The sequence below is a fragment of the Oryctolagus cuniculus genome, chromosome 20, assembly GCF_051225735.1.
Source record: "Oryctolagus cuniculus isolate XC-2025 breed Fujian yellow rabbit chromosome 20, ASM5122573v1, whole genome shotgun sequence".
NCBI classification, from domain to species: domain Eukaryota; kingdom Metazoa; phylum Chordata; class Mammalia; order Lagomorpha; family Leporidae; genus Oryctolagus; species Oryctolagus cuniculus.
In genome coordinates this window covers 41,469,128-41,597,342 of record NC_142886.1, presented here as the reverse complement: position 1 = coordinate 41,597,342, position 128,215 = coordinate 41,469,128, and the positions used below count along the sequence as shown (strand labels likewise).

Sequence of the window (128,215 nt, the reverse complement as noted above, 5' to 3'; positions counted from 1 at the left end):
AGTGAAAAATACTGTTTGAGTACTAGTTATAGCATTAAATCACAATGTACAGCACATTAAGGACAGAGATCCTACATGAGGAGTAAGTGCACAGTGACTCCTGTTGTTGACTTAGCAAATTGACACTCTTGTTTATGTCATCAGTGATCACCCTAGGCTCTTGTCATGAGTAGCCAAGGCTATGGAAGCCTTTTGAGTTCACCAACTCTGATCATATTTAGACAAGGTTGTAGTCAAAGTGGAAGTTCTCTCCTCCTCTCCTCCCTTCAGAGAAAGGTACCTCCTTCTTTGATGACCTGTTCCTGTTCTTTTCACTGGGATCTCACTCATGGAGATCTTTCATGTAGGTTTTTTGGTTTTTTTTTTTTTTTTTTTTTTTTTTTTTTTGCCAGAGTGTTTTGGCTTTCCATGCCTGTAACACTCTCATGTGCTCTTCAGCCAGATCCGCGTGCCTTAAGGGCTGATTCTGAGGCCAGAGTGCTGTTTAGGACATCTGCCATTCTATGGGTCTGCTGTGTATTTTATTTGAAATGCAGAGTTACAGAGAGGCTGAGGCAGAGAGAGAGCGAGAAGGGGGTCTTCCATCCGCTAGTTCACTCCCCAGATAGCCACAATGGCCAGAGCTGCACTGATCCAAAGCCAGGAGCCAGGGGCTTCTTCTGGGTTTCTCACACAGGTGCAGGGGCCCAAGGACTTGGACCATCTGCTGCTGCTTTCCCAGGCCACAGCAGAGTTGGATCGGAAGTGGAGCAACCAGGACTTGAACCGGTGCCCATATGGGATGCAGTATCACAGATGGTGTCTTTACCCACTATGCCACACCACCGGCACAGTTGTCATTTGATTCTAATTTTTCCCATATTCTACTTGGACACACATTAAATACTCAGCCACCTCTGCATCCTGCAATCTAGGAGCATTATGACTTGCCGTCGTAAAGCAAATGTGATACGTCAGATGTGAATACCAGTACCTATTGAATGTCATTTTATTATTTTCAGGAATATAAGAATATATGTATATGGACTACTACAAATTCTAGAAGAAAGTCTTCAAGTTTTATTTTTTTCACCTGGGCGGGGGGCAGTGGCAGAAGGAGTCATTCCTCAACATGTTGTGTTTTAAAAGTGTAGTCTGTAGCACAACTGTGCTGAAACTGGTTTTCTGACTGTTATCCTAACCACACAGAACCGAGGCCGCCGCTATAACGCCAACAGGAGGTTGCACAGTTACTCTAAGCCGTGTTGGTGGTTCTGGTCTCCCTGCGGTCTTACTCTGCTGAAGTGATTCTCAGCTGCACATCATGACTGTTGTCACTTTGATCAGCATCCCACTTGTTACTTATTAATGGTGTCCCTTTTTATGAAGTGTGAAATCTTGTGTACTATTGTAATTTTTTTTAAGTGAAGGTGATTAGTGTGAGGCTTTGATTGTTGCTTTGTTTTGGTTTGGGTGTGCTCAAGATTTGGTTATTTGGGTCTTTTATGGTTCTGTATGAATTTTTGGATTGTTTTGTATATTTCTTTAAAAGTATCCTTGGAATTTTGGCAAAGATTACACTGAATCTATAGATCACTTTGGGTACTATAGACATTTTAGCAATAATAAGATTGGATATTAATATGGGATATCTTTCCAGTGATCTGTTTTTCTTCTGTTTTATTAGTGTTTATAGTTTTCAGTCTACAAATTCTTCATCTCCTTGGTTAAAGTTTTTCAAAGTATTTTTGTAGCTATTGCAAATGAGATTACTTTCTGATTTCTTCAGATGATTTTTTTGTTATTGTATAGAAGTACTACTGATTTCTATATATTGATTTTGTATCTTGCAATTTTACTGAATTTGTTCAATTCCAACAATTTTTTTTGTGGAGCCTCTAGGGTATTCCCATGTCATCTACAAATAGATCAATTAATTTCTTTCTTTCTGATTTGGGTGCCTTTAATTTCTTTCTCTTGCTTAACTGCTCACTAGGTTCCCCAGCATTATGCTAAATAGAAGTGACAGGAGTGGGCATCTTTGTCTATCTGATATCAAAATGTACAACCAGGCCGGCGCCGCGGCTCAATAGGCTAATCCTCCGCCTAGCGGCGCCGGCACACCAGGTTCTAGTCCCGGGCGGGGCACCGGATTCTGTCCCGGTCGCCCCTCTTCCAGGCCAGCTCTCTGCTGTGGCCAGGGAGTGCAGTGGAGGATGGCCCAGGTGCTTGGGCCTTGCACCCCATGGGAGACCAGGATAAGTACCTGGCTCTTGCCTTCGGATCAGCGCAATGCGCTGGCCGCGGCGGCTGTTGGAGGGTGAACCAACGGCAAAAGGAAGACCTTTCTCTCTCTCTCTCACTGTCCACTCTGCCTGTCAAAAAAAATAAAATAAAAATAAATAAATAAATAAATGTACAACCAACCTAGTGCTAGCATAAAATCAAACCATAGACCAACAGAACTGAATAAAGCCCTAGAAACGTCTGTGAGTTTAACCATAAATGATTTTTGACAAAGATGCCAAGAGCATACAATGAGTCAAAGACATGCTCTTCAATAAATGGTGCTGGGAAAACTTGATATGTGCACAAAGAAGAATGAAAATGAGCCCTCATATCATGGTATGTACAAAAATCAACTCACAGTGAATCAAAGACCAAAATGTGAAGAAATGACACAATAAAACTACTAGAAGAAAGCAGGAAAAATGCCACAATAACAGTCTGGTCAATGATTTATTGGATATGACTCCAGCAGCACAGACAACAGAAGCAAAACAGACAAAATGAGATTGTGTTAAACTGAAAATCTTCTGCAGTAGAGTGAGGAGACAACCTACGGAATGGGAGAAAATACTTACAAACCACATAGCTGATAAGGGGTTAATATCCAAACTATGTAAGATTCTCAGAAAACTCAATAGTAAGAAAAAAAATAATTCGAAAATGGCCAAAGGACCTGGTTACACATTTTGCAAAAGAAGATACACAAATAACCAATGGGAAAATGGAAAAATGCTCAATAGCTTTATCAGGAAAATGCAAATTAAAATCACGAGGAGGGGCCAGTGCCATGGCGCAGTGGGTTAATCCTCTGCCTGCAGCTCCGGCATCCCATATGGACGGATGCTGGTTCTAGTACTGGCTGCTCCTCTTCCAATCCAGCTCCCTGCCTTGGCCTGGGAAAGCAGTGGAAGATGGCCCAGGTCCTTGGGCCCCTGCACCTGTGTGGGAGACCGGGAGGAAACTCTCGGCTCCTGGCTTCGAATAGGTGCAACTCTGGCCGTTTCACCATTTGGGGAGTGAACCAACGAACGGAAGACCTTTCTCTCTGTCTCTCCCTCTCACTGTAACTCTACCTCTCAGGTAAATAATATTTAAAAAAATAAAAAGCATGAGGAATCACCTGACACCTTTCAGAATGACTACTATTGGAAAGATGAAAGACATCACGTGTTGGTGTAGATGTAAAGAGCCCTTGTGCACTTAGTAGAAATGTGATTTGATAGGGGCAGCGTTGTGACGTAGCAGAACACCAGCACCCCATATGGGCATTGGTTTGAGTCCCAGCTTCTGAGCCAGCTCCATGCTAATGCACCTGGGAAAGCAGCGGAAGATGACCCACGTGCTTGGGCCCCTGCACCCACTGGGAGACACAGATGAGTCTGCGGTCCCCTGGTTTGAGCCTGGGCCAGCCCCAGCTGGTGCAGCCATTTGGGGAGTGAATCGACGGATGGAAGATCTGTCTGTCTCTCTGTAACTCTGCCTTTCAAACAAATAAATCTTTTAAAAAAGAAACACAAGTTGATACAGCCAATATGACAATGTGGAAAATGATTTGGAGATTTCTCAAAAAATTAAAAATAGGGAATTGCCATGTTGAGGAGATACCTGCACTCTCATATTCCTTGTAGCATTGTGCACAGTAACCAAGGTATGACTGTCAACAGATGCATGCCCAAAGAACACTATTCAGACTTTACAAAAAGAAAATCCCATTATTTGTAACACTATGGATGAACCTGGAAGACATTATGTTAAGTGAAATAAACCAGGCACAAAGACTTACCACATGATCTCATGTGTAGAGTCTGGAAGCAGACTCTAATGGCTGTTACCAGAGACTAGAGGACTGGGGGGTTGGGAGGTTGGGAGACGCTGTTCAAAGGACACACACTTTCACTTAGGTGGGAGGACTGGTAAATTTAAGAGACCTATTTACATCATGGTGTCTATAATTAATAACAGCATACACATGAAATGTTCTAAGTTGATTTTGCATGTTCCCATCATAAAAAATGTGAGACAACCCATCTGTTCCTTGGATTGAGCCATTCTGTGGTACAGATGCAAACACCAAAGCATCATGCTGTGCACCATAAACACGTGAGACTTTTGTCCATTTGAAAACTTGAAAAATTATATAAATTTATAAAACTTCAACAAAAGGAGATTAAATCAATATTTGTAGACCCCAGAAATCAACCAGGAGGCTACCCGGAGGGGTAATTCAGTGAAGTCGGTGAGACAAAAAGTACAGAAATAAAAATTTAATATATTTAAATAGTTGATTAAAAGGAAAAATTTATGAAAAACCATGAAGAGAACAAAAAGAAGACTTAAAGAAATATGAAAAGGCATTGTAATATTTGAGTAAGAAAATATTTTCATATCAATTCCCCTTAAGTTAAACTGAACCCAGCAGGATATTTTTGTTTTTGTTCTTGTTTGGAATCAGAAAAGCTGATTCCAAAATACCTATTGTACAGTAATGAAAATAATGAGGTACTGGCACCTGAGTAGATCAACAATTTGGAAGGACAGACTAGAAAATCCAGGAATGGATCCAAATATAAACTAATTAAATGAAGGCTTTCCTTTAAGGGAGTGGAGAAAAACAGGATTATTCAGTAAACCATGTTGGGACAACTGAGTAACCATCTGAAAAAAAGAAAAAAGTTGGATCTCTACTTCACAGATTATACTAAAACGATTTCCAGATGAGTCAAAAATGTCACATTAAAAAAATAAAGCCATAAATTACCAGCAGATAAAAGAGAAAATCTATTTATTTAACTACAAAAAAAATCACATCACTATAAAAAAGACTAAAGAGAAAAGACAGATGGAGGAAATTTTTTGTAACTCACTGTATAAAGGTTTAATTTCCTTGACATATAAAAATGTTTACAAATCAATAAGGAAAAGATCAGCAACCAGAGAAAAATGGGCAAAACTTACGAACAAACAATGAAGAAGACAGGAAGTATATAACATGGAAATTGAATGATGATAGATTTTTTTAATGTATTAGAAAGTGGTTGTTAAGGTGTGGGGAACCTGGCGTCTCGCCTACTGATTGTGGAGCATATATTTCTACAACTGCAGTAAAGAGATACTTGATACTATGAAAAATATAAAAGTAAATTCCTTTTAACCCCACAATTTTGATACCCCCTTTGTGGAGCCCCTGTTAGGTGAGTAGGGACTCTAAAAAGGATCCTTTGTCGGGAGAATGGAGAAGCAGGGACCTCCATCTTGTAAACCTGCTGGCACTGCAGTTACAGGGTGACAAAAATCAGGGGCGGGAGGACAGGCTAGTAAGGGGGAGGGACATCCTTAAAGGAGTGACACATTCTTATCATCGAGGAGCCACCTTCTTTTTGTCCTTTTATGGTCTCTTCCACCAACTGTCACAGTTACAGCAGCCGCAGCGCTGGCAGGAGTGTTGTTCAGCGTGGGAGCTGGCTCCAAGTCTCAGGTCTTCTGGAGGTCATGCTGGCAGCCATATTGGATCTCACTGGTTCTGACTGGTTGGCTGAGGAGGAACATTTGGAGGCAAAACACCCTGTTCTCAAAGAGAAACAGGAAGGGGGTAGAAACTCAACTAGATTGAGCCTTGTCCTAGGGAACAACTTCATTCCTAGAAATTTGATAGCTATACTTACACATGTGTGAAATGACTATGGACAAGAATATTTTTTGTAATTGCAAAGTATTGAAGATGACTTAAGTAAGTGGCTGATTATATAAATTATGGTACATCCCCACAATGGAATAATAGGTATTCATTAAAAAGAGTGGAGCAACACTGAGGAAAGAGCTCCACGGTGTATTGTTAGGTTCAAAAGTGTAGGATGTAACAGGGTGTATAGGAAACCACTGCAGAATTGTGGCGTGGTGGGTAAAACCACCTCTATGACACGGGCATCCCATGTGGGTGCCTGCTGGAGTCCCAGCTGCTCCATTTCCTATCCAGCTCCCTGCTATTGCTCCTGGGAAAGCAACAGAAGATGGCCCAAGTGTGTGGGGCCCTGCCACCCATGTGGGCGACCAGGATGAAGCTCCTGGCTCCTGGCTCCTGGCTCCTGCTCCTGCCTTCGGCCTGGCCTAGCCCTGGCAGTTGTGGCCATCTGGGGAGTGAAACAGTGGATGGAAGATATATTCTCTCTCTCTCTCTCTCTCTCAGTCTTTCATATAAATATTTTTTAAAATAAATAAGGGAAAGGGAAAGTACATACTCACATGTATCCATACATGTACACGTTAATATTCTGTGTGAGGTAAACAGCATCATCCCTGTTTTTCAGTTGAGGAAATTGGGGGTTAGAGAGGTAAAGTAACTTTTTAAAGTTACACAGTTAACAAAAACCACAGGAATTAAGAATCCAGAAAACATGATTGGGCAAGCTCCTGCTCTTTACTTTTCCATGCTGTGTCCAGTGGGGATGAGAGTGTTTATTTTAGAACCTGCTCAAATGTTTGCTTGCTTTTATTTGGAGTAATGCAAGCACATGGGAACAAATAAAGTAGCAAAAAGAACTAACATGCAAAGCAATAGTTTCAGGCTTCAACTGGTTCGTGCCTTCGTCTTGTTCTCCAGCAGCAGCCTTGTTAACAGTTTTCTGTGTTCTTCTAATGATTACCTCCAACCCCAAAACTAAAATATCATTACTCTCTCTTGATTTATCATCACGTGCTTTTTTCATTAAATTCAGCTTAAATGTTGAAAAGCCAAAAACACTTATATTATTATAACTATCAAACACAATGAAATGAAAGAAGCAATAAGATGTGTGTGTATACAGACACGGAGAGAGAATATGAATGAATGACTTGAAGGAATTAAACTATGCCAGGAGATTAAAATAAAAACCTATTATTAATTATCTCAGGAAAGAAAATTTTATTACAAAAATGAAATAAAACAATATAGAAAGCATTCTGAGAATAAAATAGAATTACTAGAAAATAAAAGTATTAGGACCAGAGTTGTGGCATAGATAAAGCCACTGCCTGCAATGCTGCATCCCATATGGGCACTGGTTCAAGATCTGGCTATTCTACTTCCTATCCAGTTCCCAGTTAATGTTCCTGGGAAAGTAGTGGCGGATGGCCCAAGTACCCATGTGGGAGACCCAGATGATGAGGCCTCTGGCTCCTGGCTTCAGCCTGGCCCAGCTCCAGCTGTTGCAGCCATCTGGGGAGTGAGCCTGCAGATGGAACGTCTCTTCCTGTCTCTGTGTTAACTCTGGCTTTTAAATAAATAAATAAATCTTTTTTAAAAAAGGAAAAAGTATTACAGAAATTTCAAAGATCAATAGAAGATTGGAAATCAAGAAATTTCCTAGAAAATAAAGCAAAAAGACAAAGGGATGATAAATAGGAGTGGAAAGAAAATTAGACGAGCAGAACAAAAGTTTACTGGATAGTGGAGGAAATAAGGTGCGTGTGTGGTACCGGAAAGGGGAGCTAAGTCCTTGCCTTGCATTATGGGAAGTCAATAGACTATGCCAGAAACTGGGGGGAAACAGCAACAGAAACCTTGTATAGATACAAATGTAAATTTAAAAGAAAATAGCATAAAATCGAAATTCATTGTCTTGGACAGAGAAAATGGGGTGCCGGGGAGAAGCTGCTATTTTTTTTGCAACCCGCCTTAAAAGAAGTATTTGACTCGGGCCAGCACGCAGCTCACTAGGCTAATCCTCCACCTGCAGTGCCGGCACCCCGGGTTCTAGTTCAGGTTGGGGCGCCGGATTCTGTCCCGGTTGCCCCTCTTCCAGTCCAGCTCTCTGCTGTGGCCCGGGAGTGCAGTGGAGGATGGCCCAAGTGCTTGGGCCCTGCACCCGCATGGGAGACCAGGAGGAAGCACCTGGCTCCTGGCTTCGAATCGGCGTGGTGCGCCAGCCGTAGCAGTCACTTGGGGGGTGAACTAATGGAAAAAGGAGGACCTTTCTCTCTCTCTCTCTCTCTCTCTCTCTCTTTCACTGTCAAACTGTCAAAAAAAAAGTATTTGACTCTAACTGTATAATGGTTCTTCAAAAAAAAAATGTGTATTATGAAAAAACTGCATGGATTGCAAAAATATTTTGCACCAAAATAGTGTACCTTTTAATTTCATCTTTTTCATGAACATTGTTAATTGCCCTCCTTTTCATGAGCCTCACTTATTTCACTTTACAGAATAGTCTCTGAATTCATCCATATGATAGCAAATAACAGGACTTCCTTCTGTTCTGAAGACTGAATAGTATTCTGTTGTGTATACGCCACGTTCTCTTTGCCATTCATCTGTGGTGAACACCTGGGTGGTTTCCACATCTCTGCCGTTGTGAGCAATGCCGCAATAATGTGGGTGTACAGTTATCTTCTCAACAGACTAATGTCCTGTTCCCTAGACGTGTACTCAGAAGTGGGTTTGCTGGATCAGATGGCAGTTCTATTTTAATTGTTTGAGGAAGTTCTAGGCTGTTTTCCAAACTGAATGTGCTCATTTGCATTCTCTCCAACAGGATTGGGAACAAGAGGTACAAAGGTTCCCTTTCCTCCACGTCCACCAACATTTGGCTTTTTTCACTGTTTTAGTAATGACTAGCATGACCGTTTGGCCTAGCTGGTAAGATGCCGGCTGGGATGACCACATAGCAGAGTGTCTGGATTTAAGTCCTGGCTGCACTCCTGATTCCAGCTTCCTGCCAGTGTGCACCCTGGGAGGCAATGAGATGGCTCAAGTACTTGGGTCCCTGCCACCCACATGGGAGACCTGCTTTGGGTTCCTAGTTCCAGGCTTCAGCCTGACCCAGCCTTGGCTGTTACAGGCATTTGGGAAGTGAATAGCAGATGGAAGTCCACTGTCTGACTCTGTCTCTCTCTGCTTCTCTAATAAAATAATAATAATAATAATGGCAATTCTAACAGATATAAGGTGATTCTTCATTTCTCTGATGATTAGGTCTGTCGAGCACTTTTTCGTATAATCATTGACTATTTGTGTGTCTTCTTTTGAGAAATATCTGTTCAGGTCATTTGCCCATTTTAAAAAAGATTTATTTATCTATTTGAAATTCAGAATTACAGACAGGGAAAGAGAGATCTTCCATCCGATGATTCACTCCCCAAATGGCTACAATGGCCGGAGCTGCGTCGATCCAAAGCCAGGATCCAGGAGCTTCCTCTGGTTGTTCCCACGTGAGTACAGGAGCCCAAGGACTTGGGCCATCTTCTACTGCTTTCCCAGGCCATAGCAGAGAGCTGAATTGAAAGTGGAGCCGCCAGGATTTGAACTGGCGCCCATATGGGATGCCAACACTGCAGGCGGCAGCTTTACCCACTACGCCACAGCATCGTCCCTAAAACAGACATTCTTCAAAAGAGGAAATCCAGGCCAGTGCCACAGCTCACTAGGCTAATCCTCCACCTGCGGCGCCAGCACCCCGGGTTCTAGTCCTGGTCGGGCACCGGATTCTGTCCTGGTTGCTCCTCTTCCAGTCCAGCTCTCTGCTGTGGCCCGGGAAGGCAGTGGAGGATGGCCCAAGTGCTTGGGCTCTGTACCCACATGGGAGACCAGGAGGAAGCACCTGGCTCCTGGCTTCGGATCAGTGTAGCACTGGCCATAGCGGTCATTTGGGGAGTGAACCAACGGAAGGAAGACCTTTCTCTCTGTCTCTCTCTCTCATTGTCTAACTCTGCCTGTCCAAAAAAAAGAGAAAATCCAAGTGGCCTACAGACACATGAAAAAAAACGCTCAAGATCACTAGTCATCAGGGAAATGCAAATCAAAACCACAATGAGGTTTCACCTCACCCCTGTCAGAATGGCTTTCATACAGAAATCAACAAACAACAAATGCTGGCGAGGATATGGGGGAGAAGGTATCCTAATCCACTGTTGGTAGGAATGTAAACTGGTCCAGCTGCTGTGGAAGACAGTATGGAGTTTCCTCAGAAATCTGAATATAGCCCTACCATACGACCCAGCCATTCCACTCCTGGGAATTTACCCCAGGGAAATGAAATCATCATATAAGAGAGTTCTCTGTACCCGCATGTTTATTGCAGCTCAATTCAGGATAGCCAAGATATGGAGTCAATCCAAAGGCCCATCAACTGAAGACTGGATAAAGAAATTATGGGATATGTACACCATGGAATACTGCAAAGTGGTTAAAAAAAATCCAGTTGTTTGCAACAAAATGGGTGAAACTGGACAACATCATACTTAGTGAAATAAGCCAGTCTCAAAGGACAAATACCATATATTCTTCCTGGTCTGTGATAACTAACAGAGCGCCTAAAAAGTAAGCTATAGAAGTGAAATTAACACTTCAAGATACAGTGACTTTGAACAGCCCTTGTCTTGACTGTTGAGGAACAATTTTTTTTCATATAATTTGTTGAATTCTTTACTTAGTATGGAGTTAGCTGTATGTATATAAAATTAATTGAAAATAGATCTTAATAAAAAGTAAGAATGGGAATAGGAGAGGGAGGAGCAAGAGGGGTGGGAGAGTGGGTGTGGTGGGAAGAATCACTATATTCCTAAAGTTGTATTTATGAAAAAATAAATAGTTATACATTAAAATTTTTTTTCTTCTAGGAGCTTTGCAGTTTTGGGTCTTATGTTTAAGTTTTTAATCCATTTTGAGTTGATTTTTGTGTACAAGTCCAGTTTCATTCTTCCAGTGTAGATATCCAGTTTCCCTGTGCTGTTTGTCCTTTCCCTGCAGTGTGTTTGTGGCGCCTGTCAGAGTTTGGATATTATTTTTTCCCAGAAGCCCTTTTTTTAAGGAATACAATCTTCATACATTTCATAACTACAACTTAGGAACATGATGGACTCTCTCCCTAAGGCCATTTGTTAGGCATTTGGTCCCCCCAAAGTCTTAGTTAATGGTTCATAGATTAATGCGAATGGTAGTGGATTAAGGGTATAGATGTAATCCAATCGTGGTACCTGAAAGTGCGGCCCTTAGGAAGTGATCGGATTGGATTAAATTGATGAGGTGGAGTCGCTATGATTGAATTATGGTTGCTTTGTAAAGAGAGGCATAGACTTGGAGAATGAACACATTCTCTGTTTCTTGTCATGCTGTGTGAGCATGTTTTCCACCACACACTGCCCTCACCAGGTGCTTGACCAGTGGGGACACCTAGTCTTGGACTGTGAACTTCCAAAACTGTGAGCAAAAATGTTTTCCCCCATAAGTAGCTTCTGTCAGGTATTTCAGTTGAAATAAGAAGCCGACATAGCACTCTTGTCAAAAAAAGTTGACTGTAATTATATGATTTTATTTTGAAACTGACTGTTCTATTCTTTTGGCCAAAGTGTTTATTGTTATGTCAGTGCCATGCTGTTTTGATTTGCAATAAATTTTGAAATCAGGTAATGTGATGTTTTCAGTTTTCTTCTTTTTGTTCAAGATTGCTTCAGCTATTCAATCTTGTTATTCCATATGAATTTTAAGATTACTTTTTCTATTTCTACTTCTGTGAAAAATTTTGTTAACATTCTAATAGAGTTTTGCATTAAATCTGAATATTGATTTGGGTAGTATGGACGTATTTTTTAATTTTTTAATATGTCCACATGGAATATTGACACTGTAGGCCAGGGCTTTAACCTGCTGCACCACAGCACTGCCCCAGTACGGACATATTCACAATATTAATTTTCTGATCCATGAGCATGGGATATCTTTTCAGCGACAGGACAGTTAAACTTCCTCCTTTCTCATTTGGATGATTTTTACTTCTTTCTGTGTCCTAATTTCTGTAGCTAAGACTTCTAGTGCTAAGCCAAATAGAAGTCGTGAGAGTGAGCATCCTTGTTTTGTTCTTTTGTTCTTCATCTTAAAAGAGAATTTTTTTTTTTTTACCACTAAGCGTCATGTTTGCCATGGGCTTGTCATATATGGTCTTTATCATGTTGAGGAATATGCCTTTTGTACAAAATTTGTTGAGTTTTTGTCATGAAATGATGCTGAAATTTGTCAAAATTATATACTTTTGTTATTATCTGTTTTTTCAATTGTACTTTATGCTACATGAGGTTCTTTTCCCTTTTTTTCAGTGTGGTCCCTCTGTCATCCTGTGCCAACGTGGACTGGTTACTCTCTACTTTCACTGGCCTCTTATCATTCCAGGGCTAACCTTTCACTATTTGCCATGGTTTCTCCAATCCCTGTCTTTTGTTTTGCTGGAGTACATCCTTAGGCAACTTCCTAAGAATAATGAATGGGATATAAATTTCTGATCCTAGTTTTATCAATTAGAAATGTGTTCTTGGAGCCAGCACTGTAGCTTAGCAGGTAAAGCTGCCTCCTGCAGTGCTGGCATCCCATATGGGCACCGGTTCAAGTCCTGGCTGTTCCACTTCCAATCCGTCTCTCTGTTGTGGCCTGGGAAAGCAGTAGAAGATGGCCCAAGTCCTTGGGTCCCTGCACCCATGTGGGAAGACCCAAAGGAAGCTCCTGACTCCTGGCTTTGGATTGGCCCATCTCCGGCCGCTGTGGCCATTTAGGGGATAAACCATCAGATGGAAGACTTTTCTCTCATTTTTTTCTGTCTCTGCCTCTGTAGCTCTACCTTTCAGACAAATAAATAAATCTTTTTTTTTTTTTTTTGACAGGCAGAGTGGACAGTGAGAGAGAGAGACAGAGAGAAAGGTCTTCCTTTGCCGTTGGTTCACCCTCCAATGGCCGCAGCGGCTGGCGCGCTGCAGCTGGTGCACCGCGCTGATCCGATGGCAGGAGCCAGGTACTTCTCCTGGTCTCCCATGCGGGTGCAGGGCCCAAGCACTTGGGCCATCCTCCACTGCACTCCCTGGCCACAACAGAGAGCTGGGCTGGAAGAGGGGCAACCGGGACAGAATCTGGCACCCCGACCGGGACTAGAACCCGGTGTGCCGGCGCCGCATTACGGAGGATTAGCCTATTGAGCCACGGCGCCGGCCTAATAAATTTTTTTTTTTTAAGTTCTTATTTTGAGTGAGCGAGAGACAGAGACAGAGAATTCTGTTCTGCTGTGTTTATGCTGACTCATTCCCTACACGCTCACGACAGCCAGGGCTGTTGTCTGCATGTGTGACTTTCAGATACCTTCACCTTTTTCTTTATTTCATTTTATTTTCTTGATGGTCTTCATTCCTCTCCTCCATGTTCCTTATATTTGTGGTCAAAACTGTTATTCCTTAGGAACCTTGAAATATAATGTTTCTTTTTGAAACTATTTTATCTTTTTCTTTCATTTCCTAAGCTTAGTCAACTCTCATTTCACATCTTCCTAGTTTGTTCTGTTTCTATTCTGAGTTCTTTTGAACTTATTATCGAGTGATTTTTTAAATATGCAAATTCTTGTTCTAACCTATTTAACTCGTGTTGGGATGCTGAGTCATAGTTTTCTCTGCTTCCTGGTTTGTAGATGTGTGTGTGTGTGTGTGTGTGTGTGTTTGGTGGGGAGAATTTTCTGTTTTATCATTATCAGAGAGCATTAGCCAGCCTCTGAGCCTTCGTGACGAGCAGAGCCCAGAGGAGGTCAGAAAGGTTCAGTCTCACTTGCTAGATATTCAACAGCCTCTCACAGGATGACGAACACCGAGGACAGACTGTGGTATCACTTGGTCCTACTGTTGCCCGTGCATACACAGCTCTTTCCTTGTCCTTATGCACTTACTTACTTAGTTTACCTGTCAAGGAGATCTCTTCTGTTCTCTGACGGCCACACTTCCTCAAGACTCAGCTGAGGCTCTTTATAACAGATTGCTCTCTTTTACATCTCACTGTATGCAGTGGGCGTGACTGTGCTCCACAACCACACTGTGACTGAGTTACCATGTAGCTCATTCCGTGAAGGTTTCTGGGCCTTCCTAGACGTGTGTTATATTGAAGACGATAGGTTTGGAGACTCCGCGTCTCCAAGTTTGACAGGAAATGACCTTTGGTGCTCTGCAGGTGGAGGCAGTTGACCTGAAATTCCAACTGCCCGTCCTTTAGATTTTCCAAGCAGGCTTCTGTACTTGGTAGCAGCTGATTGGCTGCTATCAAAGTTGAGTTGGACTGCTAAGCCAGTCAACTGTGAAAACTCAGCTCAGGATTCAGAGTCTTCTTTCTCAGTCTATACAGGAAGAATACTTGGGAAAGAAAAGTGCAACTAACTGGACATCCCATTAAGAGGTATTTACAGTAAGAAACATTAAAATAAGGGCCCTACTGTAATATGAATTTACAATACAATCACTATCCCATGATAATGGGGTAACTACAAATGATCTAAATGGGGAGAAGTCGACGTCTTCTTTGTGGGAAATTCCCAATGTTTATGTCCAAATACAAGACTTGTAACTGAAAATCATGTAAACTTAAACCCATGACAATTAAATAGAAACGATAACCAGAGGTAATTTATGTGCTATGAGGGAGTGTGATGAGAATAAAGAAGTTGCTGTGATGTATAAAGTTATGCATTCAGAGGTAATATTTATCAAGTGCTTACACTGTGTAAAGTTAGATGTTTTAGGGGTATTGTTCATTTAATTCCCCAACAACATTGTGAAAAGACTATTATCCCCATGTTACTAAATAGAAGATGTGTGGGAAGCAGCTCGTACTAGACTGAGTTACTGGAATTAAGACTTATTCTATGCATCTGCTCTCCCACAATATGGCGCTGGGAAAGAAGAAAACAGCTTCTACCCAGCTGCCTCCAGTTCAACCAATAAACAGCAGGACCTGCTCCTGATTGGAGGAGAACAGCGTACTCGGCGTGTGGGCAGCCGAGTTGGGATTGGTGGAAGAGGACTATAAAGGAGGAGAGAGACAGCATGCACCAGGAACATCTAAGGGGAACATCTAGCTGAAGGAACACCTGTGCAGCCCCCGAGAGAGCCGGCCGGCGGTGTGCCGCTCCCCTGCGGAAGTGGGGAGTGTGGCCAGGGGGAACTGCCCTTCCACGGAGGTGGAAGGGACAGTAGCCAACCCGGGAAGAACCAGCAGCAAACCCGGGGAGGGCCGAGCAGACAAAAGAACAGTGCAGGGTCCTGTGTCGTTCCTCCACGAAGAGGGGGAGCGACAAAGATGCAATCAAAGAAGTTGTCAACCAATATTTCTTTTTTAAAAAAGATTTATTTATTTATTTGGAAGGCAGAATTACAGAGAGGCAGAGGCAAAGGCAGAGAGAGAGAGATCTTCCATCCACTGGTCCACTCCCCAAATGGCTGCGATGGCCAGAGCTGGGCCAATCATAAGCCAGGAGCCTGAAGCCTCCTCCAGGTCTCCCACGTAGGTGCAGAGGCCCAAAGACTTGGACCATCCTCCATTGTCCTCCCAGGCACATCAGCAGGAAGCCAGATAAGAAGTGGAGCAGCCAGGACTTAAACCAGTGCCCACATGGGATACTGGCACTGCAAGCAGCAGTTCCACCTGCTACGCCACAGCGCCGGCCCCAGGAACAAATATTTCAGTGGCCAGAGATGATCTTGGGCTAAAGTCTGTGCCTTTTCTCCTATCATGTGATGACCACTCAAAGAAGGTAGGACCAAATTGAGAAAACTTAATACTGAAAGAAAAATGAGGATATTGTATGTGTGGGGAAGAATGATGGTGGACAATTTAGAAGTTTGGGAGAAAGGTCAAATATCATATACTTAATCTATTTTAGTTTCTAATTTTTTATTTTGTGGAATCTTTGTATGCTAATAAGATCTATTGAATCAAGGGACCTTGGTTCTAAGGCCATATCTGTCATTTGCTAGGAATGAATTTGAATGTTTTACTTAATGGCTCATATATCAGCCCTAAGGTACGTTCCATCTCTAGTCTATAAGTAAATCAATACAGGCTGAATGTTAGAAGGAAGGGACCTGCAAGCAGTACCCAAGCTACAGAGAGCCCGACCATCACTCCTTGGCCCTCCTTCCCCTGAGTTCCCTCCGTCAGGTTTCCTTTCTTTAATGAGAGTTTTTGAAAATATTTCAAAGTAAGTTTTTAGTTCTTTGTTCAAAGATAGACACAATCAAATACAATCAAACGAAATTGACATTTTTAAACTTTTATTTAATAAATATAAATTTCCAAAGTACAGTTTATGGATTACATTGGCTTTTCCCCCAACCCACCCGTAACCCTCCCAGCTCCCGCTCCCTCTCCCATTCCATTCGCATCAAGATTCATTTTCAATTCTCTTTATATACAAAAGATCAAATTAGTATAAATTAAGTAAAGATTTCAACAGTTTACACCCACACAGAAACACAAAGTGTAAAATACTGTTTGAGTACTAGCTATAGCATTAATTCACATTGTACAACACGTTAAGGACAGAAATCCTACATGAGGAGTAAATGCACAGTGACTCCTGTTTTTGACCTAACAAATTGACACTCTTGTTTATGGCATCAGTAATCACCCTAGGCTCTTATCATGAGTTGCCAAGGCTGTGGAAGCCTTTTGAGATCGCCGACTCCGAACTTATTTAGACAAGGTCATAGTCAAAGTGGAAATTCCTTTCTCCCTTCAGAGAAAGGTACCTCCTTCTTTGATGGCCCGTTCTTTCCACTGGGATCTCACTCACAGGGATCTTTCATTTAGGTGTTTGTTGTTGTTGTTTGTTTTGCCAGAGTGTCTTGGCTTTCCATGCCTAACATACTCTCATGGGCTCTTCAGCCAGATCCGAATGCCTTAAGGGCTGATTCTGAGGCCAGAGTGCTGTTTAGGACATCTGCCATTCTATGAGTCTGCTGTGTATCCCGTTTCCCATGTTGGATCATTCTCTCCTTTTTTTATTCTATCGGTTAGTATTTGCAGACACTAGTCTTGTTTATGTGATCCCTTTGACTCTTAGACCTATCATTATGATCAATTGTGAACTGAAATTGATCACTTGGACTAGTGAGATGGCATTGGTACATGCCACCTTCATGGGATTGAATTGGGATCCCCTGGCACGTTTTTAACTCTACCATTTGGGGCAAGTCAGATTGAGCGTGTCCCAAATTGTGCATCTCCTCCCTCTCTTATTCCCACTCTTATATTTAACAGAGATCACTTTTCAGTTAAATTTAAACACCTAAGAATAAATTGTGTGTTAATTACAGAGTTCAACCAATAGTATTAAGTAGGACAAAAAAATACTAAAAGGGACAAAGTATTAAGTTGTTCCTCAACAGTCAGGGCAAGGGCTGATCAAGTCACCGTTTCTCATAGTGTCCATTTCACTTCAACAGGTTTCCTTTTTGGTGCTTGGTTAGTTGTCACCGATCAGGGAGAACATATGATATTTGTCCCTTTGGGACTGGCTTATTTCACTCATCATGATGTGTTCCAGATTCCTCCATTTTGTTGCAAATGACCGGATTTCATTGTTTTTGACTGCTGTATAGTATTCTATAGAGTACATGTTCCATAATGTCTTTATCCAGTCTACTGTTGGTGGGCATTTGGGTTGATTCCAGGTCTTAGCTATTGTGAATTGAGCTGCAATAAACATTAAGATGCAGACAGCTTTTTTGTTTGCCAATTTAATTTCCTTTGGGTAAATTCCAAGGAGTGGGATGGATGAGTTGTATGGTAGGGTTATATTCAGGTTTCTGAGGAATCTCCAGACTGACTTCCATAGTGGCTTTACCAGTTTGTATTCCCACCAACAGTGGGTTAGTGTCCCTTTTTCCCCACATCCTCGCCAGCATCTGTTGTTAGTAGATTTCTGTATGTGAGCCATTCTAACCGGGCTGAGGTGAAACCTCATTATGGTTTTGATTTGCATTTCCCTGATTGCTAGTGATCCTGAACAGTTTTTCATGTGTCTGTTGGCCATCTGGATTTCCTCTTTTGAAAAATGAAATTGACTTATATTTCTTTAATTGGATATACACAAGTAAATACCATCAAATGAAATTGGTTTATATTTACATTATATTTATTTGAGATCATTGAATTGGCACACATTGAGGATAACTCAATGGGTCATTCACACTGGAGACCTGAAGCACAATACCCTCCAGGCAAACGGATGAGAGAAATGGACAGGTTCTGCCAGCAGTATTCTGTTGTTAATGTGAATATTTAGAAAAGTAATTCAAAATTTTTCTGGTTAAGGACAGAAGAATGTATATGAGAATCTTTAAAAAGTTCACAAAGAATGCTTATTATACATTTAAATGCATAACATGAAAATTATGAAAAATATATTTGAATCTTAAAAAAATTTTTGCATTAAAATAAACTTGTCTTTTAATTGCTTTTTCTACAAAGTTTCTGAACACTTCATAGTTTTAATGTACTATTTGCTTTCTTTTCACTTGTGAAAACAAGATGTTTTCTCAGATGACTAAAAACTGTATTTAAAAAAATTGCTCCTGGGTGGTCATGGTTAAGATGCCACTTGGAATTCCTGCATCCCATATTGGTGTGCCTGGGTTTGCTCCCAATTCCAGCTCTCTGCTAATGTGCACTCTGGGAGATAGCAGATGATGGCTCAAGTACTTGGCTACCTGCCACCCATGTGGGAGACCTGGACTGACTCCCTGGCTCCCCAGCTACAACCTGTTCCAGCCCTGGCTATTGTGGGCATTTAAGGAGTGAACCTGTGGGTAGAAGATTCTCTCTCTCTCTCTCTCTCTCTCAAATAAATAAAAAATACATAAATTACATTTTTACAAATTATCTCCAACAATGTGACAAAAATGATGAATTAAAAAACCCAGCAAATATTTGTACTTCTATTGTCAATTAAATATATTTAATCAAGCAAGCCATTTTGAGAGAAGGAAAACTAGCTAAATTTAATACTCAGCAGTAGTTACAGCTGGCAAGTTAGTCTAGGCCAGCTGCAAATAGTATAAAAGAGACAAAGGACTTTTATTTAGTTATTACAGCAAAAGCAGCGGCCAGAGTGCCAATGCAAAGTACACTCCCGTTCTCCCTGCCCCACCAGTTCCGCAGAGGTGAAATCCATCGTGGGTGCTACGTGAAAGGTCTTCAGAGACTCATGGACAATGTGCATTACGAAAAGACTATTCATGCATTTCAAAAAAAAATTTGCACCAAAATAAATTTCTATTTTCACACACTTTCTTGGATCTGCCATAATAAAGTACCACACAGCAGAAATTTAGTTCTTTTCATTCTAGACGTTAAAAGTCCAAGACCAAGGGCTGATTTCCACGGAGGGCCCTGGGAAAGGAATCTCCTCACACCTCTCTCTTCCCTTGGCTCAGAAACGCTGTCTGTTCTTGGGTCTTCACTTTGTCTTCCCTCTGTACCTGTCTTCTTTGAAGGACTGGATCAGACTGGATTAGAGCCCAGAGTAGTGACCTCCCTTTAACGTTATCACCTCGTTACAGACCCTCGTGCCAAATACAATCGCATTCTGAGGCACTGGGGTCAGCATTTCAACACACGGACTTTGGAGGTACACAATTCCTTCCACCATAGATGTTCACACAAATAATGGGGTGCATTGCAGCAGAGAAACACTGTTAGATTTGTCCTGGAATAAGCCTGCTGTGGTCCGTGGTGGCTTACTTCATCCCTCAAGCCTGGTGGCTGCAAACACAGCTCGGGAAAGCCAAGCTGAAGAGCGGCCAGAGCTTCGCATTCTTGGCAAACCCAGCAAGAACAGGCAAGAACACGCAGGACCACAGGGAGGTTTTTCTCCCAAAATCAATCAAAAGATTACATTGTTATAGCTGTACCATTCTTAGAGTCTTCTATCAATTCAAGTCCTGTTTTATGTGACTAGATAACAGATGTCACCTCTCCAACAGTGATCTACATTGAAGAACAAGCTACCTAAGCCACATCTGTTTTCCTAGTTGGCAATAATTATATTTATAAAAAAAGATTCAAATATATTTTTCATAATTTTCATGTTATGCATTTAAATGTATAATAAGCATTCTTTGTGAACTTTTAGTACCAATATAGTCAGCTATTATGTTGCCTGATTTTGTCACATGATGGCAAATATTTTAACTTGAAGAGATAATTTCCTTACTACTTTGTAGTCATTCACAGGAGAAGAAACTCAAAAATATGTGCACAGTAATTGAAATAATTCTCATTTATTCCAACAGATGGAATCACCATTTATATATGTTATCATTTTACTTTTGAGCATATTTGAATCCTTATCAGGAATAGATTACAATAAAGGTAAGTTTCAGACTCTGTTATTCTCTGTTTTCTTCATAAGAGTTCTCATTTATATTCCTTCCTCATTTATACTTAAAATATTTTTTCAGTATTTCTTTATCTTATCGTCCTCTTGTTCCCAGGTACTAGCTTCTAGTAGCATCATTGTGAAACCACTGTTATTAAGCTGTATACGTAGAGACTTTTCTGTTGTCACACTATTTCATCACTTGTAAGTCTTGGAAAATTTAAATAGCATTTTATATTTGTAAAACTTTAATTATTTGAACAGACATTTTTAAATTTTCCTCCATGAATAGTTGCATGTACTATGAATTGTACACCCAATTACAAGGCTAGCAAATTGAAACTGAAGAGAATTTTCTGAAAGTAACACACCAATTGAATCAGTCAGTAGGATTTTTATAGTAGAAAAACTTATAAAGGAATAAGACAAACCTTCCATTTGTGCAGACTTCCTAGATTCTTCAGCACCCTAAAATGCGACCTGGGACATAGAAGATGCTCAAAAACAAGGCTGACTGAGTAGATGGAGAGAAGGATTGGGCCTTGTATTCACAGATGTGTTACAGAGTTGGGTGAATTCTGGGATGACCCCCGTGATAGTTCTCATATTGTGCTACAAATGGATGACACATACATGGTTATAATCTAAGAAGAGAGATTCACAGAAAGTCAGGAGACTTCAGAAATGAGAAGTTACTTCCAGCTGTGTGGGGAGGGAAAGGCAAAGAGAGAAGACCAAAGATTTTGTACAGAAGAAAGCAATCACTCTAGGTTCTCCAAATGGGTAATATTGGTGCACACGTATGGAGAATTCTATAACGACATCAAGTTCTGCCAAGACGGCAGAGTAGGTGATGAGCAATACCATGGAAGTGTGAAATCACAGAACAGGTGAAGGCACAGGATATGTGAGGGGATGGGAAACACTTCAGTTTGACTGGAATGAAGGTGTGGAAGAGAGAATTTTTTTTTTATTTGACAGAGTTACAGACAGTGAGAGAGACAGAGAGAGAGAGGTCTTCCATCCATTGGTTCACTCCCCAAATGGCCGCTATGGCTGGCACTGTGCCGATCCGAAGCCAGGAGCCAGGTGCTTCCTCCTGGTCTCCCATGCGGGTGCAGGGCCCAAGCACTTGGGCCATCCTCCACTGCCTGCCCGGGCCACAGCAGAGAGCTGGACTGGAAGAGGAGCAACTGGGACTAGAACTGGCACCCATATGAGATGCCGGCGCCACAGGGAGAGGATTAACCAAGTGAACCACGGCGCCGGCCCCGGAAATATTTTTAAAAGATAGCAGGTTGCCACACATAGACGTATTGAATGTCAGGCTAAGGAGTTTGGGCTTTAGGCGCTATGCTGGAAAAGCATTTAAGATTTCTGGGTAGGGGAGTGACAAAGCTCTAGTTCAGGAAGGTTAATATGGGGGTATAGAGGAGGAAATACTTTTCCTCTCCCCACATAGTTTCTGTGGCTGGGGCCTGTGAATTCAACTGGCAAAAGACAGATTAACAAGAGAAAAATTACACAAATTTTATTTGATGTTTTTTACATGGCATGAGAGACTTCGTAGAAGTCAAAACCCTCCAAAAATGATTATACTCAAGCGTTTATATACCAATTAAAGCAAGAGCAATTAATTGTGGGAATGGGCAAAGACAAAGGAGGAAGATTCAGGTTAGGGACAGTAAACTGAGGGGAACTGATAAAATACACAAAGGCAATTAGTAGAGGACAAGGTTATCTTGGTAGGGTTTGTTTGCACACATTCAGTGTCAACTGATCATTTCTGGTGCTAAAATAAAAAAAGCTGCAGACTGGGCACCATTTCTTACAGGAAACTTAGGGCCTGTTTGTAGGTTGAAGAGGGGAAGGCAGAGCCCTTCCTGCACCTACTGATGCTCAGCTGTCTTCAGCTCAAGATAATGAATACGCCCAAGAGGCATATTTGGGGGTGCATGCTCCGATCTCTTGCAACAGCGTTATATGAAAAGGGTGGCCGTGGCTCAATAGGCTAATCTTCTGCCTTGAGGTGCTGGCACACCGGGTTCTAGTCCTGGTCGTGGCACCGGATTCTGTCCCGGTTGCCCCTCTTCCAGGCCAGCCCTCTGCTGTGGCCAGGGAGTGCAGTGGAGGATGGCCCAAGTGCTTGGGCCCTGAACCCGCATGGGAGACCAGGAGAAGCACCTGGCTCCTGCCTGCGGATCATCGCGGTGCACCGGTCACAGCACGCCGGCCGTGCCGGCCATTGGAGGGTGAACCAACGGCAAAGGAAGACCTTTCTCTCTGTCTCTCTCTCTCACTATCCACTCTGCCTGTCAAAAATTTAAAAAAAAAAAAAAGTGGTAGAGAGATATGGGAGGCGTTTTGTTCCTTCTGGTGTCAACATCATTGCTGTAATTGAGTGACCGTAAATATAGAAACAAAAAGATTTCGCAAATGGCACTATTCCTGCGTTCATCCTGGAGTAGTTTTCTTATTCCAGTCAGAGCAGACATTCCATTAGTAATTACATGTGTGTGGATTCCCTTGATATTTGTATCATGATTCTTGTTAAATTAGTCACATACCGTTAAAAATGAATTTCTCTTGCCTGTCTTTCCTTTACAGGCTGAAAAAATAGAATGGTTTCTGCATTTCATTATTAAAGAATAATCTAACAAATTCTATAACTTCAGAATTTCTTATACTTTATTCATTTGAGAAGCATAGAGACCGAGACATAGATAGAGAGCTCCCATCCACTGGTTCACTCCTGGAATGTCTGTAGGTTAGGCTGGGCCAAAACCAGAAGCTGGGTAGGCAATCCAAGTCTCCCACATGAGTGGTGGAATCCAATCACTTCGGCCATCTCTGCTGCCCCCTAGGGTCTGCACTAGCAAAAAGCTAAAGTCAGGAGCCAGAGTCAGATGTTGAACCCAGGCACTCTTCCATGTGAAATGTGCATCTTTTTTTATTTATTTAAAGATTTATTTATTATTCGAAAGTCAGAGTTACACAGAGAGAGGGGAGGCAGAGAGAGAGAGAGAGAGAGAGAGAGAGGTCTTCCATCCACTGGTTCACTCCCCAGATGGCTGCAATGGCTGGAGCTGCACTGATCCGAAGCCAGGCGCCAGAACCAGGAGCTTCCTCCAGGTCTCTCATGCAAGTGCAGGGGCCCAAAGACTTGAGCCATCTTCTACTGCTTTCCCAGGCCACAGCAGAGAGCTGGATCAGAAGTGGAGCCGCTGGGATTCAAACCGGCGTCCATATGGGATGCCAGCAGTGCAGGCAGCGGCTTTACCTGCTACGCCACAGTGCTGGCCCCCAACTTCCTCCTCTGGGGTTGTAGATGGGGAGGGAGAAGCTTCCCTAACTGATTCTAAGGAGACCATCTGACAGCACACTTTCTGGATCCAGCAGACCCTCAGCCTTGGGTACTTGGAAAGAGCCTTTTACAGCCCCTCGGTTCTATTAATTGCCAAGAATGTCTTATCCATGGTCCTAAGAAAGGCAGGAGCTTTTCTGTACCTGTTGGTCATTTATTCCTTGGTCAGCTCCTAAACTCCAGTTAGGCCTTCCAGTTCTTTCTGCTGAGATCCAGTTGCCACTCAGACCTTTGAGACGAGACCCTACACGAACCCAAGTTGGTTCTTTCTCACCCGTGCTCTGTCTCTGGACCACAGGAAGCATTGGAGCGTCTTCTACCCCAGCAATTTTTGATTGTGCAGGATTCCCAACATAGCCACCACTTTCTCATCAAACTGCCTCCTGTTCTGTGTACCAATTTATCTCTCGTCCTTTAGATTTTCTAAGCAGGAGTCTGAGTGCATGGCCCAAACACAGCTACACATGTTGGTTTTGTTAGTGTACCCATCACAGCCTCTCCCTCAGACTCCTGCGCTCCTCCCAACGTCTTCACATCAGGAGTCCCCATCAGAACACAGGCACCCTCTCCAGTCTCTTGTGCCTGCTGACCCCTTTACACCAAGAGTGAGGAGCTTGGGTCTAAACAGGTTTGGGTCTGCTGCTCAGTTTTGTGACATCAGTTAGCATGGGCTATGTTCTAGCTCAGTGTTTCCGCCCATCTTCCTTTCTAGTTTCCTGCAATCCTGTTTTTAAAAAGAAAAAAGAAATGGAAGACGTGAGTTTCATCTGAGGTCAAGTGAATTTAAAATACAGACTTCTAGGGGCAGGTGTCTGGCCCAGTGGTTAGGATCTCCCTGTGATGCCCACATTGCATATCAGAGAGGCGGGGTTCCAGTGCCTGCTGTGCCAGCTCTGCCCCCAATTCCAGCTTCCTGCCAATATGAACCCTGGGAGGCAGCAGATAATGGCTCCAGTGCCTGGGTCCCTGCCACCATGTGACAGACCTGGACTGCATTCCTGGCTCCCAGCTATTGCCGGACACAGTGGGCAAGTGGGAATAAGCAAATGGGAGAGTCTCTCTCTCTCTCTCTTTCTCTTTCTCCCCCCTTCCAAATAAAATAAAAATTTTAAATATGTCTATAATTATAATTCTTTTATAAATATTTTGTATTTAAAAATGTGATACTTATGATGAAAATTCTTCTATTAATGATCTAAAATGCATATTTTTTTATTATTTAGGTGATATGGGGAAACACTTTGCTTGTTCTAGCCAAGGGTTCCCCAAAGAAAATGAAATGATCAAGTTGTATCTGTCCACAGAGAACTTGGTAAGGTCCACTAACTGCATGGTTACCACCCTTTACGTTCCTTTTAAGTCCGTGTGTACAACCACAGCACTCTGCCCTTTAAATACCATCTACTGTGTTCAGGCTGGCGGAGGGGACATTCTTTTATTTACTTTTTAAGATTTAATTTATTTATTTGAGAGATAGAGTTGCAGACAGAGAGACAGACAGAGAGAAAGGTCTTCCATTTGCTGGTTCACTCCCCAAATGGCCACAACGGCTGAAGCTGGGCAGATCCAAAGCCAGGAGCCAGGAGTTTCTTCTGGGTCTCCCATGTCAGTGCAGGGGCCCAAGCACTTGGGCCATCTTCTGCTGCTTTCCCAGGTGCATTAGCAGGGAGTTGGATTGAGAGCAGAACAGCCAGGACTCAAGCGGGCATGCATTTGGGATGCCAACACCACTGGGGGAGGCTTAACCTTCTACGTCGCAGCACCAGCCCTGTTTGTATTTATTTGAAGGGCAGAGAGATAGACAGACAGACATAAATCCCAGCTGCTAGCTCACTCCCCCAAGGCCTACAGTAGACAGGACTGGGCCAGACCAAAGCCAGGAATCAGGAACTCAGTTCAGCTTCCCACAGGGACAGCAGAGCTGCAGGTACATACGCCACCATCCACTGCCTCCCAGGGCATGAATTTGCAGGAAGCGGAACTGAGCCTACTCACTCCAGGGTGGGATGGGGCCTCCCGAGTGATACCGTAACGGTTAGACCACACACCCACCCTGGAAGATGGCGCACTATATAAACAGTAACCTTTCCTATCCTTCCTATTTCATGTCCCCTTCAATCAGTGAACTATTTCATCCAGCCTTGAGCACTGTGGGAGGTTTTGTGCGCATTTTTTAAATGGTGCCTCCTCCCTCTCTTTTTAAAAAAAAATTGACTGTAATAATCCTCATTTTTTATGGAGCTGATTTGTCCTTTTGAAGTCTGACAGATGTAGCCTGTTAAAGTTACCTCACATGACCTTGAGAAAGAATCTTTCCTTGTATTAGGAGTACCACATTGCAGTTCTCATCTGGGGTAAGGGATGGTATGATCCTTTGACTCAAATAATGGGAGACTTTTTAAGAAACACAACAACATTAAATAAAGCATGGTAGTAAGATACCCATACAGCAAACAATAACAAAAATGTAATTAAAAATGCAGATTGTCTGAAAGTCTATGATAAATATAATAAACACAAAGAAAAGCACCCCTCAAAGACAAGTGTCTCTATCCCTAAGTCTGTTTTGAGTTAGGCCCCAGGTCCTTTTATTTTTTAATGATTTTATGTATTTATTTGAGAGGTGGAGTTACAGACAGAGAGACGGGGAGGCAGAAAGAGGTCTTCCATCTACTGGTTAACTCCCCATGGCCACAATGGCTGGTGCTGAGCTTATCTGAAACCAGGAGCCAGGAGCTTCTTCCAGGTGCAGGGGCCCAAGCACTTGGGCCATTTTCCTCTGCTTTTCCAGGCTATCAGCAGAGAGCTGGATTGGAAGTGGAGCAGCTGGAACTGGATGCTTGATATGCCACACATCTAGTTAAGATTTTGTAATTACAGTTATTATGAAGTGCATGCCCTTTGAGTCAAAAGTGCCTTTCTGGGCCAGCGCCATGGCTCACTTGGTTAATCCTCTGCCTGCGGCACCGGCATTACATATGGATGCCAGTTCTAGTCTCGGCTGCTCCAATTCCTATCCAGCTCTCTGCTATGGCCTGGGAAAGCAGTAGAAAATGGCCCCCGTCCTTGGGCCCCTGCACCCACATGGGAGACTCAGAGGAAGCTCCTGGCTCCTGGCTTTGGCTCAGCACAGCTGCGGCCATTGCAGCCATTTAGGAGTAAACCAGCGAATGGAAGACCTCTGTCTCTGTCTCTGTCTCTCACTCTCACTGTATGTAACTCTACCTCTCTAATAAATAAATAAAAATATTTAAAAAAAAGAATTGTAACCTACTTTTTAAAATGGTTGTAGTATAGAAGTTCTGGTAATGGAATAATTAGGAATAATGACCAATATTTGTATAGTGTTTATGTGTATCAAGTATCTTTCTAAGTTTTATGTTCATTATGACATTTACTCTTCACTTGAACTCTTCCCTGGGATAACTACTGCTGTCCTTTGCCCTGAAGATTCTGCCACCAAGCTCCTCATCTCTCTTCCCTGCTTTATTTTGTCATTTATTCTGTATCTATTTTTAAAATTTATTTATTTATTAGAAAGAGCTACACAGAGAGAGGAGATGCAGAGAGAGAGAGAGGTCTTCCATCCAGTGGTTCACTCCCAAAATGGCCGCAATGGCCAAAGCTGCGCCGATCCAAAGCCAGGAGCCAGGAGCTTCCTCCAGGTCTCCCACATGGTTGCAGGGGCCCAAGGACTTGGGTCATCTTCCACTGCTTTCCCAGGCCATAGCAGAGAGCTGGATCGGAAGAGGAGCAGCCAGTATGAGAACCAGTCCCCATATGGGATGTTGGCACTGCGTGTGGCGGCTTTACCTGCTACACCACAGTGCCGGCCCCCTGTATCTATTTTTCTTGTACTGTCTTTCCCGTATCCAGCTCCCAATCCATCCATCCACTCTGTCTCGCTGCCAACCCCCACTAGAAAGCAAATTCACAAGGGCAAGGATTCTGTTTTGTTCATGTCTGTATCTCCGGCAACTACAGCAGAGTAAGGCCTCCATCTATTTCAGAATGAATGGGTTTCCTGACTTTTTAGATAGGGAAACTGAGACTGAAACCTGCCCGAAGTGATCGTAACTGTTGGGAAAACTAATCAAGGCACAGCTCTGGGTATCTGCCACTTGTTGATTTTCAGTGAAATCTAATATTCATGATTGCTGCATTTTCACATACCTTCTCAAAATTGGGAAATAGAGCCAATAAAAATGCAGGAAGGTCAGGGCTGGTGTTGTGGCTCAGTGGGATAAATCACCGCCTGCAACTCCAGCATCCCATGTCAGTGCCAGTTCAAGTCCCGGCCGCTCTGCTTCCAAGCCTGATTCTTGCTCATGTGCCTGGGACAGCAGCAGAGGGTGCGGAGGATGACCCAAGGGCTTGGGCCCCTGCCACACATGTGGGAGACCTGGAGGAGGGTCCTGACTCCGGTGTTGGCCTGGCCCAGTCCCAGCTGTCATGGCCTTTTAGGGAATGAACCACCAGACAGAAAATCTTTGACCCACCCTCTCTACATATAATTCTGTCTTTCAAATAAACAAATAGATTTTTTTAAGTGCCAGAAGATCATCTTTTTAATTAATTTTTATTTACATAAGGGGAAAAATTTCATATATTTCATTTCATATATACAGTTCTAAGCATATCATGTTACTCCCCATCCTATCCTCATTCCTTTCTTATTTTTCTCTTAATTTTTACAATGACATACTTTCAATTTACTTTATAATCATAAGCTTGACCCTCCACTAAATAAAGAATTCAACAAGTAATAAGTAGGGTGAAAAAACACTGTTACTCAAGAGTGTAGACCAGGGCTATAAACAATAATCAAATCTAAAAAATGTGAAAATGACCACTCCACTTAGTGAAGTAAGCCAGTCCCCAAAAGACAATTATCATGTTTTCCTTGATATGTGGTAACTAATATAAACAGTACCAAAAAATATAATGTATAAGAATGAAATTGACACTTTGAAGAATATCATCTTTACCTTATACATTGCTTCCTTTTTTATTTAGGCACAAAAGAATGATTTTAATAAAATCAGAATTGCTAGCATGTTGCATTGATCTTGTGTTTATTAACTGTAATTCATTACCATTGCTGTGACAGACAAGGTTATCATAAGGATGACTGGAAGCCTTTATGACAGTAACATAAGCCCCACTGGGTTTTGAAAGTGTTCATTTAAAAAATAGATCTTTTCTTCCTAGCCAGAGTTGGGAATAAATTTTTAATGTATTTATTTATTTATTTATTTATTTGAGAGATAGAAACAGAGATCTATCATCCATTGGTTCAGTACCCAAATGCCCACAACAACCCAGAGCTGAGCCAAGCCAAAGACAGGAGCCCTAAACTCAATCTGGGTCTCCCACTTGGGTGGCAGGAAACCAAGTACTTGAGCCATCACCTACTGCCCCCCAGGGTTTATGTTAGCAAGATGCTGAAATCAGAAGCAGAGTTGGACTTGCTATGGGATGCGGACATCCAAGAAATATCTTAACTGATGCACTGCTGGCTCCTCAATATGGGAATTATTAGAGAGCAGTCTTTGGAAACATCTACTATTCACAGATTTCTCTTCATTTTTATATTTTTAAAAGCCATTAATTCCTCTTTTTAAAACTTATTAATTTATTATCTGAAAGGCAGAATGACAGAGAGAGAGAGGGAGACAGAGAAATCTTCCATCTGCTGGTTCACTCCTCAGATACCTGCAAGAGCCAGGGCTGGGCAAGGTCAGCAGCCAGGGGCTCCAACCAGGTGTCCCACATAGCAAGCAAGGACCAAGTACTGAGCCGTCCCTGCTGCTTCTCAGGGTGTGTCCCAGCAGGTAGCTGGATAGAGAGCCGAGGCAGGACTCCACCCCAGGCTCTCCGGTGCGGGATGCAGGTGTCGAAACAGTGGCTGAACCCCGGGACCACAAGGCCCATCCCTCATTTTTGAGTTAAAGTAGCATCCCCATCCCCAGCAAATGATCATGACTTACTGTTTTTTCTCTCTCTCTCTCTTTCCTAAAGAAAATCCAGTGTTTTTTCCAAACTGAAAATGAGCTATCTTCAAAGGATGTGATAAGTGTGTTCACATCAGGAGGACTGGCACCCAGCTTGGGAATCATAAATAGTACATATAATGGCATCTTCCACTTTAATTTAACTTTGGTAATTGCATTTTATTTTATTCTTTGCTATGTTAAAAAGAGGCATACTATTCCTTACAGGATATGGTTTTAAAAATAAGTAGTTTCTATAATATTCCATCTATATACATGTTAAACTCAATAGTACCATGTTGTACATTTTACTTTGAATAGTCATATTTTTAAAAGAAAGTGAAAGAAGAAATAATATACATTGTTTTACTATTTACCTAAATATTTACTGTTTCTACCGTGCTTCACCCTTTTCTATAGATGCAAGTTGACATCAGATATTAATTTCTTTCAACTTGAAGAATTCTCTGTATGACCTGCTGACAATCAATTCTCTCTGGTTTTCTCCCCCTGAAAATGTCATTCTTTTCTAGTGACAATTTTGTTCAAATATATTCATATACCCTACAATCCACTTGTTTAAATTATGTTACTCATTGGTTGTGAGTATATTCACAGTTGTGCCACATCACTACTGTCTTAACTTCAGAACATTTTCATCAACTGGAAAAGACACCCCGCACTCTGGAGCAGGCCCCATCTCCCTTCACCCTCAGCCTTGGGCAATCACTAGTCTACATTTCCCATTAGCCAAGTGTGTTCAAGATCCATTCATGTTTTGCACGTACCAGTAAGTCATTCCTATTTATGGCTGGATAATATTCCATTGTGTAGAGACCACGTTTATCTGCTCATCAGTTAATAAACATTTGGATTGTTCTACTTTTTAGCTATTATGAATAATGCTACTGTGAAATTTGCATACAAGTTTTTATATGGAAGTAGGCCTTTATTTCTCTTGGATGTTGGGTCCTATAATAATTCCATGTTTAACTTTTTGCAGAACTGCCAGGCTGTTTTCCACAGCGGTTGTATTGATTTATATTTCCACCAACAGCTTATTTGGGTTCCAATTTCTGGACATTTTCCTCAGCCTTTATTATTATCTTTTTGTTATAGTCATCCTAGTAGATCTGAGGTGCTCTCTCATTGTGGTTCTGATTTGCATTTCCCAAATGACTAATGATGTTGCGTATTTTTTCATGTGTTTGTTGGTCACTTGCATATCTTATTTGGGGAAATTTCTGTTTCTATTATTTGCCTGTTTTCAAGATCCAAACTCATGAAGATTATACTCCTATGTTTTCTTGCAGGCGGTTGACAGGTATAGCTTTTATGTGTGCATCTGTGATCCATTTTGAGTTCATTTTTGTAAACGATGTGAGGTAGGGGTCTGTATTCATTCTTCTGTGTGTGGATATACAGCTTTTCTGGTACAATTTGTGGAGCAGGCTGTTATTCTATTGTTATCTTTGTTGAAAATCAGTTGACCATGGCCAGTGCCATGGCTCACTAGGCTAATCCTCCACCTGCGGCACCAGCACCCCGGGTTCTAGTACTGGTTGGGGCACCGGATTCTGTCCCAGTTGCTCCTCTTCCAGTCCAGCTCCCTGCTGTGGCCCGGGAAGGCAGTGGAGGATGGCCCAAGTGCTTGGGCCCTGCACCCCATGGGAGACCAGGAGGAGGCACCTGGCTCCTGGCTTTGGATCAGCACAGCGCGCCGGCCGTAGCAGCCACTTGGGGGGTGAACCAAGAGAAGGAAGACCTTTCTCTCTGTCTCTCTCTCTCTCTCTCACTGTCTAACTCTGCCTGTCAAAATAAAAATAAAAATAAGTTAAGAAAAAAGAAAATCAGTTGACCATAAACAGGGCTTGTATCTGGATTCTCAATTCTATTACATTGAGTTACATGGTTGTCCTTATGCTACATGTTGCTTTGATATTGTTAACTTTGTATTAAGTTTTGAAATCAGGAAGCAGAGTCTTCTGTTTTTCAATACTATTTGTTAGTCTAAATCCCTTGTGTGTCCATATCAAATTTAGAAGAAACTTGTGAATTTCTACAAAGAGCCAGTGAGGATTTTCATAGGGATTGTGTTGGATCTGCAGATACACTGGGGTAAGAAGTCTTTCAGTCTATGAATGAGGGATATCTTTCTATTTACTTTGTTCTTCTTTTTTTCATTGATGTTTAACACTTTTCAGAGTATAAGTTTATACATCTCTTGTTAATTTTATTCCTAATATTTCATGCTTTTGATGCTATTAAAATGGAATTTCTTCTTTAATGTCATTTCCAGATTGTTTACTGCAAGTGTAGAGAAAGGCAATTGGTTTTGTGCATTTGTTTCGTGTCCAGCGATCTTGCTGTCTTGCCTGTGAGCTCTCGGAAGCTCTGAGGATAGTCTTGAAAAACTCAGAATTCCTGGTTGGCCATTTTCTTTCAGCATTTTGAACATGTTATTCTAATGTTACCTGACACCATTGTTTCTGAATGAGAAGTCACCTGTGAACTTTATTATTGTCCCTTTATGTGATGTGTCATTTTTTACCTGGAAGTTCTTTCAGTATTTTTTTTCTATCTACCCAGCTAGGGTCCTCTGGGCTTCTTGGGTGTAAGATTGCCAGATTTGGAGTCTCCTGCCATTATTTCTCCAAATTGCTTTCTGTTCCCCCCTTTTTTGTCTCTCGCTGGGACTCCAGTTATGCACATTGGAAATTCATGATATTGTCCCACAGGTCTCTAAAACTGTTCTTATTCTTTAATCATTAGTATCTTTTTTAAAATAGTAATACTAGTGGCTATAACTCTAATTTTGCTTATTCTTTCTTTTTTGCCATCTCCAACCTGCTATTAGACCTGTTCAGCAAACATTTCACTTCATTTATTATACTTTTCAGTCTTATTACACCCAGTTGGTTTTATTTTTATATTTGTCACTTGTGCTTAGGGACTCTCTATTCATTCCCTCATTAGCACAACATTTTCCTTAAACCTATGTGCTTATTTTTAATAACTGCCTTGAAGGCTTTGTCTGTTTATCTGGACTCCATCATTTTACTGTCTACCTTTTTTTTTAACATATTAGTTACATTTTCTTGTTTTTCTTCATGTCTTACCATTTTTGGTTGAAAATAAGACAATGAAAAGAAAACTGGACATTGGAAAGAAAAGGCTGTAACCACTCTGGATTCTGTCACACTCTTCTGAGAAATTACTATTACTCTACAAAGCAGACAACTTGCTCTGGCAGAAACTGTAAACTACCTAACCCCTGGTTCTGGCAGCTCATCTGTACTTAGCTCTTTTAGCCTTTATGCTAATTTTTAAAATGTTGTTGGCTGGCCTGTGGCGCCTTGGGCTAAAGCCCTGGCCTGAAGCGCCTGCATCCCATGTGGGCGCCAGTTCTAGTCCCGGCTGCTCCTTTTCCAATCCAGCTCTCTGCTATGGCCTGGGAAAGCAGTAGAAGATGGCCCTAGTGCTTGGGCCCCTGCAAACACATGGGAGACCCAGAAGAAGTCCCTGGCTCATGGCTTTGGATCGGCACAGCTCCAGCCATTGCGGCCATCTGGGGAGTGAACCAGTGGATGGAAGACCTCTCTCTCTCTCTTTCTCTCTGTCTCTACCTCTCTCTGTAACTCTGTCTTTCAAATAAATAATAAAAAAAATGTTGTCTTCCAGGAGTGTCCCGTGTGCTTGTGTTGCTCAGGGATTTGGGCAGACTTTATATTTAAATCTTAGAACTCTGCATTCTTGCAGTTTCTGTGATCCTAGGATTTCCTTCTTAAATTCTCAAATGATCTGCCAACCCCAAGCTCTGTCTCTGGATATACAAAGCCTGTAATGCTGCAACTTTCTGATACTTGTGTTGGCTGTATAGTGTTCCATTATGTGGCTGTATCATTATGATGATGGATAAATAATTTAATTATCTCCAGTCTTCTGCTATGAGAAACAATGATGCAAAAATATCCTTGAATTTATCCAAATGAAATGAAACCAGCATATGAAAGAGTTATCTATACTCCCATGTTTATTGCAGCTCAATTTATAACAGCTAAGATATGGAATCAACACAGATGTCCACTAACTGATTACTGGATAAAGAAAATGGATTCACACACACACTATGGAATACTAGTCAGCCATAAAAAAGAATGAAATATTGTCTTTTGCAACAAAATAGATGTACTGGAAACCATTATACTTACTGAATAAGCCAGTACCAAATGGCAAATATAATGTTTTCCCTAATCTGCAGTAACTAATAGAGTACAAAAATATGTACTGTATTTGAGCAAAATTTTGACATTTTGAAATTTGGTTATTGTTTACACATTGTCTCAACTGTTGAGGAACAGTGTTTTTGTTTTTGTTTGTTTTTCTTCTGTTTGTTGAATTCCTTACTTAGTGGAGGGTTAAGCTTATGGTTGTAAAAGTTAATAAGAAAGGAAGGAGGAGGGAGGGTGGCAGTGTGGACAGGAGAGAGGGTAGGGTGGGAAGCATCACTGTGCTCCTAAATTGGTATAAATTGTTTACCTATGTAAATAAAATATTTTTAAAAATCCTTGGGTACATTTCAGTTCACATATTAAGAGTATGTGAGGGGCCGGCGCCGCGGCTCACTAGGCTAATCCTCCGCCTAGCGGCGCCGGCACACCGGGTTCTAGTCCCAGTCGGGGCGCCGGATTCTGTCCTGGTTGCCCCTCTTCCAGGCCAGCTCTCTGCTGTGGCCAGGGAGTGCAGTGGAGGATGGCCCAAGTGCTTGGGCTCTGCACCCCATGGGAGACCAGGATAAGTACCTGGCTCCTGCCTTTGGATCAGCGCGGTGCGCCGGCCGCAGCGCGCTGGCCGTGGTGGCCATTGGAGGGGAACCAATGGTGAAGGAAGACCTTTTCTCTCTATCTCTCTCTCACTGTCCACTCTGCCTGTCCAAAAAAAAAAAAAAAAAAAAAAAAGAGTATGTGAGTTTAATGTAGGAAAAATTCCTAACATTGGAGTTGCTGGGTAAAGGGCATATGCATTAAATGCTTTTGTTTATTTTTTTTAAGGATAAAGTTTCAATGCCAAAATAAGTGCTACTATTAACATTTTTTTCTTATGTCTTCTTTATTCAAGTTCAGTGATCAAGTGCTCTGGTTAATTGATATTCCTAGAGAAAACATCACAAGAAACACAGGTAAGAGTGATCTGAGTTAACCCTTTTACTCGTGGGCCTAGTTTGCCAAATTTAGCAGGTAAAAAGCATTCATTATGTTAAAATGATTCCCATTTTCTCATGTAAATGTCCTACATGGTTGGTTTTTTTTATTTTTTTTTTTTTTTGTTTTGTTTTTTTGACAGGCAGAGTGGACAGTGAGAGAGAGAGAGACAAAGGTCTTCCTTTTCTATTGGTTCATCCCCCAATAGCTGCTACAGCCGGCGCACTGCGTTGATCCGAAGCCAGGAGCCAGATGCTTCTCCTGGTCTCCCATGGGGTGCAGGGCCCAAGCACTTGGGCCATCCTCCACTGTACTCCCTGGCCACAGCAGAGAGCTGGCCTGGAAGAGGGGCAACTGGGACAGAATCCGGCACCCTGACCAGGACTAGAACCCGGTGTGCCGGCGCCTCAAGGCGGAGGATTAGCCTAGTGAGCCACGGTGCCAGCCCCTACATGGTATTTGGAATATACTTGCTAAAAGTATTTGTAGCTTATTTGAAATTCAAATTTAATTGGGCTTCTTATACTTTATCTAGCAATTCTATTATATATGGATTTTTCTAGCATACATATGTTTATATTATCCTTCATTTAAAGTAAACCCTTTTTTTTCAGAAATTAGAATTGCAGTACTAATAAACTTGGGCAGCAGTTAATTTTGTTGAGACTGAATCATTCATCTTAAATCTTATAGGCTATAATAGCTTTTGTGTGATTGTATTGTGAAATCTATTATTGTTATGTGGCAGTGTTGCATTATATGCTACTGTATAAATCCAGATGGAAATAGGAGAAAAGCCAAATTCCAAGAGTTGTGAGTATTGAACTAGAGGATATTCAGGCATAAAATGTATCCCTAGGGCCAGCACTGTGGTATAGTGGGCTAAGCCTCTGCCTGCAGTGCCAGAATCCCATATGGGCGCCAGTTCAAGTCCTGGCTGCTCCTCTTCTGATCCAGCTCTCTGCTACGGCCTGGGAAAGCAGTAGAAGATGGCCCAAGCCCTTGGGCCCCTGCACCCACGTGGGAGAGTGCTGGGAGAGTGGGATGGGGGTGTTTTATAGGCCAGTCTTTCTGATGTAGTTAAAGGACATCCCGAACTGTGTGCCCCACAGAGTGAAGATGGGGAGGTGAAAGTAAGCCTGAGATGATAGAAAAGGTTCTACAGATAAGGGGACATCAAGGATAGCAGTCTGCAGCAAAGCCCCAGTGCTGATGCCTGACCTGGATCCTGTCCCGACCTTTACCCTTTTAGCATCTCATTTTATTAAATTGGCCTTATAATTAGAAATTTTCGTGATTTTTTTCCAGGAATTCATCTTGGAAATCATACTTTTTGTAAAAATGTAGCCTAATTCTCATTAACATAAAGTTGAATGCTATGTTATTATGGCTGCCTGATATGATATTGACATTGAAGCGACAACGGAAGGAGTGAACATGTTGTTTCTACTGTTTATTTACCCACTTTACTTTCAAGATGTGTTGATGCTGAGGCTTCTCATGCAAGTACAAGGGTGATCTGAGAACTCAAGTATTTTATAGAAAAAGATCAGTGCTGGCGCCGCACCTCACTAGGCTAATCCTCTGCCTGCGGCGCTGGCACCCCAGGTTCTAATCCCCAGTCGGGGCACCGGATTCTGTCCCAGTTGCTCCTCTTCCAGTCCAGCTCTCTGCTGTAGCCCGGGAAGGCAGTGGAGGATGGCCCAAGTGCTTGGGCCCCTGCACCCACATGGGAGACCAAGTGGTATAGTGGGCTAAGCCTCTGCCTGCAGTGCCAGAATCCCATATGGGCGCCAGTTCAAGTCCTGGCTGCTCCTCTTCTGATCCAGCTCTCTGCTATGGCCTGGGAAAGTAGTAGAAGATGGCCCAAGCCCTTGGGCCCCTGCACCCACGTGGGAGAGTGCTGGGGGAGTGGGATGGGGGTGTTTTATAGGCCAGTCTTTCTGGCTTCGGATCGGCGTGGCCATTTTGGGGGTGAACCAACGGAATAAGGAAGACCTTTCTCTCTGTCTCTCTCTCTCTCTCACCGTCTAACTCTGCCTGTCCAAAAAAAAAAAAGAAAAGTAAAGAAGAAGATCAGATAAGCTCTGCCTCTCCTGACAACTCCCTGGACTGAGTAAAAAGAAATATATTTGTTCTAGGAATGCAATAGAAGGAGTGGATGGGCTATGCAGAGAGTTATATGCCAGAAAATAAAGATTTAGGGGAAAAGAGGCCATATATGCTCGTTCATTTTTATCTTCTGCCATTCCATGAATTTGAGTACTTTATGCTGATGCTCCTTAACTTGTGACTGGGCTACATCCTGATAAATCCAATGCAAGTTGAAAATATAAGGAGGCTGGCATTTTGGCACAATGGGGTAAGCCGCCTCCTGCAGTGCTGGCATCCCATATGTGCTCTGCTTCGAGTCCCACCTGCTCCACTTCCAATCCCTGCAAATGCACCTGGGAAAGCACTCTGGCTTCTGGGGAGTGAACAGCAGATGTCTGCTCTCTGTCTTCATGGGCTTCATGTTAAGTCATTTGTAAAGGCAGAGGATACTGGTACTCACAGCACAGTGAGAAATCAGTGAATTAATACGAATGATCCCTGACTCACATTACAAGGTTTCAATTTACTATTTTTCTTTTTTAAAAAAATATTTATTTATTTATTTGAGAGGCAGAGTGACAGAGAGGCCATGGCAGAGAGAGAGACAGAGAGAGAGAGAGAGAGAGACAGAGAGAGAGAGAGGTCTTCCATCTGCTGGTTCACTCCCCAGATGGCGGCAACAGTCAGAGCCGGGCCAATCTGAAGCCGGGAGCCTGGAGTTTCCTGTGGGTCTCCCATGTGGGTGCAGGGACCCAGGTGCTTAGACCGTCTTCCACTGCTTTCCCAGACCATTAGCAGAGAGCTGGTTCGGAAGAGGAGCAGCCGGGACACAAACAGGCGCCCATATGTGATGTGTGCACCATAGGCAGAGGTTTAGCCTATTGTGCCACAGCACCAGCCGCCTGGAAATGTCTCTTAATTAGTATTTGTAGACCTTTTACATGTAATGTAATTGCTGACATATTAGTATTAAAATCTACCACCCTGTAAATTATTTTCTATTTGTTCTGTCTCTTCTGTTTTACTTTTTCTCCCTTTTTCTGTCTTTATTCATATTACTTATTTTGACAATTGCATACCTCCACTATTGACTTATTATTTTTATCTTAAAAAATTATTAGTGCCTACCCTAGGGTGTACACCATATATCTCTCCAATTTTCTCTGTAATTCTTTCAAGTAAAAATATTTTTATTTATTTTACTTGAAAGTCAGAGTTACACAGAGAGAGAAGGAAAGGCAGAGAGAGAAGGAGAGGCAGAGAGAGAGAGAGAGAGAGGTCTTCCATCCACTGGTTCACTTCCCAGATGGCCGCGACAGCCGAAGCTATGCCAATCCAAAGCCAGGAGCCGGGAGCTTCTTCTGGGTCTCTCATTTGGGTGCAGGGGCCTAAGGACTTGGGCAGTTTTCCACTGCTTTCCCAGGCCATAGCAGAGAGCTGGATCAGAAGTAGAGCTGCTGGGACTCGAACCGGTATTCATATGGGATGCTGGCACTGCAGGCGGCAGCTTTACCTGCTATGCCACAGCACTGGCCCCTCAAGTAAAAATCTTTTAAAAATGTTAGTATCTTGATTTATTGCTGTGATAAGATCACTTCATATTTACTCATTATTTTATCATCAAAATATTTTCAGGAGAAACATGATAAACCTGACACATAGATTCAGTTAAAATAGTTGGAAAGAGGAAGATTTTCATTGTTGGTAATTTCTTAAATTTCACCGACATGACAAATGAAAAAACTAGTAGATTGTTTGTATTTTGTTTTCAAACAGATGTTGCAGCTGTAGAAGAATGGTTGGTAAGGATCACTTTACACCATGGATTAAATATTTATGCCACAGAAGGGACTCTACTGGACAGTGTTCGAGGTAAATGCCCTGGAGGAATATGGGTTGCACTTTTTTCCCAAGAGACAGGTACACACCCATCTAATGCAGTGTTACTTGAAGTAAGGTCAAAAACTAGGGACAAATTAACTGTCCATAAATAGGGGGAAAGACATAAATAGGAGAAATGTTAAAGGAAATAAATCCGTATATATCATTGAGAACAGAGCTCAAAACCATTGAGTGAAAACTCAAACTGCAGACTAGAGTAGAGAGTATTTCTCTAATTCCGGGGTAGGCGTGTAGTGAAGCAGCTAAGCCCTCACCTGGGACATCCAGGTGCCATTTCAGAGTGCCCGGGGTTTGAGTTCTGGCTGCTTCAGATTCAGTTCTGCTACTGCCACCTGGGAAGCAGCAGCTGATGACTCAGTGACCGAGTCCTTGCTACCCACGGGACTGACGTCCAGGGGAGTCCTTGCTACTGACGTCCACTGTAGCCTGGCCCAGCCCTGGCTATTGAAATCTGGGGAGTAACTCAGCAGGTGGGAGATCTCTGTCTCCATCTCTCTGACTCTTTCTCTCTCTTTCACATTGTCATTCTGCCATCCAAATACAAGATAAAAATCAGAAAACACACAAAGCAATGCTAATTTTTATTGCAAATTATTAAAATTCAGACTGGAAATATGCACAGCAGTTTCAGACATTGGGGGAAAGTTTGGGAATGAGACCATGGAGGGGAGCAGAGTTATATTTAATTGATTCTGTGTCATTTTGTTTCTTTTAACCAAAATTAAATTATCTGAAACAAAATGACAAGTGTTGTACTTTTTTTTTATAGTTTCCAAAATTTGAAAGACAGTGAGATGGCTGGCGTTGCGGCTCACTAGGCTAATCCTCCGCCTTGCGGTGCCGGCACACCAGGTTCTAGTCCTGGTCAGGGTGCCGGATTCTGTCCTGGCTGCCCCTCTTCCAGGCCAGCTCTCTGCTATGGCCCAGGAGTGCAGTGCAGGATGGCCCAAGTACTTGGGCCCTGCACCCCATGGGAGACCAGGATAAGTACCTGGCTCCTGCCATCGGATCAGTGCGGTGCGTTGGCCGCAGCGCGCTGGCCGCGGCGGCCATTGGAGGGTGAACCAACGGCAAAGGAAGACCTTTCTCTCTGTCTCTCTCTCTCTCACTGTCCACTCTGCCTGTCAAAAATTAAAAAAAAAAAAAAAGAAAGAAAGACAGTGAGCCAATTATTCACCAGTTATTGCCATACTGGCTTTGTGGGACTCATATTTTGATTCCCTGTATAGATTTTTTTAAGTATTAAAATACACAATAAAATTATTTGGTTTATTTTAAATCTGAATAATTTACATATTTAAATGTACCCAGGCAGGGATGGGGAACCTTTTTTCTGCCAAGGGCCATTTGGATACTTAGGACACCACGCACAAGCCACACAAAATGATCAACTTAAAAATCAGCCTGCTATAGATCTGTTGACTTTTGAGTGCCCACTGTGATTGCCTTGGCAGGGCCAGATCAAAAGTTCACGGCCTGCTGCGGCCTGGGGCCTGGATGTCTCCACGCCTGTGTACAGAGCACTGTGGCCGCAGAGAGCTTCGCAAGTGACTAAACCTTAGCAGACTCAGGATGCAGAAGTGAATTCAGTCTGTTTGAGGAGCTGCAAGGAAGCCAGTCTGCTGAAGCGCATTGAAAGACAGGATACTGTGGGGCCAGCACCGTGGTGCAGTAGGCTAAGCCTCCACCTGCGGCGCCAACATTACAGAGAGGCAGAGAGAGAGAGACAGAGACAGAAAGAGAGAGGTCTTCCATCCACTGGTTCACTCCCCAGATGGCTGCAATGGCCAGAGTTGCACTGATCCAAAGCCAGGAGCCAGGAGCTTCTTCTGGGTCTCCCACATGTGTGCAGGGGCCCAAAGACTTGGGCCATCTTCTACTGCTTTCCCAGGCCATAGCAGAGAGCTGGATTGGAAGTGGTTGGCTGCTCCTCTTCTGATCCAGCTCTCTGCTTATGGTAGGGGAAGGCAGTGGCAGATGACCCAAGTGCTTGGGCCCCAGCACCCAGGTGGGAGACCCTGAGGAAGCCCCTGTCTCCCGGCTTCCATTGCAGCCATTTGGGGAGTGAATCAGTGCATAGAGGACCTTTCTCTCTGTCTCTCCCTCTCTGTCTGTAACTCTACCTCTCAAATAAATAAATAAAGTCTTTTTAAAAAATGACAGAGCAGTGAATAATTCAGTTTGGAGAGGCTGGCAGGGATATGGTTTTAAAAAGTGTGTACTTTGTTCTAATTATAATGAAAAGTCACTGGAGTGTTCCAAGCAGGAGGTGACAACTCTGGTCTCTGCTTTATAAAAAGATCACTTTGGCTGCTCTGTAGAGAACTGACTCTTGCGGGGAGAAAGGGCAAGAATGGAATAATGGAAGCTGGCAGCAGCTACGGCCAGGGCGGCTCGGGGAGGGCGTGGAGTGCCCAGACACGGGATCAGCAGTGGAGACGGTGACTTCCGGCTGACAGGACTTCCTGGTGGACTGGGGCTGAGGGAAAGAGCAGGGCCAAGAAGAACCCTAGCCATCTCGCTGGAGCAGTCAAGTGAGGAAGCTGTCGTTCCCTGAGATGCCAAAGATGTGTAAGCAAACACTGAGAAGTGGGACTCAGGGCTTTAGTTTAAGGCTACAGTTAGACACCTGTGTTCACTACTGAGCTCAAATGCGATGTCTGGAAATAGTTTTGTTTTGAATTGAACTTTTTTTTTTATTTGAAAGTCAGAATTACAGAGTGTGTGTGTGTGTTTGTGTGGCAGAGAGAGAGAAAGAGAGAGGGATATCGTCTGTCCACTGGTTCACACCCCAAATCCCCAAATGGCCACAATGGCTAGGGCTGGGCAAGGCCAAAGCCAGGAGCCTCCTCTGCGTCTCCCATGGAGGTTCAGGGGCCCAAGGACTTGGGCCATCTTCTGCTTCCCAGGCACATTAGGACTGGAAGTGATATCGGCCAGCTTGTTAGTAATTTTCAATACTGATAACCCTGTGGGTCCTTGTCACTTATTCAGAGAATTCTGAATACTGGCTCAGGTAGACCAGTCAGCATGGTAGGTTTTTAAGCTTTTTATTCAGTGAGAGAAATATGCAGGGAAGAGAGGGCTTTATTTAGGGGAGAAAGAGAAGTCTAGGAACTAAGATGGATCCTTATCAAGCAGAGAGCAGGCCAGGAGGGAGCCTCCTGGGGCAAGCGTATGCTTATGAGCTGCCACGGTAGCTGAGCATGAGTAGCAAAGGCAGAGAGCAGGCCAATAGGCCAGGCGCCCTGAAGGCCTAGGCCAGCAAGGGGAGGCCCACTGTGCCCCAGGCCTTTTATTTACTCCCAAGGGGGAGTGGTTACAGAGTCTGATTGGCAGGTGGGCCTACAGGTGGGGTCGGTAGGGGCTCGAGATCCCACAGGGGGCCGTGGTCTTCCAGCTCACAAATCTAATCCACTTTATCCTATCTGTCTGCCTGCCTACATCAGAAGTGGAACAGCTAGGACTGAACCTGCACCTATATGGGATGCCAGAGCTGCAGGAATGGCTTAACCCACTGAACCACCAGGCCAGTCCAAACTTGAACATTTTATTTTAGAATAGTTTTACACTTAGAAAACAAAAATTGTGAGGTAGCACTACAAAGACTGTTTTAAAATCTCATCCCTATGTCTCTCTATCAGATACAAACTGACACCACTTCTCGTGTCTCTGACTTTAGGAAAGGCATCCTGGAGTAAGGGGGCATTGTCAGTTCCAGGCGTTCAGTTCCCAGACCGAGCTGACACCTGCCAGCCCTCTGAAGTCCAGGGTGAACGGCCCACAGACACATCCTAAGCCCTGAAAACTCAGCTCTCTTGCCCTAAAGTTCTCTGAATTCAAAGTGACTTGCCCCTGAATTAGTTTAGTTACTGGCATCTCTGCTGTCCTGTACTGCACTCTTTCAAATTGGACAGAAATTTAGCTCCGTGCAAAGTGGGGGAAAAAAGAAAACCTTGCAGAAAGTCTTTGGGATTGCAGTGGATTTTATTCAAGACAGGAGATTTACACCGAGAATGTAAACAGCTAAGAATTGATATCAGCTTGTTCTCAAACATCCTGTTTTTGAAATTCAGACAGATGTATTCTTTCAAATTGCTCTGGCTTACTTTTTGTATTTTCTTTTCTCATTTTTTTTCCCAAGCAGAAAAAGAAATCTTTGTCTTTTGAAATTATTAAATGAGGATTTTTCTTCTCTCTATTTTCAAGGAGAAATGTTAAGTGTCTGTTATCTAGCTCCACCCCTCTGCATATCCATGAATAGTATTCTGATTTTCAGAATTCGTAAAGCCATGTTTGATTAAGTTCTTTCAAAAGGACCATTGTCTAGCCCTGCCCAGTGAGCGGGAGTGGGCCTGGTTTCATTCTTCGTGAAGCCCAGAGTCCTGATGGAGGGAGGGCCTCACTCTCAGGGGCCTCCTGGGGCACTTTTCAGGGAAGATGATATCGGGGACAGAAACAGATCTCCCCCAGCTAGCAAATCTGAAAGTTGAGCTGGCGTTGGGGCAGCGGGGTTGGTTGGTATTGCTGTTTGTGACACCAGCATTCCACGTGGGAGTGCTGGTCCCAGTCCTGGCTGCTCCGCTTCCTATCCAGCTTCCTGTTAATGTACCTGGGGAGGCAGCAGATGAAGGCCCAAGTACTTGGGTCCCCTGCCACCTGTGTGGGAGACCAGGATGGAATTCCTGGCCCCTGATTCCACCTGGCCCCACCCTGGCTGTTGAGACCATTTGGGGAGTGAACCAGAGGATGAAAGATCTCTCTCCATCCCCACACCTCCATCACTCTGCCTTTCAAATAAGTAAGTAAGTAAGTAAGTAAATAAATAGATATTTTTGAAAAATTAAAGCTGAGGAGTTTTTTAAATGCCAGGTCCTGGTGCTGGTGTTGTGGCACAGCACGTTAATTTGTCACCTGCAATACAGGCATCCCTTGCAGGCGCCGGTTCGAGTCCCGGCTGCTCCACTTCCAGTCCAGCTCCCTGCTAATGGCCTGGGAAAGAAGCAGAGGATGGCCCAGCTGCATGGAGTTCCAGGTTCCTGGCTTCAGCCTGGCCCACACCTGGCCGTCGCGGCCATTTAGGGGGAGAATGAGCCGATGGAAGATTCTCTCTCTCTCTTTCTCTCTCTCCCTCCCTCCCTCCCTCCCTTCCTTCCTTCCTCCCTCTCTCTCTCCTTTTCCCTCTCCCTCTCCCTCCCTCTCTCTCTCTCTCTCTCTCCAACTCTGCCTTTCAAATAAGTAAAATAAATCTTTCCAAAGAAAAAATCCTGAAAGGTTTCATTTGCCACTCAGCCTGCTGCTTCTCTGTCTGTGCTGGGTGAAGATGTCTCGCCTCTGATTGGTTCTTCCAGTTAGTCCTACTCCCAACTTCTATTTTCCAGAAATCTCTCTCTCTCTCTCTTGGCCATTAATTGTAACTTTCCTTGGTGTCTCCTACTCTGAATTTATTCTGATTTTCGTGCACCTACTGCTGTTTCACTGGCTTTGGGGAAGAGAACAGAAAGCCTATATGTGAACTCTTGAAGCAGCAGCTGCTCTCTAGATTATAAATACACAGGCGCTGTGATCTGGGAACTCCATTGCTCGGGCTAGACCCTGTGGCAAACGGCATTTTGCAAATGTGGTCGAAGCTATATCTTCCATCCCACGTGCTCTTCTGCAACAGTGACCTTATTTTTCTTATTTTCTTCTGGAAAATAAGGACTGAAACAACTTTAACAGATGAAGGTGAAGTAATTCGGTCATTTCTGAGCCATAGAGCAGTTCCTCCAAAGCCTTTAGAGGAAAGCCGTGCTCTTTCATTTTCAAGAGTGCTGCCACGCTCAACATCTGTTCTGACGTCCACAGAACCCATTCTGCAGTGGAGTCTTGGGACTGTGATGGCGCAAAGCGAGGTCAATAAATTATCTCCACATGTGGTAGATCTCAAAGCGGCAAAATGCCCCTGTGCCAACGATGTGGCGTTACTTGGCTTCATTTTGAATACCACATACAATGGTAAGTTTATGGCTTTATTGAATGTTGGAAGCAGTGTTCCGTATTTTATGACAGTGATGTTTAACTGACAAGGCAGCACATGGAAGTAGTGGGGAAAAGACTGCTTCCTCCAGAGTAGGCACTTGGCCTAGTGGTCAGACACCAGTCAGAATGCCTGGGTTCAAGTCCCCACTCCACTCCGGATTCCAGCTTCCTTCTCCGTGGGGGCAGCAGGAGATCGGCCAGGCTTGGGTCCCTGTCACCCATGCGGGACATCTGGATTGAGTTCCCAGCTCCTGGATCCGGCTTGGCCCAGCACTGGCTGGGGCAGGCATAGGGGGTGAATCAGTGAAAGGGACTGAACCATTGAAACAGAGCGCTCTCTTTTTCTTTGTCTCTCAAAATAAATTAAAAATAATTAAAATTTAAAAATTTTTTCCTAAAAATATCTCAGAATGTACTCTTTGCCACTCTATTTTGTCTGCTGGCAAGTGTGATATACTAAGGAAATTCTTTTGCTGTGATTTTTGCCATAGAATGACTTACGTATCTCTTCTAATTTCATTTATCTTCTGCCCTCCATTAATATGTTACTTCCTCCCAGACACTTTTCATTGACTTAATCCTCCATTCTCCTGCCATGCAGTATAGGTATTGTCGTCCCCAAGTACCCCATTACTTATTATGTATGTGTTTTTCTATTACTACTGCGATACCTCATAGATCTGTATAGGAAAGACGAATGTTGTTTCTGCACTCTCATTCACAACACTTGTGACACCAACTGTATGGCTTTCCACACAAAACCGTTCTCCAGGTCTCTGAAGAGCCCCAGTGGGTGTCCTGTTTGCATTCAGTTCTGGCCTGGCCACCTGGAGTTAGCCCAGATCCTGGCAGGTTAGGGGCTCAGTCCTACAAGACCACCTCCCATTTCAGATGCCAGTCCCAGTCCCAGGTGTGATCTGCACTCCTAGCTAACCAGCTATGATCAGGGGATCCCACAACACCCTCCTTGGGCTCAAGAACTTGCGAGAAGAGCTCAACAGAACTCGGGGAAGCATTCACTTATATTTATCAGTTTATTATAAAGGCCATTGCAGAGGATGCAAATGAACAGTTAGATGAAGACGAACTCTAAAAGGGTCCCAAGGGGCCAGCGCCATGGCTCAGTTGGTTAATCCTCCGCCTGCAGCACCAGCATCCCATATGGGCGCCAGTTCTAGTCCCGGCTGCTCCTCTTCCAGTCCAGCTCTCTGCTGTGGCCCGGGAGGGCAGTGGAGGATGGCCCAGGTGCTTGGGCCCCTGCACCCACATGGGAGACCTGGAGGAAGCACCTGGCTCCTGGCTTCGGATCAGCACAGCGCCGGCAGTGGTGGCCATTTGGGGGGTGAACCAACGGAAGAAAGACCTTTCTCTCTCTCTCTCTCTCTCTCTCTCGCTCGCTGTTTAACTCTGTCAAAAAAAAAAAAAAAAAGGAGCACTTCTGTCCCCACCGAGGTGCAGTTCACCACTCCCAGCACACGAATGTGTTTATCACCCTGGAAGTACTCCAAGACCTGTACGTTGGAGATTTTTATAGTGGTTTTCATCACATCAGCAAGATAAATTATTAACTCGATCTCCAGCTCCTCTCCCCTTCCTAGAGGAAAAGGTGTGGACCCGAAAGCTCTAACTTTGTAAAGGTTGTTTAGTCTTTCTGATGGGCAGTTCCCATCCTAAAGCTATCCAGGAGCACTCCTTAAAACAAAAGATACTCTGGGGCCAGCGCTGTGGCTTAGCTGGTAAAGCCGCCGCCTGCAGTGCCGGCATCCCATATGGGCACCGGTTCTAGTCCCGGCTGCTCCACTCTGATCCAGCTCTCTGCTGTGGCCTGGGAAAGCATAGAAGATGGCCCAAGTCCTTGGGCCCCTGCATTCTCATGGGAGACCCGGAAGAAGCTCCTGGCTCCTGGCTTTGGATCAGTGCAGTTCTGGCCCATTGTGGCCATCTGGGGAGTGGACCAGCAGATAGAAGACATTCTCTCTCTCTCTCTCTCTCTCTCTCTCTCTCTCTCTTCCTCTGCCTCTCTGTAACTCTGTCTTTCAAATAAATAAATAAATCTTTAAAAAAATATACTCCTCCTATCATCCAGGAAATCCTAGGGGAGTTAGTAGCTCTGTCTCAAAACTGAAGCCCCAGGCCGGACGTTGCCATCGAGGTGTCCCTAGCACCCAGCTCATGAGGGAAATTAGAAGGGTTTTCGGAGCTCTGTGTTGGGAACCAGGGACAAAGACCAAATATGCAATTTTATTATATCAATTCACAATGTCATAGCATCATTATCTTCCAATGACTAATTGTATTATTCTAATTGTTTTTCTTATTGATTTCCTGGTCCCCAAATCCAATGAATATTGAGATAAAAAAAAGAAAAAATAGATCTAAAAATAAGAAACAAAATTTAAAAAAAAAATTAGAGGTTTATTTACTTATATGAAAGGCACAGTTACCGAGAGAGAAAAGGAAAGAGAAAGATTTTCCATCCTCTGATTGACTCCTCAGATGACTCCCACAGTGCCTGGGGCTGGGCCAGGCCAAAGCCAGGAACCAGGAGTTTCTTCTGGGTCTTACACGAGGGTGGCAGGGGCCCAAGCACTTGAGCCATCTTCTGCTGCTTTTCCAGATGCATTAACAGGACGCTGGATCAGAAGTGGAGCAGCCAGGACATGAACTGGCACCCATATGGGATTCTGGTGTCACAGATGGCAGATTAACCCGCTATGCCACAAAGCTGGCCCCAAAACAATTTTTTTACTCATAGATAATATTTGTATCTATGTAAAATTCCAAAAATATCTACAGAAAAAATTGTCAGAAAAAATATGGGAGGCTGTGGAATATAAGAATAATATATAGAAACCACCCCACCAAAGACTCACTCAAGATGATAATTCTGATAGTACTACTCTTAACAAATCCCAAAAGATAGGATTTTTTTTTTAATAGGGGATTTCAATGCTTTGTGTATAGAGATTATAAAAGTCTAACTAGGGGGGCCGGTGCTGTGGTGTAGCTGGTGAAGCCACCGCCTGCAGTGCCGGCATCCCATGTGGGCTCCGGTTCAAGTCCCTGCTGCTCCACTTCTGATCCAGCTCTCTGCTGTGGCCCGGGAAGGCAGTGGAGGATGGCCCAGGTCCTTGGGCCCCTGCACCCACATGGGAGACCCGGAGGAAGCTCCTGGCATTGGGATAGCTCCAGCTGTTGCGGCCACCTGGGGAGTGAACCAGCAGATGGAAGGCCGGCCTCTTTCTCTCGCTATCTCTCCCACTCTGCCTCTGCCTCTCTGTAACTCTGCCTTTCTTTTTTTTTTTTTTTTTAAGATTTATTTATTTATTTGAAAGTCAGAGTTACACAGAGCGAGGAGAGGCAGGGAGAGAGAGGTCTTCTATCTGCTGCTTCACTCCCCAGTTGGCCGCAATGGCTGGAGCTGTGCCGATCTGAAGCCAGGAGCCAGGCTGTGGCATAGTGGGTGAAGGCGCCACCTGCAGTGCTGGCTTCCCGCGTGGGAGACCCAGAAGAAGCTCCTGGCTTCGGATCAGCTCAGCCCTGGCCGTTGTGGCCTATTGGGGAGTGAACCATTTGATGGAAGACCTCTCTCCTTCTCTCTGTGTGTAACCCTGACTGTCAAATAAATAAATAAATCTAAAAAAAAAAAAAAATTCTTCCAGTCTGGTGGTAGTGATGTCACCTGTGTTGCTGGGCTAACTGCTCCATTAAGTCCAAACTGTTCAACTGTCTGGTTTAGATTTCCTCTCGATGCCTCAGGGGCATCTCAAATATAAGTTTGATACAGAGCTCTTGATTCAGCTCCCTCTAAAATCTGTTCCCCTTCGGTGTTCCTCATTCCAGTTAGTATCCAGTTGGTCAAAACTAAATCCAGGATACATTTCTTCGAAAGGCAGAGAGAGCGCCTGTCTGCTAGTTCACTTCCCAAATGTCCTTCCATTGTAACCAAAGCTGGGAGCTGGGAACGCCATCGAGGACACCCACATGGCTGGCAGGAGCCCGATTCCTTGAGTCATCGCTGCTACCTTCCAGGATCTGTGTTAGCAGGAAGCTGGAACCAGGAGCTGGAAACAAGTATCAAACCCAGGCACTGCTGTTTGTGATGCACGTGTCTTTACCACGAGTCCAAACACCCATTCCACAGGACATATTGCTGCCTGATCTTACTCTTACAACATTCCAGAATGATGCCATCTCCAGGGTCCGTCCCCAGTGTGACCACCTCCCTCTGATAAGATCTTTTAAAAAATTTTTTAAAGATTTATTTATGTGAAAGGCAGAGTTAGAGGGAGAGACAGAGAGATCTTCCATCTGCTTGTTCACTCCCCAGGGGCCAGGCCGAAGCAGGAGCTTCATTCAGATCTCCCACGTAGGTGACAGTAGCCCAGGATTGTGCCACCTTCCACTGCTTTCCCAGGCCATTAGCAGGGAGCTGGATTGGAAGTGGAGCAGCCGGGACTCGAACTGGCACCCATATGGGATGCTGGCATTGCAGGTGGCGGCTTTACCTGCTATAGCACAACGCTGGCCCCCTCTGATAAGAACATAAGTCGAGTCAACATTGTTTTTCTGCTAGACTAGATCCCAGCATCTCAAGGGGTCTCCCTATTTTGTTTTGTTTTGTTTTTTCTTGCCCCAACATAACCCAACCTCCATAGAGCCAACGAGTGATCGTCTCAAGTATAGACCAGTACACATCGCCCTGCTGCTTCAAATTCCCCCGGGCCGTTAGGACAAAGACCAAACTCTTCACAATGGTCAACAGCAGCTTTATCCCTGGGGACACAATTGTGGACAGTTGTCATAGAGAGTGACCTGAAAGTTCACCTTAGTCTAAAAATATTAACCAGCATGAAGTGTTTATGTCATTGCTTATTTCTCATTACCTAGTTCTAAACTTTGTAAGAGTTTGGTCACATGACATTATCCTGGATACTCCTTATTCCCACCTAGATATTCCACTATTACCTGTAAAACTAGACTAATACTGAGAAAACAAAGCTTATCTGTAGCTTTTTTCTTCCTGGAACAAGTCTTGGCTGTTGTCTTAAGCACTAGCAAAGTACCTGCCCCACAGTTTTTATTAATATTTACATGCCTGGGCCTCTCAGAAAAGAAGTGAAACTGAGTTAGGTCTGGGAGTTTACGTATCACTGTGATAAGGGAAAGGGGTCTGGACTTCCGGGACAGTCAGCTGTGAGTGACGCGGGAACCCATGGCAGAACCGTGGAAGACAAGGCCATTTTCATGAGATCTGCTCATGCAAACTGGTCTCTGGGTCCCCTCCCCATCTCCAGTGACAGAATCACTCTTCTTTTCCTGGTACAAGGGACAATTCATGCCCTGCTTTTAGGCTAAGAAAGGGCAGCCGCACCTACATCTGCTGATTCTCAGTTGTCTTCAGATCGTCATAATCCTTGAGCCAGAGTGGCACATTTGGGGACAGCGTTTTCTGATCCCCTCCAATGCAAAACAAAATAATAATAATCAAGTACATCACAAAAGCCGTTTTAATAGGATCAGCCAGTACAGTCAGAGGATCTATATGAAGGGTGTTCCCAGAGGTAACTGTTCCAGGAGTTCATCAAGTGGCTGCCAGAACTGATGCTGACACCTGAAATTATTTCTTCTGCCCAGTGCGTGGGAGGTGAACTCCTTGGGAGGAGAGATGCGGTGCAGGAGGAGAATGGGTTGGAAAGTGGAGCATCCCTCATAGGAGTGAGTGACTAACTCTGTAAAGGTCCGGGCCTAATTTTTCCTTTTCTTTTATGGCAGGTGTTTACATAGGCCTAAGTTTTTCTGGATTTTGGAATTATCATGATACCAAATGGTATGACATGACAGATACTATCTATTCCCAACTTCGAGAAGGTATTTCCTCTAACAGTGCTCTCTCCTCAGCGTTTCACGTATATCAGCATTTGATTAATGTGTACAAATTGTCCTTGCTTTGCTAAGGAATTCATTGCTTTTTCTTAGTCTTTAACCCATGGTATGCTTTCTTCCTTTAGAACACACAGACCTTACACTGATAGATATGGTTTTAACCAATCATTTTTTAGTTATCCTTACCTCCTTGGGTCTTTTCATAAGTGAAGATCTTCGTTATCCAACACCCCAACACTTACAGGTATGTAAATTGCTTTGTAACTAATAGTCAACCATAAATATCTTCTGTGATGTAAAAAAAAAATAGTATTTAAGTTATATGTGACATATTTTAAATTGAAATCCTTCTTCCTTTTTGGAAAAAAAAGGAAAAGTAAAATAGCATCTCTATTTTTTGCCTTATAGTATTGAATATATACCTTAGAAATGATGTTCGTTTTATTGCTGTACCAATTTATTGTAAGTTTTAAATGTGTACATGTAAAAATATTTTGTAACTACCTATTTGTCTATATACATTCCACCAAGTATTTAAGGTAATTTAAAAAGCTTCATATAATAATACAAAGTAAGTCAAATTTTGAAAGTAAGTGTTGGGATTGAGGGAAAGGGAATACACCTCTAGGTCAGGATAGCCAATCTGCATACATGTGAATACCCGCTTCCCAAAAGTCATGGCAACAGAGATAAGACCCGGAAGAGAGATTTGGGTGACAAGAGCAATTGTGTTGGCTGAGAAGTGGCTGCTTCTGATCATGGGAGTCATTATCTTTCTTCAGGGAGATCACTGTTCACAACCTTCACTCTTTCCAATCACCCCTGAGAAAATGCCATTTGTGGCCCAGACTTCTAATAGGTCTGGCCCCGCTCGTGCTTCTCGTGTAATTGCTAACACCCAGAAGGCTACGCGGCTTGCGTCAAAGCACAGAGAGGCAGACACGGTGATCTCTAGACTGCACCAGGCTGCACAGAAGACACAAAGCCGCTTCCCTAAAGCCCAAGTGGGTGGCAGACTTAGCATCTTCCTGCACGCTTCTGAGTGCTTCCTTTTAAACCATTAAAAGGTGTGGTTTCCATCTCAAATCCTTTCTGGAATTCCATTAAGCTATAAGTGAATTAATAAAATGGTGAAGCTTGTCGAAGACTGAAGGGGGAACTCTCTCGTCTATCATGTCAGCAACCAGAGGCTGCTTTTAGGATCTGACCACCCTAACTGCTAGGGTAGAGAAAACATAACTACCTTTGGTAGAGTTTAATTGTAATATTTTGTTATGCCTTCTGATAGGCAAGCAAAAATTACAGTTTCTTTTTTTTTTTCTTCTAGCTTTCAAGGGCAGACTTTTGTGGTTTTGAGAGGGTAAGAAGCTTTCGATTTCCAAAGGTTGATTAAAAGATGTGTGTTTACATGGTGACTGAGGGGATGAGCTGCAGCACAGTTACAGTATAGATTTCTTCTGTTACTAAAACGCAGTTTAAACTAAAAAAAAAAAAGTTATTTCCACCAGTCGCTAAGCAGCGATCTCTCGTTTCAAAGGGAGAGGTGCCCTACCCTGCCCTGTCTCAGAGCCACGTCTGCCCATTCACGTGTGCTCTGTCCAGGCTGCCTTTGGTTGTTTAACAAAGGACATCCAGTTGGAGAAGAGGGCTGGAATCCGTCTGAAATCCTTACTCCTGGTCCACCTGTCCTGGTGTGGGTCTGTGCCTACCAAGACCAGAGGGTCCTTTCTCTAATGCGCACAAAGGTGCTGTATGCGCTAACCCCACCCCTGCTGCAGGCCTCTGAGGATCTTGGTTCACCAATTATCCCCCCCTCTCCCTGCTTAAAAAGACAAGGTTTGCCATTCAGTGAAGTCATTCCTATCAACATACAAGCACGCTCTGATTTGAAAATCGCCAGCAGAATCGTTTTCCCAGCCGTCTGTGTGCCCCTCCTCACAGAGGCCTGCGCCGTGCCCCGGGCTCGCACCGCCCACCTGGGAGCAGCACCTGCTTCTCAGGGAGCAAACAGAACTGGCGCAAGGTGCTGCTCATCAGAGCGTCAGGAGTGAAGCAGAGACCTGGAACAGCCAGAGAGACAAAACCAAGTTGCATTCAAAAGAGCAGAGGAAACACAGTGGGCTCTCTGCACCCATGGGTTACATGTCCATGAATTCAACCGACCCTGGATCAAATGTACTTTACAAACAAAGTATTGTGTTTGAACTAAACATACAGAATTTCTTTTCCTGTCATTATTCCCTAAACAATAGGGCATAGCAACTGTTTACAAAGCATTTACATTGTACTAGGTATCCTAAGTGCTCTTGAGATTATTTAAAGTGTACATGTAGGATAGGGGGCATTTGGGGAAGTGGTTAAGAGGCTGGAACACTCACATCCATATAGGAGTGCCTGGGTTCGAGGCCTGGCTCTGCTCTTCATTCTAGCGTCCTGCTAACAGTGCACCCTGGGAGGCAGGGAAGCCTCGGCTGGGTCTGCGGTAAGAGGCAGACATCCTGGAAGGCGGAGGGCACTTCCTGTCTCTATCAGCCCAGTTATGCCCAACGTGAGGCCCTCTCATATGAACATATACTAAAGAAGCTGCTGGGAGGCACCAACCGGACAGGAGCAACAGCGTTTAATTGATAAAGCCTGCTGAGGCTACTCACCTCAGTACTGGAAGATTAGCAAGAGTCAGCACCTGTCGGGAGGTTCAAGTGCAGCAGAAAACACTTCAGGTTCCAAAACTGCCAATCAAAAAGGGAATAAAGTGAAGAATGAAGAGCCACTGCTTAGATGGAGACTAACGGCATGGAAGCTCCAGATGAAGAAAGATCTGAAACCTTCCAGGGAAAGTAGGCGGGAGTCATGAAGATGCTAACAAGCCTTTGAGGAGAGAGCCGAGTGGTCCAACAGGTGCGGGATAGAGTGTTCAGACAGAATAAAAAGGGAACAGAGACAGGAGAGGCGATAATAAAACAAATCACAGAAGAAAATGACACTGACCTTAAGAGTGAGCCAAGGCTGTACAAGAAGAAGGCCCACCAATCCCTGGGAAGACGGGGAAATAAAAGTACACATAGACACATCCAAGTAACATTCTTGAACTGGAAGGTTAAGGGGAACATCACAGGTTTCCAAAAAGCAAAACGCACCTCACTGGTTTCAGCTTTCACTTACACAACTGCAGAGATTCAGAGACAATGACATAAACATCCAGAGACTATTAAAACAAGAGCCGAAGGCTGGAATCCCCTTTCCAGCCAAGAGCTTGTTCAGTTTCAGATGAAGAAAGAATTTAGAGAGTGTATGACCCAGTTATCCCAACTGATGAAAATACTCAACCAAGACTAACGAAATACACAAGTGAAAACAGAAATTTCAATAAAAGGGGAAATACACAGAAGAGGAAGCAGAGCCATTTTGGCTGTTTTTCTCATTTTATCTAATATCTACTGAATCATCTAATATGTATTTTCTCTGTGTTATATGTGGGATATGCGTTCGGATGCTGGACATCCTCCAAAGGCCCATGTGTTAAAGGCTTGGTCCCCAAAGTCTTATGTTAATGGCACTCAGACAGTGGAAACGTAACCCAGTGGTGGTGTTTAGAAGTGGACCTTCAGGGTGTGATTGGATTGGCTTAGGTTGTTGGGGTGAAGCCTGGAGTCTTTAGGGTCAAGTCCTGGGGTCTTTGGGAGGTGAGACACCGACCTATGTCATGCTTGATGCCACGCTGATACATGGCCAGCACCAGAGGCTGAGCCACCGGGGCCTGCCTGAGCTTGGACTGTGGGCCTCCACAATAAACCTTCTCTCCTCCTGAGTAGCTTGTCAGAGGAATTCCATTAAGGCAGTGAAAGCTGCCCAACGCACTGTGTATCTGTATAAACCAAAGTGGACCACCACGCAGGGGATCTTGAAATGGAAATGTCTTAGTCTACTTGGGTTTATTTAATAAAATTTCCATAGGCTGAGTGGCTTATAAAGAACAGAAATTTACTGCTTACAGTTCTGGAGGCCAAGAAGTGCAAGACCAAGATACCAGTGGAGGTAGGGTCTGGTGAGAATTGTTTCCTGCTTGTAGACAGCTGTGGCCTTATGTGGCAGAGGGACAAGGGATCTCTCTAGATTCTCTTTTATAGGGAAGCTAATCCCACTCATTTAATCACCTACCAATGAAATAAACACACTAATTCCACTCACCTTCCAAAGGTGTCACCTCCAAATACTATAACCTTGAGGTAGAGAAACATTCTATCTATAGGAAGAAAGTCATGATGCCAGGGAATTGAGAGTTTTTAACATCGAAAAATCACTATTTTCAAGCAGGTGTGCATCTATGTAGTTAAAAAACAGAAACATGTGAGGATGTCCAGAGAAGTCCCATGCATTCTTGTATATAAACTCACTCTGCTTTCTCCTGTCCCTTATATGTTACATTATGGGTAACCATTACCTTATAGGTTACATTTTTAGTGTTTCTAATGTAAATTCAACTATTATGCATATATATTCTTTTCCTCATTTTATTACTAGTACATACTTTATTGTATCATGGTATGTGTAAATATATCATGGAAAAAAGCTTCTATCTTAGTACAGAGAAACTGGCCTTATTTTTCATTTCCTTGTTACAGCTGCAAGTATTCCATTGTGTGGACTTATCAGAGCTTATTTAACTTGTCTCCTATTGATGGATGCTTGTGTAATTTTCCAATCCTTTGCTATTACAAACAATGCTGCCATTATTAATGTTGTACCAGGCAATTTTATGTGTCCAAGTATACTGGTAGATACATTCCTAGAACTTGGAATGGGAGATCAAGGGGTAAATGTTTATGCAGTAGTAAAATATAATCACATGGCCCTTCTTAGAGGTTTTTACCATGTGTGTGGATAGTATAATAAATTCAGCTGAATAAAAACATCTCAGCAAAACCCAGGGATGGTTGGAAGTAATGGGAGAAAGTTGAAATACAAGTGTTCCAAAGGTAGAGAAGTATGAAAATATAACCACTTACCTTTGGATAAGAACTCTTGTCATGGTTGTATAGCACTGGGCAGGCGGTTGAAGGAGTTGATACTTGACTTATTTATCCATTCAGCCAACACGCTGAGTACTCCCTTCATCCCATTATTGTTCAAACAAGGAGGATTCCATACTGAACAAGACAAAGCCACCGTCCTCTCAGGTAGTGTACGGTTCTACTGAGGGAGTTAGACCAGAAACAAGCACACGAAACGAATTCACACTACGATTTCAGATAGTGACGAGTGCTCAGTGAAACTGAAGAAGGATGCAAGGAACGGAGTGGAAGGGAAATGTGCCGCTTTAGAGGGTGATCATAGCAGATCCCTCCGCAGAAGTGGACTCTCAGGAGAAAGCTGATGGCGTGAATGAATGATTCTGACAAAACAAGTCCAGAGACGCGGTAAGAAGTACCAAACTCGAAACTGGGGACAAGGCATGAGGCAAAACCTGTTAGCAATGCACCAGATCTGTTTAGTGGAAATAACAGAGACCATGGGGCCCTTCTGTAAGGATACACTTCAATTCCTGTGACACAAAATCCTCCGTGGTCAGAACACTCCTGACCCTGCAGGTGAACATTCCCGCCGCTCACCCCAGCCACACTGTGGAGACGGCTCACCTCCCCTGTGTCGCCAACACTCCTCACACCCCGCATCTTTTGCGTGACGTGTTTTGCATCGCGCCCTCCTGCTCCTCTGGTTCACTGAGCAAGTTCTCCTTCTTCAGGAATCCTCCGAGGCCACCTGAGTGGCCTCACGAGACAAAGTTCTAGGTCAAGGGCTACCTCATGTACACGATGCTAGTAGGTTACCACACTGCCTGTGTGTAGGCAGTCTTGATCAAGTGTGAATGAAGGAAGACGGGCTGGATTCAAACCCGGGGCCCTCTTACTAGCCAGGACATGCAACTCTGAACAGGTTGCATAGTGCCTGTCTCCTCACAGGCAGTGTGTGAAGAGAACAAGTGTAACATCAAGAATTCCAGATGTGAGGAGGAGTGGAGCACAGCTGTACAGTGCCTCAGTAGGGTTTCTATCTCTTTGATTTTGTTGGCCTCTTTTCCTATTTTTATAATCAGTGTTGTTATCATTTCAGGATAGTTTATTATAGCCAAAGACTTTTTTATAAGGCTCAAGGTAACCAGAAAGCAAAGTTTATACACAGAATTAGCAAAAATAATAAACAAAGAATCAAAGGATACCACTAGAGAACATCACTGAACTGCAAATTCAGATTGAATTTAGGGACAAAAAAAAGAAAGGGACTACAATAAAAATACAAAACCAGAATCAAATGGCAACAATGAGGCCTTACCTATCAATAATTTTATTAAGTGTCAAGGGGCTAAATTCTCCAATAAAAAGATATAGCAGGCCTGCATTGTGGGGGAGTGGGTAAAACCACCGCCTGCAATGCCAGCATCCCACATGGGCACCCATTCAGTTCATGTCCTGGCTGTTCCACTTCTGATCTAACTCCATGCTAATGGCCTGGGAAAAGCAGTAGAAAATAACTCGGCCAGCGCCACGGCTCACTTGGCTAATCCTCCACCTGTGGCGCCGGCACCCTGGGTTCTAGTCCTGGTTGGGGCACTGGATTCTGTCCTGGTTGCCCCTCTTCCAGGCCAGCTCTCTGCTGTGGCCCAGGAAGGCAGTGGAGGATGGCCCAAGTCCTTGGGCCCTGCACCCGCATGGGAGACCAGGAAGAAGCACCTGGCTTCTGGCTTCGGATCGGCTCAGCATGCCAGCCATAGCGGCCATTTGGGGGGGTGAACCAACAGATGGCAGATCTTTCTCTCTGTCTGTCTGTCTCTCTCTCTCTTTCTCTGTCTAACTCTGCCTGTCAAAAAAAAAAAAAAATGACCCAAGTGCTTGTGCCCTGCCATCCATGTGGAAGACCCAGATGAATTTCCTGGCTCCCGATTTCAGTCTGGCCCAGTTCTGGCCACTACAGACATCTGGGGAGTGAACCAACTGATGGATTCTCTCTCTCTCTCTCTCTCTCTCTCTCTCCCCCTCTCTCTCCCCCCTCATTCAAACAAATAAGTAAATCTTATAAAACAAAACACAGAGTGACCAAATGGATTTATGAACAGGACCCAACTATATGCTGTTTACAAGAAATTCACTTCACTTCTAAGGACACACATAGATTGAAAGTGAAGAGATGGGACAAGATACTGCAAATAGAACCCAAAAGAAAGCAGGAACAGCCATATTCATATATGATAAAACAGATTTTAAGCCGACGCCGCGGCTCAACAGGCTAATCCTCCGCCTTGCGGCGCTGGCACACTGGGTTCTAGTCCCGGTCAGGGCGCCAGATTCTGTCCCGGATGCCCCTCTTCCAGGCCAGCTCTCTGCTATGGCCCAGGAAAGCAGTGGAGGATGGCCCAAGTGCTTGGGCCCTGCACCCCATGGGAGACCAGGAGAAGCACCTAGCTCCTGGCTTCGGATCAGCACGGTGCACCAGCCGCAGCGCGCCGGCCGCGGCGGCCATTGGAGGGTGAACCAACGGCAAAGGAAGACCTTTCTCTCTGTCTCTCTCTCTTTCACTGTCCACTCTGCCAATAAACAGAGAGTTGTTTCCTTGAAAGATAAAATTAATGAACCCTTAGCTAAACAAGAAAGAAAGTTTCGAATACCTAGGATTAGAGATGAAAATGGAGACGTTACCACTGATCTCACAGAAACACAAAGGATTAAAGACTGCTATGAACAACCATATGGAAACAAATTTGATAGCCTAGAAGAAATGGACAAATTCTTGGACATGTACACCTTACCCAGATTGAGTCATGAGGAAATAGAATACCTAAACTGACCAATAGCAGTAGTGAGATTGAATGATAAAATAAAAAATAAAAAATAAAATAAAAAAATAAAAAATCTTTCAAAGAAAAGCCCAGGACCAGATGGCTTCACTGTTAAATTCTACCAAACGTTTAAAGAACACTAATACTTCTTAAATTATTTCAAAAAAATAAAGACAATAGAATTCTTCCACATTGATTCTATGAGGCCAGTGTTACCTGGATTCCAAATCCAGACAAAGACACAATGAGAAAAGAAACTACAGGTCAATAGCATTGATGACTAGAGATCCAAAAATCTTCAACAAAATACCAGCCAATCTAATCCAACAGCACAGTGAAAGATCACTCGCCACAATCAGGCATGCAGTGGTTCAACAACACAAATAAATAAATGTGACAACAGAAGAAAGACAAGAACTGTATTATCTCAATAGATTAAAAAAGTCATGTGATAAAAATCAGCATCCCTTCATGTTTAAAACAAACAAGCAAAAAAACTCTGACCAAATTAGGTATAGAAGGAATTTCTTCATTTTAGAATAGGCAGTATAGGGGCCAGCATTGTGCCAGAGTGGGTTAAGCCTCCACCTAACAACACTGGCATCCCATATGGACACTGGTTCGAGTCCTGGCTATGCCACTTCTGATCCAGCTCCCTGCTAATGGCCTGAGAAAGCAGCAGAAGATGGCCCAAGTGCTTGGGCCCCTGCCACTCACATGGGAGACCTGAATGGTGTTCCAGGTGTTGGCTTTGGCCTGGTCCAGCCCCAGCTGTTGTGGCCATTTGGGGAGTGAACCAGCAGATGTAAAAATCTCTCTTAATTTCTGTCTCTCTCTGTCTCTGTCTGTCTCTCTCTTTCTGCCATTTTGCCTTCAAATAAATAAATAAATTGTTTTAAAAATAGGCATTATAAAATCTATCTCTTAGAGGTGAAGTGGTTAAGCAATAAGACATATGAAAAACCTCAGCATAAATGCATGATACCAGGTAGATGCTTTTTAAAAAGATAGCTCACCATAATTACCAATTTACTATCTACATGTATCCTATAACATCATGTGGCAAACCCCAAATATACACAATAAAATTTATTTTACAAAAGAATAAAATAATGATTGGATTCTCTCCCCCACACAATGAGGGACTTTTTGAACACAAACAGCAAAGCCAAACTAAAGGAATTTAAGTGGTGAGTCTGGCTTCCCGGCAAGGCTGGGTTCTGCATCACCTATCTGCAGGACTCTGTCTACCCAGCTCTGGTTCTGCTCTCCTCCGTGTTAGCGTCATTCGCAGTAGTTTTTCTCTAGACTATTTCTCTAGGAATAGTCACCAGGTTCACACACACAAAGTTTTCAACCCCAGCAGAATTCTCTTACCCCGTAGTTCCAGGTCTCAGGACTGATTCTCGTGAACTCAGGTTGAGTCATATGTGTGCACCTAACCAGTCCTGTGATTCTCAAAGCCTGGATCAAGTCTCATCCTTGGAATGGGGTCACCCGGCTGAACTAAATTATCTCGAAGGACCATCACTGAGCTGTTACCAATTTGACTCCAGGTAGGAATTTAAAAACCAAGAAGAATCTAAAAAGAAGAAATAGGAATAGTTCAGGGCCCAGTAAAGACTGTATGTTAATTGCCCAAATATTATAATGAATTGTGCTAACCTGAAGATTTATAGAATTCAAACAGTGCATTTGATGTAACAGCTTAGCATGAAGATACCACCTTTCAAATAAATTGTCCATTCCATTTAAAAAAAAAATTGTAAGGGTGTGTGTGTTTAGCTGTTTCAATGTGATGTAATTCACAAATCGTGAACTTTACCCACTTAAAATCTACAATTCTGTGGACTTCATTCAGTATATTCATCAAGTTGTATATCCATCAACAGCCATCCATTTTAGAACATTAAAAAGGCTTCTAGGCACTGAGCGTGCAGATTTTATTTCTGGTCAGCAGAGGTGTAAGAAGGTCTTCTTGATGTTTCAAGAACGAGTTGAAACTCAGGTCTCCCTGTCACAAAACCATCGGGAGCTCTTCCAGCACACACAATCCTGCTTCCTTTGACGCTTCTCCCAGACGGCCGATTTTCAGATGTTTTTCCTGTTGCTTCTTGCTGCCACCAGCCCTCCGCGAAGGCTGCAGCTGATAAGGCAGCGAGGAGAAACAGGACCCACTGGCCCGCGGTGAAAGGCTGGGAGTCCCGGCTGCTTCAGAAAGAGCTCCTGGGCGAGGCCTCTTCCGCTGACCCTTGCTAGTTCACGTGCAGTTTCTTCTGTTTGTGTCCCTTTTCTGTGTTGTCCCAAGATGTAAAAATGTTGTTTCTTGTCCTTATTCAGCCACCTTTTATTTGCGTGGAGTGTCCCCTCTTTATTTGCCTCCACGTCCCTGAATTAGCGAACTTAGATTCTACTTGGTGAGCTTTTTCTATTTTGTATCTTAAGTCTGTGTGTTGCCTAAGTGGGACTTTGTGTGTCTCGTTATGCAGGTCGACTATGTTAAAGGAAAACTGTGGTACAATGAAAGATGTTTTGCTAACAGAGAACACTTTGAAGGTAAATTTTACTTCAAGTTATATTAACAGGCTTTTATCAATATAGATAACATGTGCAGATTACATGAAGTGACATAAAAATAGAACAAAGTATAACATTTTAGATGGGTTAATAGCTTGAAACTGAGAAGAAAAAAATCTAAATTTCAGACAGATTGGCACACCTGCAAGAAAACTGTACTGAGTAAATATTAATCGATGAAACACAACTTCTGTTATTTTTATGAGGATTTTTTATTAACACTAACCCTCCTGGTTTGAGAAATATCGACGTGACTCTTCATCTCTGTCCCTCTCTCTTTTACAGTGGATTACGTTACTGTCACCTTTGACAGGAACCGAACCCTCAGTGAGGTATGCCATTGAATATTTTAAAAGGTGAGACGCGTTCTGGTGAATGACTCCCTGGACTGTTGTTGGCTGAAAAAGCAGCTGTTTTGCAGACTGAAAGCCGTAACAGTGACTTAGCCCCCAGTGTTGTCTCTACTTGGGCTTCAAGGGAGCTCCCTGATTGTGTTAAACTGGGACCCACACAGTGATTCTAGCAAACAGGTCACACCAGGGAGACACGCATTGCAATGTCTCTAAACCCACATGCCCCAGAAGAGAGACACTCGAGATTTCAAAGTGTGGTTTTTGGTCAGGCAGGACAGCGCGACAGCTCCTGAGAGAACTGATTAGGACTTCTAATTCAAAACAAGCGTTAACTTTTACTTTCCCTTTTTTGTAGTCAAGTGCCTGTTTTTATAGTAAAGAACCATTTCTTGAATGGCAGCCTTGCTTACCTCACATTTTAAAAGGAGTGAAAAGCGCCCCTTCAAGTGTCATCACCTTTCTTGTTGACCAAGAGCGTGACACTGGAGTCTACCTCTTCCATAACCGGGTAGGTCTTATGGAGTCCACCTCTTCCATAACCGGGTGGATCTTATGGAGTCCACCTCTTCCATGACCGGGTGGGTCTTATGGAGTCCACCTCTTCCATGACCGGGTGGGTCTTATGGAGTCCACCTCTTCCATAACCGGGTGGGTCTTATGGAGTCCACCTCTTCCATGACCGGGTGGGTCTTATGGAGTCCACCTCTTCCATGACCGGGTGGGTCTTAGGTCCCACAGGTGATTGCTCTCGACACTGCAACAGTGAAAATGCACCTTAGCAGCAGGTATTTCCAAGTTTGCTAAGAACCTGGTGAAAATGCCCATCAGAAGATTATTTAAGATTAGTAATATCGTTCGACACTTCGGCATTTTCCCACCTCTGACTGTCGTCTGGTTTGAGGAAAATGGAAAGCGTGATACTGTTTGCACAGCGATTCTCCCTTACTGCTTCTCCAGGAAAATAGAAGCTGAGTTTTTCTACATAAGTTTAAGTTTCCATAGAATGTTTAGTTACAATGAACAAAAAAGTAACTCATTTTCACAGATCCATATTTTCTATTCCAAATGCCCTTGATCCTATCTATGAATTAGAATTATTCTAAGAATCATTTTTTTTTGACAGGCAGAGTGGACAGTGAGAGAGAGAGACAGAGAGAAAGGTCTTCCTTTGCTGTTGGTTCACCCTCCAATGGCCACCGCAGCCAGCGCGCTGTGGCCGGCACACCGTGCTGATCCGAAGCCAGGAGCCAGGTACTTATCCTGGTCTCCCATGGGGTGCAGGGCCCAAGCACTTGGGCCATCCTCCACTGCACTCCCTGGCCACAGCAGAGAGCTGGCCTGGAAGAGGGGCAACCGGGACAGAATCTAGTGCCCCGACCGGGACTAGAACCCAGTGTGCCGGCACCGCAAGGCGGAGGATTAGCCTTTTGAGCCACGGCGCCGGCCCTAAGAATCATTTTTAAAAATTACAAAAAGTTCAGCTCCCACCCTCAAGATTGCAGGGGAGAGGGGCTGGTGCTGAGGTGTAGTGGGTTAAGCTGCAGCCTGCAGTGTTGGCACCCCATATGGGCATCGGTTCAAGTCCCCACTGCTCCACTTCCAATCCAGCTCCCTGTAATGTGCCTGAGAAAGCAATGGAGAATAGCCCAAGTGCACCCAAATGGGAGACCCAGAAGAAGCTTCTGGCTCCTGGCTTCAACCTGGCCCATCCCTAGCTGTTGTAGCCATTTGGGGAATAAACCAACAGTTGGAAGATCTCACTCTCTTGCTATAATTCTGCCTTTCAAACACATAAATATTAAAGAAAAAGACTGTAGGGAAGGGAGAAAACTTCCAGCATAATAGTTATGAGCATGGGCGTTGGCTTCTGCCTGCCAAGCTCAGTAATAACTCTGCCATAAATCTCTGCCATCTATTATACAACTGTGAACAAATTATCTAATCTCCTACGCTTCATTTTCAACACCTGGAAGGCGAGTGGGGGGGGAGCAGTGGAGTAGAGAGAGAGTCATTATCCCTGCTCTTTCCGGGTCTGTGCTGTGTTCACGTCTGTGTCCCTATCATAGTCAAAAACTGAGTGGCTGGCGCCGCGGCTCACTAGGCTAATCCTCCACCTGCGGCACCGGCACCCTGAGTTCTAGTCCCGGTTGGGGCGCCGGATTCTTTCCCGGTTGCCCCTCTTCCAGGCCAGCTCTCTGCTGTGGCCCGGGAAGGCAGTGGAGGATGGCCCAAGTGCTTGGGCCCTGCACCCACGGGAGACCAGGAGGAAGCACCTGGCTCCTGGCTTCAGATCAGTGTGGTACGCCGGCCGCAGCAGCCACTGGGGGGTGAACCAACGGCAAAGGAAGACCTTTCTCTCTGTCTCTCTTTCTCACTGTCCACTCTGCCTGTCAAAAAAAAAAAAAAAAAAAAAAACAACTGAGTGACAGGGAAGGCTAAGGACTATAACGTGGCCTAATAATGATTGAAAAATTCTCGTGACACGCTCCTTCTCTTTAAATCTAGATCCAGAACATCGCTACTGCCTCCGTGAACATCCTAAACAATAGCAAGCCAAATCTGCTCCCGAAATTCCCACTCTTCCAGTTTCCTTCCTCATTCTCTTCTCCCGTGGGAATGATATTCCATCCCCGAAGTCACTTTCTGTACGCCTATGGCAATCAGGTATGTACGCAGAAGGTGCCACCTGGGGCACGGGGAAATTCACCCATGTGTTCTATACTGAGCAGTTGTGTGCAAGGACAGAGGCCCCGCCCAATGATGGAGGCAGTGGAAATGGGAGGAAAACAATGAATAGTTACTGACTGTTGGTGCAAAACTTTCAGTGAGTGCTTTGGCTGATAAAATGAGTTACCTTGAATTATTTTGCCAACTATAATACAGTTCTCACAACTCTAACCTAATCTTTGCCATTAATCCGTTACAAGTGTGTTTCTGTCTGGTATTTCCGGCATGTAATGTCTGCTTTTCTTTCTTTGACTTTGCCTAAGCTTGGTTGTCTAGCTATGCTGTTCTTAAAGCTACTCTGATGCATTCTCCATCCTCTGTCTCACCTTCAGTCCATTAGCTCCCTAGTAGTAGCCCAAAGTCTCGACCAAGGCGTGATTACGCTGTATCTGTGGGGCATCAGGCGGTTTAAAAGGAGCACAGGGGCTGGGGTGACCTTGTAGCATAGCAGGTTAAGCCACCACCTGCAATGCCAGCATCCCATATGGGCAGTGGTTAGCATGCTAGCTGCTTCACTTCCAATCCAGCTCCCTGCTAATGGCCTGGGAGAAGCAGTGCAAGGTGGCCCAGGTGCTTGGACCCCTGCTACCCACATGGGAGACTTGAAAGAAGCTCTTGACTTCAGCCCTGACCATTACGGGCATCAGATTGTTACTTCCCTGTCTCTGTCTCTCTGTCTTGTACTTTCAAATAAATAAATAAATCTTAAAAAAAAAGGAGTACAAACATGAAATAGTAAGGAAACTTCAGAACCAAGAAAGTTCTGCGGTGACTTCCAAGGAAGGCAACTAATTCTGAATCTCGAGAGAACTGTGAAAGTGTTACAATGTGTCCCAGCTCTTCTTGAAACTCCCTTGCTCATTTTGGTCTCACACTAACTGGTTAAAAGCTTGAATTCTCCTTGTCCCTTGCCTTTTGATGCCCCAACACTAGGAACACAATTCCTTTTTTTTTTTTAAGATTTATTTTATTTATTTGAAAGAGTTACAGAGAGAGGTAGAGACAGAGAGGTCTTCCATCCACTGGTTCACTCCCCAGATGGCCACAACGGCTGGAGCTGCGCTAATCCGGAGCCAGGAGTCTCTTCTGGGTCTCCCACGTGGGTGCAGGGGCCCAAGAACTTGGGCCATCTTCTACTGCTTTCCCAGGCCACAGCAGAGAGCTGGATCGGAAGAGGAGCGGCTGGGACTAGATCTGGCGCCCATATTGGATGCTGGCGCTTCAGGCCAGGGTGTTAACCCGCTGTGCCACAGCGCCATGCCCGGAACACAATTTCCATCCTGTGGCATCAAGGCTGCTTTGCACGTGCACCAGGCAAACATCTCAGCGAAGTTTCTGGGCACGTGTTTCTCGCAGTCCACATCTCTTGTTCTACGTTCATCCGTGTATGTAGCTTGTCTATGAGGAAGCAGAGCTGTCTAGGACAGCCAAGCACCATGTAATGCTCTGCTCAGTCATGGAGCATACCTAGTCATAACCTAGCTTTATGGAGCATAACCTAGCACAAGTCTGGCTATCGGGAAAAAATGTCTAAGACATCCTAAAAGAAAAAAAATTTTGGAGAGACAGAGCAAATGTCAGAAGCAGACAGGGATATTGGACTTGTCAGGCTGAGAATTTAAAACAGTTGAGATCAAGATGCTAGGAGCTCTAATGTACAAAGCAGACAGAACACATGGGCAATGGGAGCAGAGGAATGGACACTTTATGAAAGAACCAAAAGAAACACCAGAGAACAAAAGCACTACAACAGAAATGAAAAATGCCTTTGATGGGCTAAGGAGTCGCCTAGACAGGTCGAAACAAAAATCTCTGAACTCAAGGACATCTCAGTTGAAGCTGCTGAAGCTGAAAAGCAGAGGGGAAAATAGACTGGGGGGAAAAAAATAGACTAGAGCTTGGCACAGTGGTAGAATCATAGCCTGCGGAGCAGAGAGAGTCTCTTCAACAAATGGTGCTGGAATCACAGGCATCCACATGCCAAAAAACAGAAAGAAATCCAGACATAACACCCTGCACTCCTCAAAGTGTTAACTCGGCAGGGCAGGCATTTGACTTAGGGGTTAGGACGCCTGCCTTCCACATCAGTGCCTGGGTTCAATTCCTGGCCCTGGCTTCTGACTCCAGCTTTCTGCCAGTGCAGACCCGAGACACAGTAATGCTAGAGTAGCTAACTGTGTTCCTATCACCCACATGGGAGACCTGGATGGAGATCCCAGCTCCTAGCACAGCCCCAGATGTTGCAGGATTTGGGGGAATAAAACTTCAGATGGTGGAGCTCATTCTCCCCCATTCCTCCCTCCACCCCAAATAAAGAAATAAATAAATACTCAATGTATCACAGACCTAAATATAATGTAAAATGCAAAACTATAAAGCTTTTAGAAGATATCATAGAAGAAAAGCTGTATGACCTTGGGTTTGCCAATAGCACTATCCATTAAAGGAACAATTGATGAGGTGGACTTCTTTAAAATCTTGCTCTGCAAAAAAAAATTGTCAAAAGAATGCAAAGACAAGGCACAGAGGATGAGAAAAGTATTTCAAAAGGCACATCAGTTGAAAAATTGTTCCACAAAAGCCAGTGCAGAGGCATAGTGGGTAAAGCTGCAGCCTGCAGAGCTGGAATCCCATATGGGTGCCAGTTTGAGTCCTGGCTGCTCCACTTCCGATCCAGCTCCCTGCTGTGGCCTGGGAAAGGAGTGGAAAATGGCCCAAGTGCTTGGGCCCTGCACCCGCATGGAAGACCCAGAGGAAGCTCCTGGCTCCTGGCTTCAGATCGGCATTAGCTCCAGCCGTTGCAGCCATCTGGGGAGTGAACCAGCGGATGGAAGACCTCTCTCTCTCTCTCTCTCTCTCTCTCTCTCTGCTTCTCTGTAACTCTGCCTTTCAAATAAATCTTTTTTAAAAATACACAAAGAACTCTTAAAACTCAGTAAGAAAACAGGCCGGCGCCGCGGCTCACTAGGCTAATCCTCCGCCTAGCGGCGCTGGCACACCGGGTTCTAGTCCCGGTAGGGGCTCCGGATTCTGTCCCGGTTGCCCCTCTTCCAGGCCAGCCCTCTGCTGTGGCCAGGGAATGCAGTGGAGGATGGCCCAGGTGCTTGGGCCCTGCACCCCATGGGAGACCAGGAAAAAGCACCTGGCTCCTGGCTCCTGCCATCGGATCAGCGCGGTGCGCTGGCCGCAGCGCGCCAACCGCGGCGGCCATTGGAGGGTGAACCAACGGCAAAGGAAGACCTTTCTCTCTGTCTCTCTCTCTCTCTCACTGTCCACTCTGCCTGTCAAAAAAAAAAAAAAAAAAAAAAAAAAAAAAAAAAACTCAGTAAGAAAACAGATAATGAAGTCTTCTACATCTTCCATCTCCTCCCCACAAAAAAGAAAAACTAAGCTCATTAAAGATATCCTAAGTGAAAATATAAGCTACAAACTGAGAGGTGATGCTTGCAATGGATTTAACTGAGAAGTAACTAGAGATAAGAATAAAGAATTCCTACCAAGCAACATGAGAAAGAGCCTAATATCTAAATGACACAAATAGATATTTCCCAGAAAAGAAAGCACAAGTAGAATAAACACATAAAGAGGTGGTGTAGCCACAAGAAATCAGGGAAATACTATCAAGAATGCAAAATGATATCATTTTCAGCGACTTACTTGGCCAAATTCTGACAATGCAAAAGTTGGAGAGAATGGGGATCAATTGGAACGCATCTTTGTTGCTGATAAGACAGCAAATCACCACAACTATTTTGGATAGCTGCTTAGTGTTATTATTATCCTATAAATTTGAACATTTTGCATATTTCATGACCCATTAATTTCACTTTTCAGTGAGGGAGACACATACATGAGAAGACATTTTAGAAGTGTTTATCCTGGCACTGTTAGTACAAGCGTTAAATAACTGAAAACAATCCAAGGGCCTGTAAATAGGAGAATGAATAGATAAATTACAGTTTACCCAGCACTGCAAATACAGATGAACTCAGCTATATGCAACAGATATGAATATAAGAAAATAATATTGGGTTAATCCACCTGCGGCACTAGTTTGAGTCCTGGCTGCTCCACTTCCAACGCAGCTCTCTGCTGTGGCCTGGGAAAGCAGTGGAAGATGGCCCAAGTCCTTGGGAGACCTGGATGAAGCTCCTGGCTCCTGGCTTCAGATTGGCGCAGCTCTGGCCATTGCAGCCAACTGGAGAGTGACCCAGTGGATGGAAGACCTCTCTCTCTGTCTCTCCCTCTTGCTGTCTATAACTCTACCTATCAAATAAATCAATAAAAAAATCTTCTAAAAAAAAAAGAAATAAAAGAAAGGAATGTTGGGGCCAGCACTGTGGCATAGCAGGTAAAGCTGTCACCTGCAGTGCCAGCATCCCATATGGGCACTGATTTGAGTCCCAGTTGCTCCACTTCTGATCCAGCCCTCTGCTGTAGCCTGGGAAAGCAGTAGAAGATGGCCCAAGTTCTTGGACCCCTGCAGCAATGTGGGAGACTCAGAGGAAGCTCCTAGCTCCTGGCTTCAGCCTGGCCCATTTCTGACCATTGTGGCCATTTGGGGAGTAAACCAGTGAATGGAAGACCTCTCTCTCTCTCTTTCTCTCTCTCTGCCTCTCTGTAATTCTGCCTTCCAAATAAATAAATAAATCTTTACAAAAAGAAAATAATGTTGAGGTAGGAAGTAAATTCTAGAAGAAAATGTATGCTACTAGAATGCTTTTTATAAAGATATTAGAGTACTTCAATAAGGTTGTGTAAAACATGAAATTAAAAGATATGTTTGCAGGGTGTGCTTTGGTCTGGCAATTAAGATGTCTGCATCCTGTGTCAGATGTCCTGGGTTCAAGTTCCAGCTCTGCTCACAATTCCAGCTTCCTGCCAAGGCACACCCCGAGAGGCAGCAGGGCATGGTGGCTCAAGTAGTTGATGCCTGGATTGAGTTCCTGGCTCCCAACTTTGGCCTGGCCCAGTGCCAGCCATCGTGGGCATTTGGGGACTGGACCAGCAGATGGGAGCTTGCTCTTGCTCTCTCTCTCTCTCTCTCTCTTTTTCTCTCTCTCTCTTATTTATAAATAGATATGTAATTTTTTTTGACAGGCAGAGTTAGACAGTGTGAGAGAGAGAGAGAGAGAGAGAGAGAAAGGTCTTCCTTCTGTTGGTTCACCCCCCAAATGGCTGCTACAGTCGGCGCGCTGAGCCAATCCGAAGCCAGGAGCCAGGTGCTTCCTCCTGGTCTCCCATGAGGGTGCAGGGCCCAAGCACTTGGGCCATCCTCCACTGCACTCCTGGGCCACAGCAGAGAGCTGGACTGGCAGAGGAGCAACTGGGACAGAATCCGGCACCCCAACCGGGACTAGAACCCGGTGTACCAGTGCCATGGCTCACTTGGCTAATCCTCTGTCTGCAGTGCCAGCACCCCAGGTTCTAGTCCCTGTCGGGGTACCGGATTCTGTCCCGGTTGTTCCTCTTCTAGTCCAGCTCTCTGCTGCGGCCCGGGAGTGCAGTGGAGGATGGCCCAAGTCCTTAGGCCCTGCACCCGCATGTGAGACCAGGAGGAAGCACTTGGCTCCTGGCTTTGGATCGGCCCAGCGCGCCAGCCATAGCAGCCATTTGGGGGGTGAACCAACGGAAAAAGGAAGACCTTTCTCTCTGTCTCTCTCTCTCACTGTCTAACTCTGCCTGTCAAAAAAAAAAAAAAAAATATGAAGCAAGAGAGAAACTTGCATGCTGTAGTGGTTTTAATCATTTGAGGACTAAGATCCCAAAGCACACTTTTGGCAAATGACAAGAGGCCCTTCCATACGGAATACGTTTGAGTCCTTATTCACTGGTTACCGAGAGCATGAAATTTCACGTCCCTGAGAGGTAAACCCAGATGCGTAGCATTCTCCCCTCTTTTGCGAACAAGGGAACTTGGTTCGGGAGAAGACAGGGGTAACTGTTGTGCGTGTATTTAGCACGCACTTACCATGTAGACCGTCACTTCGCTGCAGGCATGGTGCCACAGACCCCAGGACAGAAACCAAGGGTGGAGCAGTAGCCAACGGCTTTGCATGTGCGTGCGGGAGAGTGGGGAGGAGGGGTGCAGGAGAGACGTAGGACAGCAAAACAGCTGTGCCACGTGACCTGTGTGGGACGATTAGGCTGACCGGCACCTGCCGGCTGCTCCATGGCAGCTCTCCAGTGGGGTCTCATCCCTTTACTTCCCTAGGTTTGGCTTTCACTGGACGGCGGCAACACTTTCAAGTTAATAGCTGACTTCCATGGTGACATCATAACGAAGACATATCACAGTTTTTATACTTCTGATATCACTTTTGTCTCCCAGAGCGGAAAGGTGTACTTGACAAAGGCAGGTGAGGAAGTTGCTGTTGTTGGTGTGAGCCCTATGTGAGGGCCAGGGATTAGAAGATAAAAGAAAAACGTGCTTTATTAATCCAGTCCTGAATTCTCAACCCTGTGAGGGGCAGGGGTATAGGATCTACAGAAGGTGGATCCCATGAACAGCCCTAAAGAAAGGGACCCTTGGGTTGCAGAGGCAGAGTGAGAGAGAGAGACAGAGAGAAAAGTCTTCCTTGTTCACCCCCCAATGGCCGCTGCGGCTGGCATGCTGCAGCTGGCGCACCGCACTGATCCGAAGGCAGGAGCCAGGTGCTTCTCCTGGTCTCCCATGGGGTGCAGGGCCCAAGCACTTGGGCCATCCTCCACTGCACTCCCGGGCCACAGCAGAGAGCTGGAGTGGAAGAGGAGCAACCAGGACAGAATCTGGTGCCCCAACCAGGACTAGAACCCCGGGTGCTGGCGCCGCAGGCAGAGGATTAGCCTAGTGAGCTGCGGCGCCAGCCAGGCTGTGTTCTCTTTTATGATTTCAGCGATACCTACTTGCTCAAAAGTGAAATAATAATAACTGCCACTTACCGAGTGTGCTGAGCATGGTACAAGTATCACCCCGGCCCCCTTGAAGAAGCTGGTGACCCTGGCTTACTTTTGCTAATGCAGTTGATCCAACTGAGGTTGCACAGCTAATAAAAGGGGGCATTGCTCTCCATCACCTCGATTAGGTGACCTTGCTGTGTCACAGGTCAGGTCCTGGTGGCTCCTGTCAGTCTGTCTGCCCAATGGAAGAAACAGTTAATAATGATGGGCCTTGTTGACAGCTTTGATCACGAGGCCAACAAACGCTGACCTGATTTCCCTGCCTGTAGACGCATTGTTTGGTGCACACTGTACAGCCACTTTGCATGAAAACTCAGTACAATTGTTCATCCACCTCTGGGTTCTCCCTCTCTTGGATTCTGTAAAATACTTTGTGGTTCTACAATACAATGTGGAATTGTGGTCATTCCCCCAGCGACGTTGGCTTTATTGAGAATAGTGGTGCTTTGCTTTCTACTCTGCTGCATGCACAGCAACCTTGTTGCAAGGACAAGTTACAATGCAGTATTTTTTAGGCATTTAAGCATCAGTGAAACTCAACAAGTGTTGTACTAATGATTCAGGAAACTCAGCGTGATGAAGGTCCGAGCCTTTGAAGCACAGTCGATTCAAGTGCAGGCAATCGATCACTGTGGTGTGAGTGCCACCTGGTGGACAAAAGTTGTAAGGTACACCAATTATCAGACGTCTCAATTTCCAAAAGATGTCAAAATGGGAAAAGTGTATCTTGTTTATCAATGAAATATCACCTATTGAACCTTAGCAGTTATACCAGAAAATTTTACCATTGAAAATATGACTGAACAATAAGAAACCTGACTACATGTTTATGAGGAAACAACAATGAATGTTGATACCAGAAACAAAATGTGACAGTGTCTCAGAACCTCCTGATAAAGTAATCAAGAAAGATTCTTTTTTTTAAAGATCTATTTATTTATTTGAGAGGCAGAGTTACAGATAGGGGAGAAACAGGAAAGTCTTCCATCCACTGGGTCACTCCCCAAGTGGGTGCAGTGGCTGCGGCTGAGCTGATTGGAAGCCAAGAGCCAGGGCTTCTGGGTCTCCCACGCAGGTGCACAGGCCCCAGCACCTGGGCCGTCTTCCTCTGCTTTTCCAGGCCATACCAGAGAGCTGGATCAGAAGAGGAGCAGCCAGGACATGAACCCCATACGGGATCCTGGCGCTGTAGGCGGAGGCTTAGCCTAGTATGCCACAGCTCCAGCCCCTCAAGAAAGATTCTTTAAAAAGATTAGGGATGGAATAAGATCTGGAGTCCAAAAAATTCCAAGCTTTTCCATCCTAAAATGTAGTCCAAAATACCCTTTCCTCACAGGAATGGAAATGCGCATGATACAGGAGCTTTGTGAAATCCTTCACTGTGATCATCCATCCCACTGACATTCTTAAAATATGTTTACAATGCAAATCATTTTTAAAAACCAAAAGAAAATGAAATAACTAGTACAAGATAGAAAAGAAAGGGGAGGAAGAAAAACAGCAATTGTAAGAACCATGAACTAAAATAACCAAAAGTAGAGCCAGTATGCGGTCAACATCAATGTATGGAGTCGCCTGTGCCGGGAGTCACCTGTGCAGGGAGTTGCCTGTGCAGGGAGTCGCCTGTGCAGGGAGTCACCTGTGCAGGGAGTCACCTGTGCAGGGAGTCGCCTGTGCCGGGAGTCACCTGTGCGGGGAGTCGCCTGTGCGGGGAGTCGCCTGTGCAGGGAGTCGCCTGTGCAGGGAGTCGCCTGTGCCAGGAGTCGCCTGTGCAGGGAGTCACCTGTACAGGGAGTCACCTGTGCAGGGAGTCACCTGTGCCAGGAGTCACCTGTGCAGGGAGTCGCCTGTGCGGGGAGTCGCCTGTGCCGGGAGTCGCCTGTGCAGGGAGTCGCCTGTGCGGGGAGTCGCCTGTGCAGGGAGTCGCCTGTGCCAGGAGTCGCCTGTGCAGGTAGTCGCCTGTACAGGGAGTCGCCTGTGCGGGGAGTCGCCTGTGCGGGGAGTCGCCTGTGCAGGGAGTCGCCTGTGCGGGGAGTCGCCTGTGCAGGGAGTCGCCTGTGCCAGGAGTCGCCTGTGCAGGGAGTCGCCTGTGCAGGGAGTCGCCTGTGCAGGGAGTCGCCTGTGCCGGGAGTCGCCTGTGCAGGGAGTCGCCTGTGCCGGGAGTCGCCTGTGCAGGGAGTCGCCTGTGCAGGGAGTCGCCTGTGCCAGGAGTCGCCTGTGCAGGGAGTCACCTGTGCAGGGAGTCGCCTGTGCAGGGAGTCGCCTGTGCCGGGAGTCGCCTGTGCAGGGAGTCGCCTGTGCGGGGAGTCGCCTGTGCAGGGAGTCGCCTGTGCGGGGAGTCGCCTGTGCAGGGAGTCGCCTGTGCGGGGAGTCGCCTGTGCAGGGAGTCGCCTGTGCCGGGAGTCGCCTGTGCAGGGAGTCGCCTGTGCAGGGAGTCGCCTGTGCCGGGAGTCACCTGTGCAGGGAGTCGCCTGTGCGGGGAGTCGCCTGTGCAGGGAGTCGCCTGTGCCGGGAGTCGCCTGTGCGGGGAGTCGCCTGTGCAGGGAGTCGCCTGTACCGGGAGTCGCCTGTGCAGGGAGTCGCCTGTGCCGGGAGTCACCTGTGCAGGGAGTCGCCTGTGCAGGGAGTCGCCTGTGCAGGGAGTCACCTGTGCGGGGAGTCACCTGTGCAGGGAGTCGCCTATGTGGGGAGTCGCCTGTGCAGGGAGTCACCTGTGCAGGGAGTCGCCTGTGCAGGGAGTCGCCTGTGCGGGGAGTCGCCTGTGCGGGGAGTCGCCTGTGCAGGGAGTCGCCTGTGCAGGGAGTCACCTGTGCGGGGAGTCACCTGTGCAGGGAGTCGCCTGTGCGGGGAGTCGCCTGTGCCGGGAGTCACCTGTGCAGGGAGTCACCTGTGCAGGGAGTCGCCTGTGCGGGGAGTCGCCTGTGCCGGGAGTCACCTGTGCGGGGAGTCACCTGTGCAGGGAGTCGCCTGTGCAGGGAGTCGCCTGTGCGGGGAGTCGCCTGTGCAGGTAGTCGCCTGTGCCGGGAGTCACCTGTGGCAGGAGTCACCTGTGCCAGGAGTTGCCTGTGTGGGGAGTCACCTGTGCGGGGAGTCGCCTGTGCAGGGAGTCACCTGTGCGGGGAGTCGCCTGTGCAGGGAGTCACCTGTGCCGGGAGTCGCCTGTACAGGGAGTCGCCTGTGCAGGGAGTCGCCTGTGCAGGGAGTCGCCTGTGCCGGGAGTCACCTGTGCCGGGAGTCACCTGTGCAGGGAGTCGCCTGTGCGGGGAGTCGCCTGTGCAGGGAGTCGCCTGTGCCGGGAGTCGCCTGTGCAGGGAGTCACCTGTGCAGGTAGTCGCCTGTGCAGGGAGTCACCTGGGCCGGGAGTCACCTGTGGAGTCACCTGGGCCAGGAGTCGCCTGTGCTGGGAGTCACCTGTGCCTGGAGTCACCTGTGCAGGTAGTCGCCTGTGCGGGGAGTCACCTGTGCAGGTAGTCGCCTGTGCAGGGAGTCGCCTGTTTAGGAAGAGCACTCAGCAGGACCTCGCCACACCAGGCCAGTATGCGGTAGTAACAGGAAACTCTCCTAGGCATGACTCATGGGTAATAAAACTCCTGCAGGACAACGACCAGTAAATCCCAGGGATAGAAGGAAGTTGTTTATAAACAACCTGGGGAGAGACTGTGACCCTCTAAAGGCCTCAGGGTTATCTGTAACCCTGATTTGCATTGTCTGGGGGGCGGGGTATGAATCCCACGCTGGATCTGGTTTCTGCCAGGACTCCAAGCACTTGGAGAAAGCAGGTGTAGACCCTCCACAGAGGAAGGCATCCTCCTAGGCCTCAAAAGTGCCTCCATAATGTTCTCAGAAGTAGTGACCAGGTTTCAGCAAAAAGCATTCGAAGTAAAAGGAAACGAAGAACGGAGTAGAACATAAAGGAAAACCACCCATGAAGTCAGTGTTGGAATTCCTGCACGCAAGGTTTTTAAAACTCTATTTACTCTGTTTGCCAAAATAAAAGGCAACTTGAGAATATCTGCAGGCAATGGAAAAACGCAGTCATCTATTAAATTACGATTTTGAAATACAAATTTGGGAATGGAAAATACAAATTTGGCAATGGAAAATACAAATGCCACATCCAGAAACACTGGAGCTGGCATTGTGGCACAGCAAGATAAGCTGCCTTTGGGATGCGCACGTCCCACGTCAGACTGCCTGGTTTGAGTTCCAGCTAGCAACCCACTTCTGATCCAGCTTCCTGCCACGGCACACCAGGGAGGCAGCAGGCGGTGGCTCGAGTACTCGAACCCCTGCCACCTGTGTGGGAGACCCAGTGCAGTTCCTGCTTCCGGTTCTGACCTGGGCCTGTCCTTACTGTTGTGGTTATTTGGGAAGAGAACCAGCAGATGGAAGATTGTGTGTGTGTGTGTGTGTGTGTGTGTGTGAGAGAGAGAGAGAGAGAGAGAGAGAAAGAGAGAGAGAGAGAGAGAGAGGGAGATTCTGCCTTTCAAGTGAATCAAAATTTAAAAAGGAAGTATTTAAATAAGAAACATTTTAGCAAACCAAGAAAAAAAGATAACTTCTTAAGAGTTTCAGTTGAGGGAGGGGTGCAGTCGGTCGTGGGGAGGGACCACAACAAGTACCAGATTTCAGAGTAACACGTCCAAAGCCTCGATGCAGAATCAGGAAGCCCCAAGGAAGCAGGCTCCCGCCACTTGTGCTCCTCATTGCACTGGAGGGCCAGACTAGCCGAGAGAGGAGCAGCCGTGTGTAACAAGGGGGAAGGTGGAGAGCAAGAAGCAAAGCTGTCGCTGAGACAGGCACTTCGACTGTGGACGTGGAGGACCTGAGGCTGGGGTGGCTGAGCAGAGGAAGCATCCCAAACAGGACCGACCAGAGGCCACCAGGATCCAGGTCACAATGGCCCTGGGAAGAGGTTGTGACTCACCATCGTCGACTGGTGCTTGGCTTGCTCTTTTGAGAATGGGCTGAAGGGGTCTAGAGGCAGAATCATGGCGACCAATAGATCAGCCAGAAGGCCCAGGACAGGTGACGACGTTTGGATTCTATACACGTGATGTTTCGGGTTAGGATTTTTCGACATATGCTGACGCAGCAACAGTGTACGTGCGTTCGGTAGAAATGTGCCTCAAATTTTGAGTTTCGATCCTTTGCTGGACTGGGCCTTCACCTGCCTCCGTGAACAGGTGCTGGACGACGTGGAGCCTGGAGAAGACCTTCAGGGATGGGTTTGACTAAGTTGAGAGTCTCAGAACCCTTCATTTAAATGAAGTTCTTACAACGTATGCAATTAAAATTTTTCTAGTTGTGTTACATCAGTATTAGCAGACTTCTGTTTATTTCCTACTAGGATTAAGCAAATACACTAAGATTGGAAATGTTGCCGATAAAATCTTCACATTATACTATGACCACTTGGGATTCATACATAAACTGACTCCAGATCACTTTGAAGCTGGCAGGTCAATCTCCACCTTAGAAAATTCTAGAAGTATTTTTGGACAGGTAAGTGATATAATCATTGAAACAGTTTGTGCTCTTTTGGGGTGGGGTTGCTTTTAAAAAAAGAAAAATATTTACTTATTTCAAAGGCAAAGTTACAGAGAGAGACAGCCAGCCAGATCTTACATCGCTGGCTACTCTCCAAATGGCTACAATGGCTAGGGCTACTCCAGACTGAAACCAGGAGCCAGGAACTCAGTTTGGGTCTCCCATGTGAGTGGCAGGGGACTGAGCACTTGGGCCATCCTCTGCTGCCTTCCCTGGCACAGCAACATGGAGCTGGATCAGGACTGGAGCAGCTGGGACGTGTGGGATGTGGGTATCACAGGAAAGGGCCCAACTGACTGTGCACAGTGCCGGCCGCTTGCCTTGATTAAGGAATACATGCCACATTCTTTATGCGGAATAGTGGGAAAACAAGAAAGTGTTCTCCTTAGGGACAAACTTTTTCTTAAGATTTTATTTATTTATTTGAAAGCCTGAGTTAGAGAGAGAGAGAGAGAGAGAGAGAGAGAGAGAGAGAGAGGATCTTCCATCTGCTGGTTCACTCCCCAAATGGCTACAGTGGCTAGGGCTGGGCCAGGCCAAAGCCAGGAGCCTGGGACTCCATCTGGATCTCCCACATGGGTGCAGGGACCCAAGTACTTGGGCCCTCTTCCACTGCTTCCCCAGGCACATTAGCAGGAGTCTGGATCAAAGAAGTGAAGCAGCTAAAACTAGAACCATATGGGATGCCGGCAGCACAGACTGTGGCTTACCCTGCTGTTCCACAATGCCAGGCCCAGGGACAAACTCTCACTAATGCACTATGTTCCATTTAACTTTCTAATTTTTAAAAAAGTTTATTTTGTTTATCTGAAAAGCAGAGTGACAGAGAGAATGAGATCCTCCATCCATTAGTTTACTCCCCAAATGGTCGCAACAACCAGAGCTGAGCAAGGCCAAAGCCATTAGCCAAGAGCTTTATATGGGTATGCCATGTGGGTGCTAGCAGCTGAAATACTTAGGTCATCCTTCACTGCCCTCCCAGGGGCTTTAGCAGGAAGCTGGATCAGAAACAGAGCAGCTAGGACTCAAACCAGCACTCCTATAAGGGATACTGGCGTCACAAGTGATGGCTAACTCAGCTGTGCCTCGATACCAGCCCTGGCCCTATTTAGCTAACGGAAAACCTCCACATTACAGGGATCAGCCCCAGCACCTTCCACGCAGGGTGCACAGCTTCAGCCTCCAGTTGGGCAATCTCCATGCAAATATCGAGTGGCAGACCCTCCATGTCTTCCAAGCTGGGTCCCTGACTCCCAGTGCACGCTCGGTGGGGCTGAGCACCTTGAAGAGTTCAAGTTCAATCTTGAAGGACTGGGAGTTTCCTTCCTCGCTCATGCTAACCCTGCCTCCCTGGGAGGGGGCCATTCTCCTCTTGAGAGCGAGCGCTGCTGGCCTCCCTGGGCACCGGCACGTGCAGTGTGCCGCCTGTGACTGCACCTGTGCCCAGGAGTTCATTGTTGACCACGCAGTCGTGAAATACCTCTACATATCAGAAAAAAAATCAAACACTTTTGACCGAAATTGAATCAAAACCTGTCCTTTGGGTTAAAAGAAATAGTGCAAAAAGTGTAGTTTTCTTTTTTTTTTTTTTTAAGATTTATTTATTGTTTACTTGAGAGTCAGAGTTACACAGAGAGAGGAGAGACAGAGAGAGAGAGGTCTTCTATCCGTTGATTCACTCCCCAATTGCCTGCAATGGCCGGAACTGCACGGATCCAAAGCCAGGAGCCAGGAGCTTCTTCCAGGTCTCCTACGTGGGTGCAGGGGCCCAAGGACTTGGGTCATCCTCTACTGCTATCCCAGGCCACAGCAGAGAGCTGGATCAGAAGAGGAGCAGCTGGGTCTTGAACTGGCACCCATATGGGATGCTGGTGCTTCAGGCCAGGACGTTAACCCGCTGTGCCACAGCACCGGCCCAAAGAATGTAGTTTTCAAAGATCATTCCAGGGTGGGTGTTTGGCACTGTGGTTAAGACACTGCTTGGGGCCAGTGCTGCGGCTCAGTAGGCTAATCCTCCGCCTGCGACGCCGGCACACCGGATTCTAGTCCCGGTTGGGGCGCTGGATTCTGTCCCGGTTGCCCCTCTTCCAGGCCAGCTCTCTGCTGTGGCCAGGGAGTGCAGTGGAGGATGGCCCAAGTGCTTGGGCCCTGCACCCACATGGGAGACCAGGAGAAGCACCTGGCTCCCGGCTTTAGATCAGTGCGGTGCACCGGCCGTAGCTCGCCGGCTGCAGCGGCCATTGGAGGGTGAACCAATGGTGAAGGAAAACATTTCTCTCTGTCTCTCTCTCACTGTCCACTCTGCCTGTCAAAAAAAAAAAAAAAAAAAAAAAAAAAAAAACCTGCAATGTCCTTGGTTCTGGAGTACCAATTCTGATTCCAGGCATCTGCAGTGCACACCCTGGGAGGCAGCAGGTGGTGGCTCAAGTACTTGGGTCCCTGCCACCAGCGTGGGAGATCCAGACTGAGTTCCAGGGAAATGATTTTGGCCTGGTCTACCCCTGGCTGTTATGGACATTCAGGGAGTGAAACAGCAGATAAGAGATATTGTCTGTCTGTCTGTCTCTCTCTCTTTCTCATCCCTCTGCCTTTCAAAAACAGAACAAAAAATAAAATCTCTCTCTATAACTCTTTCAAATAAATAAAATAAATCTTAAAAAAAAATTAAAATCCTTGCAATGGCCAGGCCAAGACTTCAGGGGAAAGCACAGTGTCCTGGCTTCTCCTGTCCGAGCTCTGCTTCCTACAGACAGGGACTCCCGTGTGCTACTAGGAGGCTGCCACAGGATGCCCTGGGTGCTCCCTCTGGTCTGAGGCATGGATCCTGTGCATAGACACGGTGTGACATAATCGGGAGGGCAGAACTAACCAACAAGGCAGTTCCCTCAGTGTTCCACTACCATCATACTTTTTTAAAAAAGATTTATTTATTTATTTGAAAGAGTTACACAGAGAGAGAAGGAGAGGCACAGAGAGAGGTCTTCCATCCACTGGTTCACTCCCCAGTTGGCCGCAACAGTCAGAGCTGTGCCAATCTGAAGCCAGGAGCCAGGAGCTTCCTCCGGGTCTCCCACGCGGGTGCAGGGGCCCAGGGATTTGGATCATCTTCTACTGCTTTCCTAGGCCAAAGCAGAGAGCTAGATAGGAATTGGAGCAGCCGGGACTCGAACCCGCACCCATATGGGATGTTGGCACTGCAGGCGGCGCCACAGGGCCGGCTCCTGCCAGCACACTTTATAAAGTGCCTTAGTTCCCTTATGTAATAGTTTAAGTCATGACAGTTGAAACCTCTGAGCTCTTACTGTGTGCATTCCTAACCTTCGTGATGATGATCCTTCCTCATCCTGCTTCTAAGGAAAGGGAGGCACAGAGAGGCCAGATAATTACCCTAAATTACACAACCAGCCACTTAGCCAGCCAACCAGCTTCAAGGCCTGTCCTTTAGCCTTTTGTGGATTTGCATATACTTTGCATGGGACACCCTTGCCGCTCTAAGATTCGAATGTCTTAGCAGAATTATAAATACTTCTCAGCCTTTTCAGTAATTTTAAAGAGCCTTCAACCAATTTGCTCGGTCCTGCACTAGCAAAAAAAAAAAATCGTGATAGAAAAATGGATCATGAAGGCACTATTTGGTGGATGTGCCCCCAGCGAGTGTGCCCCACATCATACCTACGTCTTGGCCCCTAGCAGACGAGGTCAGCCCCAACATCCCCTTCAGGTTTGGTCCCCACCCCTAAAAATTCCCAAAGCTGGCCAGAATCAGGATTGGAGAAGGTTGTGTTGAAAGGACACAGGTCAGAAGTCCAGGCCAGAGACGGCTGCAGGGGATGTCTGTGAACCAGGGGAAGTGAGGAAGGTGTGGCCATGGAGTCAGGACGCTTGGTGTCCTGCAGTCCCTGGACTGAGGCAGAGCGACAGCTTTTGAAGAAGCAGAGGGACTTCACGGGCCTGTTCCTAGATAAAACTCCAAACACCAACCAGGTCTACACTCTGCACCCCCAGGCCCTCACACACACACAGAACCAGGTCTACACCCTGCACCTCCAACCCTCACACACACACACAACCAGGTCTACACCCTGCACCTCCAACCCCTCACACACACACAGAACCAGGTCTACACCCTGCACCCCTAAGCCCTCACACACACACAGAACCAGGTCTACACCCTGCACCTCCAACCCCTCACACACACACAGAACCAGGTCTACACCCTGCACCTCCAACCCCTCACACACACACGGAACCAGGTCTACACCCTGCACCTCCAACCCCTCACACACACACAGAACCAGGTCTACACCCTGCACCCCCAGGCCCTCATACACACACAGAACCAGGTCTACACCCTGCACCTCCAACCCCTCACACACACACACAACCAGGTCTACACCCTGCACCTCCAACCCCTCACACACACACAGAACCAGGTCTACACTCTGCACCTCCAACCCCTCACACACACACAGAACCAGGTCTACACCCTGCACCTCCAACCCCTCACACACACAAACAGCAGGAGCCGAGCCTCCACGTGCCCTTCCACTCCAGCCGTCTGCCGTCTGCAGAGGGTGAGGAATCTTAAGTTCAGTCTTCGTTACCAGGACTGCTTTCCTCCTCAACAGAAAAGTGCATGTGCCCTTGTGCACACATGAATATTCAAAAGAAAATGTTGAAATATTACCCCCAATTAATAAGTAACGCAGTATTGTTTTCAAGTGAAGTGGAAATAAGTCTGTTATTTGAATTTTGTCAAAACTACTAAAGTATAAAAAGTTTCAATGAAATGCTTTCTTTCTTCCTATTCCAGGCTCCTGATATGGGCTTTGAGACTGCACTAGCTCCCCAGTATATCTCCTTAAATGAAATGCTCTTTTTTGCATACGTACCTCTGAATGAGCCTCCGGAAACTGTCCACACCAAGAAATTCAAGAATATTCACTATGGAAAACTGATACGCTCCAGGTAGTGATTTGTCTCAGTTATTCTGATTATGTACTGGCTTCTAGATTCTAAATGTTGAGCCTACTTTTTTGGGTAATTTTTTATTCAAATAGAGTCATTTTTTTGATACTCCTCAAGGCCAAATATGAGTACATTTGTAGAGTCCAAGATGCCTTTTCTGATGCCCCAGTTGTAGAAGCAGACTGCCGTTTCTGCCGTTTCTGTCTGCAGCCCAAGCTGTAGAAACATACATTCCTCATCTGGAGCAGCACACTTGTCCTGAGCTAGTTTATACACACCGTCTACTCATAAGACAAGTCTTACATGTCCTCAAGACACACACATCTAACGCGATGGAGGCCATCTTACATGAGATCCTGCGTGCCAGGTGCACAGAATTCTCAGGAATTCTTATAAGATGTTGACAAGAGGCCGGCGCCGTGGTTCAATAGGCTAATCCTCCGCCTTGTGGCGCCGGGACACCAGGTTCTAGTCCCGGTCGGGGCACAAGATTCTGTCCGGGTTGCCCCTCTTCCAGGCCAGCTCTCTGCTGTGGCCAGGGAGTGCAGTGGAGGATGGCCCAGGTGCTTGGGCCCTGCACCCCATGGGAGACCAGGAGAAGCACCTGGCTCCTGCCTTCGGATCAGCGCGGTGCGCCGGCCACAGCGGCCATTGGAGGGTGAACCAAAGGCAAAAGGAAGACCTTTCTCTCTGTCTCTCTCTCTCACTGTCCACTCTGCCTGTAAAAAATAAAAAATAAAAAAGATATTGACAAGAGCCAATGACTCTTTTAAAAAAAAAAGATTATTTATTTGACAGAGAGAGAGAGAGATCTTCCATCCACTGGTTCATTCCCCAAATAGCTGCAACGGCCAGGGCTGGGCCAGGCTAAAGCCAGGTGCTTCATCCCGGTCTGCTATATGAGTACAGGTATTTGTGCCATCTCCTACTGCTTTCCCAGGAGCATTAGCAGGGAGCTGGATTGGAAGTGGAGCAACCAGGACACAGACACTGAAATGGGCTGCTGGCATCTCAGGTAGCAATTTAACCTGCTATGCCACGAAGCTGGCTCCAAACCAGTGACCCTTAAAGGTATCCTTAAGGCCTAAAAACTCTCTTGTAAGGATGATATGGATCCAACTCCCAAATCTAAAAACCAAAACAGCAACAATTTCAGATTACCAGAAACTCACAGCCATGATCTGAATGTGCCCCACCTGTAAATTCTAACCCCTAAAATCATGGTGTTAGGAGGTAGCCTTTGGGACATGGTTAGATATTTTTTAATAAGATTTATTTATTTGTTTGTTTGTTTGTTTATATGAAGGGTAGAGTTACAGTGAGGGAGAGGGCGAGGCAGAGGCAGAGGCAAAGAGAGAAGTCTTCCATCCACTAGTTTACTCCCCAAATGACCACAACAGCCAGGGCTGGGCCAGGCTGAAGCCGGGAGCCAGGAGTTTTCATCTGGGTCTCCCACATGGGTGCAGGGGCCCACGTACTTGGGCCATCCTCCTCTGCTTTCCCAGTCCTTTAGCAGGAAGCTGGATCAGAAATGGAGCAGCCAGAACTTGAACTGGTGCCCATATGGGATGCCAGCACTGCAGGTGGCAGCTTAACCCGCTATACCACAACACCAGCCCCGTGACTAGGTCTTGAGGACTGTGCCCTCATGAGTGGAACTAGTGCCCTTATAAAAGAGACCCCCTTGGGGCCAGCGCTGTGGTACAGTGGGTTAAAGTCCTGGCCTGAAGCGCCGGCATCCCATATAGGCGCCGGTTCTAGTCCCGGCTGCTCCTCTTCCAATCTGGCTCTCTGCTATGGCCTGGGATAGCAGTAGAAGATGGCCCAACTGCTTGGCCCCTGCACCCACATGGGAGACCCAGAGGAAGCTCCTGGCTCCTGGCTTCGGATCGGCACATCTCCAGCCGTTGTGGTCATTTGGGGAGTGAACCAGCGGAATGGAAGACCTCTCTCTCTCTCTGGCTCTACCTCTCTCTGTAACTCTGTCTTTCAAATAAATAAAATAAATATTTAAAATAAAAAGAGAGAGAGACCCATGTGAGAACACACAGAGAAGGCACCACCTATGAACCAGAAAGTGGACCTCCCCAACACATCACATCTACTGATACCCTGAGCTCAGACTTCCTGGGCTCCAGAACCATGGGGAGTGTATTTGTGCTGCTTACAAAGCCCTCAAATTGTGCACTTTGGTTATAGCAGCCTGGACAGACTAAGACACTCACCCCAAAGTAGTGGCCTTCGTCTTCCAGCCGTTGAAATCTGTGTATTGTGTGTGTATTGAACTGTCAACACTTATCTTGTCCAGAGCCAATGGCACCATGCACCATGAGGCCACTTACTCTGAGGTAGAGATAAGGTGGAAATCGGACATAACGAATGCTGGGAGTAGTACTTTTAAAATGTGGATTGTAGAATTTTCTAAGAAAACTATCAGTGATTGCTAGAATTGCTTTTTTATTTTAGATGTCTTTTGTATGAGTAACATTCTGGATCAGTTAATTTATATAAGTGTTTCGTTGTAGAAAGCTTATAAAATCACTTTTGAAAAAATTTACCTATGCTTATATGTATATAATTTCTTATTCAAATATAAGAAATATATAATTTCTTATATGTAATTTCTTATATTTGAATTATTTTTAAAGCATAAAATAATTTCCTTAAGAATAAATGTTATTTAAATATCAAGACAGTATAATCTGTGCTAAGATCCAGTAACTTTTATTTTCTCTGGGGAATGGGTTGCTCCAAGGTAGGAAACATAAGCCAAGACCTGAAGAGCAAGCGGGACTTGAGCTGGCTGGGTCAAGGATTTGGGAGCCCAAAGTTATGGGAGCGGCAGAAGGCCAAAGGCAGATCTCTGGGTAGTGGGCGGAGAGCCATCTGTCTATCCCTCAGCAGTGGCTTAACACTGACTACCTGCAAGGTTCGATGACGAAGTGGCGACCCCGAGTTTCAACTCCTGCACTCCCTGAGCTCCTGTGCTAGCGCGTGGAAAGGACACGCGTGTGATTACAGCTGGTGGAGGTCTCCAAGAGAAACAGCACTGAGGAAGTACTTGTCGGAGTTACTCTTCTGTTGGGGGAATCTGGGAAGGTTTCTCTTAGCATAACATCCAAGCTCTCCACTGGGTCTCCGAATCTGCTTTCTGTCCTTTTTTTTTCTTTAATGTGAATAATCAGTGGTCCACCAGTGCTCTCCTCTCCCGCTCCATCTGCACTGCCGCCCTGTGACACGTCGCAGTCCCATGTATGCGCTGGTCTGTGTCTGGTCTCCTCTCTGGCATGTTGGTTTTCTCTGCTGACTAAATTCTTTCAACTACGGAACATGTGTGAATATTCCCCTCTCTCTGGTTTTTCTTGGCTTTTGGTCTTCCATTAAAATGGTGGGCTCAGCTTGTCAAGTTCCATTAAGGAAAGAAAAAAGCCTGCTAACCACAGTTACCTCTTGCCGTAGCCAAATTCTGCCTTACACCTGCAGCTAGATCCCCTGGTAGTAAGATCATTGTGTTCTTCAAATCGTAGGACCAAAAAACACAGCATCCTGGCTGTCGTAAAAGGCAGAGAGTTACTGCGCTGCCCTTTGTGCGTGGCCTGCAGGACGAGTGCCTACGTCCTCTCTCAAGTGGGTTACAGCTGCTGTGCCCCAGGGAGAAGGGGGCAGGGTGGGGGCCAGGCCTTGGGTGCCAGCACCCCTTCAGAGGCCCACGTGAAACAGTGTGTGATACACGACGTCCTGCGATCGAAAGCTTTCACTGCCTGTGAAAGAAGGGTCACGGATGTCGGTGACCTGTGGAGCCAGTTTGCTCCCACGCTCTGATGCCACCACACTGCCTGCACGGCCAGTGCGAGCCACCTCGGTCCACTGCCCTGCCCCGGCCTTTGTCTTGAGCCCTCCAGGGCAGCCTGTGCAGCTTGAGGGTGAGTGCAGGCTCCGATCGGCCAGATGTCCCCAGCATTTCCGTGCTAGCACATAGTTGGCCCCTTTTCTTAAAAAGATATTTATTTATTTTAAAGTCAGAGTTACACAGAGAGAGGAGAGGCAGAGAGAGAGAGAGGGAGGTCTTCCATCTGCTGGTTCACTCCCCAGTTGGCCACAACAGCTGGAGCTACACTGATCTGAAGCCAGAAACCAGGAGCCAAGAGCTTCTTCCAGGTCTCCCACGCGGGTGCAGGGGCCCAAGGACTTCGGCCATCTTCTGCTTTCCCAGGCCACAGCAGAGAGCTGGATCAGAAGTGGAGCAGCCGGGACTCGAACCGGCACCCATGTGGGATTCCAGCACTGCAGGTGGCGACCCTACTCGCTATACCACAGCCCCGGCCCTGGCCTTTGGTGCTTTTTAAAAGTTCTAGCTAATTCTTGCTCATGTGATGTGCTTCTTCTTCCAGTGTTTTCATAGGTGAGACTGGCCTGGTGTTCAGTTTGCTGGGCGTGGTTTATTCTGCGTTTCAGACTAGCTGGTTATCTGTGACTCCAGTTCCCTCTCTGAGCGGTTAAGGAAAGTGAGGACTGTTTGCTTCCTTGTTAGGTTGCATCTTTCTCCATCTAAAGCAAAAGTCTTAGAATTGCCTTTTATAGGCCTGCACTGCAGCTCACTAGGCTAATCCTCTGCCTGTGGTGCCGACACCCTGGGTTCTAGTCCCGGTTGGGACACTAGATTCTGTCCCGGTTGCTCCTCTTCCAGTCCAGCTCTCTGCTGTGGCCCGGGAAGGCAGTGGAGGATGGCCCAAGTGCTTGGGCCCTGCACCTGCATGGGAGACTGGGAGGAATCACCTGGCTCCTGGCTTCGGATCGGCGCAGCGCGCCAGCCACAGTACACTGGCCGCTGGCCGTAGCGGCCATTTGGGGGGTGAACCAATGGAAGGAAGACCGTTCTCTCTCTCTCTCTCACTCTCTAACTCTGCCTGTCAAAAAAAAAAAAAAAAAGAATTGCCTTTTATAGGGTGATCTTATATTTGTCAAATTTGCTAAATTTGTTTAATAATTCTGGTACTTTTCCCTACATGTTCTTTTGAGCATTCGAATGGCAGTAGATTTTTTTAAAGTAGATAATCATATCACCTGCAAATAATTTCTTTTGTTTCTTCCTTAACATTTCTTAGTAAAAAGTAAAGCTTTTTCTTGTTACGCTGTCCAGGACCCCAAACACCTTGTTAAATAGGAGGTGTGGGCTTCCTTGTTATTCTTTTTGTCCCTTTGTTATTCTACCTTTAAAAGAAATATTTTAAACATTTCACCATTTTTTTGTGATCTTTTTGAACTCTCATTTAAAGCAAGTTCTTTTTTTTCTATTTTAAGAGGTTGAGAGTTTTTTAATTTTCATTTTAAACTAAAATTTTCTCTTCCACCTACTCAGATTTCCCCTGTTAACCTTTTTACTCAATGTGAATCGTGTTGTGGGTTCAAGGTTGAACCTGGAGTCAGCCTGCCTTGGTCCTTCTGTCACTGGCGCACATTTCTGGATCCTGTTCGCGCGTGTTTAGGATCATGGCATCTGTGTTCTTGAGTGAAACTGGCCGCTAATTTCTCTCATATTCCCTTTTTCCTTTCCCATATTGTATGGTTTTGTTAATTAGATGATACTAGCTCGATAAACAAGTATTTGTCTTAGTTGCTCGAATTGGAATTTTTTGTTCCTTGGAAGTTCGTGTTTTGCAATTGGTTGACACTTACTTTATGGCTTCAGGCTGAGCCATTCCTTATTTTCAGTTTTTGTAAATACTTTGTAGGGGAGGCGACATTTCACTCCATACCAGAGGTTTTTGTCTGGGCCTGAGAATTAAACAGACGTAAGACAAATTAACAGAGGAAAGCGTAAACTTACGTTTTATAAATCACAAGTTTTATGTGACAGGAGAGCCCTCATAAAGCAGCAGTTAGACATGAACACTCACACACTGAGTCTGGCAGACACGATGAGGCTGGGGGCCGGGGCCGGGGCTGGGTGGTCAACCACGCAGAAGTGACGCGCAGCAGAAAGTTCAGCTGCTCCGAGAATGGACCATTGCTTATACCCCGTCTCCTCTATGGAGGAAGAGTGTTTTGTTTTCTTTCTCTTCATACTATTTGTTGAACTCTTTTACTTAGGGTAAGGTTAACTATGTGATCATTAAGTATACTGAAATAGATCTTTGTAAAAATTAAGAGTGGGACTCTGAGAGGGAGGGGGAGGAAGGGTCAGGAGGGAGGGTGAGGGGAAGTGCCACTATGATACTAAATCTGTATATATGACATATATTGAACTGTATAACTTCAATATAATTTTAAATTTTTTTTTTAAAAAGCTGAACCATCTGCAAAGACTTCTCTTGGCTTCAGCTCCCTGTATCAAGTTATGAATATGTCTTTGTCCACGTGTATAGAGGACGTCTTCCAAATTGGAATTTTATCTCCTGCTCTCAGGAAGGTCAGGGTGTTCTTTCTGCACCTGTGGTTGTGTGTGTGTGCGTGTGTGCACATTAAGTGTCTTTAACACAAAACAATCGGTATGCCAGAGTGGAGACTTTGGGGTGCTATATTCTGAACTCCTTCAGGTCCTTGTGCGTTTGTAGAACATTTAATCTCCTCTTGCTGGGTGCAGGAATTGTATTCATATTTATTGGTTACATTAATTGTGTTCATTGTGATACTGTGCCCTCTGTTCAGAGGTAAGTGGGCACCCTGCCCCCTGCGGACTCGTCCACCTGGATTCAAAGTCAGTGAGGACTGCGACTCTCTCCCCCAGAGGAGATGGTCAGTGGAGCTAAGGCTCCTGCAGACTCCCCTCACCTTGCTCTGGGAAGATGGCCTCCCTGCCGCCCGCCAGCCACGGAGTCACTGGTGATGTCCCATGAGCTGCTGGGACAATCTCTGTTGCTCTGTGGCGGTCTCTCTGCTTTTTGAAGACTTTTCACTAAGAAATTCTCTCCAACTATCTCCCGGAACGCAGATCCTCCCTTGTGTTTCTGGTATTTTCCCATGATCAAAATCAGCTTATCTTTCCCCTATTCAGCCATCTCCCTTTTTTCTCCTTAATCCATTTTTTTTTCTTCATCTGCTGGACTGGGACTTTTATTCTCTATAATTAGCTGAGATTTTTACATTTGTGTTAACTTAGACTCTAAAGTTAATTGATATCTTTATGACTTTTCCGTTGTGTATGTAAGCATTATATTCCGGATGTCTAGTCAGGATCCACCCTTTGTATTTCCCAGACATATAAGTCCTCGCCCTTGAGGTCCTTCCTGGCTTACCGTGAGAGAGAAGCACTTCTCTGCGGAGAGCGACATGGAGATGAGAGGGAAACAGTGTGCCACTGTGACCGCCTCTCCAAGCTATCACTTACGTGATTCTTTTGTTTTAGAACGACGCTGGCTGGGATGTGGAGACTGCATCGGAGGGTAAAAAATGTGGATACACTTAGATCAGCTTGAAGGATTTTACAATAGTGTAGGCTACAATTTTAGTGTTTTTGTCTAAGATATTGAAGGTAGAAATGGAGGGGAATGGGAGGATTTGAGGGTATTCTGGGGGTAGACTCACCAGAACAATGGAGTCACTTCCACTCCCATTACTCTGCTCCATGTCTGGCTCTTCACCTTATGAAACACACGTGTACTTGTCTGCTATTTACTGCCTTCAGCTCTATGTGGTCTTAATGTGAGTTCTTCTGAGGTTCTCATACGCACTTAAGACAGGTACCTGAGCCGGCGCCGTGGCTCACTAGGCTAATCCTCCGCCTAGCGGCGCTGGCACACCGGGTTCTAGTCCCGGTTGGGGCTCCGGATTCTGTCCCGGTTGCCCCTCTTCCAGGCCAGCTCTCTGCTGTGGCCAGGGAGTGCAGTGGAGGATGGCCCAAGTGCTTGGGCCCTGCACCCCATGGGAGACCAGGAGAAGCACCTGGCTCCTGGCTCCTGCCATCGGATCAGCGCGGTGCGCCGGCCGCAGCGCGCCGACCGCGGCGGCCATTGGAGGGTGAACCAACGGCAAAGGAAGACCTTTCTCTCTGTCTCTCTCTCTCACTGTCCACTCTGCCTGTCAAAAAAAAAAAAGACAGGTACTGAGATAGACAAGCTGGGAGAAAGGCTCAGGCAATATGGAGATGGCAATTGGTAACTTGGAACTCAGAATGCGATTGGAGAAATGAGTCAGGATGAGAGGTGATGGAAAGAAGGGATTCGGGACATTATCAAGGAGTGCTTCATGGGGCCCTGGAATAATCTCACCAAAACAGAAGGGCACAACTGCAATGAGATGTTGAGAACTGAGTGGAAATCCTCTCCAAGTAGGAATTGATTAGATATCCACAAATAGAAGACTGTGTCTGGGGCCAGAGTTGTGGTGTAGTGGATTAAGCCAGTGCCTGCCATGCTGGCATCCCATATGGGTGCCGGTTGGAGTCCCTGCTGTTCCACTTCTGATTCATCTCTCTGCTAATGCACCTAGGAAAGCAGCGGAAGGTGGCCCAAGTCTTTGGGCACCTGCAACCATGTGGGAGACCTGGTAAAGCTCTTGGCTTTGGCCTGGCCCAGCCCTGGCCATTGTGGCCGTTTGGGAAGTGAACCAGCAGATGGAAGATCTCTCTGTCTCTCCCTCTCTGCCTGGAACTTTGCCTTTAAAATAAATAAAATAAATATTTTTAAAAAATGACTGTATCGGGCCGGCGCCACGGCTCACTAGGCTAATCCTCCGCCTAGCGGCGCCGGCACACCGGGTTCTAGTCCCGGTTGGGGCGCCGGATTCTGTCCCGGTTGCCCCTCTTCCAGGCCAGCTCTCTGCTGTGGCCAGGGAGTGCAGTGGAGGATGGCCCAAGTGCTTGGGCCCTGCACCCCATGGGAGACCAGGAAAAGCACCTGGCTCCTGGCTCCTGCCATCGGATCAGCGCGGTGCGCCGGCCGCAGCGCGCCGGCCGCGGCGGCCATTGGAGGGTGAACCAACGGCAAAGGAAGACCTTTCTCTCTGTCTCTCTCTCTCACTGTCCACTCTGCCTGTCAAAAAAAAAAAAAAATGACTGTATCTGGTTGGTAGCAGAGGAAGCGTAGTCCTTTCACAAATAGGGAAGTGTTTGAACACGAATTCTCTCATTTGGTAACAAGATCAATTGTTCTTAAGACTCTTCACAAAATCCTAAAAATGATAACTTTCTTTAATTTATTTATTTGAAAAGTACAGTTACATAGCTGTTCACTCACCAAATGACCACAATGGCCAGGGCTGGACCAGGCTGAAGCCAGGAACCGGAAGTTTCATCCAAGTCTCCCTCATGTGTGCAGGGGCCCAAGCATGTGGGCCATTTTCTGCTGATTTTCTCAGGCACATTAGCAGGGAGCTGGATCAGAAGTGGAGCAGGAGGCTGGCACTGTGGCATAGTGGGTAAAGCTTCCACCTGCAGTGCCAGCATCCCATATGGGCGCTGGTTCAAGTCCCGGCTGCTTCTCTTCCAACCCAGCTCTCTGCTATGGCCTGGAAAGGAGTAGAAGATGGCCCAAGTCCTTGGGCCCCGGCACCTGCGTGGGAGATCTGGAGGAAGCTCCTGGCTCCTGGCTTCAGATCAGCGCAGCTCTGGCTGTTGCAGACAACTGGGGAGTGAACCAGTGGATGGAAGACCTCTCTCTCTACCTCTGCCTCTGCCTCTCTGTAATTCTGCCTTTCAAATAAATAAGTAAATCTTTAAAAAGCAAAAAGAAGCAGATGAACCAGTGCCCATATGGGCCCCCATTGCTGTAGGTGGCAGCTTAACCTGCTATGCCACAGTGCTGGCCCCAAAAGTAATAACTTAATATCCATGTTCCTGTTACATACTCAAAAAGAAAACATCATCAAAACAGACTCAGTAAATCCATTCATCAATTCAATGAATATTTACTGAGTGTCTATCACACGTCAACTCTTACGCTAGGTGCTGGGAATATGGTGATAAGCAAGAGAGACCAGGTCCTTGCCCACACGGAGATGACATTTTAAGGAACAAACAAAGGTAACAATTAGATGAAAATAATCATAATAATTTTTATGCAATATATACATGTGTTGAAACATCACATGATATTCCATAAATATTACAATTTTTGTGTCAATTTAAAATGTTAATTTTATTTTTTCCCAGAAGCCTTTTATTTAAGGAATACAAACTTCATGCATCTCATAAATACAACTTTCGGAACATAGTGATCAGTAATGTAAGACATAATGTATGCCATGAAGTAAACATAGTGATAGAGGAAGGGAGAGGATAAACAAGAGCAAGGGGAAAGGACAGAGCTTTCCAGGCTAAAGAAACTGCAGGAGAAAATGCAGGGAGGCAAGAAAAAGCAGGGAGGAGGGAGTCAGCAGGACGAGGGCCAGCGCGGAGGGTGCACGCTGAGAGGCTGTGATGGAAAGGCAACGAGGAGACAGTCAAGTGCCGGGCCGCGTAAGGTGCTGTAAGCTGTGTGAGAAGGGTCAGTGGAAGCTACTGGAGAATTTTACGTAGGCCCGTTATATAATCTAATTTACATTTTTGAAAGAACACCCTGACTGTTATGAAAAGTATAGGACAGGATGAGAGTGGAAGCTGCCAGGCTCCTTAGAAAACTGTTGAACTAACACAGATGATGGTGCCGGAACAGGTGCACTTGAGAAAAGCCAGGATTTAGTGATGGATTTTCTGTTGGGAATCTGGGCCAGGGAGTGATCAAGAACTAGCTCTGTTTTTGGATTGCAGCCACGTGATGGATGTTGTCATGTCCTGATATGAAGAATACGGGTATTAGGAAAGAGTAACTGGAGGTTCCCCATTAGAAATGTGCAGCCTGAAGTGTCCACTGGGTATCGGCTTGAAGATGTGCAGTTGGCAGTTGGATGCATGAATCTGTAGCTGGGAAAAGTCAGACCAAAGGTTTCGCATTTGGTGATTGTTCACTATGGACAGGGGGCTCTACCTGAATGCTCAGCCATGCATAGAGAAGAAAAGCCCTTGGCCCCTCCAGGAACAGAGACTGGGCAGAGAAGGAGGCCCCCAAAGAAAACTGAGTTACAAAGGAGCAGCCAGGCAGGTAGGGAAAAAAATACAGAAAAATGTGAGACCGTGTGAACCAAGAAAGGAGGTGTTAGGGTGGCCAACAGCGATGCAGGCTGCTGACAGGGTGAAGAGAGGACAGAGACGGGGTCTTCCAGTCTGGCAGCCTTGTAGGCTTGAGGCACGCAGTGCAGTTGGAGGGAAGCGCAGTGGGCAGGGTGGTCCGGGAAAGAGCACGGGCACTGGAGTGGGGCTTACTACAGAGGGTATGTGCATGTTCGAGTGTTGGAATCTGTGCACTGCTTTTTAGAATGTGCATTTTCCAGGAACTTTTTGAAGAGCCCAAAATGCATGAATTTCAAACATTTTTTACAACAATAGAAATTTATCTTTTAGTTCCAACTTTCCGCGAACTTTCTGAAATACCCCATGTACAGGAAGTTGAGTTTGATGGTGTTTGTCTTTTGTGCTGTGTTTTTCCAACCCAGCAGGTATCTCTCTCCACCTCTGGAATTCACTGACTCTTTAAGCCCAAATCCCTTTCCCCTCTCTTCTGAAGGCTGATTTCTCCCCTCTCCGGGGAGAACAGAGCCTGATTACCCCCAGAACAAACCTGATCCTGAACACAGAAGACTCATTCACTGCTCCTGTAGTGGGAGACACCTTTGATCATCATCATGGCTTACTGGTCATTGGCCATTGACTTCAGATTTTATTAATAAAATTTGTTGTATGCCAATTATACTTTTACAGCAAAAAATTGAGCAATTTTTAGCAAAATTGAGTAACGTGCAGAGTTCCCATATGCCCCCTGTTTCACACACGTACCCCCCCCACTATATACGTCCCACACGTGTGTGGAACATCTGTTACAGTGGGTGAACCTGACACATCGTCATCACCGGAGTCCACAGCTTACATTAGGGCTGCATTGCTGCTGTCCATTCTAGACGTTTGGATACACGTATAATGGCTCACAGCCATCATTCTAGAGACACTGCCCTAAAAATCCTCTATGTTCTGCTAACCCATCCCTCCCTCTTCCTGGCCCCCAGCACCCACATGATCTCTACTGTCTCCGTAGGTTTGCCTTCTGAGGAAGGACACGTGGACACAGTCGCGCAGTGTGGCGTCTTTCAGACTAGCTTCTTTCACTGGGTAGCATGCATGTACAGTTCTTCACTGGGTAGCTTGCATGCACGGTTCTTCACTGGGCAGCATGCATGCACGGTTCTTCACTGGGTAACATGCATGCATGCACGGTTCTTCACTGGGCAGCATGCATGCACGGTTCTTCACTGGGTAACATGCATGCATGCACGGTTCTTCACTGGGTAACATGCATGTACGGTTCTTCACTGGGCAGCATGCATGTACGGTTCTTCACTGGGAAGCATGCATGTACGGTTCTTCACTGGGCAGCATGCATGCACGGTTCTTCACTGGGTAACATGCATGCATGCACGGTTCTTCACTGGGTAACATGCATGTACGGTTCTTCACTGGGCAGCATGCATGTACGGTTCTTCACTGGGAAGCATGCATGTACGGTTCTTCACTGGGCAGCATGCATGCACGGTTCTTCACTGGGTAACATGCATGCATGCACGGTTCTTCACTGGGCAGCATGCATGTACGGTTCTTCACTGGGTAACATGCATGTACGGTTCTTCACTGGGCAGCATGCATGTACGGTTCTTCACTGGACAGTATGCATGTACAGGTCTTCACTGGGCAGCAGGCATGTACAGTTCTTCGTGTCATCTCGGGGCTGGGTAGCTCATTTCTTTTTCAGCACTGGACTGTATTCCACTGTTGGATATATCCCCGTTATTTGTCCATTTGGTGCTGAAGCACATCTTGGTTGCTTCAACTTGGTGATTATGCAAAAACTTCTATAAACATCCTTGTGAGGGTTTTTTGTGTGGACCCAAGTCTTCAACTCATTTAGGTAAATGCCAAGGGACATTGCTGGTCATGTGGTGAGAGTATGCTTTGTTTAGTAAGAAACAACCAAACCATCTTCCAAACTAGCTGTACCATTTTGCATCCCCATCAGCAGTGAGTAGGGAATCCCCTTTGCTCCATATCCTCACCAGTATTTGATGCTGTCAATGTTTTGTATTTCGGTTATTCTGTCATTTAAATTTGCATTTCCCTCACAACACATGATGTGGAACATCTTTTCATGTGCTTATTTTCTATCTGTTTCTCTTCTTGGTGAGGTGTCTGTTATAAACTTTAGTCCACTTTTTCAACAGATAGCTTGTTTTCTTACTGTTGTATTATAAGAATCCTTTGTACTGAAGGGAATCAGAATATGCCACCCAAAATATGCCACTTTGGCATAAGGATTATCTTGAGCTAAAGGCAACTAACTGAGAAGCAGCAGCACAACAAAAACTGTCCTCTCTCAACAGGAGGGGCAGCATAATTCTTATATCACCTGAGACAACTCTAGACTCTGAATCAGTCCAGAAACACAGAAAAGAATCTACGTAATGATCTTTCCCAAACAGCCCTTATCTTCCATTGGTTTCCCTAATTTATTGCCCTCTCATAGTTTGCTCACCCTGAAAACCTCTATCTCTTTCCCTTCATCTCATCGCTTTGCTCCAAGTTTATTGTTCTTTGTTAAGATGTTACAAAAGGAGCTGGTTTTTGTGGCAGAGCATTTCAGCTACCACTTGCAACACCTGCTGTTGCTCCCCCTCTTCATGGAGGAACGACACTAAACCCTGCCTAGGCTTCATATCCGAGTCACGGCACCATTATGTCGCTCCCCCTCTTCACGGAGGAACGACACAGGACCCTGCGCTGTTCTTTTGTCTGCTCGGCCCTTCCCGGGTTTGCTGCTGGTTCTTCTCGGGTTGGCTACCGTCCCTTCCACCTCCATGGAAGGGCGGTTCCCCCTGCCACTTTCCCCACTTCCGCGGGGGAGCGGCACACCGCCGGCTGGCTCTCTCGGGGGCTACACAGGTGTTCCTTATAGATGTTCCTGGTGCATGTTGTCTCTCTCCTTTATAGTCCTCTTCCACCAATCCCAACTCTGCTGCCCACACGCCGAGTACGCTGCTCTCCTCCAATCAGGAGCAGGTCCTGCTGTTTATTGGTTGAACTGGAGGCAGCTGTGTAGAAGCTGTTTCCTCCTCTCCCAGCGCCATATTGTGGGAGAGCAGATGCATAGAATAAGTCTTAATTCGAGTAACAGTCTAGTCTGAGTTGCTCCCCACAACCTGCAACTCATATCAGAGTACAAGTTCAAGTCCTGGCTACTCCACTTCTGACCCAGCTTCCTGCTGATGCACCTGGGAAGGCAGCAGAAGACGGCCCAAGTGCTTGGGTCCCTGCCACCCATGTGGGAGATTCGAATGGCTCCTGACTTCATCCTGGCCAGTTCTGGCTGTTGTGGCCACTTGGGGAATAAATTAAAGTATGGAAGATCAGAATCTCTCGCTCTCTCGTTCACTCTCGCGCTCGCTCTCTATATCTCTCTTTCTCTGTTGCTCTGCCTTTCAAATAAACAAATCTTTTTTTAAAATATGCTAAATAGGGTTCAGTACTATGGCTCAGTGGGTTAAAGCCCCAGCCTGCCACACTGGCATCCCATGTGGGCACTGGTTCGAGTCCCGGCTGCTCCACTTCAGTCCAGCTCCCTACTGGTGTGCCTGGGAGGGCTGCAGACAATTGCCCAAATGCTTTGGCCCCTGCACCCACATGGGAGGCCCAGAAGCTCTTGGTTCCTGGCTTCAGATGGGTCCAACTCCAAGCGTTGCAACCATTTGGGGAGTGGATGGAAGATTCTCTCTCTCCCTCTCTCTCTCTCTCTCTCTCTGTCTCTTTCTCTTTCTCTCTGCTCTGCTCTACCTCTCTCTGTAACTCTATCTTTCAAATAAATAAAATAAATATTTTTAAACATGCTATATAAACCCCTAGTTCTAACCACCCCTTTGAGATACTTGTCACTGACATTGTTCCTACATGTAAAGGTTATTCACGTGTTAACAAACTCTATTTCTCTCTTTGTCAGTATGATTTCTAGGATCCCAGTCACAGAGTCTCCTAGGGTAGAGGAAAAGGAGGTTTGTCCCCCTCCCCAGAGTTTGTTTTGAATGGCAGTGCTTTATCAGAGATGTCTTCTGCTAGTATTTCCTCCTGGCATGCATCACTTGAGAGGATGTTTCACAGAGCGGAAGTCATTAACTTTATTAAAGGTCAGCTTATCAATTTTTTGTTTTGTACATTTTTGGGCCTTTGGCATTGTGTTAGAAAATAACTGCATGGAGCAGGCTTTTGTGCTAGTGGTTAAACTGCCTCTTGGGCGGATCAAATACCATATAGAAGTGCCTGGGTCCAAGTCCTGGCTCTGCTCCCAGTTCTAGCTTTCTGCTAATTCAGGCCCTAGGAGGCAGCAGGTGATGGCTTGGGAGTTGGGTCCTTGCCACCCATGTGGGAAACCTGGATTGAGTTCCTGGATCCTGGTTTCCTAGCCAAGGTCATCTAGGCTTTCTCCCATGTTATCTTCTAGGAGTTTTAGAGTTCTGCATTTTATATTTAAGTCTGTGACCCACTTTGAGTTAACTTTTGTGAAGGCTGTAAGGTTTGTGTTGGTTCAGTTTTGACGTGTAGACATTCCAGATAAACACTTTAAAAGTAGATTGTTTTCAGGCCAGTGTTGTGACTCAGAGGTCAAGCTGCTGCCTACAGTGCCAGATCCCATATCAGCGCACCAGTTCCTGTCCTGGCTGCTCACTTCCAATCCAGCTCCCTGCTGTTGTACCCAAGTAGCAGGAAGATGGCCCAAGTACTTGGTTCCATGCACCCACATAGGAGACCCAGAAGAAGCTCCAGTCTCCTGATTCCGCCTAGCACAGCCCAGTCATCACTGCTACTGGGAATAAACTAACAGATGGAGGATCTCTTTCTCTTTGTCTCTGCCTCTTTCTGTAACTTTGCCTTTCAAATAAATAAATCTTTTAAAATTTTTCATTTTTAATATATTTTTATTTTTAATTATTTATTTACTTATTTGAAAGTCAGAGTTATAGAGAGGGAGATGCAGAGGCAGACACAGAGAGAGAGAGAGGTCTTCCATCTCCTGGTCCACTCCCTGAATGGCTGCAAAGGCTAGGGCTGGGCTAGGCTGAAGTCAGGAGCCAGAAGCTTCAGCCGGGTCTCCCACGTGAGTTCAGGGGCCCAAGCACTTGGGCCATCTTTCGCTGCTTTCTCAGGCACATTAGCAGTGAGCTAGATCATAAGTGGAGCAGATGAGCCTCTAACCAGTGCCTATATGGGATGCCGGTGCTGCAGGTGGCAACTTAACCTGCTATGCCACAGTGCCAGCCCCTATATTTTTATTTTTAAATGACACATAGTAATTGTATACATATGAATTGTACACATGTGACATTTCAGTCGATGCATAAAAGGTGTGATAATATGATCAGGGAAACAGATGCTAACCTGATGCAAATAGATACTCATATTACCCACACTCTTAGCCAAAAAGTCAAAAAGTGCTATTACTTTTGGTTATAGGTTAACACATGCTTGTTATAGAAACTTTCTCAAAGACAAACATAAAAGATGAAATTGAAATCGTGACTATTAACACTTTGATGAATTGCCTATCAGTTCTTTCCACATGTATTTTAATATGTTTACTTTGCTTTATTCTTGTGAACATTATAATATGACCATTTTCCTAATGTAATTAAAACTATGTTGGGGCCGGCTCTGTGGCACAGTGGGTTAACACCTTGGCCTGAAGCGTCGACATCTCATATGGGTGCCGGTTCTAGTACCGGCTGCTCCTTTTCCGATCCAGCTCTCTGCTATAGCCTGGGAAAGCAGTAGAAGATGGCCAAAGGCCTTGGGCCCTGTACCCATGTGGGAGACCAGGAAGAAGCTCCTGGCTCCTGGCTCCTGGCTTCGGATCGACACAGCTCCAGCCGTTGCAGCCATCTGGGAAGTGAACCAGTGGATGGAAGACCTCTCTCTCTCTCTCTCTCTTTGCCTCTCCTCTCTCTGTGTAACTCTGACTTTCAAATAAAATAAATAAATCTTTAAAAAAAAAAAACTATGTAAAAGTTACATTTTCTCTAAGTAAATCATGTGGTATCGGTTATAGGATTTTCCTGTGGTTGGCATTTTTCATTTCTAACATTTCCATAAGGCAGAGAGGAATATATTTGTGTGGTAATCTTCCCCTGCCCAACTCAGGTTTCAGCAGTCCCTCGATATCAAGCCACCATCGTAGACGACTGCCTCGGAGGAGGGAAACGGTGGTTCCCTTCATGTAACATCAAATTGCTTTCTAGGAAGCTTGAACTACTTTACAACCCCCTTAGCAGTGGATGAGTATCTATTTCCTCTCCATTCTCACCACTACTGCACCTGCCGTTTAAAACTCTTACAATCTCTGCTATAGCCTGGGAAAGCAGTGGAAGATGGCCCAAGTACTTGGGCCCCTGCACCCACTTGGGAGGACTGGAAGAAGCTCCTGGCTCCTGGCTTTGGATCAGCCCAGCTTCAGACATTGCAGCCATGTGGGGAATGAATCAGTGGGTGGAAGATCTTTCTCTCTGTTTCTCTTTCTCTGTGTAACTAGCTTTCAAATAAATAAATCTTTAAAAATTTAAAAAAATCCTTGCCAAAGGAGCTAGCATTGTGATACAGCTGGTTAAACCACCATCGTGACACCATCACCCCATCAGGAGCCTCAGCTGCTCCGCTTCCCATCCAGCTCCCTGCTGATGCACCTGGGAAGGCAGCAGATGATGGCCCAAGTGCTTGAGCCCCTGCACCCACATGGGAGACCTGGATGGAGTTCCTGGCTCCTGGCTTCAGCTTGATGCTGCTCTTGTTGTAGGCCTTTGGAGAGTGAATTCATTGGATGGAAGACCTCCCCCCTCACCTCTCTCCTTCTCTCACTGTCACTCTCTTTCAAATAAATAAATTAAAAAAAAAAAAAACAACTTTGTGAGGGGGCCAGAGCTGTGGCACAGCGGGTTAAAGCCACCACCTGCAGTGCCAGCAATACCATATGGGCTTCGGTTTGAGTCCTGGCTGCTCAACTTCCAATCCAGCTCTCTGCTATAGCCTGAGAAAGCAATGGAAGATGGCCCAAGTCCTTGGGCCCCTGTACCCACGTGGGAGACCTGGAAGAAGCTCCTGGCTCCTGGCTTCAGATCGGCACAGCTCCGGCTATTGCAGCCAACTGGGGAGTGAACCAGCAGATGGAAGACCTCTCTCTCTCTCTCTCTCTCTCTCTGCACCTCTCCTCTCTCTGTGTAACTGACTTTTGAGTAAATAAATAAATCTTAAAAAAAAAAAAAAAACTTTGTGGGGCCGGCACTGTGGTGGCACTGTGGTGGGTAAAGCCAGCACATGCAGTGTTGGCAATACTATATGAGTGCCGGTTTGAGTCCTGGCTGCTCCACTTCCAATCCAGCTCTCTACTATGGCCTGGGAAAGCAGGAGAAGATAGTACAAGTCCTTGGACCCCTGCACCCACGTGGGAGTCCTGGAAGAAGCCCCAGGCTCCTGGCTTTGGATTGGCCCAGTTCTGGCCATTGTGGCCATTTAGGGAGTGAACCAGCAGATGGAAGACACCCCCCAACCCCCGCGCATGCCTAACTGTAACTCTGCTTTTCAAATAAATAAATAATTCTTTAAAAAAGTATACTTTGTTAGGGCATCCATTTAGACTAGGGATATAGATGCCCATGTCCCACTTCTCAGTAACTGGTTTCAATTTCCAACTCCAGCTCCTGAATCCACCTTCCTGCTAACGTGGACCCTGAGAGGCAGCAGTGATGGCTCAAGTAATTGAGTTGCTGCCACCGTTGTGGGAGACCTGCGTTGTGTTCTCACCCCTAGATTTGTCCCAAGCCCAGCCCCAGCCATTCTGGACACTGGAGGAGTGAACCAGCAGATGGGGGTGCCTCCCCCACTCTGACTCTCAAATAAATTCTTTAATAGAAATCTTTACTAATTTCAGAGGTGGAAAATTGTATCCCATTGTTATAGTTGCCATTTCATTGACTACTACTGAGGTTAAATAAAGTTAACCAAATATTCATTTGTTAGCCATTTGTGATGTATTGTATTTGTAAATTATATTTACACACTCGCACACTTGAACGACTGTTTTATCCCAATTGCTTAATGTTTTTTGTTTGTTTTTAGGAAAACTGGAACAGCTTACATAAGAAAGATATTGCAACATGAGATTCCCACAGGATTTTTGTCCTCGGTTATTACAGAAATGATAGATCCTTTTGGAATAGAGGAAGTCAATGAGAGCTCGTGTTTGTCCAGCTCCCTTTATATTAATCAGTCTGGAAACTTCTCCTATAAACTTACTCTTGACCCCCAAAGTAAGTGGAATAATATAATACATCTCTGAGGGCTAGAAGAGATAAAAATGATATTTTGATATCACTGTTCATTTATGGAGCAATAGATTTCAAATATTAATCCAATTAGGAACTTACCAAAGTCACATATCCTTAAGGTCGTGGATTTGTTTCTAATGTAATAAAAAGCTATGTATAACTATATTAATATTTTATCAATCATACTATCATTTATCCCAATGAATTTATTTTGTCTTCAACAGTGCTAAGAAGTGAACTAGGAGTTATATGGCAATTAAAATTTTAAATGTACAAAAAGGAAGTGGAAAGTTCATATGGATTTTGCCCTAAATGATAATTTTGAATTCCTGACATATAGGATATTTTATTTCTTTTTAAAAAATATTTATTCACTTAATTGAAAGGCAGAGTTACAGAGAGAGAGAGGGAAAAAGAGAGAGAGGTATCTTCCATCAGCTGGTTCACTTCCCCCAAATGGCTGCAACAGCTGGAGCTGGGCTGATCCAAAGCCAGGAGCCAGGAGCTTCCTCCAGGTCTCCCACACAGGTGCAGGGGCCCAGATACTTGCTCCGTCTTGCACTGCTTTCCCAGATGCATTAGCAGGGGGCTGAGTCAGAAGTATAGCAGCTGAGACTTGAACCAACACCCACATGGGATGCTGCAGCCGCAGGTGGCGGCTTTACCTGCTATGCCACAGTGCCGACCCCTTTGTAGGATATTTCTATTTCAAAGTACTATCTGATAGATACAAAGCAAAAATTAATGTAATTTATTGTCAAGATTTGGGATTTAATCTGAATAAATGGGAAGTCACTGGACAGCAAGGAAGGAAGCAGAGAAATCAGCCAGGAGGCTACTGCAGTGATCGCGTGAAAGATTAAACTTGACAATCCTGCCGCTCATCCAAGGGGAAAAACCAGCAGGCATTTACAATTGGAAGTCTGGAGGCAGGCATCTGACCAATTGTTAAGGCATTGGTTAAGATTTCACATCCCCAGGCTGGCGCTGTGGCGTAGCAGGTAAAGCCGCTGCCTGTAGTACCGACATCCCATATGGGTGCCAGTTCTAGTCCCGGCTACCCCTCTTCTGATCCAGCTCTCTGCTGTGGCCTGGAAAAGCAGTAGAAGATGACCCAAGTCCTTGGGGCCCCTGCACCTATGTGGGAGACCAGGAAGAAATTCCTGGCTCTTGGCTTTGGATCGGCCCACCTTGAGCTGTTGTGGCCATTCAAGGAGTGAACCAGCGTATGGAAGACCTCTCTCTCCTCTGCCTCTGCCTCTCTGTAGCTCTGCCTTTCAAATAAATAAATATTTAAAAAAGATTTCACAGGCCGGCGCCGCGGCTCACTAGGCTAATCCTCCGCCTAGCGGCGCCGGCACACCGGGTTCTAGTCCCGGTTGGGGCGCCGGATTCTGTCCCGGTTGCCCCTCTTCCAGGCCAGTTCTCTGCTATGGCCAGGGAGTGCAGTGGAGGATGGCCCAGGTGCTTGGGCCCTGCACCCCATGGGAGACCAGGAAAAGCACCTGGCTCCTGGCTCCTGCCATCGGATCAGCGCGGTGCGCCGGCCGCAGCGCACCGGCCGCGGCGGCCATTGGAGGGTGAACCAACGGCAAAGGAAGACCTTTCTCTCTGTCTCTCTCTCTCACTGTCCACTCTGCCTGTCAAAAAAAAAAAAAAAAGATTTCACATCCCTATCTTGGTACCTAGCTTCATTCCTGACTCCAGCTTCCTGATAATGCAGATCCTGAGAGGTAATGGTGACAGCTCAAGTGACTGGGTTCTTGCCACTCATGATGGAGAGCTGGATGGGGTCCCTGGCTTCTGGCTTTGACCTGGCTCGACCCTGGCTATTGCAGACATTGGAAGATGAATCAATGTGAGCAGGTTCATTCTCTGACCCCTCCTCATCCTTTCACTCTCATCTCTCAAATGAATTAATTTTTTTAAAAAAGACATGTAAGTCTGAAGTTCAGGGAGAAGGTCTGGACTGGTGAACTAAGAATTGGCAGCATGTGTGTTGTGTGATGGTTAATGCCATGAGATCGAATGAAAGCAACTGAAAAGGAGAGACTATGGGAAGGAAGAGTTTTGAGGTCTGATCTGGGGCATTGCAGCATTCAGTGTTTGGGAGATGGGAAAGAATCAGTACAGACGAGATGGTCTGGTGAGGGAAGAACGGAGAGAGAGCACGCCTAGGGATCCAAGCAAGGAAGGTGTTTGAGGGTGGAGCAGCGTCCCAGGCTCTCGCCACCAAGAGGTCAGGCAGGATGAGGGGTGAAAGTCATCGGTAACCTTGACAAGAGCTGTGAGCCGGAGTAGCAGAGGAAGTCTGATTGAAGTGGTTCCCAAAAATCATGAGAGAAGACTGAAAGAAAATGGACAAAAGTAACTCCTTCAGGGAGTTTCACTCTAAAGGAGAAGAGAAAAATTGTGGGGCAGGGAAGGAGGGTTTTGGAAAAGATTTTTGAAATAGGAGAGAGCATGTAGATTCAATAAAGGGAAGTGTGGGGCTCTCTTTGGCTTTCTATTTTTTCAGTTTTTTTCCAAAATGGATGTATGGATGGATGGATTGACTGATCTGAAAGGCAGAGAAACAGAGAGATGGGAGGAACAGAGCGACAGAGATCTTCCATCCACTGGTTCACTTCCCAAATAGCCGCAACAGCCAGGGCTGGTCCAGGCCACAGCCCAGAGCCTGCAGCTCCCTCCTGGGCTCCCACATAGGTGGCAGGGCCGAGGCACTTGGGCCATCGTCTGCTGCTTGCTGCTTCCCGTGCACATTATCAGGAATCAGGATCAGAAGGAGTATAGCCAGGACTCAAACCGGCGCTCTGATCTGGCTTGACCTGCTGCAGCACAACCCCAGCCCCTGTTTCTGTTGTCCTCTGAGCAGAGAGCTGCTGCCCACGTGTTTCATGACCTGTCAGAAACGTGAGCCCGTGATGACCTCCCCCTCCTTGAAATGGCCTTCCTTGGTGTCCTTTTTTTTTTTTTTTTCAGGCAGAGTGGATAGTGAGAGAGAGAGAGAGAGAGACAGAGAAAGGTGTTCCTTTTCGCTGTTGGTTCACCTCCAATGGCCGCCGCGGCCGGTGCACCGTGCTGATCCGAAGCCAGGAGCCAGGTGCTTCTCCTGGTCTCCCATGGGGTGCAGGGCCCAAGCACCTGGGCCATCCTCCACTGCACTCCCAGGCCACAGCAGAGAGCTGGCCTGGAAGAGGGGCAACCGGGACAGAATCCGGCGCCCTGACCGGGACTAGAACCCCGTGTGCCGGCGCCGCAAGGCGGAGGATTAGCCTAGTGAGCCGCGGCGCCGGCCCCTTGGTGTCTCCTTGGGTGGATTTTCTGCAGTGCTTTCTTCTTTGCCTGGAAGGTCTCTCTCCTTTCCTATCCCCTAGATGATGGCGCTCCACAGAACCCTGCGTTGGGGCCCCTTCTGGACCTCCATGCTGTCCTTAAACAACAAATTCTTCACCCACGCAGCAAAGATTTGCAGCAAACACCTTCTGTCCAACACGTGTTTAGGCACTGGAGAAGCAGTCATGACAAGACTTCTCTTGTAGACTCCTAACAAACACTCCCAACTATGAAGGCTCTCAGCAATTCCATAGCAAAGACATCTGCTTTTTAAAAAATGTAGCTGTATGTATTTGTTTGTTTCTACTGAAAGTAGAAAGTATAGGGTTTTTTTTGTTTGTTTGTTTGCTTGCTTTATTTGACAGGTAGAGTTATAGACAGTGAGAGAGAGAGACAGAGAGAAAGGTCTTCCTTCCGTTGGTTCACTCCCCAAATGGCTGCGACAGCTGGCGCTGCACCCATCCGAAGCCAGGAACCAGGAGCTTCCTCCTGGTCTCCCATGGGGTGCAGGGCCCAAGCACCTGGGCCATCCTCCACTGCACTCCCGAGCCACAGCAGAGAGCTGGCCTGGAAGAGGGGCAACCGGGACTAGAACCCGGCACCCATATGGGATGCCAGCGCTGCAGGTGAAGGATTAACCAAGTGAGCCACGGCACCGGCCCCTCAAGTATAGGTTTTTATGTAATATAATAATGATGCACTTTCTATAAAATTATTTAAATTGGGGATAGGTATTTGGTACAGCAGTTAAGATTCTGCTTGAGACACCCAAAACCCATATAAGAGTCCTGGGTTGGTGTTTGCAACTCTACTTCCAATTCCAGCTTCCTGCTACTGCGTATCCTGAGAGGCATCAGAGACAGCCCTAATACTTGAGTTCCAGGCATCCATGTGAGAGATCCATACTGAGTTCTAAATGCCCAGCTTCTATCTGGCCCTGTCCCAGCTTTGTGAGACTTTGGGCAATGAATTAGTAGATAGAAGATGTCTATCCTTAACCCCCTTCTTCTCAAATAAATAAATAAATTTTAAAAAATTATTTGAGGCCGGCGCCGTGGCTCAATAGGCTAATCCTCTGCCTTGCGGCACCGGCACACCGGGTTCTAGTCCTGGTCGGGGCACCAAATTCTGTCCCGGTTGCTCCTCTTCCAGGCCAGCTCTCTGCTGTGGCCCGGGAGTGCAGTGGAGGATGGCCCAAGTTCTTGGGCCCTGCACCCCGTGGGAGACCAGGATAAGCACCTGGCTCCTGCCTTCGGATCAGTGCAGTGCGCCGGCCACAGCGCGCTGGCCGCGGCGGCCATTGGAGGGTGAACCAACGGCAAAAGGTGTGGGGAGCAACTCGGACTAGACTGTTACTGGAATTAAGACTTATTCTATGCATCTGCGCTCCCACAATATGGCGCTGGGAGAGGAGAAAACAGCTTCTACGCAGCTGCCTCTTGCCAACTTGAGTGATGACCTCCAGGAGCTGATCCTGCTCCTGATTGGAGGAGAGCAGCGTACTGGGCGTGTGGGCAGCCGAGTTGGGATTGGCGGAGGAGAACTATAAAGGAGGAGAGAGACAACATGCACGAGGAACATCTAAGGGGAACATCTAAGGGAACACCTGTGCAGCCCCCGAGAGAGCCGGCCGGCGGTGTGCCGCTCCCCTGCGGAAGTGGGGAAAGTGGCCAGGGGGAACCGCCCTTCCACAGAGGTGGAAGGGACAGTAGCCAACCCGGGAAGAACCAGCAGCAAACCCGGGGAGGGCCGAGCAGGCAAAGGAACAGCGCAGGGTCCTGTGTCGTTCCTCCACGAAGACGGGGAGCGACAAAAAGGAAGACCTTTCTCTATCTCTCTCTCTCACTGTCCACTCTGCCTGTCCAAAAAAAAAAAAAAGAAAGAAAGAAAGAAAGAAAGAAAGAAAAAAAAATTATTTGAATTATAACCTGACATCTGGCAAATATGTTCTCTGGTTAGCATTTATAGTTTTAAACTCAAATAGTGCATTTATTAGCTGTCTACCAGTATGTTTGGCAGACATCGGTTATTTTATACCAAATCTTTTCTCTGTTACCTCCAGATGCTAAAGCCTTATTTCAAGATACAGACATAGAGAAGACGGTGGTGATTCCTGGTCACAGCAGCTTCCTAATCACCAGCATTTTAGATGGGAAGAATGCTTTAGCTATCGCTACCATGCCTAACAGGGTCCCCAACAATGTGACCTTTCTAAAGGACTCCTGGTTCTTGTACAACTTCGGGCAAAGGAATGGACGGACGTGGAATATATACTCAAAGCCGTGTAATTACTGGCTTCAGCAATCTGATGATTCAACATCCCTCAACATCGTGAAATACGTTGACCTGGGGAACTCCCAGAATTTAGAGGTTAAGATCATACCTAATACAAAAGGTAAGCTTGTTTTTATTGAGAAATATCAAAGGATATTAGTTCTTTTCTTGAATATGAACTATGATAGTACTTAAGAGAATCAAGAAATTGAGTTTATTTTGATGCAAAAGGGGTAGACATTGTAGTGTAGTGGGTGATGCCACCACTTGGGACACCTGTATCCCCATATTGGAGTGCCAGTTCAAGTCCTGGCTACTCCGCTTCCAAATCCAGCTTCTTACTAATGCACTTGGAAGGGTGTCCACCAGTCCTAAGAACCAAGAACATTTTTATAACAAAATATTTGAAAAGCATAAATTGTTTATATTGAACCTACATTGGCTCCATATAAGAATGGCAGGATTACACAAAACTAGGAAAGTTTTAAGATCAGAAGGCAATCCATAAGAAGTACTTGTTTCTTCCAGATTGGTTGGGTTAGGTCTGGAAAGTTTATTTGTAAAAAATGGGCACATTAGTGCCTTGTGGTTCATCATGATGGGATGTACATCAAGGCTCAACATACAGTCAAGGAATGTAAAAGATGCTTTCATTGTTTTTTTATGAAAGATTTATTTGTTTATTAGAAAGGCAGCATTACAGAGTGGCAGAGGCAGAAAGAGAGAGAGAGAGGTCTTCCATCTGCTGGTTCACTCCCCAGATGAATGCAACATCTCAAGTGTGTCAATCCGAAGCCAGGAACCAGGAGCTTCCTCCAGGTCTCCCACATGGGTGCAGGGGCCAAGGACTTGGGCCATCTTCTATTGCTTTCCCGGGCCATAAGCAGAGAGCTGGATCAGAAGTGGAACAGCTGGGACGCAAACCCACAGACAGTGGCTTAGCCTTTTATGCCACAGCGCCAGCCCCAAAACACTATATTTAAAGGCTTACTTGAAATACAGAAGAAAGCACAACTAGGCCGGCGCCGCGCCTCATTAGGCTAATCCTCCGCCTGTGGCACCGGCACACCAGGTTCTAGTCCCGGTCGGGTGCCGGATTCTGTCCCAGTTGCCCCTCTTCCAGGCCAGCTCTCTGCTATGGCCAGGGAGTGCAGTGGAGGATGGCCCAAGTGCTTGGGCCCTGCACCCCATGGGAGACCAGGATAAGTACCTGGCTCCTGGCTTCGGATCAGCATGGTGCGCCGGCCGCGGCGGCCATTGGAGGGTGAGCCAATGGCAAAGGAAGACCTTTCTCTCTGTCTCTCTCTCTCACTGTCCACTCTGCCTGTCAAAAAAAAAAAAGCAAAACTTATATGAATGAAATTATAGCCTTTGTTAGATAACCTGAGGACATCTGTTGCCACCAATATTGTGGACTAAATATCCTGAAAAACTTCCTTCTGATTGAAACCTTCAGAAAGTCTTTCTCAATAAAAGAAGACAAGGATGACCCATTGTCCATTTTCCTTCAAACAACTTTGAGTTTCAATGTTATGATTTGAAATTTCTATTTACTTTTTTATATTCTTTTTTTATTTATGTATTTGAAAGGCAGAGTGGCAGAGAGACAGACACAGAAAGATCTTCCATTCACTGTTTCACTCCCCAAATGGCTGCAATGGCAGTGCTGGGCCAGCAGGAATCCAAGAACTCCATCTAGGTCTCCCAGGTGGCAGGGGCCTAAGTGTTTGTGGTATTGGAATTTGACCCCTTAAAAATATATTGGAATGTGGCCCCTTAAAGTTCCCCAGAGGTCAGGTCTGGGGTGCCATATATCACCATATGCTTATTAATAAATCCCCAATATTAATAAGCCCGAGTGGGTTCTTGCCTAATATTTATGGAAGAATTCTAAATACCGGCATAAATAAACGAGGCAGCATGGTACATTTTAAGCTTTTATTTAGTGAGAAAGATGCATAGAAGAGTGAGAGTTTTATCTAAGAGAGAGGGGTAAATCTGGGTTCCTACCAAGTACCAGGAACCAGCCACGTGGAGGAGCATCCAGGCCCGGAAGCCTAGAGCAGGTAGGCCAGGGAGCCTAGGACAGGTAGGCCAGGGAGCCTAGGGCCGGTGGCCCGAAGGCCACGTGCCCTGGAGATGACGTGTCCTGGAGGCGCAGGGCTACAGCCAGCCCCCTCCTGGCAAGAAGCCAGGACAAAAGGAAAGGAGGGAAAGAAGGGGTGGACACACCCTGTTCCAGGCTTTTAATCCACTCTCAAAGGGGAGTGGTTAATTAACCTGATTGGCCAGTGAGTGCTCAGGTGTGGCCAGGTAGGAACATGGGGTCACACAGGGGCGTGGTGAAGGCATGGTCTTCCAGCTCACAAGCCTAATCAATTTTTTTTTTTTTTTTTTTGACAGGCAGAGTTAGTGAGAGAGAGAGACAGAGAGAAAGGTCTTCCTTCTGTTGGTTCACCCCTCAAATGGTAGCTACGGCTGGCGTGCTGCACCAATCCTAAGCCAGGAGCCAGGTGCTTCCTCCTGGTCTCCCAAGGGGTGCAGGGCCCAAGCACTTGAGCCATCCTCCACTGCCCTCCCAGGCCACAGCAGAGAGCTGGACTGGAAGACGAGCAATCAGGACAAAATCTGGCGCCCCAACCTGGACTAGAATCTGGGGTGCCGGTGCTGCAGGCGGAGGATTAGCCAAGTGAGCTGCGGCGCCGGCCAAGCCTAATCAGTTTTAACCTGTATGCCTGTCTACTTCATTCCCCCCTCAGAGACTCCATCCCCTTAATCCTAAGGGGAGTTGATGGACGTCGAATCATCTCTCCTGTAACTGCTCCCTGCTTATGAGGGGCGTAGTGCAGGCCCTGCCTGTCCAGGGTCTGGAAGTCTCTGCCTAATCCTATCTAACAAATTCATTTTGTGAGCTGGAGCAGTCTCAGTAATTGCCAACGTCTGTGTTCCCTGTATGGTTAGTCACTCCCAGAAGTCGAGTTCTGAAACATATAAGTTTGTTAATTAGCATAAGCAAAACTGGAACAAAACCAGTTATAAGTGGGGTGCCCCATAAGATGCAAAGAACTTATCTTACAGATTCCCAGATAGTAGGTAGTGATAGGCTACCCTTATGTAGATTATAAACCCATTTAGCTTGAGCATAGAGAATTATAATAGAAGAGCCTATTAGCTAGCTTTATCATCAACAGTTTCCAGAGATAATCAAGAAAGGCAGGTCCAGCATGTTTGTCTTAAGGAGACAAAGGCAAAAGCTTTACTTAGCCTTTTTGCTTTGAAGAGGTACTTAAGGTCTCTGATTGGCTTATAGGAACAGTCAGGCGTGTCTTTCGCATTCACCTGTGAAGACTTAAGAGGTAGACGTTTAATCCTGATTTTACGGAGGTAGCCGTGCTCAGTAGCACCTGGCAAGGTCCCTTTTATCTAAACTGAAACTGATCTGAAGAGGATCTTCTTATGAATGGCCTGCTCAGGAATTTCTAATGTTGGAGTTTTTTGTTAAAAACTCCTTGATTCCTTGGAACACCTTTGCAGCTCCCCTGTCCAGCACAGTGTCTGTTTCAGAGGCTTTTAAGCAAACACAAGGCTTAGAATCCAGATCCTGGAGTCCATAACAACTCCTGCAGCTACCCTTTTCAATACAGAGTCAGCATCAGGGCCTCTTTAAAGCTATATACAAAAGCTTGGAATCCGAATCTTGGAGTCCAGATTCCATAGACTCCTGTCATCAGCAGTTCCCAATACCGGAGCTTTAGTTAGAAGCTCGTTAGTTCTCTGGAACAACTTTTGCAGCTACCCTTTTCAGTACAGACTCTGCCTCAGGGCGTCTCTAAAGCTATATGCAAAAGCTTGGAATCCAAACCTTGGAATCCAAAATCCACAGAATTTTACCATTCCCAGAAATCTCCTCGGCTGCCTTAAAACATCCGACCCTATTTAAAACATACAAGATAGGAATTTTACAGAGAGACATGTGTCCAAGATTTTACATTTGAGTCACTTTTTTTTTTTAAAGATTTATTTATTTGAAAGGCACTTTTACAGATAGGCAGAGAGAGAGAGAGGTCTTCCATCCAAAGGTTAATTCCCAAGATGGCCGCAACGGCTGGAGCAGCGCTGATCTGAAGTCAGGAGCCAGAAGCTTCTTCTGGGTCTCCCTTGTGGATACAGGGGCCCAAGGACTCGGGCCATCTTCTACTGCTGTCCCAGGCCATAGCAGGAAGCTGGATTGGAAGTGGAGCAGCCGGGTCTTGAACCGGCGCCTACATGGGATGCCGGCGCTTCAGGCCAGGGCGTTAACCCACTGCACCACGCACCGGCCCCAACATTTGAGTCACTTAATAAGCTTTAAAGAAATACCTAAGAATATAGGCAATGGAGCTTGACACTTAGATATAACTACAACTTATGATGCATAATATCACACAATAGAACAAAGTAAATCTTTGGGATCAGGTTTTACCATTAAAGTTAATACTGTAGCTCTGGCCGTTGCAGACACCTGGGGAGTGAACCAGTGGATGGAGGACCTCTCTGTCTCTCTTTGTACCTCTCCTTCTCTCTGTGTGTAACTCTGACTTTCAAATAAATAAATAAATCTTACAAAAAAAAAAAAAAAAGAAGGAAGAATACATAAACTCTATGATTCTATATAAATTGCTAACAATATTTGCAGCCATTATTCAGCCTTCTTAATACATTCCTTAGATGTTCTAAAATGCAGATTAGTTGATCATCACTATGTTGAGGCTATAATTCTCATTGCGTAGTATTAACTGTTGACCTTGTTCCCATAGGGCTGCGCACACTGGAAACACCGCTGGTGGAAGTATTGGTTGGGGACCCAACTTTGCTAGAAGTTAAAGCCAAAGGCATTTTTGATGATGCTGACAGTTACATTATGGAAATTTCTGTAGTCAGCAGAGCTTTACGTCAGGTAAGATTTTCTTTTTCTTTCATTTTTTTAACCAGCTGAGCCAGCGTAACTAAGGAAAGGGGGACAGTTTTTTAAAATTTTAACTAATTTATTTCTTTGAAAGGTAGAGAGATAAACAGAGATGTAGAGAGAGAGATTTCCCATTGGCTTTTTCACTCCCCAAATGCCTAAAACAGCCAGAATTGGGCCAGGCCAAAAATCTAAGTCCCCTTCCTGGGTGGCAGGGACCTACTGCCTTGAGCTATCAGATGTGCTGCCTCCCATGGTGTGCATTAACAGGAAATTGGAGAGCAGAGGTGGGACTCAAACCCAGGCTGTGATATGGGATGCATGCATACCAAGTGGCAGCTTAACTGCTGTGCCAAGCACCAGTCCCAAGACTTTCTTTACTTAAAAAATTATAATTTCTTTAATTATAAATAATCTATTAATTACTATTATTTAGCATATAATCTAAGAAAAAGAAGAAACATTTACATTTAATTCTACTTATCAAGGATCACTAAGTACTTTTTAACATGTTAGTTTTTTTGTTTTATAAAGGCAATGTGAAGGTACAGAAGAGAGGTTAAAAAGCATAGGTTCCACAAATCCCTGGGTGGTAAAAATACCATCTTAGGTGTTAAAGTAATCATATGATAGGACTAAGTGTCTGGTAATAATAATAAATAGAATTAAAAAGGAATGAATGTTCTAACATGGGAAGCAGTCCACACAGCAGACTCATAGAATGACAACCGCTTTAAGTAGTACTCTGACCTCAGAATCAGCCATTAAGGCATTCTGGTCTGGCTGAAAAAGCCCACAAGACATTTCAGGCATGAAAAGCCAAGACACTGTGTAACTCTAACTTTCAAATAAATAAATCTTTAAAAAAAAAAAAAAGAAAAGAAAATGAAGGAATCCCCATGGTTCTGAGTTGGATGTAATTATAGAGTTTAATTTAATAAATCCTCCTGGATGCTGGCCCACTGCCAAACATTTGCCAAATATTTGGAATATATTTCTTCCTGGAGAAGAACACGTTGTCTTTTATGCTCTATTCTCAAACAGATCTCTACAGGCAGACTTACTCTAATTTTACTATTTCTCTTTTGCCATTTCTTTTCTGCATCCTTGAGTTGTTTTCTGAATTGGTTTGTGAGGGCTGCCGCAACAAAACAGCACACGGTCGGCAGCCTCAACAACAGAAATCTGTTCCCTCACAGTCCTAGAGGCCACAGTTCCAGGAGTGGGCTTCTTCTGAGGCTCCTCTTCTCGGCTTGGCGACGGCTGTATTCTCACTGTGTCTGCATCTGCTCACCTTTCTGTTTCTTGTGTGTGTCCTAATCCCCTCTTTATTTTTTTTTAAAGATTTGTTTATTTGAGGGCAGAGTTACAAAGAGAGAAGGAAAGATAGAAAAATATCTTCCTTCCACTCTTTTACTCCCCAAATAACTGCAACAATATGGGCTCCCACATGGGTGCCATGGGTCCAAGTACTTGGGACATCTTCTGTTGCTTTCCCAGGCACATTACAGGGAGCTGGATTGGAAGTGGAGCAGCCAAGACTCCAACCGGGGCCCATATGGGATGCTGGCGTGGCAGGCAGTAGCTTAACCTGCAACACCACAGCACCAGCCCCCTTAATCTCTTCTTCTTACAAGGACACCAATTATATTGGATTAAGGGCCACACAAATAACCTTATTTTACCTTAATTGTCTTTGTAAATTGTTAAATCAACAACAGCAGTCACTGTGCACCTCCTCCCCATGTAGGACCTCTGCCCTTAATGTGTGGTACTATGAGAATGAATGGTAAAACTACTACTCAAACAGTACTCTCTACTTTGTGTGTCTTTGTGGGTGCAGTCTGTTGAAATCTTTACTTAGTATATACTAAGTTGATCTTCTGTATATAAAGATAATTGAAGATGAATCATGATGAAGAATGGGATGGGAGAGGGAGTGAAAGATGGGATGGTTGCGGGTGGGAGGGAGGTTATGGGCGTGAAAAACTGCTGTAATTCAAAAGTTGTACTTTGGAAATTTATATTTATTAAATAAAAGTTGAAAAGAAAAAAATTGTCTATTCTGAGATCCTAGGGTGAGAACTATGACATAGGAATTCTGGGTTGACACCACAGTCACTTTAAATCACCGTTACTGTTTGGATGTCTCCAGGGTTCGACGTCGCTGGCACTGGTCGTCTGGGAAGCAGCGACAGAATGCTTTGTTACAACGATCGTGCCCACGCTGAAGAGCAGCTGCAGTTACCTCCGAGCCATGCGCCACATTCCGAGCGAATCCATCCCAGTGGAAGACTGGATCCAAGGAGTCCACAGAGACAGCCAGGGTTTCAACATGATCAAAACTCTGCCGGTAAAAAGTCTATCGGTTTGAGAGTCCCAGCGGTGCTGTGCCTCTGTGGGGCTGGGCAGCCATCCGGCTCTGACATCTCTTTCCCGAGATACTCGGATCACCTCATAGCTGCTTCCCAGCCCTCACATCATTTTGAGGATGTGGTGATCACTTCTTTTTAAAAAAAAAAAAATCATTTATTTATTTGAGAGGTGGAGTTACATACAGAGAGAGGAAGAGACAGAGAGAGAGAGGTCTTCCATCCACTGGTTCACTCCCTAAATGGTCACAATGGCTGGAGCTGTGCCGATCTGAAGCCAGGAGCCAGGAGCTTCTTCCAGGTCTCCCACATGGATGCAGGGGCCCAAGGACTTGGACCATCTTCTACTGTTTTTCCAGACCATCGCAGGGAGTGGGATTGGAAGTGGAGTAGCTGGGACTTGAACTGGTGCCAATATGGGATGCTGGCACCACAGGCAGAGGCTTAGCCTACTACGCCACAGCACTGTCCCCATAATTCACTTCTATAATGTAAAACTTTCTGCAAGAGTGATTTTTCTTGGTCACTCAGTCCCATCATTATCAAGATCTTTTATGCAGTGTTGCCGTGCTGCAGTCTTGGATGCTGGTGATATCTACAGCTGTTTAAGTAAATCTCACTGGTCCCATTTTAATTTTCCCCTTGTCCAAATCTACCACTCTTTTTTAAATGCATATTTTTACTCTTTGTAAATTACCTAATTTAGGGTAATTTTCTCTTTTTTAAGATGTACTTACTTGAAAGGCAGCTACGGCAGGGTGGTGGGGGAGAGGGAGAGGGAGAGGGGGAGAGAGAGGGAGAGAGAGTCTTGTATCCACTGGTTCACTTCCCAGATGGTCACAATGGCTGGGGCTGGACCAGGATCTCCGCCTGGGTCTCTCACATGGGTTCAGGGGCCCAAACACTTGGGCCATCTCCTTCTGCTTTCCCAGACACATTAGCAGGTGTGTGAATCAGCAGTGGAGCAACAGAGACTCGAAGTTGTGTTCACATGGGAGCTGGCATCGCAGGCAACAGCTTAACTCACTGCATCATGATGCCAGGCCGTTGTGATTTTCTTTGCGACAAAAAGCAAATAGCCAAATTTGAAAAATTATTTACCAATATGTCATTAAGGCTCTTTTAAAAAAATTTTATTAATTAATTTGAAAGGCAGAGTGACAGAATCAGAGAGAGGTAGATGGAAAGGGGGAGGGGAGTAGGAGGGAGAGGGAGAGGGAGAGGGAGATCTCTACCTGCTGACTGACTCTCCAGATGGCTGCAACAGATAGGTCTGGGCTGGGCCAAAGCCATGAGCCAGGAACTCCATCTGGGTCTCCCACATGGGTGGCAAGGATTGGAGAACTCAGGCCAGCATCTACCACCTTCCCGGGTGCATTAGCAGAAAGCCGGATCAGAAGCAGAGTCACCAGAGCTCAAACCTTACCCTGATAAGGGATTCTGGCATCATAAGTCACAGCTTAAGCTACTGCACCACAATGCTGGTCCCACTAAGGCCCTTTAATAAACTATTTAACATCATTGCATTGACTTTATGGCAGCTGTATTAGGTACTAAAAATATTTTTCACTTATTAACAAGTTCCAAGTTATATTATCATTGGTTCAGTTGTTGAATTTCAGAAAATGAGTAGGAGTGTTGAGGGAATATGAATTTAATGCCTGGAGCTAAAAATGAAATATTTACATTGAATGTTTTTCTGAAAAATCAAGATTTTTAAAGTCGTGAGAAATAACAGTGAACTGTAGCTTTTCTTTGTTTCATTACTTGCAGGTAAACTACAGGCCCCCATCTAATATGGGAATTGCTATTCCACTTACAGATAATTTTTATCATGCAGATCCTAGCCAACCCATACCAAGAAATCTATTTCACAAGTCAAAGGTAAGTCGTTTTTCTACAAATAAATTAGTGCAGTATTTCTCTGTATCCAATAAGTCATTCAGAAGATTAACAATGGACTTAGCTATCCATTAAATAAGAAGATACAGTATTTTTTTTCAAAGATGTATTCATTTATTTGAAAGGTAGAGTGATAGAAGGAAGGAGGATATGACAGGGGGAGGGAGGAAGAGGAGCAGAAAGAGAGAGGGAGAGAGAGATACTGATCTTCCATCCATGGGTTCACTCCATAAATGCCTGCAACAGCTGGGCTGGACCAGGTTGGAGCCAGAAACCTGGAGCTCCACCTGGTTCTCCCACATGGCATCGGGGATCCAAGTACTTGGACCATCATCCACTGTCTTCCCAGGCACATGATCAAGAAGGGGGGCAGAAGCAGAGGAGGCAGGAGTCTACACTCCAATATGGAATGTGGGCATCCCAAGCAGCAGCCTGCCCCGCAGCACAACGCCTGCTCTATGCGGGTATCAGTATCACTACCACTGCTACTCCTCTGTCTCTGGCTGTCCAGCCTCCTGTCCTTTAACTGCTGCTCTCGGGGCCATGAAATCTAAATGGACTCTCCCTGACTCTCCCTGGCTCCCGCTGGATTTTCAAGGGGATAGTGGGATGAATGCAGCTTATCTCAAATGAAAGGAGCCCCAGCTCCTCCAGCTCAGGCTTCCAGCCCTGCGAAAGGAGGGGCGTCCAAAAGGAAAGAGACAGCCTGCTCCAAGTCGGTCCATTTAAACTCCTGCTAAGGTTCAAACCCCAGCAGCCCCTGGCATCTCTGGAGAGGAAAACAGGGAGGAACTACTATGTTCAGAGGAAAAGCACATGATGAGGATGCTTCTTGCAAGCCTCATGGGTGCCTGCGGACTCCTCTCTCCAGAAAAATGCCCCTTCCTGCCCAGGTACGTATACAAATAGGCTTTCATGTCTGTTCATACACACGTGCACAGACACAATCCAGCTTCCTGCTAGTGCTGGGACAGCAGATGATGATTCCAGTCTTCAAGTTCCTGCCACCCACGTGGGAGACCAGGAGTGAGTTCCTGGTTACTGGCTTCAGCCTGGTCCAGCCTTGATGTTGTGGGCATTTGAGGAGTAAATCAGTACATGGAAGCTCTCTGTCTGTCTCTCTCTTTCTCTGCCTTTTAAATAGAATGAAAACAAATAATTGGGGGGAAAAAAGGTTGTATCAAAATAACAAACATCTACATGCTCTCCTAGAAAAACTCCATGAAACATTGGTAAATAGATTTTTCAAATAGGATGTATCAGTGTAGGAGGTAGGTAGGTAGGTAGGTAGGTGGATAGATAGATAGATAGATAGATAGATAGATAGATAGATAGATAAAGAAAACAGAAAATTTGAGGAATCTCTGAGACAGAAAGCAAACAGGATGAGATGCACAGAGAAATGTAACTGCAAGAGATCTTTTTGTGATGCCTGCAGAGGGAGGGGCTCAGGGCAGGGAGTTTGGCGGCCCTGATGTGCCACTTGCAAAACCACCCAGGCTTCCCAGGTCCCAGGCAATGCACTGAGGTCCACTGGCAGGCAGCTGAGTTGTCCGTGGGGTCAGCCTGCTGTGCAAGGAGATAAATAAAATTGAGAAACTGTTCTTACACTCCTACTTTGTTCTTAATGGTTTTTATTTCCCCCTTTTAACTTCTCAGGAATTTTACTTATTCAAGGAACAAATATTTCTTGAATGTGTACTCAGTTTGCTCAGTCAACCCATGTGGCTTCTCTTTGCAGGAAGCTGGTAAATACAAACAGTGTGCAAATGTGTCCACCCGGGAGGAGTGTAACTGCACAGACGCCCAGAAGTTGTCGTATGCTGTCGCTTTCTCCGACTGCAGAGAGAAAGTAAGACAACACTCGGTTACCTGCACACAGTGTACTTTCATTTCAGCAAAGCTTTGAACATGAAAACTAAAATGTAGAATTATTGTCTCTTTATGACATGGATCTAAATATGACACAGAGAGATCAGGATCTGAATGTACCTAGACAAGCTAACTAAGCTCATCAGCGATATAACACCTACACTGCCCTAAGGCATGGGATCGTTGTAGAGACACATACACCCTCACACGCTTCCCCGTGTGAAAGAAATGTGGCATCTGTGAAACACTGTTCCAGTTCAACAAACTGGAATATCTCCTACATAATAGGTCCTCGAGTATAGAGGTTGAAGCCCTTGTCAGGAGCTCAGTCCAGAAAAAAGTTTAATATGTTGGCTAAGAGAATGAGCTCTGTATCAAATAATATTTTATTCTATTAGTATCAAATGTGTATCAAGTTAATGGTGTTTGTATTAGTAGAGTTAAATGTGCAGTTGGTATGATTTCCAAGGAGATCTATTTCAAAGGCTTTATAAGAACATATATGGAGCCGGCGCCGCGGCTCACTAGGCTAATCCTCCGCCTTGCAGCGCCGGCACACTGGGTTCTAGTCCCGGTCGGGGCGCCGGATTCTGTCCCGGTTGCCCCTCTTCCAGGCCAGCTCTCTGCTGTGGCCAGGGAGTGCAGTGGAGGATGGCCCAGGTGCTTGGGCCCTGCACCCCATGGGAGACCAGGAGAAGCACCTGGTTCCTGGCTTCGGATCAGCGTGGTGTGCCAGCCGCGGCAGCCATTGGAGGGTGAACCAACGGCAAAGGAAGATCTTTCTCTCTGTCTCTCTCTCACTGTCCACTCTGCCTGTCAAAAAATAAAAATAAAAAAATTTAAAAAAGAACATATATGGAGACTATATATATGTGTGTGTGTATATATATATATATATGACTATATATGTTCTACGCAGGGAGACTGCATATATTATGTGGGTTATATATATAAATGACTATATGCTATAGAGAAAGACTGTATATTATGTGGACTCTATATAGGTGTAACTATATATGATGTAGAGACTGTATATGCTGTATATCAGCTTTCTACAGTGTTATTGATTTTATGTACATATCAAAAGATAAAATCACTTGCAACAACATCGGGCTAGAGTCAGCATTCAGTAAGTTGTGAAGGTTGTGCTTATATACCCCCTTGCTGAATTAAAATAGCATTTCTTGAGCACTTACTCTCTATCAAAAACACTGCTTCCAGCTTTCTCCGTGATTCATCTCATTTAGTGCAAGTCACAAAGAAACCAGGCAGTTTGACAGACATCATAATGTTAATACGTGTGAGAGCCAGGTTTGAATTCTGACTACAGAGCCTGAGTTTCCAATGCTTGAAAGACTGAGAACTGGCAGAGAGACAGGTGTGAGGGTGTAGGCAAGACCCAGCTTGGGCAAGACCTTGTAGCACAGGAGTTAGCCAGAAAAGAATCCCAGTAGAAAGTTATGGGTTTCATTACCATGTTTGTCTACCGCTTTTGAAGAGTTCACATAGATTCTGCCGCAAGATAAACTTTTTCATGCCTGAAGAGGCAGAAGCCATCAAAAAGCACATTTAGAATAGCCAAACTACCAGGAATTTATCTGTTCATTCTCAACCAGGAAATGGAATTAGTATTAAATTTTGCAAACTCATATTCATTCTCGGAATTTGTATTTTAGGTTCCTCGTTTTAAGTTTCCAGTCACACAATATCCAGTTTCTTTGAAAATTTTCAATGAGTCTGTACTTATCCCAGTGAAATCTCCATATCTGGTTACTGTGACTGAAGTGAATTTGAGGAAAAACTGGCAGCTAAGTAGGATTTGCTTTCTTCTATAAGTATTTTGCCTTATAAGTAATGTTCTTGTTACTGCTTTGCAAAATCTGTTTATACCAAGAGGTAGCCAGGAGCTCTTTAGAAAAGGATTCAAATCAGTTGGCACGGTGCTGCTTGCTTCTGCTGTCTCCCATTTATTTCCTACTCGCTTCCAGTGGCCTGAATTCTATGGCATAAAAGCATTTTTTAAAAATTTGAACTACAGGGGCTGGCATTGTGGCATAGCAGGTTAAGCCACCGCCTGCAACGCCACCATCCAATATGAGCACCAGTTTGAGTCTCAGCTGCCCCGCTTCTGATCCAGCTCTCTGCTAATGTGCCTGGGAAAGCAGCAGAAGGTGGCCCAAGCACTTGGGCCCCTGTCTCCTATGCGGGAGACCCAGATGGAATTCCTGGCTCCTGGCGTAGGCCTGCTTCATCACCTGCCATTGTGTCCATTTGGTGAATGAACCAGCAGATAGAAGATTTTTCTCCCTCTGTCTCTGTAACCATGCCTTTCAAATAAATAAGATAAATCTTTTTTAAAAAATGAACTACAAGATGAATTGAAAGGCATTTTGTAAATTAGCGGCAGCAATGATTGAATTGGTGCTACACTCTGGTCTAGTGTCTCATATATTCTGTGTTACAGAGGAGATTACGAAAGGTGTTGCCAGATAATTACAGAATCTGTCTTCTAACTATGAGTAAAGCTTATTAAAGACTTTGTGATAAAATAATTGAAGAGATGCATAAAAATTTTTAAATAATTTAAAGAGGAAATATATCTCTATTCAGTTTTATCTCAAATATACAACTTTTTGTTTCACGTTTTCTTTGTTCATACATGAGTATTTGTGGGCGATAGCTGATAGATACATAGACTAATAGATAAACAGGGCTGGTGCCGTGGCTCACTTGGCTAATCCTCTGCCTGCGGCGCCAGTACTCTGGGTTCTAGTCCCAGTTGTGGCGCCGGTTCTATCCCGATTGCTCTTCTTCCAGTCCAGCTCTCTGCTGTGGCCAGGGAAGGCAGTGGAGGATGGCCCAAGTGCTTGGGCCCTGCACCCACATGAGAGACCAGGAGGAAGCCCCTGGCTCCTGGCTTCGGATCAGCGCAGTGCGCTGATCTCTCTCACTGTCTAACTCTGCCTGTCCAAAAAAAAAAAAAAAACAACCTAATAGATAAACAGGAAGAATTAGTAGACTTTCACCCTTCTGGTTAAGATACCCCTTAGGATGCCTGCATATCACAGTGCCTGAGTTCGAGTCCTGGCTCCGCTCTGAATTCCAGCTTCCTGTTAATGCACACGGGGAGGCAGCAGGTAATGGCTCAAGTAGTTGAGCTTCTGCGCCCGGACTGAATTCTGGCTTCTGGGGCCCAGCCTTTGTCATTGTGGGCTTTGGAGAATGAACCAGTAGATGGGAGCTCTCTGTTTCTCAAATAAATAATAAAATAAATTTTAAAAAGAGCTGGCTAGAAATTTAGATCAATCATTAATGTGTTACTGAATATCCAGACATTCGGTGTTCAGTGAGTCTTACTCCACCTGACATGTATCCATTTTTGAAATGAAAAACTCAGTGAAGGGAAACTACCAAATAGTTTGCTTTTACTGACATCTCCATTTGCTGTGGTGTGCTGGAGGCTGCTCTGACCAGATCTGGAGAACTCATAGTGATCATTTTACAAGCTGGCTGCTCAATCACTGGACGCTTGACACTAGCCACGTGGGAGTACTCATACCACGGAAATTGGCAAGATGCCACAACACTCATCTTATTTTCCTTTAGATCCCGTGTGCCACAACAGCATTGCAATTTCTAACCCCTACACGACCCCCCAGGTTTTAGAAAGAGCGACAAGCAAGGCATTGATTGACATGTGCCCACTTCTTTTGGAATGGATTTAAGTGATCCAGCTGTGAAACATTCCTGCCACCCTACTGAAAGTCATTTGCCCACCACCAACAAGGCCATGAGATGACCTCGCTGCTTAGAACAAAATGACCGTGCAGGTCAGGACTGGCCATGCCAGGGAGCAAAGGAAAAGGCCAGGCTAAAGGAAGGTGGTCAGAGTCTTGCCCTGAAGGACGCCCTTGAGTGACGTGAGATGCAGGACCCAGACGTGGCCCCTAAATGCACAATTACAAAGCCAGGCAGAACTGGCCACGTGGGCTAAGGCCATCACGTTGCATGATGGAATCCCTCCTTGTACTTTCAAGTATGTAGCAAATGTTATGCAAAATGGAAAATTGACATAAATGAGCTTAAAATATATTTCTTGTATTTTTAGAACACTCCGTGCCAGTAAAGATTAAAAAGCTGAAAAACTACTTAGAACCACTTCTGCATGCTTCAGTATATAACCCTTTAGGTCTCAACTTAAGTATAAAGGTAAGTTGACAGCTTTCTTGTTTTCACTCTGTTGAGTTCAGATATTAATGTCTATCTCTAAACTAAGATTGCTTTTAGTTTTAAAGTACATGTATCCATGAGTGGTGGGAATAAAATATTTCAAGGTTATGGGTAATGGACTTTTCTTTATTTCCTTTGGTGGTGTTATTTTTAAGGTATATGAAAGCTAAATTTAACATTACGTTGCTATTTTGTAAGCTGATGGGCAAGACTGTTTATCAAAGTAGAGCAGAAAGGAGATTTCCAAGAGCTAGGGGGAGGAAGCGAATTCAATATCCTTTAGCTGGGTATACACAGGCACACATCTCCTAGTTCCAGCTTCCCATGGGAACATAGAAAGTTTATACATTGTAGGTGACTCTGAAAACCAATACTAAAATTCAGGGGTATCTGATGATTAGCCAAAAACACCCATGAAGGCCAAGTAAGATTTTATGTTTTTGTTTCTTTCTTCTAAAAACGTAATGACCAAGAGCCTTAGGAGGGAGATGACAATCTTTTCTATACAACATCTATGGGGGAAAGAGTCCTGGTGTAGATCTCTCCTGAAGGGAAGGTGTGCGCTGGTCCTGCTAATGACCACATGTGTTTTCCCCACAGGGCTCTGAGCTTTTTCACTTCAGAGTATCCGTTGTCCCAGGGGTCACCTTCTGTGACTTGGTTGAAGAATTTCAGGTATAGTGAATGCGTGACGTTTCCTAAGCGGTGGTGGCTGGGGCAATAACATGACCAGTGTTAATCCAAGCAACATTAAATAGATAAATGGGCAGAATGTATGTGATGGGTGGAACTTGGAGACGGATCCTGGAAAAGGTGGTGACATTGTCAGTGACGGTAAACCCATGGTGTATGACAGGTGCCAGCGCTGATTGGTGCTGGGAGAGTTTCAGCAAGTGGCTGTATTTGGTTTTGTTTGCTCTCCAAATTTGCACATTTAGCTCCATTTTCTGATGCTTGATGCTCTTCCTCTCACCCCCATGTTTCCGTGGGACATGGGTCTGTGACATTTCAGTTCCAGAGTTACCCTTCCTCTGGCTATTTGAATTGTAATGGGACCTTCCTAAATATTCCAAACACTTTCAAGATGTTTCAAGGGTTGGGAAACACAATCAGTCTCCCCAAATCACTCCCTGAAAGTAACCACTCCGTTTTGCTTATTCATGTAGTGATATCTGATGCCCCTAGGGCATGAGAAGGAGTGGGGACTCAACACAAATGGGTCATGACTCAGCAGATACTGACACCACACTAACATCTCCCATCCCTTCCTGTCCTGCCCCTACGCCAGGGCTGACCCTGACAGTGGGTTTGCACTGCAGTGATGGTGGCCCTGGCAGCAATGCAAACCCTGAGACCACGAGAGAAGACCCAACAAAGCAACACATGTCAGGTGAAGAGTCTGAGGGAAGCCCCCATTGCTTTTCTCTTTGCTCCAAGGGCAACCCCGGTCATAGGGAACAGCATACTAGGACAGGAGAATAAAATTTTCATGGAATCCCAGATCTCTTCCCAGAAGACCAGAGAGAGCAAGGGTCCATCTGCGGCTTCACTCCCCAAATGCCTGCATAGCTAGGTCTGGGCCAGGCCAAAGCCAGGATCCGGGAGCCCTATCTCAATCACTTAGGCCATTGTCACTGAGCTGGGACCCAGAGTGGAGTAGGGACCCAGGGGGTCTCAACCACATCTTCATCAACAGCTAACGGCCCATCTCCTCAGTATTCAGTTCTTTACTTTGATCATTGCACTGCGGTTACTTAAGTGAATTCTTTGTGTTTAAGAAATATGAATTGAGGTATTTTAGGAGTGAATAGACATGGTGTCTAGGAGAGACTGTCTTACCATCCTGTGGGTGAATGTTTCTTTTGGACATGGCTTGTAACATTTGGATAGTCTAAGAAGGTTAGAAGGGAAACGTGAAGAAACAATGTTCTCCTGGACTTGAGCTGTGGCAATGCAGGTAAACAAATCGGAATGCAGAAGTGCTTGAGGTTCCCACTCTCAGAAATAGGACCGACAGCTTAGTTGAGCAGGTGAGAGTTTTACATGGTCTGGCAGGGGGTTGAAATGTCATTAGGTGGAAATGGGCAAGGAAGGCCCTGGGTGGAGAGAGCAGTAGTAGCAAGGAGACAGACGAGGGAAAGCATCGGGCCTGTCTCTTGAGCAGCTCCTGGCCAGTTATATATAAAGAAAACCAGGTAGGTTATGGTCAAATTGTGGAAGGCTTTGAATGTTGGAATGAGAACTGTGTTCCTGTTAGCAAGGAGAAGCTGTTAAACATTTAGAGGGAAAAAAGATGTTTTGTAGACAGACTGGTATTTTATACACAGATTAATTGGGTGATGTTATGATGTTAACATGGATTGACCGCACGGGAAGGTGGCCCTTAGGGTAGCCTGTTTATACAGAGTAAAGCATCAAAGCTCACAGGAGCAGTGTGGAAAAGGCAAGTGGAAAGAAGGGCTGTGGAGGGAATTGTGAAAGCACAGCTGGCATGCAGGGGCTGTTCCTAAGAAAACAGACATCTCCCCGGGTCCCTGGGAGGATGGGGTTCCTTTAGCCTGAGTGAGGCCCCCGAAAGCAGCCTGCCCTTTTTCTTGTCCTCAACATTTCTTTTTTTTTTAAAAAAAAAAAGATTTATTTATTTAAAAGTTCGAGTTACACAGAGAGAGATGGAGAGGCAGAGAGAGAGAGAGAGAGAGAGAGAGAGAGAGGTTTTCCATCCACTGGTTCACCCCCCAATTGGCCGCAATGGCTGGAGCTGCACCCATCTGAAGCCAGGAGCCAGGAGCTTCTTCTGGTCTCCTACATGGGTGCAGGGGCCCAAGGACTTGGGCCATCTTCTACTGCTTTCCCAGGCCACAGCAGAGAGCTGAATCAGAAGTGGAGCAGCTGGGACTCAAACCGGTGCCCTTATGGAATGCCGGCACCGCAGGCGACAGCTTTACCCACTAAGCCACGGCACTGGCACCCCAGTCTTATTTTTTTACTAGTATCTATTTTGAATTACTTTATAGACATAAGATTAACTTTATACTAAGTAAAGATTTCGACAAATTATATGAAAAAAAAATGTTCCTCAACAGTCAAGATAAGAACTGTTCAAAGTCATTGCATCTTGAAGTTAATTTCACTTTTTTTAAGCATTCTATTTTTTTAAGAAACTTAAATAACTTTAAAGAAGAACCCAAGAATGATACATCTTTTGTGAGTGCTTAGACATAACTATAATTTATGAGACATAAGAATATCCTCCAATTACTACACTAAAATGGAGTAACTCTTTGAGAACAACTTTTACTATTAATTTTTATAACACAATTCTTTGAGGACAGAAGTCCTGCATGAGAAGTTAGTGCACAGTGACTCCTGGCTAATTTTATTTTAAAGAGAGTTTGCTGCATTCACAGTGTTGGTGGCTGAAAATCCAAACAGCACAGTGCCAGCTCTAGCAAGGGCCCCAGGTAAGCAGTGGGAGAAAGAGATCATATCTACAAACAAAAACCCAGAGAGGCTGGGCTCCTCCAGTCCCTTCTGAGGGTCCCCAGTGGCCTGACAACCTCCCACTAGGTGCCACCGGTTAAAGGTGCATCACGAGGGCTGGTGTTTGACACAGACGTTTGGGATGCGCACGTGCAATGTTGTAGTACATGGCATGCCATATTGTAGCTACAGTCCCTGCTCTGCTCCCAAGTGCAGCTTCCTGCCACCCTGTCCCAGGCGGGGCAGCAAGTGAGGGCTCTAGCGGTTGGGTCGCAGCCACCCACATGGGAGTCCTGGACTGAGCTCCTGACTCCTGGCTTTGGGAACCAGCAGATGAGAAATCTCTCTCTCTCTCTCTCTCTCTCTCTCTCTCTCTCTCTCTCTCTCTGTATATGCATCTTCTTTTCAAAGAAATAAATTGGTTAAAATGTTATCTTTATTTATTTCATTTTATTTGGAAGGCAGAGAGAAAGGGAGAGAGAAAAAGATCTTTTATCCACTGCAGCAAGCCTCTAACCCATGAGCATTTAGGGGACACAAACCATACCCCACCGTAGCGCGAGGCGGTCTGGCTTCTACCCCAAAGGGGAAACAGTCACTGGGCTTGAACACTTCACTCTCTCTTCGCTGTTTTCACCATACAGTGACACTTATCCTTGGTTCATGTCCAAGGAAAATAACATGTTTGCGCTCTGTCAATAACCCAACATTCCTCTAAGAACTTGCTTCCAATAACGATCAATCCAGAAAGAAGAAACCTTTGAAACATGAACACCTGTCACACTGATGCTTATTTACAAAGAGAACTTTCTAGGGCAAGGGCAGCCTGAAAGAGTGCATCCAGCCCTCTGCCTGCAATGCCCCTTCTCCGACCTCTCTTCTGTGAGTCAGTCTATCCTGCAAGATCCAGCTCAGGAAGCCCATTCCCCAAGCGCCCAGGGCAGGTGGGCGGAGTTCCCTCCTCTGTATTCCCACAGCCCTTAGCCCATGTCTGTGTAACTGAACACAGAGTGTTCTTCTGCCTTGGAAGCGCTCTATCCATGAGAGAGAGGAGAAAGGCGTAGGACAAAAAGTGGAACTCGTGTTCCCTACCTGTCGTGTGCACGCGGCTACCTGACAGTGCGTCTCGGCTCTGCGGGATGCTGAGTGTGTGTAGCTCTGGGCAGGATTCCCTAGTGATCGACTTCACAGTGCTCTGCACTCCTCGGTTCAGAAAGCTCAAGGACTTCACCTCTGTTACAGATCTACGTGGATGACGCACCCCTGCCATTCCCAGGACACACGCTCATCGCCGTCGCTGCCGCCGTGGTGCTGGGGGGCTTAATTTTCACAGCGTTTATGTTTCAACTGCGTGACATCCACCCGTGGAGTACGTTCTGGAAATGGATGAGGACCAGAATGAGTGCCGCTTAGCTGTCACATACGGAGGTCTGGAGAGCGGACCAAAGAAAACCCCAAGTTCTTTTTATTTCCTAGTTTTACTAAGCGATTCCTAGAATGGTATATTTGAATTTTAAATATGCAGTCAAGATAAAATACTACAGAATTACCATTGCACCCAGGTGTCTCTCTCTCAGTGGGTTTGCTAGTCCATTTTCTTATCTTGAACACCTAGGAAATTGCCCATGTCAACACTTATATGCGTATGGAGGATTTTCCTTGTTTTAAAATGTGGAATGGGTTTTCTGTGTTTTTTGGCTCTTTCTGACTGGAGCCCATTCTGTGGGGTCTGAGCCCCTGCCCTGCTCTTTCCAGAATGGGACTGTGAGGGCCATGGCCCATGGTGGAGGCAGGGAGGAGCCCGAGCAGCAGGTGTGCTTTCTTGCCTCATGGGAATTAAAGGGGCAGCCACTCGAGTTCCTTGAGGCAACGTCAACACCTGATGGCAGAACAAAAAGAGAAGGAAACGTGACAATGTGGGGAGGTGATACTGCCTTTTTTTAAATAAGAGATTTATTTATTTATTTGAAAGACAGATTTACAGAGAGGCAGAGAGAGAGAGAAAATCTTCCATCTGCTTGTTCACTCCCCAAATGGCCGCAATGGCCGGAGCTGGGCAGATAGGAAGCCAGGAGCCAGGAGCTTCCTCCAGGTCTCCCATGTGGGTGCAGGGGCCCAAGCACTTGAACCATCTTCTGCTGCTTTCCCAGGAGCATTAGCCTGGAGCTGGATTGGAAGTGGAGCAGCCAGGACTTGAACCAGCACCCATATGGGATGCGGCTTTACCTATTACATCATAGCACTGGCCCTGATGATACTGCTTTATAAGCCTGCGGGCAGCGTGTGTCTGTGTTCTCTGAGTACCTGCTCCCACATAGTTAGAACATGACCAAGACATTCGGTGATCAGCGAGGTCATGGGCAAGCTCCCTGGGACCTGGGGGAGCGATGCATGGGGTTGTGGTGCTAACGGTGTTGGGGGGTTCAGCTGGACGTGAAGGAGGAGCCGGGGGTGGACCATACAATTCCGGATCAGAGACGTTTCTCCTTCCACACCTTGTCCTGCCAGGCATAAGACCCAGTCATTGACAAGGTCTCAGCCCCACTGAGATTTGAGGTCACCTTCCAGCGGGACGAGTTTAAGCAGATCTCCAAAGCCAAGAGG

The 128,215-nt window shown here is 45.6% G+C and overlaps 1 protein-coding gene across 1 annotated transcript; it reads left to right on the top strand.

Moving 5' to 3' along the window:
* Nucleotides 1-20,331: 20,331 nt before the first annotated feature.
* Nucleotides 20,332-127,155, top strand: CATSPERB (catsper channel auxiliary subunit beta). Its single transcript, XM_051826122.3, has 26 exons — nucleotides 20,332-20,410; nucleotides 25,005-25,093; nucleotides 29,803-29,943; nucleotides 34,893-34,953; nucleotides 38,846-38,941; nucleotides 44,819-44,968; nucleotides 50,768-50,863; nucleotides 51,004-51,122; nucleotides 52,206-52,238; nucleotides 61,199-61,265; nucleotides 61,572-61,618; nucleotides 61,995-62,147; nucleotides 64,145-64,303; nucleotides 70,581-70,725; nucleotides 76,656-76,810; nucleotides 81,669-81,823; nucleotides 100,992-101,182; nucleotides 106,599-106,931; nucleotides 111,607-111,746; nucleotides 113,911-114,108; nucleotides 115,901-116,011; nucleotides 117,771-117,881; nucleotides 119,578-119,713; nucleotides 122,010-122,110; nucleotides 122,732-122,806; nucleotides 126,854-127,155. The coding sequence occupies exons 1-26, from the start codon at nucleotides 20,332-20,334 to the stop codon at nucleotides 127,022-127,024; spliced, it is 3,312 nt and encodes a 1,103-aa protein (XP_051682082.2). The 3' UTR covers nucleotides 127,025-127,155.
* The last annotated feature ends 1,060 nt before the right edge of the window (nucleotides 127,156-128,215 follow it).

What these genes read in the sequence shown, in the direction of transcription:
- CATSPERB (XM_051826122.3), top strand. Translation starts at nt 20,332, where the DNA reads ATGGAATCACCATTTATATATGTTATCATTTTACTTTTGAGCATATTT. An exon ending in CTAGAAGTATTTTTGGACAG is followed by an intron (nt 76,811 to 81,668) that starts GTAAGTGATATA and finishes TTCCTATTCCAG; the next exon opens with GCTCCTGATATGGGCTTTGA. An exon ending in GATCATACCTAATACAAAAG is followed by an intron (nt 106,932 to 111,606) that starts GTAAGCTTGTTT and finishes TTGTTCCCATAG; the next exon opens with GGCTGCGCACACTGGAAACA.